General features: G+C 36.5%; 2 long non-coding RNA genes across 3 annotated transcripts; one reads left to right on the forward strand and one right to left on the reverse strand.

The window, feature by feature from the left end:
* Window positions 1-40,857: 40,857 nt before the first annotated feature.
* On the forward strand, window positions 40,858-99,142 carry LOC121296179. Of its 2 annotated transcripts, none has more exons than XR_005947030.1 (4): window positions 40,858-41,075; window positions 89,455-89,500; window positions 97,716-97,803; window positions 99,025-99,142. It is a non-coding gene; the product is annotated as an uncharacterized LOC121296179 (long non-coding RNA). The 2 variants fall into 2 exon arrangements; XR_005947031.1 differs by lacking the exon at window positions 40,858-41,075 and adding an exon at window positions 88,885-89,295.
* Window positions 59,439-82,877, reverse strand: LOC121296180. The gene is made up of 3 exons (XR_005947032.1): window positions 82,783-82,877; window positions 81,290-81,533; window positions 59,439-60,565 (listed from the first exon to the last, which is right to left on the reverse strand). It is a non-coding gene; the product is annotated as an uncharacterized LOC121296180 (long non-coding RNA).
* Window positions 99,143-144,179: the final 45,037 nt, after the last annotated feature.

The raw sequence follows: 144,179 nt of genomic DNA on the forward strand, positions 1-144,179 counted from the left end.
TTTTTAAAAGCAGACCACAGTGATCTTTCCATAAGAAGGAAGTGGCTGTTTGTGATTTGCAGCTTAAAGTAAACTTTGAAACAAATACATTTGCAGCAGTAATAGCAGCTACTTATTTGGATTAGCAACAAACAAAATCAATGCTGAGCAATTTAGACAGAACAAAGAGGCATAAAAGCTGTTCAAGATGGGGCTGTTTCCAGGGTTTGTCCCCTGCAACCCCATTGCTGTGGGATGAGAAAGGAGAGTCACATTTGGAAACATTTATAAAATCAAAAACAATTTGAATGTGTTGAGAGATATATGCGTCGGCGCCCCCATATATAAAGTGGATGCAATATTCAGAGATTGAAAGGAACTGTAAATCATTTCAGTTTGGTGGGTGTTGGGAACACTTAAGAAATAACTACAAATTCAAGGGTTGGTATCATGTTGACAGGGGGTAAATTGAGCTGAAAAGGCATATTCAAAGGGGTAGAGGTGTCAACTCTAAAGCCCGAGTTGTGGATATAGGCATATGAGAAATGAGTTTGGGGTTCTTATAGCCAGGACAGCGGGGGTATACACCCTGCTATTCTTTGAAAGATGCAATAGGTTCTTTATTGTCTATAGAATAGAACCTCATCTCATACCAATTACTGTACATTATATCACAAAGAAAGCACTTCCAATAGTATAGCTCCTCATGCCATGCTGAGACATTGGTTGAATTGTCGCACCAGAGAGTGCACCAGCTGAGCCACCTATTGCATCACCTGGTGTGTGAAGGGTACATGGCTGCCATATGGGAAAAAAGCATTGACAATCAGGTCACATTTCACTATGATGGTATACGTTTCAGAAAGAAATACATGTATCAACAAAAGCACATTTTAATGATAAAACCTAAACAATGTAAGGTGAAAGAATATTCACAGTCACTGTGGTTAGATACATGAGACAACAAAGCGGTGTACATACTGTAGTACTGCAACACTGACCAACTCACATGGCGCCAAGGCAAAGCTGAACCTTGAAGTCACACCAGCAGGCCTGGCGAGGAGTGAGGAGAAGAGAGGAGGGGAGAGGAGCAGGCAATGGTGTGCATCATTCAGAGCAGTAATTAAAGCTCCATGCACTGCTGCTGTAAAATAGAAGCCTGCTGGAGAAACAGGCTCCTGGCATTGAATCCTGCCTGCCTGCCTGCCTGCCTGCAAAACATGGACACTGGGCTAAAAGTACTGGATTGAACAACTTGGAAAGGAGGGGAGTAGCTAATGATAATAAGCAGTCAGCTACTGAATGCAAATTGCTTAATTGTGTTAATTTCCACATATTTTACATTTACTGTGGAGCTTGCAGGACTAGTAATTACCACAGTAATCACTGGCTTCACATAAAAGGAAAACTGGGCCAACGCAGTTAAGGTTTTAGGGCAGTGCTTTTTTTCTCTTATCTATAATAATTAGAAAGACTAATTTCAATGACAAGCATGCGTGCTTAGTATGATTGTGCACTCACTTTGTGTATTAGTTTTGATTCTGAAATTGCAGGGCACACTGCCTTTCTTTCATAATGAGTACTTTTTCTATGCTGCAAGATTGTCTATAAGTCATCTGGTCATACTATTTTATTGGACCAACACATTAACAAATAATAACTGACTTTGTGACAGCAGATTTTATAAACCAATTTATAAATTATAAAAAGATTTAATATAAAGCCTACAACAACATCTTTAAAAGTGCCTTCAGACAAATATAACACAAAAATTGCATTGGAGTAGGGGTCTTATATTTACTCTTTATGCTATAGAATGCCACTCTGGATATGTAGTTACAAAATAGATACAGATACCTGCATAGACCCCCATGAAGTTCCATTGTAAGAACCAGCAGTAGCTGAAATTCAGATAAAAAGTGCCATGTTAATATAGCTCTAATTGTAGCAGGTTAATAATAAAATGTGGCTGGGTTGGCCTTTTAAAAACACTACCATGGCAAAAGCATAGCAAAGTGTAGGAAAGCACAGTAAAAGCATGTTAATCTTTAATCTTTCTTTTTTATACAGCGCCTTTCATAGTGGACCACCATCACAAAGCGCTTTACAAGATACAAGACTAGGATGTGTGAACTATGCATCAGCTGCAGAGTCACTTACAACAGCGTCTCACCCGAAAGAGGTTAGCAAAGCATCTTTAATCACAGTGAAGCACCATAACACATAGTACAAAAAATAAATAAATAAATACACCGTGATAGCAAAATAAACTGCAAAATTGTCACACAAGATGTAAAGTAGTAACTTTTTCTTAGGGATGGAGCTCTAATGCAAAATATACCATTGTTATCGAAGCAAAGTTGTTGCTCTCCTATTTAAATCAAGTGTCAATTGTTGGCAATACAGAACTGGTAATATCTCCAATATATTGGCCTTTCCTATTGACCCAGTAACCGAGTCCAGTCTAGCCCTGGAGGGATGGCTCGTCTTTTGACAGGAAGCTAATGATCTTAATTGTGTGTCGCATGCATAATGTATTAGCTTGCACAATGCATACAGGATGCACCAGGAGTGGATCCAACAAGCACCTGTGGGACACAAAGATTTCTTTTTAACTCAATGCGGCTCATTCCCCTTTGTTGTGAGGGCTGGCTGTTCCCAGCTGCACAGTATTTAGACTTGCATTATGTTCCATAAATCCGATGTTTTACACTGGGCCAAAAAGTGACTCGGTCCCAATAAAAAGATCTTTATTTGATTATAAAAGATAGCGAGCAAGCTGTGTAGAAATGTGTAGAAATGAGTTCATTATTGGACCTCCTGCTCCCCCTACCTTACCCTGAGACAGTTTTGTTTTAATCCAGGGAGGCACATTCCTAAGATGAAGCCAACCGGTTGTGCAGGCAATGATAGAATATTTTGTATGTGTATTGTTTTAGGTTATATTGTTACATTGTTCTATTGTCGCATGCTGTCAGGTTTGCTGGCTCTCATTCAAAGATAGCACGGGTCAGCTTGTAACCTTGTATGTTTTACATGGAGAAAGTTCTCACTGCATTGAAATGACAGATAATACAGCTTTCATGCATACGGTCCTAGAATACCCAACCAGCAGTAGAGAATAGGAGAACAAATTGGTTTTTTTTCTTTATTATTTTGTGAGAAATCATTTGTATGTAAGATCAATCTTTAAGTGATACAATATTTTATATAATATAAGGTCCTTTGTGCACCAAAAAGACACATTATTACATTTTTTTGTTAAAATACTTTTAAATCTAAATGTATTGTATAATGTGGTAAAAAAATAAAAAATAAAAAGTACATTGCTATCAGATGCATCACATTTCTGTTACATAAGTGGGACATTTTCTTACCTCATTATCACTAACAATGTTATCAGTGCCCCCTTTTCTTCTGTTGAATATATTTTTGACCTACATCACAGGAACCAGCAGTTTCGTAATTGTTTCTATTTTAAATAATTGCATACCCTGAATAACCCTAAATAATTATACAAAAGATTCCATGCTTAATGAAAGTGGGACCACAAACAGTAAAGCTCAAAATAGTAGTTAAAGCATGGGTTAGAATGCAAAGAAATGGACACTAAGGAGTTACATTCAAGTATAAAATGAAACAGCTCTCAGTATACTATTGCTCATCACTATTAAACTACAAGCTGCAGCCATAGCATTTCCAGCAGAGGATCACCTCATCACACCTTATACAGGAATTTCCAATGCTCAGACCACCAGCTGCATTGCTGTGGAAGAACAAAACCATCCCAGCTGCACTGATTACCATCTCCTATCAGCTTGCACTGCCCCTCACCCTTGTTCTGCACATCACATAGCTGGAAGGGCATCTCGGATGCTGTTGTTATGTTAATGACTTGGCCCTGTAGAAAAGAAGAGACTTTACCAGTCGCATCCAAACTAAAGAAGCTGGGACACAAAGGGGCACAAATTAAAAGAATCCTAATTAATTACAGAATTTTCATTCCACAAAGTGTTTTTTTTTTTCCCTTCTCCCCCAGCTGTCAGCTGCACAGTGTTGTTGCTGGGCGTTCCCACAAGGAGACATCAGTGCTGGGTGAAATCTGTGCCTTGCATAACTCAGTGAGATGGGGAAGCATATCAGTGTTGCACAATTCGTCTGTGGGCTTTACAGAGCAGTGCTTAAATGCTTCCCCACAATCTGTCTTTAGGAGTCCTTTTACAAGACATTTTTGCTGGAATAGTTAGTAAGGATTGCAAACAATGTCTTGAGCAGAAACAAACACACACAACACACATTATAGGATATTAAACAGGTATGAAATTAAAGATTATGAAAATCAATAAATATGAATTGCTCAAAAAGGTTGTATAATAGAAGTAGTGTGGTAGCAGTTACGGTTTCCTTGCTTCAGTTTTCCTTCCCGCTGTTTCTCATTCGTGAAAATAAAGTTTTGTGGACCTTTAGAAAACAAAGACGGCACAGTTGCCGTCAAAATAAATAAATAAATAAATAAACAGAAGCAGCTGTGGGTATAATTTCTATGAACGCCCATTGAAAATGAAGAAAAAACAAAACACAGTATTTTCTACATGAATATATAAGCAAAAGTGCTTGCCAAAAATATATAGATTTTTATCTCAGGCCCACAGAGAAAGTGACGTCAAAATATCCTTTCTGGCACTATTTGACTCTGTTGTGTTTTTCATGAAGCTTGTTGAAGCCACAATATCAGCACAGGGGCATTGTTTGGGACATGCTGTCAAACATCATGAACAAAAAATTCCAGATAACCAATAAAAACCCAAAAGAACAGAAATAATCAAGTTGTTTTAAAATCATCTTGGTTAATTTTCTAATGACGACAAAATTGTGTGATACATAAAATCGTGAACCACAACAAATCACTTTGACCAGTTTAAACTAATATGCAATTTTACATTTCTGAAAGACTACAATTTTTTTCTGTATAGTTTTCTGTATCATTTCATGACATATACAGTATTTTCAGGATGTAAATTAGGTATACCAAAAATTAATAATTACAACAGCTTGCTGGCTGTTATCAAAACCATCCATATTGTTTTAGTTAATCAGATTTAAAAACATAAACCATTTTACTAAATGCCTATTGCATAATATATCAGTACACTTTTCCCTACCCTTTTAACAAGACTAAATGTAGAATAATATAGAATAATATTTTCTTTCGGGGTTAAATAAAGCATGTGTCAACTTCGTCTCTCATTGCAGTCCAGCGCAGATCTATGAAGCAGATTACACGTGATATTAAACATATGGCAACACTTATGAGAAAATGAGTCAGGAGATCCAATTGTAGATTTATTAGATATCAAGTTTTTCTAGACTGCGACAAACTACAGTATCTAACCTTAAACATAAGTCTTTAATATGGCCAGCAAGCTGTAAGATCAACATTTTTCTGCCATGCGTTCAAAATTATACATATTACATACATCCCATCTTGACTATTTTGTCTGGCTGCAATCATTATTGGACCATTTCATGCAGAGTCACTAGAGCCCAATTTGTGCATGTATAATATAGATCTGGATTATGGTCACAAGCACAATGAAACTGGGAAAGGTAGTTGTTCAGACATTTATTATTATTATTATTATTATTATTATTATTATTATTATTATTATTATTATTATTAAGAGTTAATATCATTACTGGTAAATACAACCATCATTTTGGTGTCTGTTAGTCAGTTTTACAAAACATTTTTCGAAGGAATGCAAATTATCAAGTGTATGAAAATATACATTCCCGCAAGAACTGCAGGGGGAAAATCTCTGACTTTAAGAACAGATCCCTGATCAATCAAAATGACATAAACCCGCACATATAAACTATTTAATGTACTGTGCTTAAAGCCGCAAAATATATAAATGCAGCTTCTCCATGACACAAGTACTGAAACAATAGCAGCTTGAACCGGTATAGTTTTGTTTGAGCTGAATAAATACTAGAGCTTAGAAAATGCCTTAGCATCTTACTTATTAGAGGCCAATGACAAGCGTTAAAAATGCTGAATGTGGTTTTAAGGGAACATCCTTGCATGTTCACTTTAGGAGAGTTAGGTTTTTCCTTGAGGAAAGATAGCCCTGGCATCCAGCCATCGACAAGCCTGGGTATTGGTGTCGAAGCTTCCATACTGCCAGGATTAAGAATGCCCATTAAGTGCCTTTCCTACTGTGCCACAATAGGCAAGCTTTTCTTCGGATCTTTGGGCTTAACACAAACCCAAGAGCTAAACCCACTTAAAATTTGGGGTACATTTCTGTATCTATATATAACTTACCTAGTCTTATTATAGGGATCTTTACACAAGGTGTTTCAGCTTATATTTGCTCTGATGGCAGAGGGATACTTCTTTTTTAATGCTGGTACTGTAGTTCTTGGAATTTGTAAACCAGTTTATACAGTAAGAGTTTGTACTGTACAGTGCAGTGTGAATCTAGCCAGCAGTACGCTAGCATTCAGTCATGCTTGACAGAGCTTGACAGAGCTTGTCCCATGCAGGAGTTGCATGTCTTACCAGGTGCTGACCACATGAGCTCTGATTAGGGACATCAAGGTTTAGTGAATCAGCCAAGCAAGGACAAGCCTGCCTAGTGTTCTGTATCCTTTTCCAACAGGACAACATCCTGCCATGACCATCTCTTAATTTGTTCCCAATTGAACACTAATGAGAAGATATGGTGCTTGTCACTCTCTGCCAAACATGGTCAGCAGTGCAAATGCATAGTTTGTGAAGAATTCATGTTTTTATCTATAGTGTGATAGTCACTTAATACAACAAACAGAACATGTGTTGCTAAACTATATATTTATATACACAGCGTATGAGTGTGCAGCATGTATATAAAACATACATATTCCTGCCAGACGTGAGTAAAGCTTTCCTAATTGTGAAGTCTGAATTGAAGGCCCTGGGGGAGGTATATTGCCTCTGCTTTAAGTCTGTATAAATCAGCCTGTAATAACCTACACCCTTCCCTTCTCAGCAGAGTATAAATAGCCTGATTGCGAAATGGAATCCAGGTTAGGTGTCCCGTTAGGTCTTTATGAGGTCACCATCAAACCCAACCCCTGACAATTTCCATTGCCAATCTCTTTGTTCTTGACACACAGTACAGTTTCTTTGTCAGACAGGAAAACAAAGCGTGTGAGGTCAAAATAAAAATCAAGTTGAGCCATGTTTTGACCACTGCCTTCATCGGTGTTATGCAGACATTGTAAATAGTTGATGTGTGGAATAGTTTACCAGGTGAATGTGTAACAGATTACCAAAGGCTCCTTGTTGTCATCATTTTATTATTTTCTTAATTTGCAAGTAGAAAAAAAAATAGGCCTCAGCCTGGTAGAATAGGTCTATCAAAGGTGTTCACGGGTATTTTCCATGGCATCTAAGCAAGTCCATGAAAAATGTGTTGAATAATACTACAGTACATCTATTACCACATTACCAAATGCCAGCATTGTGGGCTATTGTCTTACTATATATATATATATATATATATATAATATATATATATATATATATATATATATATATATACATACACACCTACCATATTAAATGCTTAAACTATGGAAACAAAATCCTACCATGTTATTGTATTACTTGCATAGGTCCACCGCTTCTAATACATCTTTGTGCCAGAGGCTTCATACTGTATTTGCCAGAGCAGCCTGTCTAGTTGTCCCTTAAGGCTAGGGCTGTTGATTTACTACCCTTTCCTGTACATCTTGCAATGTTTCATTCGTGTTGATACTTCATTTCGAGATGAACAGGAAAACTATGATCCTGCAGGGGGTCTCCCTCGGTTTCACATGTTACCGTGTAAAAGCAGGGTAACTTGAAGGAAGATATTTTGACAGCCCTGCAGACGTTAAGCTTGTTAACCCGTTAATCCCCATCGTTTTTTTTTTTTTTTTTTTTTTTTTTGATGGGATCAATCTTTAATTCAAATGTGGCCTCACTGGTGCAACCCACTTTAACAATCAGAAGAGCTGAAGATCAATAGGCAACCTCCGTTCCTGCTGCCGAGCCAAATACATCTTTTCACCCGTCAAATTTAAACAATAGTGCTGCCAAGTTACTGAGCAAGTTTCTGGACTCATGCGGCACCTGAAATCGTGACGTGGTCACGATTTCACCTCCTTCAACCCCAGACAATTTAACTCCTCAAGGCCAATGCAAGAAATTTAATAGGGACCAATGTGCTAAAACTCAAAAAAAATATTTACAACAGCGAATCAATGAAAAGTGCTGTGCAATTTACTGTCAACAGGAGTTAACGGGATGTTAAATAAACTGTTAGCTATTGATGGAGCAATGTATTGTCTACAGTTAGTGTACCAGTACTTTCAAACAAATACACTTTCTGTATAACAACCTGTGCAGTATTTTTTAGTTAGTTGGATAAGTGGTACATTTTGTTGCAATTGACAGATTGGCCTAGCAAACTGATGCAAACCAAATTCATAGCTTGTAATAGGCTTGCTAAGGTGCTGTATAAACACAACCCTGTTGTTGTTTAACCACAGTTATTGATAGAGAGAAGACAGGTGCCTACAGTGGGAAAGCAAATCCTAGAGAAACTCAACATGCATTTTTTTCTAAGCCCCTCTCAACCAAGTCGTGTTCTACTGTAATTTAACCAAAAAAGCATGCGTCTCTTTATCCTCTGAAGTGATCAGCTTATTCCAAGAATGTAAGATTTGCAGCTCCCAATAATTCTTAAATTGTTCCACATGTAACCATAAAGATGGGTTGTTTCAGTTATTTTCTCTTTCCATTATTGATTGGTTTTGACAGAGAAGAAATGCTGTAACGATGACCACCAACAAGTGCAAGAAAAGACCCTGAGATGTCAGGTTTTTTGAAAATCTAAATTACTGTGGTTGTAATGATGGCTTATATGAAAGTTTCTTTACGGAAATTTATTGAATATTGTCTCTGTGTCTTCCTGCTTTTGCGACTATAATTACTTCATGTCATTTAAAATGAAAGGGGCGGTCTTTGTTTTGTCTCAGGGGAACATTATTTCCAAATCGTTTACTTCTATCCTTTGAATGGAGACCATTTCATGTTAGTGTTTCAAAACTGAGAGGCAAACAACTTGAAAGTGCCTAAGTGACCTTATATTACTTAATTTCTTGGTGTGAAAATATCTCAGAGTGTATTACTTACTTGAGTATAGTCTAAATGTATTTGCCAGTTTTGCAGTAGTAATATTACAGGTGTAAATGCTTGGCTTTTGCACCATTATCTTACCTTTCACAATCTTTAGTATTTTTACTCTTCTCTTTACAATGCAATCATTTCAATGTGTCTTTAAGCATGTTAATATCTTGGAGTTTCCCTTACATTCAAGGAGCTGTTAGCTGACTGCAAGAGCTTGCCTTTGCTCCCTCAGCATAAAGTCAAATATAATCCCTACCATACTCACTGGTTGCTGCTGTATCAGGAGAAAAGTTTAATTAAACATTTATTTTTGCATGCTCTGAAATCTGCCCCATTGAGTTTTCCTGTTACATAGCTGTGTGCTGTAACAGATATTCGGATATTCAACTATTTGTCTGTGCTTATGAAACTGAAACTGGAGTTTTTCAGCGCCAGGATAAAGGCTTGTACTACTGTACTGGCTCACTGAAAGAGTAATCTATTTGCAGAAAAGAAGAAAAAAATAATCCTCAAGAGACTCTTCTTAAACCTAAAGCTTCTAAAGCCTCATTTTGTTTGTTTTTGGCAAACCTGACATTGTTCATCACTTCATGCAATTCATCACTTCACCACCATCTCAACCGAATCAAATGATCGTTTTCCGTTGGGCCATAATAATTCGGTCAAGAAACAAACTCCTGCCTGTGAAAATATTTTATCAGCATCGGGGGAAGAAAAAATATCTTTTTTTTTGCCGCGCCTCTTGCCAATATCCACAAACCCCCTTCCAAAAAGGCACTCATTTACACGTCTATTTATTTGATTTACATGGCTGTCTGAACATTGCCCTTTGTTGCCTGTGATAGCTTTATTTATGCACAACGGAAAAAGTCTCAACATTTCTAATCCCTGCTAGGCTGGGGTGCAGTGTACGATACTTATGAGGCTGGGTGCAGTCTACACATTGAAAATGTCCACAATTAAGTGGTTAGTGACTCAGTGGGAAGCACATTCTGCACCAATTTGTTCAAGTCAGCATTGGTTTCCACCATTATATACTGACACCCATAAACCTGCCTCAAACCTTGTTGCTACTTTGTAGATCCTTAAAATACATATTTACATATTGAAATGTTCTTCTTGATGCCTGCTGTGCTAGCAGCCTCTGGTCTAGGGTCTGTAGAGTAACGCACAGGTGAGGTGCCTCTGGGGTCACCTGCATCCTGTCTGTTCTTTAATTTGCACCTACAGTAAGGATGCAATGTGACGTATTGTGAGTGATGGGGGCCACCTTCCCTTTACCTACTTCCAAACAGGTTAATTCACAAAACCCGCCCTAACCCTACTGAGGCCCCCTCAGGTCACTTAATCTCATAGACCCATATGAAAAATATTAAATAGATCACGCATATATTTGATTTAGTTAGCATCTATTGACCCTGTAATACAGGGGTGTCCAACCTTGGTCTTGGAGAGCCACAATCCAGCATGTTTTAAAGGTAACCTTTAATGATCAATTTCTGAAGAAATCAAGTTGTTGATCAATTTAGCATGTTAATGTGTTCAATTAAATCAGGAGGGGTCAGCTCTGGTCCATGAGAGCTGCAGGGTGTTCAGATTTTTGTTTCAAATTGTTTCTAAATTACTTAAATGAACACATTACCTGCTTATCTAGTCAAAATGAAATAGTTCCAAGTCTTTAGAAATTGATGATGAAGAGTTACCTATAAAACCTGATGGACTGTGGCTCTCCAGGACCAGGATTGGCCACCCCTGCTGTAATGCATTAAATATATCTAATATTTATTCTGCAGAACATTAAGATATGACATATGTAGGCTCTAGTTTACATAATGGATATATTTCAAATACATTTTAAAAGACAAATATTCCTATTTTCTGATATTTTCTTTAAGTTTGTCATCAACAAGATCTAGAAGCTGTCATCACTGCTAATAAAGGTGCAGAAGACTTTAATAGCCTCATATGATTGTCCAAGGCTTGTTTGGGTCTTTCACCCGACTGAGCAATTTCTGCTTGATTGAGATGCAGAAACGGGACAAACCCCAGCTGAAACATTTACAGTTCAGCAGAGAAATAAAAGCGCAGAATTCCCTTCAATTCAAGCTTGAAGCATTTATATTGCACCTTCTTCCAGGCCTTCCCAGTCTTGCATGTCACAAAGTAATATACTGTGGTGCTGACATGCACGCATCAACCTCTGGACTCCATGGGACTTTGTGTATACATGTATTTTTTAATCTGTGTGAAAATAACAGCAGGTTACCGCAGGTGGTAAATGAGAGGTCTGTTTCTTTGGTATCTTTGCTGTGATGGTTTTACTCGCTCTTCTGAAGTTCAGGTACCAACTACTCTGCAGCTCTTTGCAGGGATTTTAGTTTCCTTAGGAGAAGCTTTTGAAACAATGGAAAATGGATAGGCTTGTTTACACAATTAAATAGCAGCAGTTAAGCACAAAAACACTAAAGCCAACTGTTATTCTTAAACTAAATGAAGTGAGTTTGAGAACGTGATCATAAAACCTGTTTTATGGTTGAATCCCGACTTCCAACAAGGAAGTTAACAAACACAAACTCCTCAAACAACAAGGTGTTATTTATGCAATTAAGGGGATTCGCCACAGACTCCGACTTTACAGTTTGTAAAAACAAAACAAAAAACCCTCTAATTTTAGAACAAACCACCCCCCCCAATTTTTATTTACGTATTTTTTTTATATATATATATATATATATATATATATATATATATATATATATATTATATATATATATATATATATATAAAACTATATACAGTGTATGGTAAAGTATTTAGACCTTTTTTTACCAGGAGTCTGTGTTGTGTTTCAGACACAGGGTTTGTCTCTTAAATACACTGGTAGTGCTCTATAAACACTGCAGCGTATTTTTATTTATAACAGACACAACACAAAACAAAGCCTTGCTCTTCTTTGGGCACGAACTAAACAGGTTAACAGTAGTCCCATCTAACGCAGGGCAGGGTAAGTCTGTTCCCCTGTTTAAACCAATTCCACAAATAAGCCTAATCCAAACCACCATCATTATCAAAAACCTGCACCTTTGAAAATCCTTCTTTGTCCAACACACTTTTCCACTGTTCAGTTTTCTCTTATCTCTCTACTTCAACCCCCATCACTGAACACATTGACTGTAACCTTTTTATTCCCCAACTTGATCAGTTGCAGCTGATCAGCATTTATCCATTAATTATTCAATTAACCCATTGTTACCTTTGCTATGATGAAGTAAGTGTATGTGGCTAACACCAGGGTCCTAAAGCCTCCAAACTGATGTTCGGCACATACATGTCATCAAAAAAATGATAGATTTTAACATCATGTAAATAGACTAGATCTATGTATTAATTCAAGGGGTACTGCACTGTATGTACCTTCGTTAACATTACTTCGGCATTAGTTATTGTTATTCTTTTATTAAAGTAATTAATTTAGTGTTGAAACTAACTCAGGCTTAGGCTCTTCTAAAGTACTACTGGGTCACCCTACTGATACAATAAAAAGAAAACAAAATGTAAACTATGAATTTCATGGGTTAAAAATCTTTCTTGGATCACAAGTTAAAAAATAAAAACATAAAATTGAATTCCTGCTATATCCTGACCACATTCCCATATATGATTCAGAATTATTTAATATCAAGAGCATTCCTTGATTCCTACTATACCAAAAGAAAATTGGTAACGTAGCAACCCTCTGTAAGAATATACTGTATGCTTGTATTATTTTAACAGGATTTACTGGAACTCATTTTAAATCTATATAATCTGTGCATTTCCAGTGGAATCATATTTAATTATAGAAGCCTTCTGTCTTCGCCTAGGGCAATTAGCTCAGTAAGTTAAAGATCCAACTAGTCCATTTGAAAAAGAAACTTTCAAAGATCTTATAAGAACATTACAACTGATACAACAAGTATTTCTATGTTCTCTCCCTCATAAAAGTTTACCATAGTAAAACCATAGCACATTGTAATAAATCATAGTGAAAGCATAGTTAAGCCAGGGTAAACCATAGTAAAGGCTGTATAACCATGGGAAAAACATGGCAAAACTACAGAAATACCTTACAAAAATACTGTGGTAAACTGTTTTAATGGCTGTGGTACTGAATGTTAACAAAGAGCTGTTAAGTATTTAAGTATGAATTGGATTTCTGTATTCTACATAACCGCTTGGTCAGACATGCATGTTGTGTTTGTGTGTTATTGTGAAAATTGAAGCCATGAATGTAAGTTCATGAAGTTTTATTGTTGTATGTAACTGGCATACACAGAAGGCATGGCGCTAAAGTATGATTATATAAGTAAATATGAAATAAGTCAACAAAATGTGCATTAGATTGCTTTCTTCTCTCAAAAATCCATTCGAAAAAAAAATGTTACTCTTATTTGTGTTGTTTCATGTTTTTATACTTGAAGGCAAATGAAAAGCAGGTATTTATTTACGCTTAAACCATACAAGTTCCATTTTGTGTTTCTCAAAGCACCGTGTAATATTATGCTAGAAATGGCCGAAGAAGAAGCCTTCTGCTTCTAACAGATTCTTAGATGATTAGATGCCACTGAGCCATGAAACACACATATTTACAGTCAAAAGCCATAAAATCCTCAGCTTGCTGTCACCATTAAAAAAACATGTCTTGCTTTTAGTGCTGTGCAACACAGTTGAATTTGTATTTGACAATTTAAAGTGTTTTTACACATTGAATGTTACTGTTTTAATCTAGTATCTTGGAAGTTTCTGTTCTTTATGAAAGTCTTGAAATAACGAATGAACCCTTTAATGCAAGATATGGCAATGTTTGTTTAAAGATATTTAAATCCCTCATTTTTATGTTTTATGGGTTTAAATAAAGAGTCTGTGTTTGACTTTTTAAAAAAAAGTTATGTTTTTTTTGACAAGAAACTCTTACAATCCTTGTTAATTCACCTAGTCCACTAGAGGGAGCCACCATGCTTGGTGCTGCCATCTGGTGAGAGCCAAGTGGATTGTTTAACATATATAATTGAATATGGAGATATATATATATATATTATATATATATAGATATATATATATCTATATATATATATATATATAGAGAGAGAGAGAGAGAGAGAGAGAGAGAGAGAGAGAGAGAGAGAGAGACAGTACACCCTCGCTATAATGAACCTGTTGGGGTCCAAGCCTTTTGCTCGTTATATCGTGGGGTTCGTTATAGTGAAAGGACAATTAAAATCAGTGATAAACTGTTGGAGTAAGAGATGAGATTGTGAATAGAAGTAGAATTTAATGTACCTGTTCGTCTCATGTATGCAGTATTTTGCCTTTGCTTTATCCTATTTGTTAAAGAATTAAAACACAGTAAAAAAGCAAAAAATCCCAAATTGCAGTTTAACTTTTATTCAAAATCAGTCTGACAGGAATTGTTTCAAAGTGCACCAAATCTTAATCCAACATGCAAGAATCCCAAACTGAGTTTTTATTCCAGATCATCCTGACATGAAAAGTTTGACCCAAAAAGTTAATTAGATCCTCAGGTTTTATTTTGTTGTTGTTGTTGTTGTTGTCGTTGTTGTTTTTTGCTTGGCTGCGTTGTTGCTGAACAAGCCAAAATAAGAGAGTGCGTTTTGACAGCCTATATCCATGACAGAGCTATCCCTGCGTTACTCCTTTTTTCAAATGATCATTATAGCTTCCAGCTTTGTTGCAACATAAAATGTTTTTTTGACTTCACTGCGGAGGTGGCATCCCACGCTTACAGACCGGCGTGTGGACAATGTGTTACAGGGGGGGGTCCAGGGGCCAGGATCGTTATAGCCGAAGGATCGTTATAATTATACGTCAAATTATATATATTATATATATATATATATATATATATATATATATATATATATATATATATATATATATATCCTTAAAAGAGTGCAGAAACCAGGTCCTATGAACCATACATGTAATGACAAAATTTGTGCTATTTTTTGTATTTTAAAGCTATTCTACTTTACAAATTTTGAGTTGCTTTACAGGTTGTGGAAAGCTGTTGTTTTGGGTTACTGCCTGCAGGTATTTTTACATGTCACTATATTTTTGGGGGAACATTAATATTACAAATCATGGATACCTCTGCTCTGTCACCCCCATTACGATAACCTTCTGTTCCTCAGATGCAGAGAAAAGGATGGCTGAGCTACAGTGCGATAATGGATAATGGGACTTAATGAAGACACTATGCAACGAATTGGAAGATAGACCAATAATGCAACTATGCAAAAATATGAATGAGAAAAGACAAAAAAAAAAAAAAGACTGTACTCCCTAATTCGGTCAAGATTGAGTGCTTCGTTTCTAAAGGTCAAAACACTCCCTTCAAAACACAGAAAGCAATTCAGTCAAATCCAAAGGCTTAAACCTATAAAGCAGACACTGTACTTTTCAGCTCGAAAGGCTGCAGAAAGAAAACTTGCAGTGGTTGAACTTGTACACAATGTGTTCAACCAAAAATTAAACTGGTTTACATGAGCCTGGCTAAATGAAACATTTGAACCTGTCTACCAGTGCAGGTTTATTGATCTAAGATGGGCCGATAGTGTGACACTTAGAATTTAAAGTGTGTACTTTGGAGGTGAAATCCACTCCATTCTTTCTTTCATTTTGTGTGGTATTTATCACTTGGCGTCAGTCAGGGAAGCTCTAGACCTGCTGGGTTAATGTTGTCTAAATAAACTAATGCATAATTTGTAGCCTTGTGAACATGACAAGTGTGCATTTCATAAATCCTAATGTGTTTATAGTAGCAGCACTTACATCGCCTCTCTGGTATCACCAACATTGGCCTTTCAGGCAACAGTCAGAGTGTGTTTCTAACACAGTATCACAGGGTTAACCCATTACCTCATTCTACCTGCTCATCACCTCTAACACTGCACTGATTTATACACATTCCAGTGTTATTCCTTCTGACAAGTCCAGGGTCTTTGCTAGAACACAAATGTAACTGAATTGAAGAATGATGATTAGAGATTAAGGCAAAACTCAACAATGCTGCTCCCTCTGTAGTTAATTTAGCGACTTTGTAACTTAGAACTTTGAAGTTCTTTTAAGATTTGCTATTGTTTTATATATTAGTTTTTGTGATTAGCAAGCACTAATTTAGCAAAAGCAGTAAATGGATAGCTAAAATGTAAGATTTTTTTACAAAATTGGAATTGCTGATCAAGTGCTAAATATATCATGAATTATATCATCATACATGGAGATATAGATCATAATATGGATTTATATTTCCAGTGACTCTATATAACCCATATATAATAATGTTATTTCTGTTTTTATTAATTTCATTTTTCAGTGCTTATTTTTAGTTATTTTCAAGTTTTATGTAAATCTTTTAATTTTTTGGGGGGGGCTTTCGCTTTTTATATACTGTATGAAACTATTGTTTTCCGTTACTTTCCAAAATGCTTTGGCATTTTTTTTTTTCTGTCAAAATATGTAAAGTAGTAACTCAACAGTACTTGCACCCTTAAGTTGTACCTTCTTTCCTTTGCTGTCTTCCACAATGAAATCCTTATGGTCACAAGTACATTCTTCTGAGGTCTGTAGGTATGTTTTCAGGGGTGGTCAATGGTGTCCATTGGCTATATACCGATTTCATGTTTTTGTATCAGGGTGTTGTATTGTTGTGTATCGGTTAAAAACGAAAATCAGAAGCCCTACCCTATATATCACATAAATCATATGAGGCTTTCGGTCTGTATCCCTGTCAGTGAACGATCCTTCCAGTACTGGTATGTTAAGCTTACACACTTTAGTCTCTGAGGTTAATATAGTTTTCAACAGCCAGGAAAGGGAGGTCTAGCTTTTTTATTATTGCAAACCCAAATGAAATGGATGTATAACCAGGCTAATTTTTTTTTTTTTTTTTTTTTTTTTTTTTTTTTTAATGCAAACACAGTCAATGCTGTCATTTTGTTTTTCTGCGATTTGACTACTTCCTTAAAAAGTTAAAAACTTAAAAAGTTCCTTATGCATAAACAGTTGAGAGATCAGTTTTGTTATACAGACCCCAGAGCCAGTATAAATAACTCAGGAAATCCAACTTGCAGATTTGCTCTAAAAGTGGCACATTGTTACACTTTATAAAACACATGGAAACCTCAGATGTGTGATATGGAGGGCTATTCGGGTAAGTAGGTTATATGTACAGTACTAATAATGATCGAAATTAGGGCTATAAAAAAGGGACCATTTGTAACACAACTGTCAACAAATGTATGTAAGACATGCATGAACGTGAATGTGCTCATCTAGACAAAATGAAGGATGTCAAGCTGTTATAATGTGAGCTCTGTGTTTTGGGAGAGATTGGTGTTCATAGTGTTGTGTTGGCCCCTCCCCTGGGTGGGCAAAGTGTTAAGTTTCCTTTAATGGTACCACTGAAAGAAGCTGTCGTTGTGCAGCTTTAGTGTGCTCTAAGTGAATTGGCCTCTTATTGTTTTGTAATGTTGCTTGTTGTTTGGTTACTTAGACAGATGGGTGAAGTATAATGATTGAAGTGACTGACATCCCTTGAGGAGTTCATGCCACGATGTGTCAAAGATGTCATCAGAGGAAGTGGTAGCCCAAACCGATATTAGGTATAGGTCCTAATAAAGTGGTCAGGCAGTGTGCAAAATATGTTGGACAAATATTTATATTAAAAAAAAAAAAAAAACCTTGACCTCAATAGTATGTCTCTGGCCCCAAAGTGGCAACATAAACATACAAAAAAATAATAATAATAATCTGAATAACAGACTTTGGCCCCTGTCACACAAAAAGGCAGGAATACAATACACTCCCTGAAACTGCCGTGAATCAGTCTGGAGAAGGCAATAAAGATAAAAACTGCTTTTGATGTGCCGACCGACATTTCTTTCCTCTGATAACTGCAAGTTTTACTAGGATCCTGTGCCAGAGTTTATCCCTGTACCTGCTCCTTACACCTGGAGCGCATCAGACTTGCAAAATAATCATGGCAAAGTGTAGCAAAGTCCAGTATTGCATAGGCTAAACATAGTTAAAGCAATTTAAATGACAAACACGTATGCTGACAAGTTATAAGAACACATTTAACCGTAGGAAAGCCATAATAAACTACAAACCTATGGACGTTTGTTTATTATTTATAATAAGGTATCCCATTGTTTAAAGGAATAAGAGCATGGGGCCATATCAAAAAATAGCATTGCATTTGATCCTAAATAAGGAGATATTAATCCTATAGCAAGGAGAAGAATGCCCTCTTCTTGCTACAGTTGCATAACAGACACAAGGGTGTTTTAATACAGGGTTATGATCCTAAAGACCCAACAATAACATTTCTAACCATACAGTCAAATTTGGGATGCCGCAATGTGTTATAAATATATCTTAAATATTAATGGATTTTTAAATACATCTATAAAGTGTATTAATAACATATTTATAAATTATGCCTTGTGGCCGGAAGAGGGTGGTGGAGTTGTAGTTCTTGTGAACCCATATATGAAAATATCCTGTTTAATTTTCCTAATAATTTCATCCCCTTCTTACGTTTTGGACTTTGTTCTCACCAATACTGGACTTCAGTTGCACTAACACTGCCGCAGAATCACTGATAAGAAGCATTCCAATAACATTATCTGCGTCATTGGCTGTGTGGGACTGCCACTGTATTCAGTCCAATAAGCACGGGTTAAACCTAACCAACTAAAAAGGCAAAACAAAGGTGTAGCAAGACATGGGGAATAATTATTTGCAATGCAATGCAATAATTATAATAATGTTATAGTTCTCCACACATGGAAAATGCATATATTTTTACTATACTGTATATTGCTAATATGTCCAAACTGTGTCTCTCAGCTCCTTATGGGTCATATTTTCAAAGAGTTTCCTCTGTTTTTTTTATTTGCTCTTATTTTTTGAAAGGAGAAAAAAAATATTCCAAAATGAAGAAGAAAACAACTTTAAAGTGCCTAAGAGAAACTGAAATATATCACTTGGTTGTTTGGTTCTAGTTTTGTAAAATCAGCTGGTGTTTTACCCTTTTCAAACAATAGTTAATTAAAAACTGGACTAAACGCTTTGAAAATATGGCCTATTAGGTTTTTTATGCACTATTATTTGGGTATTATTGGGAACCCATTGAAGACATTTTTTCAGTGTATAGTCACACAAATTCTACATGCATGCCCATCTCTTCCCATCTTTAGATACCAGTTAATTTAATTTAATTTAAATCCAGGAACTGCTTTGGCTTGCAACCACTAATACAGTAATAGCAAAATGTAACCTTTAAAAACAGTCCTTTTTTTGTAATTAGCATTAGCAATTCAAATCGTTAACAAGTCATTTCCTATTGGCTATGCATATGAAATTATATTGGCACAGCATTACTGGCGAGAAACACCTAATTTTCGGTGAAGAAGATCTGTTCTTTTGTATCGGTGCAATCTATGACTTTCCAGGTGTTTGCTTCTTTGGATTTGGGTTACCATTGTTTGTAGTCCTTATATTTACTCAGGAGAAGTAGGTGGGGCCAGTGGCACTAACCGCAAGGCGATTGGCAGGGTGTAATCTGCCCACCGGCTGCACCCATCAGCAGCTTTGTTTCCTCTTGGGTTTCTCTTGGCACTCCCTCCAAGAACCTTGGCACCGCGCCCACCACGACTCCAGTGGCATTTAGTTCAATAACTTCTTCTACCAACTTATTGTATCACTCTGGGTCCAGGGTGGAGCAAATAATGCCACTCTTATTATTTGACTTCTGACATTCAATCATGTTTGTTAGTGCACGAATACTTCTCCCACTCATGGTATTAGGCTGCATATTTGTTAAGTATTTCCAGTTTTTTTAAATATTTATTTAATGCCCATAACTTTTACTACAGTCTTCGTTTGTCTTACAGTTTAACTATAGTCGGTCTTTGGAGTAAATCTCCTGTTTCCTGCCTGAATGTCATATTATTTAAAGCTGCATTGCGATCCCAGATGGTAACAAGAAAGGCGTATCGAAGAACATGGGATATTACTAGGTTTTGCACCTTCTTCTCAAATAAAGTACATTTTCAACTTCTTTTATGTATTGAACATGAGTGATAGACACTCAATTGTTCCTGTTGGTATGTCCACTAGGGAACTGGGGCATCAGTTTTTTTCTTTCTTTCATTGTAATACGGTCATACAAAATAAATCATGCAGTGAACATCAATACCACATACTGTAGCCAGTAATGTGAAGCTGGGGTCTAAAGTCTTCTAGCTCTCAGATGCTTTTGTAACTTTTTAGGGGTCCATGTGATTTAAATAGGGCCATTGTAATGATGGGTTTACTGGCAGGAAATTAGCTGAGACATATAAGCAGGAATCTAATTAAAGAACAGTGAGCAAACTCTTTGTTCCTTTTAAAATATGTTTGTGGTGAGTTTAGTGTTTGTGAGACACTGACAGCCCTATATGCATCTGCAGACCCCAGATTAACCCCTTTATGACTAAAATGCTTTCTATAGGAGACATCTGAGAGAATATACAGTTTTAACTGCAGTGTTCTGTATTCATGTTCAGTTTTATACAAATATCCTTGTAAACTTGGATATCAGTCTGTAGTGAAAGTACCCTAAACTCTTTTTCAATGTTTTACTCTTTGACAGTTAACTGTGTCGGAATTGAGGTTAGGGTTGGGGTTCTCCCATAGTTTGTAATACTAAAGAGGCTTTGAAAGTTGGACACAACTAACAAAGGATAGGAGACAGTGGTGGGTGTGGCATTTTCAAGACAAATACTCGTATATTAAATGTACATTAAAAAAAGCACGACCATCCAATTGGTGGCAGCCTTAATCATTGATGGATAAGACATCAGATGTTGCACCTGCCATTGTACTAACATGTGAGGGTGAGAGACAACTGCATATGTGTGTGCACACAGGAGGCTGACAGAAACCACATGTAATGAAGCCCTTTCCAACCCAGAGAAAGTCCTTACATTCAGGGAATGCATTTTAAAGCCTTTGATTAGATGGTATGGTAATTTTTGAAATTTGAAATTTTTGAAATTATCTTTGAAATTGATAATGGTTTGTTTAAGTTTATCATGTGAAACCTTCAATTAGGTGTAACCGCTAACCCATATTACCACGTTAATATGATGAAACGAGCAAGTAACAACTCATATATATATATATATATATATATATATATATATATATATATATATATATATATATATATATAGAAGACTTATTGGTGTAAATTCCTCCCCCTTCCCTTATCTGTCATTGCTAATACAGTATGTACATGCTGGTGCAAACATTAACACCTCACACATTCTCTTTAGAAAATTTGTCATCTACTGTTTCTTGTATCACGACTATGCAATCATTTTTCTATAATCAATGCCGGATATAATAACTTTATGTAATTGTGTCACGAGCCTGCTGTAAAACCATATGACAAAATGAATCTATAAAACAAGCATTATGCAACAGATCTCTAAGTAACAATGTAGAGCTTTGACATCCTATATTACACATAATCACATTCAAGAGCAAATGTTAAAAAATAAATAAATAATAAAATCACCTGTTCTACACATATGTCTATTTAACCAATAATGACATTAAATATGGGTGATTGGTAGTCAATTTAGGACACTTGAGATGGGGTTTTGGCCCAAGATAAAGTCTACAGAATTTGAATAGGCTTGGCATTTTGCTAACTGAAATTAGTTCAGTATGGAGAAATCCCCCCCCACAGACAAAGCCACCCAACCTTGACTGGAAAAATGAAAATGATGAATGGTTAACGTAACAACTGTGAAGGGGCGCAATGCCATCTACACCCAAAAATAGGAAACGGATGAATAGTAGGCAGCTGAGACATGGGCCAGACCCCTACGCAAGAGGGAGAACCTGGCCTCTCCAGCCTGCCATGCACCCTGCAGAAACTATATACGAACCGCTCAGCTGTCATTTAAGGAAACAACCCTACTAACTGGTAGGAGGAAACCTTAGGGAACCCATGGCTGAGGGTAGCCCTTCCTCCGGGCTCTAAAGATGGCCATCTCCCTGTTTGGCCTCACCACACATGACTGAGAGGCCAAGGAAAAAAGAACCAACATGAATGAAAGCCACACAGAGTTTTTATGGCGCTTGGATATGATGCGTTGATTAGTGGGCAGATTCTCCTTCCAGAAATACAACCAAGTTTTATTATGCTTAACTATTAATTATTTTATAACTTAACTATTATAATTATTTTAATGTTTGATAACAATGCAAACAAACTCAAACATCCTCTATTCACAGTATTTCTGTATATAACCAATTTATTCATACACATGATATTAAATTATTCACTTTAGTAATTCAGTATTTATGCAATTCCTCCTGAATGTCTCCTTTCTCAACAGTGAAAGTTACTTTAAAAACACTTTACGCAGCTTACAGGCAAGTCCTCAGGTGCCCAGCCAGACTACAGGGGTCGCTGGTGAGCCGAGGACACCCTGGGCAACCTACCCCCCCCCCCCCAGGTGAAGCTTGGCCAATTGTGAGCAACCCTCTGGGAGCTCCCGTTTAAGGTCGGCAATAGAATAGCCTGGACTCAAACCGGCAACCTCCAGGCTATAGGGTGCATCTTGCACTCCACTAGGAGTGCCTCTACCAGGTGTGCCACTCGGGAGCGCCATTCAGATGCATATTAGTTGAATGCATGTGTTTTCTGGCACGCAACAGACTGGAGAGACTGCCAAAATACCTCCAACTCAAGCTGAAACAGAGGCACCACCTAGTCCCTGTTTGTGAAAAATATCAAATCCCTAGGTATTTATACCTCCGGGACTAGTTACACTGAGCTCTGAAGTTAACCACTAGCACAGTGCATGGCACAGCTAAAATACAGACTACATATATTGTTTGCAGTTCCAGAAGTTGACTGGGGGAAAGAAGATTTACTGCTCTAATCAAAAAATGCCCCAACGCTGGAAATTGACCATGAATGATGTCATGAAACTGTCTTCACTCTGATGCCTTGATTTATACCATAATATGAGTTTCATAAAAAATAGCTCCCAATTTCATGGTACTTCATATATAGTGTACACATCATAACATACGTCTCTATAACCTGATCTGCTTTGGATTTTGTGCTACTGCTTTTGTATATTTATTTTATCCTATATCCAAAGTCTCTGTCTCCCAGTGATGCATCGGGCCAGCTCCCCTTCATCAATAAAAATAATGATGATTTCAAACTTTATTTCCAAGAAAACAAAACTTGATGCAAATTCAAAAACGTTTCCCCACGTCAGCCATCTAGCTTGTGGCTGCCTAGAGCCAGGCTGTTTGCATGCAACCAAGCGCAAAGCCTTAATCAGAGCTTATCTTCCAAGAAGAAAAGCATACAGTAGTAAGGTAAACCAATGCCTTGGCACCTCATTTGCAATTGTAAGAGCTGTCTAATTTTCACCCATGGTCTTTAACAGAATGATTTTCGATGCCTTGATTTTTTTTTTTCCCCTCAACATTAAAAGGAACTTGGAAAGCAGACAAGAATAACAAGCTGTATTTGACATTTTTCAGAGACCCCGTCTGCTGAGAGCCTGGTCTGGATTGATGCTGCTGATGTTACTGGAGATTAAAAAAAAATTCTGATTTTTTTCTGTGGCTGGTGGTGCTTGCTTGTGTTATGTAAAGGCCAGTCTTAATCATTGCACCCTGATGTAACATCTTTTTAAAAGTATAACGTGTATTATTTTTCTTTAGTGAGAATTGGGTAAACACTTCTCTAGTCTAAAGTTAATCCTTCCTGAGAAAGCAGTTCGAAATTAGGTCACATTTTTGTATAAAGCTAGTTTCTTTTTTTTTTTGCAACCCTGGAGAGTGTCCTCTCTATTAACCCACAAAGCAGGAATAAAACCAACAGATTACCCCAAGAGCACCCCACAAACCTGTCCTAGAGAGACACAACTCACTGGATCTGATAGCTAGTAGTAAAAAACAGCTAACACTTTAGAATACAGTGTATAGTAGGTGCTTTTGTATGCAGGTAAAATTAATAATTAATATATATATATATATATATATATATATATATATATATATATATCTATATATATATATATCTATATATATATTTTAAGAATCTTAGTTTTAAAATGTTTCGTTTTTAAAAAATATTATATATTTCCCCACAAGTATACGGTGCATTTAAAAAAAAAAAAAAAAAAGAACACCAGTGTCTCTCATGGTTACACATTAAACATGTGTTTAATTCCACCAGCTACTTCAACAATAGTACTGTCATCATTTTCATATCTGTTTACTCTTTGTATAAATGCTTAATAGTGTTTCAGTTGAATGTGTGTGCATATTTACTGACCTCAATAAAGGGTTAAATGTGGGCCTTGATTTGAAATGCTAACATTTCAGTGTGAGAATGTGGACGAATGGAGAAAACTGTGGACCTTGATTGGAGGTCCCGTTAATGAATTACTCAATTAGTTTTAAATGATGCAGGTGTATAAAAGGAGGGTGGGCAGTGCTCTTCTAACACCAGTCTGACTCTATGGAGAGCTCTGCTACTCGTCAACTTTGTCATTTTCAACTTGCTGTAAAACTGAATACAAACGGGTAAAGCACAATCTGTCTGCATTTTTTATAATCTTAAATACTCCTTTCAAATTAAATATGAATCACAATACACATACTTAACTATATGTTGTCTTTATTTCCCTTTAAAAACGACCTTTTCAGAAAATATCACCATCTCAGGCATTTTGAAACTAGTAAAAATGTTATACAAATATTAATTCAGATTCAAAAACACACATTTAAGTATAATATAGTAATTAAAAAAAAAAAATCATGTCATGTGCAAATTACTTTTCATTTTGTTTGTTTTTCTCTCAAAACACCTCATCAGCTAAAAGCGCCTTGATGATAGCTCAAAAATGGCGACAGCGGCAGCGCCATGGCACCCTACCTAAATATTTGCAAACTTAATCTTCTGTGTCAGCTCTCAATTTTGACTCATATTTGCATGTTAAATAAGAATAAGACCATCTAAACTTTCTGTCTGTGCACGTCCTTTTTTCTGGGACATTTAGAAATGTAAAAGAAAAAAAGAATTTGCTTCATCACTGGGATTTTTTTTTTATCTAAACCAATCAGGACCATCATAAGATTTACATGATTTGTTGTTTTAGGTGTCAGCATCATCGTCATTAAAGAAAATCGTTCCTGGTAGTGGCTCTCTAGTTCCGATAGTGACAGTTTTGTCAGTGGCTAGAGCACCTGTAAAGGACCACAGGGCTCAGTTTTGTGAGAGAATGGGGAAAATTAGAGAGGCAAGTTTGCAGGCAATGAGGCAGAAAAAGGATCCGATAATTCAAAAGGAAATAAAGGATATTGGTGTAAAAGAGAAATTGGCAGCAGAGCTAGGGAAATACGGAGGACTTTGGGATAGCGAGGAGACAATTGATGAACAGCTGAATAGCTTTAGAGACCAGTGTTACAGATCAGGCTGTAATTACCCAGCTGAAATTCAAGAGATTTGTTATTGGCATAAAACATGAGAGTGGGGTGTTTAATATTTCTAAAGAGGGCAAACAGCTTAGTTTAGATGCACTTGTTACTAATTTGAAAAGTGCAGTGTGTAGATCAGCTGAGCTGGCAGCTATGGTGCAAGAAGAAAGAGATTAGAGCTTGTTGCAGAGGAAAAGGCCATCTTCTAAAGGAGGCTGCAACACAGCATGTTAAGGCAAGGGATGCGGGGATGAAGAAAAAAGGTTTAGGCCAGTTTAGAGTTTCACAGGTCAGCAAGCCAGAACAGTTACTGGGTAAAATAGTTAAGCATGCATTTAATAGTTAAGCAAGCATGCACTTTACAGGAAGTAAAGTCTGGTATGGAGGTACAGTAGTTTCAGGGAAGCAGGAAAGGGGAAATTACGTCTTTAAAATAAAGTATGATGGTTTCACGAAGATGTGTGGTTTGATCTGTGGAAGGTTTACCCTGTTCACACTTGCAGTTTAGGCTGACCCAGGCAGCCTTATCTCATGTGAGAACGCTCGAAAAATGAAAAGGAGGCCCTGGGCCGGGTGAAATTTAGACCAGCTTTTTGATGCGGCCTAAAGTATCAATGCTGCCTGAGGGCTGGCCTATCTGCATGTGTGAACCCAACGCAGGCCCTGGGCCGGCCTTAACTCGTCAGTGCGGTGACATACCTCAAACCACTCCCCTCCTAAGTCAAGCTTAGTAGATCAAAACAATGTTGGTTTTAAGGGGTAGCAGCTGGGACGATGCAGAAATAAACCCTTAGCGGTCCATTTATTCAGCTCTTGTCAGGAGCGTCAGGTTCAATTTATTTTCACACTCGCTGTTTTAATTTATTTATTTTTACCCCAGGGTAAAGCAGGTTTAAAAGGTACTGAATCACAAAAGGACAGTCCTGCATCTCCAGCCAAGCCCCACCCCTTGTTCGTTGTATTTTTCACATACCTCTTTATAGATGTAGATACTCTCCCAATCACTCGTTTTATCACCAAACTCCTCAATAATGCGATCCAAGTCATTATTTTATTACTATAACATCTCAAAAAGCTCTGAAAATGTCCGTGATATTCTTTGAACGCTGGATGCAGAAGCAGCTATCTCCTTTATGTTCGTGTTATCTCTGGTGAAAACCTGCAAGTTTGTCTAAGAAATCTCGGAAATGCTGAGCAGCAGGCCAGAAATAAACCCACCATGGATCTTGGATTTTATGGAAGCTACGGCGATCTCCAGCCCGGAAAATAGCAATGGGGAATGCACTAAATACACCCACACTTCTGACGATGATGATGCTGGGTCAGTCATGAATGGTAAGTATTTCTTCATCGTACAGCTTTCATTAAAAAGATAAAACTTGATAAATAATGCATACGACGTTGCATATTCATTCAAAATTAATATAATAATCTGTATTGTGACTAATGTAATGTACACATCCTTCTTTGCTGCATTTACACATGATGCAACACGATCGCTTCTTTCCACAGTAACCGACAATTTGCTGCAGACATTGCAGGCAAGAAGGTAGAGTGCATGTATGTTAGTAGTGAGGATGGCACAGAGTGGCCAGGTAGAGAGGTGCATGTTAATGATAGGGAACAGTTTGTTACAGAGAATGAAAAGGAAGAAGAGAATGATGAAAATGTTAGTGTGTTTGAATACCCCCTTTTAAATGATTTTGTAGAAAACAAGCTTAGGATTTTGCCATAGAGTGTGTTTATTGCTATGTGTTAGAAATTGTTGCTGATGCACTGGGGAGGCTGGTGAAAAGCTGATCCCTGGAGCAGGCATTCTTTACCATATACAGTACGAGTAAAATATGTGTAGTTTTTAGAAGTCAGCAACATCAGCTATTACTGATAGAAACTGCTACCCCAAGCCAACTGATTTAGGTTTTATTTTAAGAAATGTAAATAGTTAATTGTATTGTTAAGGTTATTATTTGTACTAACACTTTTGCATATTTTTTTTCTTTACCAAGTTCAATTTTATATACTGTACCATTTATCAATTTATATACTAACCATTTTCTATAAACTGTATTGTAATCCCAGTGATGATTAATTCCCAATAATTTACTGAAAGGGACAAAGAATTATGTATCTTCTTCAGATCCTTGGCAACGATGAAATTGTTTTTTGTACAATTTGTACTTAAAAAGATATCGATTTGGGTATTCTGTGGGATTCTTGTTGAGACAAGAAATAAAAAGTAATAAAAACGTTTTGTTTTTTTCTTCTCCTTTTTGTTCCCATCAGGGCACAAAATATATGTTCTTTCAGATTCGATGTCCAGGGGTCTAGAGGAAAGGATGTCAAAGAGTGTGAGGCTGCATCCTGGTACTTCCCTGCAGCAGACCACACAAAGATTACAAAGTTTACAAAGATGTAGAAGAAGTGCTACATTTCAGTGTAAAATAAATCACGTGTAGGACCACACAAGTATGTAAGACCACATAAAAATATATATAATATAATATAATATAGTAAATAATAGTATAATAATAGTAAAAAATGAGAAATGTAGATTTTTGCTACGTTTGTAGTGTGATACAATTTTAAATAAAGGTATTCCACATAGTTTCCATCTTTGATTGTTTAATTATTATGAACATTATATATTTGATAAGCATACGCTGTGCACAAGATGAAACGAAGAGCCGGATCATACAGAATAAAGAACAGATAACATGGCAGATGACATGGTTTGGTGTTCCTAGTTTTAAATGTGTAAAATTTGATTTTTTTAAAATATTATTATTATTATTATTATTATTATTATTATTATTATTATTATTATTATTATTATTATTAGTATTATTATAGTGACTCTTATTAAACCAAAGAACATGAATAAAGGTGAGCTTTATGAATCCCACATACTTATTTTATACATTTGATAAACATGAGTCTTAGAAAATTATGTTTAAAACTAGCACATTTACAATTTCAGTGACATTGATCAAAATAATTTTTATGCTATAATATAATATGATGCTATTGTGGATCTTTAACACCTACAAAGTTAAAAAATTATATTCACGGTATATTTTTTTTAAATGTTATTAATATACTGTATTTTATAAAAGCCATTAATAGTTTGGTTTCAATACATTTATTTAAGAGACCATGTGACTTTAAAAATGACTAAGCTACATTTGTGTTGGTTGGACAGTGCATTGACCGCAGCTGCGTTGATGCCGCCCCTCTGCATCCTCTGACCCTATTAGGACATGCTGTTTTTAAGATAACAGCTTAAACAGGTAAAACATCAACACTCCAGTTTAACACAGTCATTTAACTAGATTTAAATTAGTTTTCTTTTAAATGCTATTATTTCTGTACACCCTAATAAAAGGCTGCAACGAGGCTGTGTATTTGGTCTTGTAGAGGTTGGGGCGTCAGTTGGTTGCTGCCAAAAAGCAACCAAAACTCTGACTGTATATTGTTACTGTTTGTTTAAAAATCATTTGCTTTGTTTTGAACTTTGTAATGGTACCTTAGGTTAAGACGTAGTACTGGTACTAATCAGGCTTTAAGAAACTGTCTGTTAGACAGATAAACTCCTCCAGCAGTATTGCGCCTCTGAACTTGCTTTGGTCTTTTTGCAGTTCGTTCACATACCAGTAAATGAGCCCCATATTTTGCTTAAATTGACACAATATTGGAAAATCATACTCTCAAAGTATTTCAATCCCTCGAGGGTACCATTTGTACCAATGTTGCAAAACAGGGTCCTTCATGCATAGTTTTTCAGAACAGAATGTGATCTACACTTAGTCTACATTTGGTTGCATGTAACACACTGGCCCTTTAAATAGGGGTAGTCTATCTTTAAAAGTGCAGCAAAGTGGAGCAGGATAAATAAAAGGAAATTCATTAAACGCAGGGCGGTTGGTGCGGCGCCATGGAAAGAATACACAATCTGGGAACAGATGCCAAATTTGAAATGGATTAAAATGAAGGTGATCAGTCATATTTTGTGGAGTTTAGACAGAGAATATATGATTTCAAGGCTTGACCATGCAATGCAGACAAATTGGGGCAAACTAAATAGTAAAGGCCCCCAGAACGCTTTAGTTTTTGTTGTGTGATTCATGCAAAGACTTAATTTACCTGTATTTTCAGAACGCTGTGTTCCACATGAAGGCATTTGGCACAGTTCTGGCATTGGATCTGTCTAGCTCTGAAAGTACGACTAGCCTGCTTGGTGCCTCAACACATTAATATGCTTCTGTTTGGGACCCTTTGACATTAGATGTTGACTACAGAAAGAACATTTTAATGACAAGTTACAGATGTAATTGTTGGATAAGCATTTATGTTAATGTCCCTCTCGAAGGACGGTTATGGATGGGTTTTGTTATGTGAGTGAACATGCTGGATTTGCCATTTTGACAACAAGACAGATGACCCAATTGATTTTTTTTTCCCAGTGATAACATTTTAAGAAATGCATAGTGAACAGATGAATGTAGAAGACTCAAAGAAGTCTTTCAAAGGTTGCCCTTCATGAGTTTTATAATTACAATTTTGGCAAGGGGGATTGCATGGCTATTTGGTAAGGATTTGTCACAGTCAGGGGGAGCCAGAAACGTATTTAAAAAAAACCTTACTGTCCAAATCTCTCCAGACTATGCGTTGAGAGGGACTAATTGAAGTAGGACTTTAATTTGCCCTTTCCCACTCTCCCAGCAGGAGTTAAATAGGTAAGAAGTAAAAAAATAAATAAAAGAAAATGTCTTCCTCATAAAAGGATGCCGATACACTTTATAACACAAGTACATTAACTGTTCTGCGGCTGCCTTTTTAAAGTTTTACTATTGTGTCTAACACACCACTGTGAGACTACCTGCATAGGTGTTGTATGACTTATTAAAACTGTATTTCATTTTTAGCAGTTTAAATGCAATTATTACTGGAACTTTAAATACAATAGTACTGATATCTAAAATAAAAAGTCCACTCTACCCATACTCCTGATCACAAGAGATTTCCATTATAATTGTTCAGACAGCTGCACACTACCAAGTAGTTTGGGTAGCTTTCTTGAACAAATCCTGAACACTACAGCTTCAGAAAAATGTTTTTAAAAAAAGGAGATTTGGGGGCTTTTGCACTGCACAAGGAAATGTTCCAAGAACTAAAAGACCTTGGCAAGACCACTAAACTCCCAACTCTGAGCCACTCCTGTCAAGGCAACAGTCTTGGACACATTGGTGCCTGCCAGTCAGATCCCAGCTCCTCTGTTGGTTTACAGCCAGCTACACACTTTCAGTAGAACAAGCAGGTGTGAAATAAGGACAGGATTTGTAGGTCAAGGTATTTGGCCAAGCTGTTAATGCGTTTATTTATGATGGTGTTGACAGTACTGTACATACTGTAAGTAAAATAGTAACACTTCAGTTTAGTGGTTATATTCTTTAAACATTTTATTAATTAATTATGCCTTTAACAGTTGGAGTGGATGTAAATATACATTTGAAGTTGATATTGTTATATTTTTCAGGACTTTTGCTTCTTATATACTGTATGAAATTATTGTATTCAGTTACTTTCCAAAATGCTTGGGCTTTTTTTTCTATCACAATAGTAGTAACTCGACAGCACTTTCACACTTAGTTGTACCTTATTTCTTTTGCTGTCTTCCACAACAAAATCCTTGTGGTCACAGGCATATTCTTCTGGGGTTTTTGTGTTTCTAAGCAATTTTTTCTTTTTCACATTTTGCCATAATTTGCAATTCTGTTTTAAATTCTCACTATCTAACTGTAATAAATCTTTAAATACTGCAAGCCTCTTACTATAATTGTAATCTTGTTTGAAATCTCGCAAGCAGAGTTTCCAATAGAAATGTAGAATTTGTTGCCACCCAATAGTTGGGGGTGAGTTTAAAGTATTCAGAACTAATCAAAGATATATGCAAGTCAGATAAGATGGACATTGCCCAACTGCACGGAAAAGTAGTTTATTTTAGTTTTTTTAAAGTAGTTTGTTTTTTTTAAATGGAGAAGTGGCAAAGTCAAGGTGAATTGAGTAACCATTTCCAGTGTTTTTCCAGTGTTTATTGGCTAAACGTTATTTGTTTATTTATTTATTTGTGTCTGTTTTTAATACCACTGGTATACTTGCTTAGGATGTCTTCATTTTTGGATTGATAATGGAATTGATAATGGAATTTGATCATTGGTAGAAGACAACAGACCACTGTAACAGTTACTTGGCACATAATATCAAGGATCATTAAAGTATTATTATACATATTACGAATTTGACTTTGACAACCCAGTGGTATTAAAAACAGTGTATTTTCCCCACATTAGGTCACTGAAAGGTTGTGGTTTTTCCATAGGCAACAATAACTTACTTACAAGTGTATCGTTAGGTAAGTAATGACTTAAAGCTTTGAGTGTATGAGAAGTCATAATTGTTGGTTGTTTGTAAAGTGATAGGTCTTTGTGGCCACAGATAGGGACTGGGTTGAAAATATATAATGAACACACAGTGGTTTGCTTTGTGAAACAGCATTAATCAAGGAAAAGACCAATAATTGACTTACCCACAATACTCCAATTTGCTTGGATAATAATGGATAAGTATTGTGTTTAAAGGAGAGATCAGAAGATTCTAAAATCTGTTCATTTTTTAAAGCATATATTCTAGAAGAAATTACAGTACCCTGCCAAAATAGCAGGAGTGTAAAATAACACCACGGGCACTTCATGATCTGCTTACAGATTAGTATTACAGCACATATAGAAAGTTGGGTTTATCCTTGTGTAGATTGAAGCCAGTGCCAAACATGCTTGAGAATGCTGGGCCTCCTCAACCTGTCATCATATCACCAGACTGTCAGGGTGTACAAGTTTTGGCTCATAGGCCAGCATTCCATAATTTCTTCTGCTGTATAATTATGACATTGTGGAGTTACAGAGCAATGTATGGCAAGAGAGGAAGAGAATGATGTAGATTATAAAACATAAAGAAATAATTATTTCTTTGCCGGTGGTATAATTAAAATCACAGCGTCTGTGTTTTTCTTTCGTGTTCACAAATCAAAATATCTTCCATCAAATCCAGGAAGTTTGACTCTTTTGATTTATTTAATATTTCCTTAAAATCCCTTTTCTTTAAAATTGTATTTTTGCATATACTATACTGCCCAGTCACTGTCTAAGGGATAACAGGAATCCAAAAAGACCTGCCTTTGCTCAGATATTGGCCATCACAAATCAAGTTATGGATTCCATCAGGCTTCAGGAGAGATTCTAGACCATTTTTCCACCACATACAGTTAGCGAATGTTAAGTGCAAGGATGAAGGTCTAACTTACCGTTTACTACAGGTTTAATGGGGACTGCAGGAAATTCTCAGCTTTAAACAAAATCCACCACCTCACTTCACAGTTATTGGCCCAACATCTGGTAGTCTCACGTATATAAAAAAAACAACATTATAATAAATTGTGAAAGGTATGAGATTTGATTAAAATGCCACCAAAGAGAAAAGTGTTGCATGGGAACTGTGATAGAGTAGATTTTCAACATTTAATTAGAACCGTACTTATCAGCATCTTTCAAGACTCAACTAATACAACACATTTCAGGTGAGTCACTGACTATTTCAGCTGACACAGAACACTAGAATACTGACCCACATTAAAACTAGTCACTCTAGTTTCCTGTTCGGTTTAATTTTCTGCTTATCTTGCCTTGGATCTGCTTATCCAGGTGACATTCGCTTGGCCCCAGTTTCATATCCTTAGGTTGTCCTCAGATTCCAATTCAAATTTGTATGGTATGCCTTTTCTCTGTGGACAAGTAAAAAAATCACAGATGAGACACATTCTATGGGGAGTTGAATCAGTGAATAGGGAGTTTTCAGTTTGTATATAAATAAAACAAGCATAGCACCACAAACACGCTCTGCATTATTTATTGTTCAGTACGGACTAATTTGATAGTGTGACCACATGTCTCATACACATGTGATTCTTCTGTGTTATGTAGCAGGCTTACATTACTGGTTCCTTGCCTATTAAAGAGTAATCGAAAGACTATCCTGTTAACAGTCTTGCAGCTTTGAAAGATTTTATTTTAGACAGGAGGTTTAATTCTTTTTACATCTTTCAACTATGGAAACACAGTTGAAGTCTGACTTTAACACATAGGAGACATGTTGTAAAACATCGTGTTTTTTCCCTTTCCAGAAGATTGGAATCAGCGTTGTTCCAGCAGTAGGCAGACTGAAAATAACATATTCACTTCTGTATGCGTGGATATCTGTTTAAATTTGACGATGATGTCCGCCGTTCACATATGGCGTGAAATATTTTACAATATATTCCTGCCAAGTCTACCAGGCTAGATTTCAGTCCAGACTGACCAAATACATGTTGATTGACTGTTTTGACAAAACTCTTTTAAAAGTTGGTACAATATAAGCCAAAAAAATTCTATGCCTTGGTTTATACAGCAAAGCAACATTGGTAAATAAATAATAAAATGTAGCTTTATAAAATATGCATATGGATATCAAGCATGCTGTAAGCGGTAGTTCAAATACAATAGTGCATATTTGTCGTTGATTATTTGAATTATAATATTTTATGGCTATATTATTTCATATTGATTTCGTCCTGCATGTTACTATAAATACCACCTGTATTTGTTTTTGCCATTATTGCGGTTTTGGACTCATTCCATTAAACATTGGGTTAAAATTGTATGAACACTGCTACAAGAAAAAAAAACACTGCTCTTAAAAATCATCAGCTCAGCCTCCAAAGACCTTAGAGAAAAAAAAAAAGTTAAGAAATATGAAGACGCATTTGAGAACCACCATGCATTTCAAATGGCCCTGAGGGGTTCCAACCCAGTATGACATAGAAGATATTATTTACCAGGTTTTCTCACACTTAATACTGTATGTCCGTATTATAAGCAGTATTCATATTAACACTTACGCCATGTCTGTCGCTATTTTGGTTCACTGATTGATTAGCTGTAACTGACTGAACCTCCATCTCGCACAGGCTTTAGATCACAGAGGCACAACTGACAGACAATACTGTAGCTATCGGAGAGAATGATTCAGAGTTCTGAGAAACTCCTGAAAGTGATATCTATAAGGCCTTTAATAGTGTAATTTGTAGCGGCTGGGCAAATGCTTATTATTCAATATTTGGGGAGGATTTGGGGGCTTTGCTGAAATTATACCTGGCCTCTTCTGAAGGACCAAAAGGACGGGCTCATACTTTTTCAATATTTGGCCGTTCAATTTAGTGCCTGTGAGACGTGAGTGCCTGACAGCTCTGCAGACTGGAGTTCTCTGTCTAACGCAGGCATTAAAATGAGGTTTTGTTACAACACGCTTCTTCACTCCACTGGTCTCCTTTCACATCTGGGATTGGAGATCTGAATGGAAGGGACTGGAATGAAATTAAACCATATATTAAAAATGTATGTTTTCTTTTTCCGTAAGGGATTTATACAAGAAAATAACAATCATAACATATCTACATTTTTCATTTTACGGTATAAATTAAAAAGAATAATAAGGTTCATCTTCATTACTTAAGAAAAAATACATGAAAACTGTAAGACAGAACCTATACCAATAAATCAACCTGCCTTTTAAGCTTTTTCTGTCAATCACTTGCCCAGTGGATTTGCTAAATCTTTTTTTTTTTTTACCTTTTTTTCTTTAACACAGTTCTAACTTCTTATTGACTTCAAAGCCGTGATTGATTAATGGAGATCAAAGCCCTCGACAGCTGCTATCACAAGAGGAGTCTTACGAACCCCCCCCCCCCCCCCCCCCTAAGCTTTCTGCAGAACTAATGGTGCTTCGCTACTAGAAAGGAGCAAGCCTTCACTCTTGTTGGACCCCAACAAGAGGTTAGTGCTGATAAGGTGATGGCTCGGCAGATTACGTTGTCAGCCCCTGCCTTCTGATGCAATATATCAAAAGAAACGAGGGACAGGGTGCCTGTGAGGAACAAGGAATTTGGACAACTTCCCCTCCTGTCTTAACAGCAACATCTGCCTAAATTAGTCTGACACAGGATGGCACTGACAAACCCCCCCCCCCCCCCCCCCCATTTAACCTCTTAACCTCCAACTATCTCGACTTTGTTCTCTCTCTAGCGTAAACTAGCAACAGCAATAAAATGTCACCAATCCACAAAGCCCTGTGCACAGAGAAAACTTTTTTTTTTTTTTGGGGGGGGGGGGGGGGGTGCAATATGTAAACTTGTAAACTTTTTCAAATGTCAAAAAATGTGCATGCAACTAAAAGCTTTCATTGCAGTGGTTTTAAAAAGGACAAGTGTGTTGCAGGACAACACAGACAACTCATGTTGCAGGCAAGGAATAGACATGAGGATTGGACAAGTAAAGATGTTAAGGTAGGGTGGCTGCCAGCTCCTGGAAAGACACTGAAATGCAAGATTTAAAACATGACATTACATTTTTTTTTTTCACCTATGTTCTTCTCCTGTGTGTGAAAACCATACACATTGTAGAATATCCTAACTATGCCCATCCAACCGCTGTTTTGGAAATAAGCTCCATTCCTTTTTTTCCCCTTAAATTTGTTTAAATACCCCTGGTCTTTATGCTCTGGCAGCCTAGACAGATTAACACTAACATTACTTTCTGCTCTGCTGATTTAATTTGCCCATTTTCTTGCCTGAGGATTGTCAAGTCCTGGAGACATTAACATCGAGACCCACCTAGAGCAGTAAGAGTGATTCAGCTGACATGCCAGGATAGGTTTGATAACCTTACAACTGAATTAAGATATCATGTGTGCGGCTGGGGTGAAGACACATCCCAATAATAAAATGAAACATTATTTTACAAAACTACCACTAATAACAAAACAAATTGGAAAAATAACACTTGCATTTCGATAAAGTTAGTTAGAAACACCTTGCAATGTTAATATTCTGTGTAGCCACAATGGGTTTTAAATATAATGAGTTTGAAGTATGAAAGATGTTGTTTTGAAGCTCGATCCTAAAATTCTTTACTTTGCCAAATGCGACGAGGGGGAGTCATGCCTTTTATGTTTATTTGCAAGAAATTAGCAGACAAATCACAACAATTCGCTCTGCCCTACAGCTGGCTGAGATAAAGGACTGGCTTCTGTAGTTACATTTTTTTATCCCAGCCCCAAGGTCGGGATGTGAAAGAGAAGCCAAGTAGACATATTGAACTCAATAACCTTACATTATACCTATTTAGTTCCCAATGCCAAGTATAACATTCCATCAGAGCCAGTCCTACATAGACATCAGTCACACATACTGCACCCTTATCACACATTTGAACTGGCAAATTGAATGACAAGATTACAAGGTTATGAACTGGAAGTTGTTTTGCAAATGCCTTCATCGCTGTTAAAGGCAATGATTATTTTATAATTTGATTCCATGTTATATAGCCTTTATTGTTCCAACTGTGCTGTTAAAAAATGTATTTTATCTGAAATGAATCACACAGCTAGTGCTCTGAACAGCAAATTAGATTGTTTTTTGTCCAATTGGAAAAATGTCAGCAATTAGAATAACACATGGTAACACAGCACAAGACTAGAAATGTGAATAAGAGCAAGAGGTTACATGAGTTGTTTATTTTTCATTTATTGTCTGTGGGGGAGGGGGGTGTTCTGTGTACAAATCACAAATGGTGACAAATTGAGCCCTTGGAACTCAAGTTGCATTTGATTAAGTACAGTGCTGTTTTAATCAATTGCTTGGTCAAAAATAATGTATTTCCTGTTCTTTTTAGTTTATTGATAATGGCTCTTCCGTCTGTGCACTTAGATTAACTGTGACCTAATAGCGGCATTAATTTTAAAGCATTTCAATGTGGGTTTAATTAATCATGCCTTAATGTTTGTTTATAATCAGACTTGTGTTTGTTTGGCATAACTATATATATAAATGTACAGAACTAATTAAAAAAAGGCATCTTCAACCCTTATTATAAGTCTTTCTTATCATGGTTTTAGTTGTGGAAAGTTTCAAGTTTAAGCCAATCCTAAAGAAGAAAGAAACTTAACAGATAAGGAAATGAAATCAACACCCCACATACACCACATCTGAGCAGTTCAGGAATCAGGAATTACCTGAGACTACGAACAGTCTTTTGGCCAGAAATTTTATTTTTTATATTTAATTGTTTTTAGATTTTGTATTCTTCCGCTGTGGGAAAGTAGTTCCTTAAAAATATGCCCCCTGTCCCCCCCTCCCCTGTTCTCTTTGAGGTGTTAGTGATATTACTTCAAGTTTCTTCTGATGAGGCTGGTTTTAAAGTTTTAAAGGATTACAGACCAAGGACTCTCAAGATGCATCTAATTAGGGGTCTGAGTAGAACTTTCCAATTCCAGTGCACAGAGTTTCAGTCACACTGAATCTTGTAGAATCTTCAATCTGTAGAACAGAGACAGGCTAGAGCTTGAGAGCATCCCTAGGCCATCCATTCCAAATGGAAAACAATTCTACTCTCAGCAATGTCACCTACATTGAATGGATCAAACCCATTTTGAAGTGTTTCTGCAGAGTACCATTTTATTCCTGACATTACATTGAGACTGACTTCTCAGATTCAGGCTCCAGATGTGTGGAGCAGAACTGTTTTCATTGACAAACCCCGATTTAGTACAAATGGAAATATTTTTTTAGTTTGTATATTTATTGTACCTAAATGAAAGAGTCAATCTTGGTAATTAGGCACAATAAGTATTTCATGATGTATTCCTAACCACATTATATTGTAATGAGGTATGCAGTTACTACTGTTTCTGCTCTTGTGTTTATTTGATTTCTTTATTGTAACTAAACTCAGCTGGCCAGTGTTTACAACAGCAGAAAGCAGTGAAATTATTTCTAATTAGCTACAAATAGGTTTGGAAACTGGTATGGAGGAAAGAACACATTTTCTAGCTGTGCCTAAAATATAACCTCTAATTTATTTTCTTTACAACGAGACACAGTATAATAGAATGATTCCCATTAGTACCTGCATGGTGTTTGTGGCAGTCACTGTTTGCAATTATCTCATGTTGTGCTAAGATTTTGATTATTATATTTTTGCTCTGTTACTGACTGGGTCTCTGGGGCCAATATTGTTTCACAGGGTGTCATACTTAATCCATTTTGGAAGTAAATTTACTATACTTTGCTCTATAAGGACCTTTCACTAATTAACTACACCCAATTTGTTTTGGATGAGCAATGTCAGACAACAAAATTACCAGGAGCAATGTACTTTGCTATATATGGCCCTGCTATAGTCACTTAGGCAATTCAAGCCCCTATGACTTTGGGGATCTACCCCAAGTTCTCACTTTTCCACCTTTCACAGAGATTGCATACCTCAATTTAATGATTTCTGAATTTTCTGCTGTACTCTGAATATAGAGTAGTACATTATTCTCTCTTATAACAAGCAAGACACATACAGTAATTGACCAAAATGAGTAATGCTTTTCCTTTACAGATTGATCACCATAAATATGCCACTAATGCGTTTAGATGATGCCTAGTGGTGTTTCTGGGAATCTAGAGGTTATGAGTTAACATTTAATGATTGCGTCAGATTTTTAAAATAATGGAGTTCAATTATGTGTATAGGACTCTGCAAAGTCAAAACAGAATAATAGCTTGTCTTTGTATCTGTGTGTTATACTGGTGGAAGACATGATGGTGTGCTTTGTTCCCATTTGTAGGTAACAAGGTGTATTCCACATTGAAAAGTTGGGAAGAGTGAGTATGGCAATGGGTGGTAATTTGCATCATTTTAAGAATTACTCTTTTTGGATATTTTTCACTTTGGTGTTTGGATGTCAATAGCAGTCAAAGGTTCACAGGCACCGCTGTCTAACATGTAGGAAGACCTGACCAATTCTCACAGGATGATTTCATAACAAGTCTCTATCATTACCTTATAACTGTACATTGGACATTTGGGAACTTGAGAATGGTAACAGCACTAACATTTACTAAACTTGATATGATTGGTGATATGACACAGTTGCATTCAATCCTGATGGACCAATAGGTTTGTCTCAAGAGATTGGCCTTGCAAACTCTCACCCTTCACAATCCATGATGATATTAGTTCCCAATTAAACTTGCAGTATACCATGTGTACCCCAAAGGGGAGCATTATCACTTGAGTGTACTTTCTCCCAGCTCCTAATGCAAAGTAAACACATGCTTGAATTCTTAAATTCTAGCAATAGAAGAAATGAAGCCGAAGAAATTTTCCAAATTAGGAAAGCTGACTAATTACCTTTGACAAAGAAAAATAATTCACTTAAAATTGGCGATAGAATTCCATCTGCAACAGTTTCTTAAAAAAAACTGAACTGACTGGAGAATAAACCAGTGCTAATGAAGGAAGGGAAACTAAACTTCATAAGACAGGCACACAAGAAATGAGAGGCACAACACATTATTTCAACTGCGATACCTCTGGGGACCTCATTCCACATAGGATTACTAGGGACACAGGCTACTGAAATGTATCAAAGCTGGTGTTTGTTTGTATACATAAAAGTATATTCTGTTTATCATGGTCTATACATAGTGGCTGGGCTGACAGATTTTAGACAACAGATTTAAATAACTCATTTTACACAGGTCCTCGGGGTTGTACAAAAATCAATATATTAAATGCCTGCATAATTTTATTTCTGAGACAATCACTTGCAGGAAGTTCGTTACCTTTACTGTTTTTTCTTGCTGCCACATGAATACATTGAATACTAAAAAACACATGGTAGGTCTGTCTAAGGAATGGAAGAGTTAAATTAAATGTGATGGAACACAAAAAAAACAAAACAATTACTCCAGTAAAATGCGCACCGCAGACAAATCAGCTAACGTTCTGAAACTATTACCCTTTATTTCCTTAATCTCCCTCCTCTGCACAGTTTTTTTTCTTGATCAACGCTGCCATCATTTGCGGAAATTGCCCTAATTTCATGAGATTGGGCGGTCAGGGGAAAAAAAAAGAAGGAGCCAGAACAAGACACTCTGATAGATTGGAAGCAGAGAGACGAGAGAGGCATGTGTAATACGGAGTGTAAAACTAAACCCTGGCACAAAGAGGAAATGCGTCACATGCCGCAATTGAAGTGTGATTTGAATAAAATACAAAACAAATGCTTGCCTGGCTCTTTTCAGTGATTAGCTGCAGGATCTGGGGGCTTGTTTAAATATGAAACTTCCACTGCAGGAAATCATGGATTGAGAGCATCTGGACTACAGGTAGGCAATGTATCAGCCCCCAGCCCAATGCTAACTTTCAGGGGTGCCTTACAAATCTTCTTCATTCTGCAATTATCAGAAAGGAGAGACAGTAGCAAAATTAGACTCTTTAAGAGTAAGTAGCTTCGAAAGGATTTGCTTTTTTAATATCCCCCTGACTATTTGATCATGTTTACTATCATTCTGAATTATCCTGGGTTTTTTCTCCGATATTGAGTTATTACCACTTTTCCCTAAATTTAACTTTGAGCTTGTCAACTCCACCAACTCTGTCTATATACAGTATATGTACAGTAGGACAGGTTAGCAAATGTGACATAATTTGAATGGAATGAGGAAGGCTGTCCATCCCCTTCCTTCCCAGATAAACTCAAAGCAAGTTCAAGGCAGATTTAGAATTAGTTTTGTAATAAAAAGTAATAAAAAATGACATTTGAAGTAACTTGCTCTTTAATTTCAAAGAGTGGTGTGGTACATTGTTATTATTTTACTTCACATGGTTACTGGGTTCACATGTGGGGGTTTGTGGTCACCAAGTAGTGCAGTCCTTTCTTTGTTGGCTGCCCCATCTTCCTGCTTCAATGCTGCCCAAACTGAAGCACAGTCTGGTTTAACAAAGGATTGGGTCTAGGGTCTCAGATGGGGGGTTTCCAGCTGCATTTAGCTGAACACAAGCTCCATTCTATATAAATTGAGTATAGCCCAGGCACATCTACATATGTCACGTTAATGTGTGGTATTTTACCAGGATAAGACATGTATCTAAGTATCATATACTGTAATATTAAGGCATTACTTTTTAAATATGTTAATGTCTAAAACATTATGCTATAATCACCTCTCTGTAATTACACATGTTTTCTTAATTTCCTTTTATCTTTAATATTTTTTTTTTTTATATACTGGGGTATTTAACTTAAATGAAGGGACCTTTTCAACACAACTTAAAGGGATGTGGGAAATCCAGCCTGCTGTTTACAATCCATCAAAGATTCACTCAGGTCCACCAAGCCTAGAACTGGTCAATACTAATTAAGTCCATATGCAAATTTAAACCAGCTTGAACCTAAACCTGGACTTGAAACTATAGGCTTGAATGTATCTCTGGCATATATACTGTAGAAGAGATGTAGCAGCAGTAAGCAGCTTAAGCAGTTTCTAAAGGCTGATTTGAGATTCCGCACTGGTAGCTGTTCAGTGGGTAGTTCTGGCTCTACTGCCAGTACAAACTCTCAATGAAAGGTCTCATTTATCATGCATTGTGGTTTCAGAGCTGGGCTGAAGGTACCCAGGCGAGTTCTTTCAATATTTCAGATGTCTATAGGGATTGGCTTGACTTAGGAAGCGAAACCCTCCAAGTTTTAATTTACTGTTCCGACTGACTTGTGTTAGTTCAAAACATGATTTATAGCTTGTCAAAAAATATATCACAGTTTTTTTTCTGCCTTTTCTGTCTGTCTTAGCCTTTATACAAGTCATAACATATCTGTGGTTTAAAAAAAACAAACAATAAGGTAAAGTGTAATAAAATATAATACATAAATCAGCTCCAACGTTAACATTTTAATGCAGAATTCAGATTTCCAATTTTGTGTTTATGAGGTGAAAGCCTGGAGCCCAGCAAACAAGCTGAAAAAAACAACATTTCTTCATTTAAAATGGAATGTATCCCAGTTTCTATCCCGTTCATGAGATGAGATGAGGTGAGGTTAAAAGCTCTATAGCCATGAATGCAGAGGACTCCAGCTCTTTTGCAATGTGGTTAAGGTGCTCTGTTGTTGTGTGTAAGGTTGCCAGTTCACGCCCAGACTCTGCCCCTGTGACACATAGCTGCAGTTACATGTATCTGTATCACAGATGCTATAAAGATAGTGGCGGCAAAACTTGCAATCCCAGTTCCCCAGTGTGAATCCCAATGTCAATGATCTAACACCCTGGTACCTAAGCTGTATTCAGAAATCATGCAGTCCTATGAACATACTAGAAAAGAACAATCAGAGAAACAGAAAGGGGTCAAGTTTTCTTAGCCTTGTTTGTCAGAAAGTCCCATTTTAGCTGCTGGCCAGTACTGGCAAACCCAACTGTCTCCAAGTGCTCTATGTTTCAGTTCATTTTTAATGTTCAAGGAATGCAAAACAATGTACAATACAAACCATGCTATGTTATAACTTATGAAGTGAGACATGTCAGAGCCATATGCCAACTGGAGTGTGTGTGGTTTTTCGTCTTGTTACGAATGTCATTTTATTTTTAACTGGATCTTTTCATGAGAGATTTACCATTATTTTCCATTCCCCGTCCCCCCCAAAAAAGAAAATGCTGAACATTTGCGTTCAATCTCCATGTCTATATTGTCTTTTGTAAACACACATAACCTGTCAAATTAAATACCTCTTCAACCGTGTCTTTTCGGAAAATGTTATGAATCATGAAGTTGAGTTTGGAACATTTATCTGGTGCAGTAAGTATGACTTGGTAGATGATTGCTTTTGAAATGGCAACCTATCCTGTCTTTCTACTTGAATTAACCCCAACGTTTGTCTAGACCTATTTTATAAAATAAGACCAGCTTTGTGGTCTAAACAAAGCAATATATTTAAGGTTCTTAGAATAAGCCTTTGTGTGAGCTTTCCTGTCTGTGGGTGCTAGAGCTGGCTGAGTTCTCAACTGGCCACTAGAGAAATAAAGACCCTACACAGACACTAAAGTATATTCTCCTTGACACCTGGCAAAGCCAAGATCAAGGTGGTGTGAAGACCATTGATTTTTATATCTATGAGTCCTGGAGAGATTGCCACATCAACCACGTATACTTTAGACAATGCAATGTACTTATGTATATAGTCTGTATGTTCACAAGTATGAACATCACCTTAATGAGGCAAGAATTTAAGTGGAAAAAAGTGTGCGGCCTAAATGTGGAAAAGTCTTGTTTGTGCAGTGATGTCAGTGCATTTCTGTAAGTTGTGGGGAAAGTGTAACCACACTGATTAATGCAGCAAACCACAGCCTTTTAGGTGTGTCGAATTGGGTTTAATTCAGTTGGACAATGGTTTTGATGCTTGGCACCTGTCGTTCCTGCCACTCTGAAACACATGATAGCAATTATGTTTGCCTAAGGAAATTAAGAAGTTGCCCTGCGTTTCCTAGTGCATAATTCCATCTGTTACCTAATAGAACAAACAGGAAGAGATTTTATATAACATTTGGACTATTGAGCAAATGTGTAAGAATTATAGACTTAAGATATACAAAATTCTCCACCCTTGATAACGCAGTATGGTTATTTTATCAAAAGTCAGAAGTTCTGAAATTAAATAAATACATAACAATAAATAAGTCTACTATAATACTACTAGTTCGCTTTGAAAACCATGGTGGGACTGTTGGCTAGTTGATCTCTATCATGGTTTTAAAATGTAATCAAACGTGTGTGTGTGTGTGTGTGTGTGTGTGTGTGTGTATATATATATATAATTATTCAAATGCTTCTTGTGACTTACATTTTGTGTTTGGTAGGTGGGGTAAATTATTATTTTATGTTTTATAAATATAAGTATTCATTAAGTAAGGAATGGTTTGGAAAAAGTATTTACATCCTTTTGCTTTTAGTGCTAATTAAATATATACAACCCCATCCCTGGAATAAGAAACCCACCACAGATACTATTGCAGGAGCCATGGTGTGGCACAGAAACCATCAATGTCTGGTGCCATTAGAGTGAGAACAGGAGAACATCCCACAAAGCATTGGTTACTGGTGCAATGTTCGGTCCTACCGATGACGATGCATATGATAACCACACTGAGGAATCTCCCATTGAAAAGAACAGTGAATCACAGGCAGCATGGGAAAAAAAACTGTAACCTCTCCAGAGACAGGGCTCTTCTGGACACCAGGCATGGCTGTTCTCTCAGCCTCACTTAATTCCTGTCCACAGTTACTTTGTTATAAGGATTTAAGAGTGGTATCTAACAACCAAAGCAAAGTGTGTTCCTGCAGCAGGCATGGTCTGTTCCAGTACTGGTCCCCTATTCACTGGACAGGAGCAATGTCTGCAAAGAGTCAGGTAGTATTGTGCTGGAGTGGTTTGCACTTGAGTGGTTTATATGGATTTTGCTGGAATCTGTAGGGGGCAGTCTGGTGAACAGTTGCAGAGATGCTGATCAGGGGATAGACTAAGAGTTTAAATAGCAATGTTTGAAGATTGGAAGGGGGCGGAACCCTTACTTCTGCCCCCTGAACAGCACTATGGTTACAATAAAAGTCCATACTCTAATCCTTGTTGTATAATTAATCTGCACAAAACTTTGGAGTGGTAGATGAAAGCGGCTTTCAATTACATTTTATTTTTTGTTACAGACAGACTGCATCAGTAATGAAGGCCAAGAGTGTCATGAAAAAAACATTTGAAATGTTTATTAAATCATGTATTTAAAATTTTTTTTAAAAAAAAGCCTTATCTAGGATGGAACAGGAAGGTTTTGAGCTGTGCACCGCAACAATATATGAAATCAAATATATTTAAAAAAAAAAAAAAGTGCTCAATAATGAAATACTTTAAAAATGTTTTTTCACCTGGTGTTTTTGTATTTCTGGTGATAGAAGTGATAGATGATTTTGTGGAGAAAGGAGCTGTAATGACAGGCACTGGTATACTGCCACCTTGCTTATTAAAAGTAATTATGGGGATTCCCACAAAATTACTTCCAAATAGTTCAAGGTGTTTTTCCAAAGGTTTCTGCTGCGGAAAAAATGTAACCCTACGCCCTGGAAAGTACTCTTGCTTGTTTATATTGGTGTACCTTATTTAACAAAAAGGTACAACTAAAATAAACTATAGCTTGTACTTTTAATACCTGTATTCAATTCTCATGTCTAGTCTTTAATTAAAATAATTTAGCTACACTTTAAAAATAAGTGTCAGTAATTCAAATATAATTATTGTGAAATAAATAAACTGTCATGGTAACTGCTCAAAGTTTTGAACATACTGTTGAAACTATTCTTGTATTTGGTCAACTAATCATACACTAGGTTGTATTCGTACATTTAGAATAGTTTTTAGCTCCAAGTTGCTTACCTGGTAAAGGCTTGACTGTGTGGTGTGAAGGGTGTCATATACACCCATCATGGGATCCTAGGCAAAATACAATTCCGGGCCCCTATTTTTTGCTCAAAATAATATATGTATATATTAGCTTAACACACTCCACCAATTTGCAAAAGGTATCATTTTCATTTTAAGTTATTATATATGGTTTTGATCAGAAACGATCAATTATGCTGAATTCTAGTTATTATGACAAAAGTTTCATGCACTGCTTTGAACTAAACGACTGACCGAATCTGACAGAAGCAGTTTAATTGAAGGTGGTGTGCTAAATGCATTTTAAAATAAATTCTGAAAAACCTGAAGCCTACGTGAGCTTGATAATCACCTTTCTCGATTTACTGAATAAAAATACAACAGTTCGAATATGGACAAGAGCACTGTGTTGATTGTTATCCAATTTAAAAAATGTGATACTTCTATATAGGAGGGTGCTCAAACTTTTGCCCCCTAACTGTATAGTCCACAAAAAAAAAAAATATATATTATATATATATATATATATATATATATATATATATATATATATATAAAAAACAAACATACCTGTACATTGTCAAGTAGTCAAATCAGGGTTGCCAATCTTGTAATTTTGTTTTTACTGACATACAGATTTATGGTGGTCCTTTTTTTACTGACACTATTTTTTTTTACTGACATCATTAAAAAAAACTGAAACAATAAAATACAATCACAGGGTGACAGCAGGGGCCATTTCCACTTAATGAATGACTATTCGAGACTTGGCATGCTTCCACTGAGCAGCCCCGTAGGATAGCTTAAAATAGGGCAAAAGGGACTCTTCACGCTGGAGCCTCCAAGGCTGGTTGTCCCGGCAACCCTGAGATACCCTGAAAACAGATAATAGATGTCCAGCTCGCTCGATGACAGAAAGAGGAAAGCACCATAAGGTGTTAGGTTAGTTTGGGACTCGATTGCTAAGAGTGAGGAGCAGGCCTGAATTTGATTCAGGGAATTAGAATAGAGCCTCATCCCAGTTTTCATCAGCTGCCAGATCCCGTCTAAGATCCGTCAAGTCAGTCACTTGTTGTTTTTTTTGCCAATGATTTTTACCCCAGTTTTCTCCCCAAATTAATCCCAGTTCACCGCCTCAACCCCCCTGCAACTTGGGAAGCCAAGGCTGAAACACATAGCCTCCAAAACATGTTCCTGCCAAGCCTTTTGGCACTGTGGATCCACAAAGAAGGCAGCAGACCTATAGTGCTGGAGGACAACACAGATCTGAATGGCTCCACCGCAGACCTGCAGGTGCCCAATTAGCCACAGGGGTGGTCACTGATGCAGGGTGAACTGTAGATTGCATAAACCCTCCCTACCCAGGTAGCGCTCGGCCAATTGTGTGCCACCCCCTGAGAACCCCCGGTCATGGCCGGCAATGACATAGCCTGGATTCGAACCTGCGATCTCCAGGTTATTCACTTCACGCGACTCACCTTTACCGGATGCACCACTTGAGAGCCCAGTCACTTGTTACTGCATAAATTTCATCTAGGCTATCCAGCTTGGTTGAAGAACGCGTTCTTTTGAAGCTTTTCACTGCCATCACGTAAGGTGTAAATGTATGTCATTTGAGCTGATTGAGAAAGCTGCAATCAAAAAAAAATATATATATATACCACATTAATTTCAATTCAAAATCAAGGACATTCTTTATTTATTTATATTTACGTTTAGTGTTAAAATGTGACTTTTTTTTACTGACTGGCATTAAATGTATGGACAGTTGGCGACCTTGTCATTTGTAGTTTAATGTGGCTTACTTCTTTCTCAATACAGCAAAGGTAGTGCACTTTCTATTGATTGGCGGTGGTTTTTGACACGCTTCATTAAAGAAAGTGCTTGTTCTCCAGGGTCGGGGTTTCAGCACAGACATGTAAAAATCTTTCTAATGCCCCCCTTTGCAGCTTTCATTCTTCTTCGTCCCGTTTTCTGTGTTTATGCTTTGCTGCCCCCGGAAGAGACATCATTTGCTGTATTCAAGCAAAATCAAACAGACTGACCAGGAATTTATTTGTGTTGCCCCATAAAAGTGAGTGAGAGTAAGTTCCGGGTCAGTCAGTTTGATTTTGTGTGAACACAAGTGAGATACACTGCGTCGGTTGAAACGTCAGTGAGTGAAGTTCTTCCAGTTTGCGCCGCAATTCCCCCCCCCCCCCCCCCCCCCCCCCCCCCCCCCCCCCCCCCCCCCCCCCCCCCCCCCCCCCCCCCCCACCTCCCCCAAACTTTGAAACCTATGGGATACGTCTAGATCAACGGATGCCCGGGACCAATATATAGGGTAGGGGGTAGGTTTGTGCCCTGTCTTTGCAAAGCCAGTGATTGTCTCTGTCTCTGTCTGTTAGATCTGCAGGGGAACAAACAAGTTGGTTCATTTTGCACATATTTGTTCCTGCAGGCTTATCCAGAGAAAGTCACCAAAAAACTTTATTTTATAGCAATCCATCTCACAAGTCAATGCATGTGTAATAGGTCATTTTGTCAGACGACGAGCTTCTGTTACAAATAATGCTAACCAATCTTGTCCTTTTTTCATGTCTAGGTTTTTCAATGCAATGCCCAATTTTCTGGACATCCATCTATATATTTCAATAGTTTATACATAAGCAAAGTAAACCCTGTTCTATCTGTTATCATTACATGATTGGAAAAGAGTCACGCATTGTGTATTAAACCATTGTACTATATGGATAGACCTAAATAATACTACTGTGCATCATACAAAACAATTCTTGTAATACCCCTTTCAATTAAAAAAAAAACAAGACTGCTCTGAATACAAGCCTTTATTTTTTGGAGACATTTCAATTAACATAAAGCACTCTCCATTAAAGTCAATGAAACGCAAGTATGTTATCTACTCAGGCTTGTAGTCTGAGTAAACAAACCAAAGGGCCAACACTGATCAAAAAAAGCTTTGCTAGCGAGGTTCCACTGTCCCCAGAACCTCTCGATGGTATTACTCTCTGGTAATACAAAGTGAACCAGCCATTATTCTATTTTTAATAGATTTTTTTAGAACGAGAAGCTTCATATACAATGCCAGACAATGACATGTCTGCAGTCTCACTAATACCCAGACTAAAGATTATGAAAATTACCAATATATTATTATACCACTACTTGATGTTCACTTGAGACTTCCTCTTGTACTGTGATATCCTTTTCTTACTTTACTTTTTTTGACAGGAATTGAATTTAAGTTCCTTTCTGAAACACATGGAAGATATTTTCTCAGTGAGTTGTCTAAACTAATTCCCAACAGTAGTAGAGAAAAAGGAGTTGCATTTCAATTATAGGAAATCAGCAGTTATTGCCCAGTCATTGAGGCCAGTGGTGGGAGCGACGTTGTCAAACGTCTGCACTGAAAAGTCTCTTAATTGACTGGAACCTGTGAAGAATCAGAAATGTAGGTCACAAGATGCTCCAAAGCACAACTCGTGCCAGCATCTCTTTCTCTCTCTCTCTCTCTCTCTCTCTCTCTCTCTCTCTCTCTCTCTCTCTCTCTCTCTCTCTCTCTCTCTCTCTCTGTCTCTCTCTCTCTCTCGTTATGTCGGTAGAGGGCTGTGCTTTGGCTGTAGGAAAGGAGGTGGGTTACGAGAATATCATCTCTGCCTCGAGAATGAACAAGAGTATTGTGATGTTTTTAAAGACTGAAGCTCTTGTTAATGATATTGTGGAGACAGGGGTTACTGTGAAAGGCAGTTTTCTGCCTGTGCTTCCCCTTGCCTCTCCGGTTGTTAAAGTGACCATTTTAAATGTGCTTCCTTTTTATTTAGAAATGAACTACTGATTAATGAACTAAGCCGACATGGTAAAATCATGTTGGTAGTACGTAGGGTCCCGCTTGGCTCCAGCGCTCCGGAATTAAAGCATGTCATGTCATTCCATAGACAGTTTTTTATGATTCTAAATGATTTTGAAAATGACTTAAACCTTGCAATGAAGTATAAAATTGAAGGCATCAACTATGTGGTTTTTGCTTCTTCGGATTATATGCGCTGCTTTAACTGCGGAGCGCAGGCACATATAAGGAGGAACTGCATGCAGGGGGAGACTGGAGCCCGCAGCAGTGAGGAGGGTGGGGCAGTAGGGCAGCAGACAGGGTCGGGGAACACAGAGGATGTTCACCATGAGGGAGGTGAAGGAAAGATGGCGAATAATGTTGACTCGGGTGAGGGTACTTCTGGGTTGCAAGGTGCTCCTTCTGTGAACAGCGAGGAGACCCTGGCGGAAAAGTTAGTTGTTAGTGAGACAGCGGGGGAGTCTGCCGTGAATTCCCCAGCTGAAAGTGTTGACCTACAGGCCGCTCCTGTGGAGAGCAGTGGGGCGGCCCTGGTGGAGAAGTAGTGGGGGAGACCGAAGTGAAAGCCTCCTCTGTAAATGTACCAGTCAGTAATATAATGAATACAGATGAAGATCAGGAGGGGTTCAAAATACCAAAAACTAGGAAAAAGAAAAGAACGTTAAAATCATCTGAAAGTATGACAGTGCAAAAGAATAAAACGCTGGACGACATAGATCAGCAAAGAGCTAAGTCGAATGGGGCTGCAGTGGATCTCAGCACTCTGTTGTCGCAGGCTCTGCCCAGGTGGAGGAGTCTGCCTGCATTGAAGCACAGTCTGATACTACAGAATGCCGGGTTAGCTGAGTTTAGTGAAGCTGAATGTTACAGACTAAAGAAATAGTTAAATACTGTCCGGAATGTTTTAAAATAAGTACCACGTTTAGTTTTTTAAAATTCCCCTTTTTCTATGTTGTACTGTAGGTTTTTTTATTCTTTTTCTTTCCACTTCTGCTTTCATGAACTCTTTAAAAATAGGCAGCCTCAATAGAAATGGCGTTCGTGGTTTAAATAACTCTTTAAGTGTATTGAACAGAAAAAATTAACTGTAAGTTTCTTACAGTTAATTTTTTTCTTCTGATATTTCTAATGAAATTGAATGGATGAAAGAATGGAAAGGAGAAATTTGTCATTTAGTCAAGGGTCTAATTTAAGTGCAAGGGTATCGATTTCATTTTCGGAATATTTTAAAACTGATTATTTTAAAGTAATTGATGTTTTTAGAGGCAGGGTTTTAATGGTGGAGGCCTGATTATTACTGGATGGGTATTTTAAAGATTGTTTTAAATATTTCTGGACTGAGTGGAGAAAAAGAAAATCCTGTTTTAAATCCCTGAGGCAGTGGTGGAACATAGGCAAGATCCAAATAAAGATCTTTTGTCAGCAGTACACTGAGAATGCTACAGGCAGCTTGAATGACTCTATGGAGAAGCTGAAGGTGGAGATTCTGGGGCTTTATAAAGATCTGGAATCTCAATCAAATAGTAGGCTGTTAGAAGACCTGAAATATAAAAAATTATATTGGTTGACCTACTGGACATGAAGGTACAAGGACCACTGGTCCGCGCCCAGTTCCAGGGTTTGACAGAGGTGGACAAACCAACAAAGTTCTTCTTTGGGTTGGAGAAGAAAGCAGCGAAGAGCAGGGTGATTCACTGTTTGAAAACTCCCACCGGTCAGGTGCTAGAGGACCCAATGGAGAGCTGTAGGTTTGCTACAAGTTTTTATAAAAGCTTATTCATAGCGGAAGCTGAGAGAAACTCACAAGAGATCCAGCTGTTCCTGCATGATCTCCCATAGATTCCACAGGAAGAGGCAAAAGACCTGGAACCCCTGCTTACATATAAAGAGCTCACTGATACAATGCAGCAAATAAAAAATGGTAGAGTGCCGGGAATAGATGGGATCACCATGGAATATTACAAAGATTTCTGGGCCCTGCTGGGGTGGGAGCTGTACATGATGCTGCTGGACAGCATCAAGGAGGGGTTGCTGCCTCAGAGCTGTTGGCGGGCGGTGATCACCCTACTCCCCAAGAAAGGAGAGCTGAGCTACTTGAAGAACTGGAGACCAGTAGCCATTCTCTTTCTCAATTATAAGATCCTGTTGAAAGCCCTGGAGAACCGTTTGAGGAATATCATGGAGTCAGCGGTCCAGTCAGATCAAATTTATTGTGTTCCTGGCAGGTCAATTTTTGACAATATTTACTTAATTCAAGATCTTTTGGCAGCCTCCAAGCTTTTCGGCTTTAAATCCAGTCTGATTTCCTTGGATCAGGAGAAAGCTTTTAACCAGGTCAATCACCAGTATTTGTTTAAGGTGATAGTTGCCTTAGGGGTTTCAATTGAACCCCTCCTACATAGGATTAGGCAGTTGTTATCTGGCATCCCGATCCCCGCCAACCCTTCCCAGGCTGTCAAGGTGTCTGCCTATGTAGATGACCTGACAGTGTTTGTGTCCAGTAGGCAAGATGTGGAGATTAACTGGACTAATTGTAGTGCCCATTTGGTGGGGTCTTGGGGTGATGCTCGCCCCCCTGAACTCCCGGTAGGGCTACAGTGGAGCCACTTGGGTCTTTAGATCCTGGGGATCTTCCTGGGTGAGGAGAGGGATATCCAAAGAAATTGGGAGGGAATCATAGAGAAGGTGAGGGGCAGGTTACAAGCCTGGCACTGGCTCCTTCCACAGTTATCATTCAGAGGAAAGGTTCTAGTAATTAATAACCTGGTAGCCTCCATGCCGTGGCACAAATTAACGTGTCTCGATCCCCCACCCGTGCTTGTTAAAGAAATACAGAACATGCTGCTGCAGTTCTTCTGGCATGGGATGCACTGGGTAAGGAAGGAGATTCAGTTCCTGCCCATACAGGAACAGGGGCAGGGTCTCATTTACATCAGCAGCAGGATCGCAACATTTCTTCTGCAGGTCGCCCAGAGGTTCCTGTTCCTTTTATTGATTTTAATAGTTTTAGCTGGATAAGTGCAGACACCCTATCTATTTGTCTAAGTTTCAGATCTGTAAGAGTTTTAACAAGTTTTCTTTCAGATTTCAGAGAGTCCCTCCTTCTTGCAGCAATAGAGAAAATAAATCTGTTTTTTCTTGAGCATTGTTGGCCAGATTTACACTAAATTACCCTCTCTTTTAGTGTCCCCTTCTGTTACTCAGGACCCTGATAAACCAGGCCACCCACTGAACCTTAACAGCCTGTCTAGTCTCTTTCTCTCTCTCTCCACAGTGGATAAAAAACAGTTGTATGAAGTCTGTGTAAAAGTACAACACTATCCACAGCTGCAGTCTCTCCCTGACACCCCATGGAGAAAGTGTCTCACTGTGGAGGAAAGCATAAGACCTGCCTGGCGAAGCCTCTATAAACTGCCACTCTCCAAGAGGTCTCCAATGGAGTATCCTCCATACCACCATTGTTACCAATGCCTTTTTGAATATCCTGGACCCTCAAGTGCGAGATCGGTGCCCATTATGCACTGAGAGGGAGACAGTGTTTCATTATTTTCTTTACTGCCATAAATTACAGGCGTTGTTTGCTGCACTGAAGAGAATCTTCACTGATTTTTCCTTGGAATTCTCTCACGTTGTTTTCATCTTTGGGGTGCAGTACAGACAGCAACATAAGTACCATTGCCAACTGGCAAATTTTCTGTTGGGGCAGACCAAGCTGGCTATCCTGAAAAGTAGGAAGAGCCAGGTTGAGCATGGAAATGCATAGAGCGCTGTCTCAGTGTTCAAGACTCTCATAATGTCCATGATTAAACTTGATTTTTGTTTTTATAAAATGACTAAAGACTTGGACAAATTCATCTTTATTTGGGGTGTGGCTGGTGTGCTCTGTGATATTGAAAATGAGGAACTGGTTTTATATTTATGAAGGCTCTTTTAAATCTCATGAGTTTTAACTTTTATTTAGGGTTTATTGTGTATTTATAGTAGTTTTTAATCATAATCTATAGCTATTTAGATGTTTTTGGATTGTGATTGAATTTGTATTTTATTTATTATTACTTATGTATTTACTTAGTATTCCTGGGACATATTTTAGTGTTTGTGGAATGAGAAGAGCTTTCTTGTTTGTTAGGTCTTTATCTGATTGATTTATTGCCTTCATTATTTGTTAATAAAGGATTGTTAAAAGTAAAAAAAGTCTCTCTCTCTCTCTCTCTCTCTCTCTCTCTCTCTCTCTCTCTCTCTCTCTCTCTTAAAAAAAGATTTTCACTTTACTAACTGCTGTGATTACACTAGTGTAGATAATATGTTGGTATTTAAAACCACAGTTTGGTAAACTTGGGGAAAGTTGCGGAAAGACAATCTGACTGGGAAATGTAAAACACATGCCATTTTGGAGCTTTGGGGAGATGTTCTGGTTTGGTTTTGGCTGGGTTTTTTTGTTCTACTAACTGAAAGAACATTTAAAAAAATGCAATCTTTTAACAGCTCCTTCCTTAAACTAAGGTACTTCTACAATTCCCTGTTCTTCAAAATAGGGTACCCTATCCTTTAAATCTGGAAGTAAATATCTTCCAATATATTTACAAGTCAATATTCTGTGTTGAGGTTTGTGTTTAACTCAAATGGAAATGTCATTGGCAATACAATAACCTTGCTGCTGACATCTAAATTGCAGGCAGTTAACAAAAATACATAAAGGCAGACTGTAGGATTTCACAAAACAACGTAATCAAATGCCTGTTCTAGGAAATGCATTTATTTTGCAGAAATGTTGTAAATGTTAAAACATATTGTAATTATTTTACAATTTCTCTTCCTCAGAGGAAAGTGGTTCACTTCAGTAGGTTAGCATTGCCTAAACTTTCCTACAATTTGTGGACACCTCGGTTAAACTAGTTTACCCATTAGCAGCATGATCATATACTGCTCAGTAGCTTGAGAACTAGCATACAATGAAGTATTAAAAAGATTGTACAACTACGTTTCAAAGTATAGGGCCATACTGTATTTAAAAAGCATACAACTATGAGTAAAAACTTCAATCCACTTCTTGAAAAGCAAATGAGTTTTAAATATTTTGTTTCATATATATATATATATATATATATATATATATATATATATATATATATATATATAGTAAATAATTCCCAAGCAAAGCAAAGCTGCATGATAAATGAGAAACATACAGCTCAAAAGACAGGCAGGCTGGATAACACTAATTAACTATGACTTTGTGGCAAAATAACACTGCATTTGTTGTCTATTCGCTCCACCCTAAGAGTGACTCAGTGATCTCTCAGTTACTGTCCTGGCTTAAATGCACAGTAATTTGTGGCTCTAACCATTTTCAATATCATTTGGATACAGTGATCAATACATACAGTGTAGTGTTGTACTTATTACATTGGATATGCAGATGCCAATTCTTTTACTATTTGTTTGTGGCTATGGGATTGTGCAGTGGAATGTGATGATATGTTGTGAGAGAAAGAATGAATTGTGGTTATAAATCTCCCTCTGACCTGTGAGGGCGCTATGTAAAGGGAACAGTGTCCCAGACTGAATGGTCTGACAGTTCATTCCAGGGAAAGGTGGAAGTTGGCCATCTAGAATGGGGGCGGTGCCACAGTACTCCAAGTCGTCGTCCTAGAAGGGAAAAGATGTGGCAACCGCAGACTGGAGGAGAAACGGTTGCACTCGTTAACCAAGGGGGTGTGACTGACGGTACAAAAGGGGATGTGGCTAAAGGATCTGTTCCTTTTTTATGGATGCAAGTGAACCAAAAATGTACCGTGAGTGTTTAATGTTTTATAAACTAGATTATAAATGGTATTAAATTAAACATTGTTTGGACGGTGAACTTACATGTTTGTCATTACCCACTTTGCCACAGATGGATACCTGAAAGATCATTATGAAAAGGTAAAAAAAAAAAAAAAAAAAAAACATATAATGCAAAGCAATCTAATATTAATACTGCCATAACAGAAAATGTTCCTTCTGTGGTTTTATACCTTGGCAGCCATAGACCTGTTCCACTGAATTCCATCTCCCAAGTAAAACGGTGGCACAGGAACTCAGGTTTTAACTTTTCAATGGAATGAATTTTCCATAAACACCTTGTGAAATGGCTGAACTATAACAGAGGAATCATACAAAAGTTTTCAGGATAATAAACCTGTGTTTAGATATTGGGCCATTTTATAGTTAAGGAGCGCTTAATTGAGATATTTTTGTAGAAAACAAAGCTTCAAAAACAGTTAAACAGTTTTACCTATTTATGATGTTTACAACAGATCTCAAGTGGTCAGAATGCCATTTCTTGTACATTTAATTGTATTCTTATTTTGAGTGTGGTGGATTTAGAAATTCCGAAACTGCCAATTTCTTCTCTCTTAACAGTGAATGAAATTAAATAAAATTTTAAAAATGTACCATTGGTATCTGGGACTGAACTGCTTATCCAACCATGTTCGTCTTTTGACCTATTTGTCTCAGGAAGTAAAATGGAAGCCATGACAACTTCCTCATATTGCATTGTTGTTACTGTCATCCAAAAATACTATAATGACAGGCAGCAAAAGCAAAGCACATTCCCACAATTAGAGGTGTTTCCAGAAGAATATCAGGTATGTGGAGGCGAATGAGAGTTTTTGTCAGCCATGGCTCACAACAAAGGATGTCTGAAGTTTGGAAATTATTTTTATAGGCTAAAATAAATTGTGTTTTTCTAATATGCCGGTCTTACAGCTGCTCTGTCAGGCAATGTACATGCACATGGAATGTAGCTATGCGTTAGAGGCTTTTTGATGTATGCCTTCATTGTTCTTGGAATAGCTGGTATTTCTTTTATTGTGCAGTCTTCGACCTCCAGGGCTATACATTATGATGCATTTACGGAAGTATAAAATGTTGTTAGAAGACAAAAATTCAAGGTTGTTTATTTGGCAATCCCATACAGTGTAAAACAATTACCTTCAAACAATATTAAAGGCTCGATTTCACTGCCCCACTACATATTGCAAAAATAACTCCTTGTCATCCATGTTTTTTTTCACACCAAGACATGAATGACATTCACATGCAGGTCTTAGAGTTGATTAAAAACCAGAGATAGGAAGGAGTCCTTTGGGGTGTTGTGTATCACACACCCAATTATAAAACTATCAACAGTAAGATATGTGGTAACACAAAAAGAAACAGTTAAAAGCATTTTGACTATAAATGTCTTCACTGTCACTCTGCCTACTTACCTGAGGAGTACTTGGTAATTATTGATTTACACCTGCATAGGTCAATATTTACTATGTGCCTAATCAGCCCTGCACTTTCTTTTAACCATCTAGTTAACACCTTATCACCTGCATTATACTGAGAATAATAAAAGAGTGTTCCTGGAAGGACCAGCCCCTTATGAAAACTGGAGATGACAGTATACTAGACAGATCTTAAGAGTTAACTTCCAATACACATCAAAGGCTTATCAAAAATATATTGGGAACTGTAACAAGTGTACAAGAGCTGTAGACCTTTCTTCCGTCACTCGGCCACGGTCTCAACTTGCTCTGAACTAAAACAGAACTCATGGAATGCTCTGGTCAGGTGTAATACGTTGTTCATAAGCTTTTAAAAATAAATGTATTGTCATTTACAAACAGAATGTGTGTCCTTAGTAACATTCTTCAGACCCCTGCTGTATTCATGATATTTGCTAATATGGAGGTTTACTGGTGGACAATCACATGGCAAGGACTCTTGGTGCTGATAAAGTTAATAACATCAGTGTTATTTTTGGTTTCTTTTTGTGCCTTATCATTAAAAATATGTTTTTGAAAATAATAAACCTATGAACTGAAAGAAGAAAAACTTTAAGCCCTTTATGGTAAAAAAGAAAAAAGAAAAAAGAAGGTCTTGTTTGTAGGGCTGATATCTTCCAGAAAATGAAATGTCTACAGATATTTAACATTCAAGAGGAGTTTGTTAGTAGAGTCGTTTGTAAAAAAAAAAAAAAAAAGTGTATTACCTTTCTGCAAATGTTTTGCCAAAGGTGTGAAAAGCCCTTAAGCAGTGTTAGATCTCAGCTCCACAGCTGTGCAGTATGCTGTTAAAAGGCAGCTGGGGACTTTTAAGTTATCAGATTATCTCTATATTGTGAGCACCTATACAATAAAAACTTAGCAATCAGTCCCTATTTATAACCCCAATCCATGCCAGTGGAAAGTTATTTGCATTCTTTCATTGGCTTCCCAGGTGATACTTTACAATGGCAATGAAGATAAAATAACAGGTTTGAACTTCACTCTAGAGCAATGCCGTGCTATTTCATTTTATATAACTTAATAGTGTTTCCAGAATCATACCTGCTAATTGGGCCTCAACAGCCATTTTGGGAATGTAATATATTGTGAGGGCCACAGTAGTCTAGACAGCTGGATAAACTGAACAACAGGCTCCCTCCAGCAGCAATGCTTGTTTGTCTCTCGCCAAAAGCTTTTTATTATATCCAGGAGGCAGCATGGATATAAAGGAGACATTCTGTAACACTTTAATACTTCATTGTATACTGTCAGATCAAATTATCTCAAAACAGCCATAAAGAACAATGTAGTAAGACTTTATAGATGGAGCTAACTTTATGCTATCTTATAGATGTGGAATGTATTTTTATGAAACTTCTCTGATCTTAAAATAAAATTGCTTTATGACTGTAATGTGGATAGCTCACAAAACACACCCTTTAAACTGAATGCTAAATGTATGGGTATTGATGGTAATAAAAGTGAAGTACCAGTCAATTCACAATATTTCCTAGCTCAGATGCTTCAGTGTCTATGAAAATGTACTAATTGAATCTCTTCTCAGAGTAATGTCTTCACATTCCACCCACATTCCACCCTCTAAAGCTGTGCTTCTGCCAGATTTTTCTGAAGTGTAGCACAGAGCAGTCAGCAACATATCCCCAGGGAGTCTGATTAAGCTGTCATCTCAACCAGAATGTGAAATTGTGTCCACATCTTTCAGCACAAAGGAGTCCACTGCCTTGCATGAAATATATTTCCATTTGTCAGCAGCTTGGCTCCCTGAACAAGCAGGCTTAGCCATTTCTGAGCATATACCATCACATATACAAATGACAAAACAAAAGTTTAAAAACTTTTTAAAATAACTATTTTATTAACCTTTTATAAAGGCTGTATTAAGAATTATACAGCAGTATTTGAATATTTTATATATACAAAAAGTTTATTTTTACTGAAAACTGCAATATTAAACATGGGAAGGAGGATGATGGGAAATGTAGTTCTGAGAGGTTCATGCGGGTAAATGTGAAGCCATCTTGAGGCAGGAAATGCAATTTAAAAGTTTAATAAAGTGGTCAAAATGTAAAACAATGCACACACCTTACGTAAACAGTTGTAGCAACACATGGGAACATGTAACACAATAAAATAAAAAGGTTCTTATGTGCCATTTAAATGTAGTACTACACAGTTCATGGGTGGGAGCTAGGGCCGCATGAAGAATATAGGTAAGTATTTAGAGGCTTAACCTCGAGGGAATGATGACAGCCTGCAGGCCAGGAGTTGGAAGCTCTGGAGGAGTGTTTCTTGCTTCTGAAAGATATTTTTACATGAGAATGCAGGTTGTTGCATTTGAGGTGAGAGTGAGAAGGCACAATGTGAATGTTCTGCCTTGGGAATAATACGAATTGCGAACTTGAATTGTCCGAAGGTAGATAACGGGTTGTTATTGAAATTGATTCTGATACTTTGAAGTTGTTAATGAATTGACTAATGCATTCTATGATTGTTGAGTGGGAGGCTGGCTTCGGATTTGACAGTGTCCCCATGATTCAGAGGAATTCTAGTTGGGCCGATGGTTTATCTTGAGGGTGGGATGCCTACTGAAGAAAACACGGATCACAGATTGAAGATGCTTGAGGGGTTTCGAAGGTGGGAATATAAGGAGAAAGTTGTTGAGGGAGGGATAAATGAGCATGATTTAAAAGAGTCAATAATATCCACCTTTGCGAGCCAGGCAGCATGGCCTGCTGCTTTGATGGATCTAATAGTGACAGAAGCTGTAATTTAATGAAGGGAGAATTGATTGTGGGGAATTAGAGCATTGAGACTGGAGTGGAACTGCCTCTCAGGGTGGAAAGATCATTGATTAGGCACTTTCCCCAATATTTTGTGGGTCGCTATTCCAATGGGGCTAATTCTGAAGATGGGGAACGGAGCTGTGAAGGAGCCGGCCATGAATTCTTTGTCAATCTAGATTTTGGATTAGAGACTCTGTGATTCTGGGTTCAGAGGAAGCAGAATAAAGATTTCTGCATATGAATGGATAGAGGGAGATTACGAATGGGGCCAACCAAGGCTTTAAAAGTAGGACAGGTCCGTGACTGGGGGCAGTGCAGAGCGTATGTGTTTCTGTGACCGATAGGCATTGCAGAGTTTGTGTGGGTCTGTGACTGCGGCTGAGCCTGCTGGCTGAGGCAGCAGGTCTGGTTGCTGGGTAGTGGTCTGCATTAGAAGTGAACAGTCCATCTGAAAAATGCATGAGAGAAAGAAATTAATTAGATATTTTGAGGAGAATCTGGCAGGGAGGTTTCCTGCAACATGTGCAAAAAAGCAAATGCAAGAGAAAGAACATAGATTGTGACATGGCTTAAGTAGGCAGATATCTTTGGTAGGCAGGAGAAAAATAGGAGGATAGGAGCTCTAGCTCCTGCCCCTGAACCCCACTTTAAAGTTAACGTTATAAATCTATTTTAAAAAGTGTAATAATAAAAGGTTCTGAGTTGAAACATGTACAGTGATGGAATGAGTTAATGTCCTGTGCATGTGAATGAAGGATGAGATTAAATGCAATCCTGAGAAACTGCTGAATAGCACACATTTCTGGTGGAGCTGCTGTTTATGAACCATTTTTAGTCCAGTTGCAAGAGTGTTCCCAACACCCTACTGAGGTGTGAATGTACAGAAGGGAAGAACAGGAGAAGAAACAGGGGCTCAATAATAATAATATCCTTTAAAATCCAAATCCAGAGAACATTTCTTATTGCAGTAGCCAGTTTGATATTTGCTTAATATCCAGGTTGCACGTGGTAGGTGCAAAACAGTCATTTGAAAAATGTTATGTTTATCTTTGGCGCATTTGCCAAAAGCAAAAATAAAGAAACTTTTGATGATTTTGTTTGATGAACAGGCGCCATGCCAGCTTCCTACTGTCCTGGGACCCGGCTGAGCAGTGGAGGTAAAAGAGTAGTGGTCACAGATTCACACAGCTTCAATGTATTCTAATTTCTTTTTCTCCCGATCACAGCTTTTCTATAGCCTGCTTGTAAAAGTAAAAGGAAGTGAGGAATAATCTGTGCGCTGTGCCACCATATTTGGGGATATTCCCAGTTCGGTTGGGTGGTACTATCACGTTGAGCTAGGCATTTTGCTGCAAAGTTGTTTTGAATCAAGGCGCATTTATAACTGAGATTATAAATGCTGGATGTAAGTTCAATTTGAGATCTGACTGACACATCTTGGCATTATCAAGTTGCAACCAAACTGACTGTTTTTAGCAACCCAAAAACAAACCTCCATCTGTAATCTAGGTGACGTGGCTTCAGATCTGCTGTTGTTTATTATAAAGAGCTGCTTTTATTTTATTCCAACATACCAATATATATATATATATATATATATATATATATATATATATATATATACTTTCTTTAGAACACAGTTTGTTTTCTTTAAGAAAGATGCTAACTTTGCACTGGAGCAACGCTTCTAAGTAAACCCAGCTCTCAGAGCATGAGAAATTTAGCCAGGCCAGAATATTTGACCTGTACAGGAATTTAGTCAGGACGTCAGGGTCAAAACCCCTGCTTTTCCCTGTGCCATGTGTTCTTTATTGTCCATAGACTGGAAAGAACCATCTAATCCCGACCCTACTTCGTTTCTGATATCTGACTAGATCAGGACCACACAAGGTGCTGCTAAAAGAATCATTCCCATGCATCTGTCCCCAAAGGTGAACAGGTTAAATAAAATGAAGCCCCTTGAAACCAACTGGCCTAGGCTACAAAACAACATTTAAACTCCACTGTGGGTTTTCTGTAGGAAAGGATCTGTATCACATTCCAGTTGTCTGTGTATTTCAAACGCACTTCCGAAAGCAAATACTCCTGGAGCATCCAGACTTCCAGAAGCATCCACACATAAACTGAATCGTAACCTTCAATCTCAATTTTATCTTTCCTTATCAGATTGCAAAACTGCCTTCCAATCCACCATCAGCATGATTGCAATTATATTATATATTAACAATGGTTCAGCACTGCAATTAATCTCATCTTTTGTTCACATACACCGACATTAACTCATTCCATCACTGAATATGTTTCAACTCAGAGCTGTCCAACCATTCTTTTAAACAAATCTATACCATAGAGAACTATATTTAAACCAGAATATATTTAATAGAAATCATTAGTTTTCAGTAAAAGTCAACTTTCTGTAGATATAAACTATTCAAATACTGCAGCAAACTGCAGAATACAGCATTTATACTCTAAAGGTTTAAGATTATTTTATTTTTTTTAAAACGGCTTTTAACTTTCTTTTTGACATTTGGCAAATTTGTCACGTGAAATCGTGGTATAGGGTTGGTTAAATATCACTTCAAGCACACTGTACTTACTGTAAATATTCTTATCAACCAACTGATGACCCAGATGAGAACTAAATCAATAACATGTACAATATAATAGTGGACTGCGAGACATTCATTAAACTTTAGGGCACTTGTCAATGTACTGGATTCTATGTTTAGATTCTTTATGAATATGTTCAAATATAGTATATGCAAATAGGGAGATGTAGACGTGTATAAAATAAGTCATTGTGTTTTTAGGGATGTGTTTCTTTATGTATAAAACAGGTAGTGCACAAGACCCAAGGTGATTTCTTCTGCAAGTTTTTTTTTTTTTTTTTAACACTTCTCAGCCTCAACCTAAAGCAAAACATCTAGAATGATATTTATATTTCAGACATATTTGGCACTGTGCTTGTTTATTCAGATGCAGTGACTTTTGGGGGAAAATATTTTGACAAATTTGCAGTTCAGAAAAATAAATATTTGTTGAAAACTTAATGTAATATCCCATGAATGTTCCTTAGTTTTTTTTTTATGTGTGTCAAATTCAGACTCCCCAAGAAGGCATATTTTGTATATTCAGAGAAAAGGAAGTGTCAGGTGATACTATATCGGTGATAATTGCATTGTCTGTCCTGTAGAACTGGAGAAACCTACACAGATATACCTTGTTATCACTTATTGATATGTAGAGCTACATTATGAAACATGATGTCTGCCTGCACAAGGATTGCAGTTAGGCTGTTTTCTTGCGATGCTAGAAGTGTTTTCACTCTTCCCTTCTGCTTGATCTGCAGCCACCCTTGCAGACACACCCACTCGCACACCCACAGATAACACAAGGCTTATGGAATTCACTTACACCTGTTCTGTCTACAGTACATGCAAATGACAAAGCAATAATAGTGGAGTCCCATTAGAATTTTTTTTGGCACATCTCATTCTTTAGCTCAAGCTTGCAGTCTAAACCACATCAATAACACTCAGAATAAACCATACTGTAAATACCTTCTGGGCAGATACTACACGACAGCTTGCGGAAATGAATAAAAATATGCACTGACAGACCGAGATTGGCATTAAAATCACACAATGCATATAGCAGCTTGTTTTGATCTAATTTTACTTACATTTTCCGATTTTTTTTGGCCAGTCACTGTATAACCACAATTACTTTATATGATGGGCTTACCACTACAGTACCTATCCATCTATACTTAGTGCATTGAAAATAAATTACTGACCTGGGATTTGAAGTAGTGGGTATCCCACTTTTCTCTGCAGGTGCTGCTATTTGTCAGCATTGCTAGGCTGTGGTTTAGAATCTGACATGGACATTTGGCTGTAAATACTAAAAATATAAATATTTCTTTAAAAAGAAAAACAGTTACCCAAGCCATGATTGATCATGGTGTTGAGTTCAGTCAACCATCACAGAGACTCCAGCTCATGACTTGATGGATACACAGCAGGGATCACATTTCTGGTTTAAAAGATGACGCTGTTCCAAGCCGCCAATAACAACAAGCTAAACTTCATCTACAGACTTCCACGTGCCCTGAGTTGGGTGTCAAATATTGTTTTAATAGCTTTTTCCCCTTTATGTTATTTGAAAAGCACTATTCTGACAACTATTCCCATTACAGGCGCTCTTCACAGACAGTTTGCACCAATTGCATCCGCAATCATTTTTAAAAAATGTCTTTCTTTTATTTGCCAAGGACAGATTATTTTGCCAAGAGGATCCTTCACCTGACAGGCTGGCAAAACATTTTCATTCTGTCACTTCGACCTTTCTTTCCTATAATGTTAACCGTTTGAATCCAAGAGCAATTGGCTTGGAAATTATTATTATTTATACACTGAAAAATAATATTGCTCGCAGACGGTAAAAAAATACTGATTTAAATGATGGGCGCAATTCATCATTCCATGCTTCGTTTTGTCAGGAGCTGCTTAAAAAATAGCCCCTTTTATTTGCTTTGAAAATGAATGTCCTTTTTTGTGGTTTACAGTTGCACTATTATATTTAAGGTATGCAAACCAAAGGTTTGGAAGTTATATTATCTGGACAGCCCTCTAATATGAAGGGGGATATTAATCTGACCTCAGGGGTCCAAAGATCAAACTGAGGATGAAATACCAATGACCAATGAAACCATAATCCAAAGATCAAAGCATATCCATATATATATATTATATATATATAATATATATATACATATCACTAATACATAATATATAGTGATTATGTATGTTGTTGATTGTTGTCATTCATCCAAAAGTAACAAGAGCGCTTGCATCACAGTAATTTAATCAACTCTAACCACATGGTACATACAGAAGAATGCAAATCATTTTTAAAAATCATTAAAGTTTAAAGATGATACATTTTTTGGAGTTGATTCTATTACATACAAATACTATTTATTCTCTGTATAAAGTTGGACATTTTTCTTCTTAAGACTTCTTTTGATATAAACTATGACTATAACTTATTAAGTTATTACAGTGTTAACCTACAATTTTCATGTGTCATATTGTTATATTTTTAAAATGCAGCATTAATTGGTCCTTTAAAAATAATTATGTTTATTTTAGATATTTCTTTTTATTATTATTTTCCACCAAAACAAATATGAACTGCCTTCTCAATAGGGTACAGCTAACTAGACAATTAATGTTCTTATAAAAATATGAAAAACTGCAAATTGCTTCTAAAGGATATACTACAGTCTTTGTTTTATATATAGCAAATAATTACAGAAAATCACAAGTGTAATTTTCTGATGTAAAGTTCAATGAGTCTAATTGAACCTATTACACAGTTGGTGAAGGAGGTGTTTTTGAGGGCAGCAACAGTGGAAAATAGGTTGAGTTTTAGGGATAATGGTCTGTGCAACATGGGCTTAGCATATGGTTTAAAAAATAATAATCTGAACTAACTGGAATTAATAACTAAGTACTGTGAGAAGTGTTAATTCATCCATGAATGCATGCCTTATTCATGTGATCAACAGCATCTCTTACAAAGGAACAGGTCATTAAATCCACATGGCTATAGTATGACGTTAATAATTCAAACTTTTATGAATGCAACCGTTACAACTAAATGGGCCTGGGTTCTCGTTTGACTTGACTTCAGAAAAGTCAAAAAAATTACAGATACGTTACTTAAACAGTTTTAGAAACACATGGGGACGTCTAATGCTGTATTTTTCGGAACCAAAACTCTAATACTGAAGATTTTCCAGGACCCACAGTAGGAGGTCATCATTGGTTGAGATTGCAAAACCAGGCTCTCATTGAGTTCACATTTAATCATGACAGCCTTCTACCTGCCATGGAGACTGTGATTCTGGGTTTGGTAGCCTTAGGAGCAATCCCAGCAGTGTTTATTCTCTTTAGCAAACCCAAATAAACAGGTGTCAGTGTAGCTGGTGGCACGGTGGACTGCTGGAGGTGATAGTGCATCACTAATCTCTTTTATCACTTTTCATTAAACACTATCCACTGGGCACTAATCTTAACACCTCAGTGACAGAGGCACCCCTTATTGGGAACACATTGGGAGGTCTAAGCAGGTCTGTTCTGTGTGCTTCTGTTTGGAAATGTATTAAAAAGTGTACTATTATCCTGAAAAGGGTCTCATGGTACCAGTGGAAGTTTTTCAAGCCCAATACTTGATTCTCCACTTAACATTTTTGGCTGATTAACCCGGTGTTCTTTTTTACAAGTACAGTACTACTTGTTCACAGAAAGAATTGCCACCCTTACAAAAGGTGCTAATTGGTACTTCTATGTTATTACTGCTGCTACTAGCACAACTGCTACTTCTATAGAACTAAAACCAATTGGTGAAAGTTCAAGTACAGAGGTATAAAGATCAAGAGGTTAAAAGCTCTAAAACCAAAGTTCTAAAGGCCAGCTCTTTTGCATTGTGTTTAAGACGCTTGCTTGCCAGTTTGCACCCAGCCCCTGCCCTGTTTCACAAGCATGGTACCAAGTCACAAGTAGTACTAAGTCACGGTACTACTGTAGTACTTCTTTCACTACCTGAGGTTGTCTAACAGTTTGAAACCAAGTACTTCATACTATTTATAAGCAATTGTATACTAGGCAAATGTACTCGATATTTGTAAGGGTGTGCGTTATGATCGTTACGGTACCTGTAAGAATTCTATAAATAATATAAATACCGTAAGTGTGTGTCATTTTTACATCCTCTCCACACAGCGTAAATGAATGTATGTTATGATTAGATTAGATAACAGTTAACTGGGTTTGGCTGAGTTAATATTTAGAGGGAAACAAACCCTCGTAACAGTATTTTGCCACCCTGGAAACAAAAATTAGCCTCATTATTTGTGATTACATTCATTATGGGTTATTTTTGTTTGTTAAAAAATAGAAGTAATTATGGATGAAAGAGGAGAGGCAGCGTCTTGATTTCCACATCCAATAATCCACATTCAGAAAATAAAAACATTTTATACAAATACTAAACAATTAAGCATGTGGGAATCACCTTGTCTATTCCTGGAAGTTAAACATTTCAACATAACGATGGCTCTCTTTCTCAAACCATTAACTCGTAAAGCTACTTAAGAATGTTTAAGCAGTTTTGATGAATAAAATCCTGTTCGATATTCTTGAAACTGTTCTAGACTGCTGTTGTGGCTTTAACAAAACTGAAACTCGAGATATACTGTAAAAAGTAGGTATTTCAAACACAACCTCTTCAGATGTGTGCACAGGTGCCTGAATTTTGTCTTTATCCTGTGAAAGCAAATCTCGAACATGTAGAGTCTCTATCAGTAGTGTCGTGAAGCAGAATGGAGAAGTTTTGGAATTCCCCAGGTTCCATGTAAACTCTCTGTTTCTGTAGTTTCAACCAGCGCTACCTTTTGAGGGAAAAAAAAAAAAAAAAACTTTGTGGCTTTTAAAAAGTCAAAGTGCATGAAAAATTGTATTTGTATTTCTTTTTTTTAACCATGTCTTTACCCATTCTTGACAATGGCTGTATTTTATCGGTGTTTTCCAATTTTCTTTTTTTCCTGTTTTTATGTATTTTGTTTGTTTGTTTTCTCAACATTGCATACCAATGCTTTTTCACTGGTAACTACCTTTTTGACCACTCCCCTAGTAAGTTGGGCTATCACTGTAAAAGCACAGTGAAAGCATTGGAAACTACTGGCAACCAAGATACATGTGGTGAAGCACAGTGAAAACCATAAGCATGATGGGGAGGGGATGCAAAATCACAGTGCACATTTACCGTGGTAAACTCTTCAGTGTCATCCAAAGCTGAGACAGAGAAAGCAAAAAAGGCCGGCTTCTTTACAGCAATTCCCTTCGCCATCTACCACAAATGTGCTAATAAGAAGTACAGAGGCAGGGAACATGTGCATTTGTGCTTTAGGCAGAAACCTATCCCTCACAGGCTTCTTTGGTTCTTTCATCCCTAAACCATTCATTATATTTTCTTGTTGTTATAAAACATTTCCGTTCTCCCCAGTGGGGAATGAAGTTTCTTCTGCCGGCTATCTTTTTCTCTTGGGGTGGCTGTGCTGAAGCGAAGCAGTTGACTTCAAGTGGCGTATCGTCACTCTGTTAGCAGCGCTGGGGTTAACAATAAACTTTGAACAAGACTTCTTGACAGCATCAAAAGGCCCTGGCTGCTGGGAAGATTTTTTTTTTTCTTATATCCAGATTTTTATTTACTTGATTTAAACTAAATAAAAATAGAAATCCACTACTGTACCTGCGTCCTCCTGTTGTGTGGGTTGTTATAGAAACAGAATACCACACATGGCTTTATAGAATATATACTGTGGTTACGAATCTATATATATATATTATATATATCATATATATATCTATCATATATTTCTATATATATATATATATATATATATATATAAACTGTGGTTGCGGTAGCCCAAACCAGATTTTCTCCTACAGTGTGCAAACATTGTTCTGTTTTCTGAGCTTTATAGATGCATTGTGATTGTGAAACAGAGTTGCTTTTAAATATTTTTTTTTTCCTACTGTGTGTCCTCAAGTTAACGATTGTGTTTGAATTCTGGAAATACTAAAATAAGACCCGCTAAATCCTGGATATTGTGTCACTATGCGTTAGAACGTGCAACCAACTACGGTATGTGAAGTTTATTCAAACAGTTTCACTTTCAGGTGATTTAGCTGTGACAATCAATAGTGACTTTAAAAAAATACTTCTTGGGAAACGTATTTCTAAAATGACATTGTTTATTATTAGTAGTAGTAGTAGTTTCGTTGTAGTAGTATTTTCATGTTTATTTGTTTATTTATTTATTTTGGTTATTATGATAATGCCATTATATTTCTATGTATTAAAAGTGTTTATGTATATATGCCAATGCAATCTGGATCATATCCAGCGCTTGGGTGCTGAAAACAAATATGACAACACGTTATGTAAATTAGTTGCTATTAAACGCTTGCGTGCACACATTTACATTTACAAGTAAACGCAGAGTTGAAGAAATACAGTGTCTGCTGGGCCAGTGCAGTGCCGTCCCCCCATTGAATTATTTATAGCCCATTTATCAAACAAGCTTCCTCAGTATCAGCTACTTTCAGTCTTCAGCAATAACAACACGTGTTGTCTGTCACAGCGCTTGCAAACTTGTCAGGACGACTTGCAGCTGTGATTTCTGTTTGTGGCATCTGCACTAGAACCCTGTGGAATGCAAGATGCCTCAGAAACACACAAAAGCCTTTTTATACAGTCACTTGTTTATCAGACTCCTAGCAATCCTAAATTTAAACAAAAGGAGTAGCTTAGCTTTCTGGCACTTCAGTTGTAGTGTCAGAACTGTTTTCCTAAAACTGTCCTTTTTTAAATAAACAAACTCTTTAGGAACTAACTATGCATTGAAACAGCTTACATATTTATTAGCAAGTGGCATGTTAAGGCAAGGTAAATGCTCGCCATCTATTTTGTTTTGTTTTTATACAGACCACTACCCTAAAAAAATATTTCCAATTAAATAAATTGTAACAGAGATAGCAAAATATATTTATGCCATGCATGAAATCAGTGAAATAAGGTTATGTTTCTTGATACATAAAACTCTAATTACAACATTGAATTAAATATCCAGCAGCTGTGTTTATACATATTTGTGTTCCTTTATTGCTATTATGTACTGCTGTACGGTCAGAAAGTGGTACATCATCAGAATGTGGTATGTGTAACCATTTAACACCAGAAAATGGTACACTGTCAATGCTGTGATTGACTACTGCACAAATCACTACGAACAAGACAAACTGTAGTTCACCCACAAAATCGGATGTTTGCAATTTAAGATAAACCAATTTGTTGCTCATCAGTTAAAGTCACATACATTTGCTGAATTGTGAAAAATAAAGATTTTAAAAAGAACTTTAAGGACCAAGCTCAGTACATCATACCCCCTTCAGATGGATGTTTCCTTGTTTTTCTGAGCTAAAATCATTTGTACATGCCTAGGAAAATACAGTACACGGTGCACCACTTTCTAAAGCGTACCACAAAATAACACCAGACCGGTAAAATGCCAAGATCTAAAATGGTTGCAAAATACTGTATATTGGTGTTAGGATCCATATTGTCAGTTTAACAAGGTTGAAAAATTGCTAAAGAATGTAGTGTTACAACACACAGCCCATGGAGGAATTGGGTTGATCTTTTGATTCAAACGTATAGGTATTTAGCAATATTCTCCCCGTTCTAGAAAACTGATAACATTGATGTGAAATGTGTTTGGGTTAACTGATATATCTGAATTCAATTAACATAAAAATATTTTTAAAAAAGTGAAATTCTAATGTTTGGACACCCCCTCAGCCCTACTTTTCTAATGTTTTCTGGTAGTTTCCTATGCTTTGCTTTCACCGTAATTGATTTTACAATGTTTAACTGCTCTTTTTTTTTTTTCAACTGTTTTAAGCTGTGGTTGCACACAGGTTTTGAAATGTTTTGTGGTCTTTAAGAAATATTATCCTTTTGACACACTCTGGGCTGTTGGCAGGAAGACCATGCCTGCACATCACATCCTCAAGGTCTTCAAGTTTCTAACTCCTACGCAACAGGTTATGCCACTGGATAACTTTATTATTAATTTTATCTATGCAAGTATAAATAAACAGCACCTTACAAAAGGAAACTGATAAAAATGAGTTTATTAATAATCCAAAACTAATTTGAAACTAATGTAACAAATCTTGTTTCACAATGGTCTATAGAATGTTTCACTAAGGAATAAAAAGAATAACTAATTTGCAGTGAACAGAAAGAATATATATATATATATATATCTATATATATATATATATATATATATTCATATATATTGCTGTCCAACTACGTACTGTCAACGGGAACTTGCAACAATTGGCCTTGACACGCGTTGACTACTTCTCTGGCACCGAGACTGAGACGACGTCCAACCGACGACACATGTGACTAATCTCATCTTTATTCCCGCTGCGTCTCTTAGTCTTTGTTTACCGGGTGGGAGGAACCAATAAACTATTACTTTCTCCTAGTCCTGTGTCCTTTTCGGCAGAACCTGGGAACACAACTGTTGGGAGATGGGTAAATTCAAGAGTTTAGATGTTTTGTTCTCAATGTAATACTTACGATTTTGGAGGACCACCACAAGTTTAGTCAATTCAATCCTAGCATTTTAGCCGTTCTGTTTTGACTATATTCTTCCATAATGTAGCATTCTGTAGACCCATCTACCCCCAAACAGACTGTATTGGTTGTCCAGTTTGTTTACCATTACTTCAAGCCTTCTTGAACTAAACAGAAATGCTTCTGTCACAGCTAGCAAGGGGTTATGGATATCACAGGTATTGACCTTTGTGGTGCCCACGAGTTCTTTTATCACAAGTTCTTTTTGGAGAATATGGAAAGTGTCCTGGAAACAGTCAACATGGTTTTAGGAAAGGGAGATCGTGTCTAACTAACCTGCTTGATTTTTTTGAGGATGCAACATCAATAATGAATAATTGCAAAGCATATGACATGGTTTATTTAGATTTCCAGAAAGCTTTTGACAAAGTCTCGCATAAAAGATTAATTCTCAAACTGAACACAGTAGGGATTCAAGGAAACACATGTACATGGATTAAGGAGTGGCTAACATGTAGAAAACAGAAAGTACTGATTAGAGGAGAAACCTCAGAATGGAGTGTGGTAACCAGTGGAGTACAACAGGGATCAGTATTAGGTAATCTACTATTCCTAATCTACATTAATGATTTAGATTCTGGTATAGCAAGCAAACTTGTTAAATTTGCAGATGACACAAAAATAGGAGGAGTGGCAAACACTGTTGCAGCAGCAAAGGTCATTCAAAATGATCTAAACAAGATTCAGAACTGGGCAGACACATGGCAAATGACATTTAATAGAGAAAAGTGTAAGATACTGCACGAAGGCAATAAACATGTGCATTATAAATATCATATGGGAGATATTGAAATTGGAGATGGAATCTATGAAAAAGACCTAGGAGTTTTTGTTGGCTCTGAAATGTCTTCATCTAGACAATGTGGGGAAGCTATAAAAAAGGCCAACAAGATGCTCGGATACATTGTGAAAAGTGTTGAATTTAAATCAAGGGAAGTAATGTTAAAACTGTTCAATGCATTAGTAAGACCTCATCTTGAATATTGTGTTCAGTTCTGGTCACCTCGCTATAAAAAAAGATATTGCTGCTCTAGAAAGAGTGCAAAGAAGAGCGACCAGAACCATTCCAGGTTTAAAAGGCATGTCATATGCAGTCAGGCTAAAATAATTGAATCTGTTCAGTCTTGAACAAAGAAGACTAAGCGGCGACCTAATTCAAGCATTCAAAATTCTAAAAGGTATTGACAATGTCGACCCAAGGGACTTTTTCGACCTGAAAAAATAAACAAGGACCAAGGGTCACAAATGGAGACTAGACAAAGGGACATTCAGAACAGAAAATAGGAGCTACTTTTTTACACAGAAAATTGTGAGGGTCTGGAATCAACTCCCCAGTAATGTTGTTGAAGCTGACACCCTGGGATCCTTCAAGAAGCTGCTTGATGAGATTCTGGGATCAATAAGCTACTAACAACCAAACGAGCAAGATGGGCCGAATGGCCTCCTCTCGTTTGTAAACTTTCTTATGTTCTTATGTTCTTATGAATAGAGTTAATGTCTTTACTGGGAGTCCATTGCAGGGCTTTAATATCAAGCCTGCGTTTAAGTGCTTTTTTGTATTTATTTGAGTAAAATGTGCCTATTTTTCCAATGTTTACTTAATGGAGTTTTGGGCAGGAGTGGAAACATTTCTGGCTATCCAAACCTACTCACAGAGAGATTTGTGTGGCAAGGAGTCACGGAGACAGAAAAAATAAATGAAAGCAAGTGAAAGAGTACATTTTCTTATTTTAATCACCTCGTATCAGTACTTAAAATCATCAATAAAACTTAAAAAAAAAAACACATTAGCTTTTTAGCACTGAAGGATTTAATATCTGCTACCATAACATAAAGTTTTTTTTTTTTAGATTTGTTATTTTTATTAACCCTTTACACTCAGCGCTATTTTTGTCTGTTTTTCACTGCGTTCATTTATTATGTATTAACTGCTGGATAGTTTGTGCTGCATGTATGTAACTTATATCAAATGAAAGGCCACAAAATTTCCATATTATGTAAGTTGCAACCGGCATACTATATGTGTTAGAGATGAGAATATATGTAAAAAACAACGTTTTTCCAAAAAATCATGTTTAGTCACTGCTATATATTTTGTAATCATTGATGACAAAAAAAAAAACACTGCACCAGAGCACAAGCATAGTCACAACTTTTTTTGAACAACACTATAAAACACAGAATATGGAATACTGAAGAGAACTATTTATAATTTCACATGCCCCATTACTTTCTGTGCCACTCTGTAAAGCAGTTCCTGTCTCTCACTCTCACTCTGTCTCTCTCTCTCTCTCTCTCTCTCTCTCTCTCTCTCTCTCTCTCTCTCTCTCTCTCTCTCTCGTCTGCAGCTTCTCTAGCGGTCTCTCTCTCTCTCCGGACTCGAACCGAAACCTAAGCTGTGAACTCTGTCACATGATGAGATTCGATCGTAGCTCCAGCTAGCAGCGGAAAGGTATACCCACTAGAAACTTTCCTCAGGGCATCAGATGATTCCACTGCATTTGGCAAGCACTCCCACCTTTCACTTGCCAACATCAACCCACCCTAACCCTAACCCAACCCCAACCCTAAACTTAAGCAATCCTATCCCTAAAATCTAACCCTTACCCAATACATAACCCTAACCCTAACCATTAAGAATCATCTAGTGCCCTGAAGTCACTTTCTAGGGGATATTCCTGCATGCTGCCTCCGGTTAGGAGTACCGCTTACAAACACTCAATACATCATTGGAAAGCATGGGACCTGTACTTTTAAACAAGCCCTGAACCTCGTAAAGGTAAAACTAAGGTTAAAGCATTTAAAAATCATGGACATATTTATTGTTGTTGCAACTAGCCTTAGGATCTCATTGGAAATAGAAAGTGGTAGAGAATGTGGTAAATTGGAGACCTGCTGTACTCATTTTTGATTAAAAAAAAGGTTAACTGTTAGTTTTAACATTTAAAATTGCAATTAAGCCTGTTGATCTTGTAATCTAAACAAGACCTGTTAAAGCAGCCCTATCCCTAAGTCTAAACCTAACCCTAACCCTTTTCTGATTAAAATTGTGTACTTGCATATACTGTGCAAAAAGATTTACACATTAAGTACATTGTAGCTGTGCATAATTACATTGTACACATGTTTAGAAACACAAGACACTGTTTGCATGTGTTTCCAATGTAGATCAATGGGTGCCAGCTGTAAGGCCGTGTAGCACAGTGTCAGCTGGTCTGTACACTTGTTCTCATCCTGTATTTTTGATGTTCAACCTGTGGCCCTTTAACCCCATTCATAATGCGTGTCTAGAAGTTTACAGCATCTTGCTAGCGACGTGCCCAGCTGCTTGAGTTAATAGAGAAAGCAGCAGTGTTTTGTAAATTTAGAACACTGTCTCTGACCCCGGCTTTGTAAATCTTCATGTTTTCACGGTGCGTGTTGTGAGATCAACATATCCTACAACCAAACTCAAAGCATTGAAATTTGAGCCTTCAAGACTTGAAGAGAGTTCAGACACTCTATCCGACCTGATACTAGCATTTGAATCATTGAATCAGGAGTTATAGGAATTAACTGTGAACCTGTTTTGTTATTGTAATGACCAGGTTCCCCAGTAGTACTGCAGTGACTACATTCATTTGTGTTGTTCTGTTGAAAATAGCAAATCAGAATAAAAAAAAATAATAACAGTTTCACATTTTATATAAGGAGAGGTGTTTGTTAAATTTAAATTCAGACCTTTTGAGCGTTTAATTTGTTCCTTCTTGAAGTTGAGTGTACACTGATGAAGACTTCCTGTACTGATTTAATTAAGTAATTATGAAAAACATTTTCTTATTATTGATGGCCACATTATTCACAGGCTGCTGGAAAAGAGTTGGTTTTGTTTGTTTTTTTTTGTATGACACCACAAGCTAACACCCAAGTGACACCACAGACTGGAACAGCATGTGCAATCTGTGTGTCATTCAGGATCCTGCAGTTATGAAACAATGAGGTAGCAACGGAAATCCAACATACTGAGGTGAAGTAACAGTTCTATTTTTGACTGGGGCACCAGGTTCTCAAAGCCCCCCACCCCACCTGTGGCACTACAGGTCATATTGAAGCACCTTACCTTTGACCTGAACGATTATAAATAAAGATTTTAAATGCTTACCTTCACTCTCTCTCTCTAGACCTGCTTAAGCCCCCAGCAGCTGTGCTTTATACTAATCACCTTGAGACAGCAGCTGATAGCTTGAAAGCTATTAATGTGCCATGTCAAATTATGTCAAGTTATGTCTGTAGGATGTGAAATTTGAAATGTTATGCAGAAATGCTTGTCTGCTACCATTAATCAAAACATGATCAGCTACTGTACAGACTAACCATGTGACTGTACCCATTGGGATCTGTAAAGCACACACAGGGGATACTTAATCAGAAGCCAAGAAGAATGTTTCCCATTTTATTTCCAAGATGATTGCAGGCTAGGCTGTCCAAGTTTTGCTGGACTAAAGTAAAACGGTGTATTTCCATTCATTATAAAGGCATCTTTGAATGAAACCCATGTCATACAATAGGAAACATGCATTACATGTACTCAAAACATCGGTTCAATTTGTTGATGCATTTCTAAAGCACAGGTGAAGTGACTCACACCTGTGACAGGGGAAGTGGGACTGGTTGTATTTTTTTTTTTTACTATAACATAATACAACGGGATGTGGTGGATATGACAATATTACCATGCATTAATAGAGAATGATGATTTAATGTTTAGAAGTTCCTGCTGCTAATCCAGGTGACATGTTGAGGCAGAGAAGGGAGGGTTCAATAATCAAGAAAGCTTTCAAGGTGGCTTTAATAAACAAGTTGTTCCACAGGAGATTTGTTGCCAAGTGCAGTATAAAAACCCTGTAGAATTTCAGAAGCCCTTGTCATCTTTGAACATTCTACTGTCAGCTGCATAGACACTACAACAATAATCCGACATCTCTCTTATCCACCTTGGCCCAGAACTGTGTTTAATCAATTCCTCAACAAGCCACCTTCCTACCAGCATGATAATAATATTAGCTCAAAATAATAGCATGACAGGATGCCAAGAACATTTCACTTTGGGTTCATAATTAATGGATGATTTGTTCTGGCTTAGATTTAGATCAAAACCGAGGTAATCTGAGCATGATAAACGTGTTTAGGATGTACAACACTTATCATACTTAACATTTTAATAATAATTATAAACGAGTAGACACTTTAAATTATCACACTATTGATCTAAATATATATTTGGCAAGTTTTCAAGTCCAAAAAATCTGATCAAGTGGTGATAAGGGATTAAGATTCCTCCCACACTTGGTGGTATTGGTAAGAGGGATTTCCTATTTTCAATACATCAGAATGTATACATTTTTTCAGCATTTCTTTGACGATGAACTTAGAACACATTTCAGGAGCTGATTAATTGAATACATTAATCTCTCGCACCACATACAACCCCCAGGCCTCTTATTACAGTAAATGATGTCATGCCAGTAGCTCCCCCAGTGAATTACAACGCATGTGTAATTTACGCAAGCACTCTGAATTATAATTAGGGTGCAATCATGCCATTAATGCACCTACCTATATTTTAAGCTCCTTCAGCAAATATGTCCCAGTCAATTTCCTTAAGTATTGCAATTTTCAACAGTGCTGGGGTGATGTCTGTTTCTAAAGAAAGCACTGGTTGCATATGTGCTAATAATAGCCAAATCCACAGATTAAGGGGGCAGCTACTTTAACTCTATTAAAACTGTACTTGACATAACTTCTTGCATGGTGAGCAAACACAAGTAATAAAGCCAGAAGATCAACGTGCTTGATGGGCAAGTAGATTAATGAGTTGCCATAATTTCCAGTACGTGACATTATTGAATCTTTTAAGGTTTGAATTTAAACCAGGCAAAAGTGGAGGGACTGGAGGCCGTTTTCATGCTCTCAGTTTACCAACAAATGTAACAAAAGCTCACCAGAAGGTGCAACAATTCATTTGCATCTTTGTGCATGTATATGTATTTATTAACTTGAAGATATGTGGTCCTGAATCTCTTCTAACATTCTAATTAACAGCGATGTCCCAGGAACTTTTTATAAGAATGGAGAGATGACGACTGGAGAGGGGGGTTTAGACAGTTTGACCAGTTTTAGAACAAAGACAGAAGTCAACATCCTTGCGTTTTTTTTTTTTTTTTTTAATAATGTTATGTGTTCTTTAAAAACCACAGCCCCCCTCAATGTTCTTCGCTTATTTGTGGTCAAACGTGGTCAGCTCTGTTCTGTCTCCGCTCATTCTAATTCACTGTCCATGGTTGATATACATAACAGTTATTATCCAAGGTCTGGCAATGTCTTATTTATCATTAATGATTTTATATGGGCAACCATTGTTAGAAACATGGGCTGTCCACTGATTACTATGGGGTCAGTTTGATCAACATACAGCTAGCCGGAATAAACCACAGATTTTTTTTGGAGCATTTTGCAGCGCTGGACAATCATCCTGGATTGCATCAACCGACCCCCAATAATAAGTCCAGGTGGATTCCCTGCTCTGATACTCTAACTGATTAAATCAACTCCTGTCCTTAGCAGCACTCCATGCACTGCAGCACCTGGTCTTCTCTGCAGATCCTAAGAAGGCCCCTCTATCTCAGCTTCTGAAGAGAACAGAAACCAATTCGACAAGCATGTAAAGAATAAGGAATGTCTGACTGGCAGCAGGCAGCCTAGGCCTCTCTCAATGGAATTTAGTCATATGTCTGCCACAGTAATAGATAAGCAGTGTTACCAATGCCAGGAATGCTTAGTGTTGGCCAGCAAGCAAAACAAATTAGAGTTAAATCACCAAAAATGAAAAACAATGAAATCATTAAACCAGCATTTTGTTCTTAAAACTTGTTTTTGGCTGGAATGGTCCTGTAAAAGAAAACACAAACCTATCTTTATAACATCCCTCGCTCCTTTTTACTTTAAATATGGAGAAGTGTGGAGAGAATCGTGTTGAAAATCATGTCTGTTATTCCGTCCAGCAGTTGATAACTGAACTAGGGTCAAAATAAAAATACAACCGATTAGTTTTCAGTAGTCATAGTGGTTTAGCAGGGACCAGTGTGCAGCATTGAGTGTATACTGAAGATAATTCCAGAGGTCAAGGAGTTAAACATTGAATGTTGCAACATGACAAAGCGCAATATAGTGATTTAAAACTATGTTTTCCAACTCAGATCCTTTTTTAAAACATAACTGCAATATTTTGGTTCTTGTGACTATAATCAGCCATGAATGATTGTAGCCTAGCATGGTGGATTTGAGCTAGTTAGCCTTGTAAGTTTTGTCAGTTAATGTCAACCCTAGACTGTCAGCAACAGGCATCTCCTAAGCTTGAATATTGTGCCAAATTGTATGGTGGCTTTGTTTGAAAGACAATCTGTTCTACCTAAATTGTACCCGGGCCATGGGAGGGTAGCAAGTTACTTTGTGAACCCACAGCACAAACTAGACCCCATTAAACTTGAAAGTAGTTGCTGCTGCTTGCTGAGGCTCCTGTCAGTTTACTAAAAGTAGAAGGGAACACATTTAAATATGTTTGTTTCTTGGGGAAATAAAACAGGGGGTCACACTCTAAGCATCCCTTGAAGGAAAGTGTTAAACTCACAGTTTGTACAAGGGGAGCTCCATGCATATCATCTGCTAGCACAGCCCAGAGTCAAGTAGTGTTTCTCACCATCGAGCATAATTAACTCCAAGCAACTCGACTGCAGCAGCCTGCCTACCCAACACAGGCCAACACAAGCAAGAAGCACAGCCAAGAAGAATATCTGCCTCATTATTAAACCTGATCGCCAGCACTCTGGGTCTGTCTGTAAAAACACAGGCGACGGAGGGAAAGTGAAACCAGCGAGCAGAGTCTGAGGTTTCAATAAATGTCAGAGAACGTCAAGTCTGTTTGGGTTGCAAATTATTGCTGGCTGATGGTCTATTATTTTACAACCAGTGGTTGCTGTTGAGACGGGGAAGGGGGAGCTCGGATCTCTGCCTAAAGGAGAAAGGGAGTTACACAATACTATAATGAGCTTTAAAAATATTATTGGAGCGGCCACATTGTTTGCTAAGAATAGGCCTGAAATAGAAAGTCTGAGCCGTTATTGTAAAAGATATAAGAAATAGAAGAGAGGTCCCAGTCATTTTCTTAAGATCCACATCTGCGTTTAAGTGTATATTTTACAAATTGAACTATTTGGATTTGAAAGGTCAGTAGTTTCTAATTAGTTGTGTTTACACAGAATCTATAATAGAGTTGTGCTCCAGTTTGGATTCTGAAGCATGCTTGAAACTCCTCCTGAATTAAACTTTTCTGCAAGCAAAGGACAAGCGTACGAACAGTACATTAGAATTACTAAAGATTTCAGCACCTGATCTTTTCCTGGTACCTGATTTTTTTTTTGGTCTGAATCCCTTGATAAGTAGGTATTAGAATTAGGCTAAAATTACATGTAATTACATAAAAGTTAATTAATATCTGTAATTAATTAATATCTGTAACATAGTTATTTTAATATCTGTAACATAGTTATTTTACAAGGGCAAAATAAAGGGATTTAAACACAAATAAAGCAATACAAAAACAAAACTTGCAAAATTAAGGTTTCCAGGCTGGGCAATGCCTTCACTGGATTCACAAATACAAAAAACCACAAACACCAACCTGCTTCCTCAGCTCCCTCTTCTTTAATGGGAAGCAGAGGCCTCCTTTTATGTCAGGCAGCTGGGTGCCGATTGATCGTTAATTAAACTAATCATCTAATCAACCCCAGCCACCTGAACACAAAGAACTCAGGCAGGTAGGGGAATTTAACCCCATCCCTGCCAATTTCTAAAGAGCAGAGCTGTGCTCTGCCACACTGTAACATAGTTATGTAGAAAATTCAAAACAACATTGTATTTCAATGTCTCCTTAATTACTATATGATTATGTATTATTTTCTTAATTATGAATTGCATTCAATCTACTATGTAAATATTAATTTAGGCTTTGAGTGATTATAAACATTTCACTGACTTTTTTATAAACCATTCTCAGCTAACCCTAAGCTTTAACAGCCAGCTGCATTATCTCAGCACTGCATGTAACATTTCAATTTACATACCTTTGGTTTGTACAGCAACTTAAATACAACATTATATTGTCAACCCAAACAGGGCTGCGTTGCTGGGAATCAGTGACTTGGGCATTTTATAGTTCTCAATAGAGGTAATAAATTGGGACTGACAGCTAATTTTAGCTGAAATTCAATCCCTCACAATAAATTACAGGCTTAATGGGACCTTTTAATCAAACTGTGTCTGGGACTCGTACAGTTTAAAATAAATGATAAAATATAGCCCTTCAACTCACATGTTGTAATTATACAGACTTGAAGCTAGCCCAGGCATAGCTGTAAACTCCCACACAGTTGAAAGTATGCAAGTGGATGACTGCAAATTGATTACCATAGGGATAACACCTTGCGGCAAAGTGGTTCGCAGTGCACAGGTGTAGAGGTGATGCAGTGCTTAATAACAACAGTCCAGCAACAGTACCAAGGGTAAATAACAAAGCTTTATTAAGGCTTTTAAATAATAACACTGACTACACACAATGATGTCTATAGTCAGCAAAACCATGGGGTTCAATCCCGAAATAATAATAACAAACACACACTTTAAGACACCTATACATTCAGGTGGTGTTGTGAATATGAAGCGAGTGCTTTACAGTGGGCCAGTGCAGTTCGGGTTTATTGCTGGCTTGACAGCGACAGCTCCCGGATCTTTAGTCGTCAACAATGACAAACAAGACATAGTTAAATAGACAGACAGTACAACACTAAACACTCACCTCATGGTCAGTCCGTAACCATAACGGAGGAACAGATCACTGGGGCTGCTTCCCCTAAATACCCTCCGTCACGCTCTCTTTCGGTGGCACGGCCAACCATGTCCCCTGCAATCCGTGACTGACACATCGCCTGTCTTCTGGTATCATGGACCCGCCCCCTTCCTGGTTAGCTTGCTTCCAGCTGACCCTGGAATGAACTGCCGACCCGTCCATTATGGGGCACTCTCTCCAGTTATATAATGCACTTACAGGTCAGGAGGGAGATTGTTGATTAGGATTCATTCGCTCTCTGTCACACACCTGCATAGCTTGTGACCATCAATCCATAAATCACAAGGTATAAATACCCTTATAAAGTTACCTGTACCTGTACAGTAATGTAGTGTTTATGAGTATTCATGCAATGAAATAGTACATACACTGTAATTAATGACAGTTATAATAAACTGCTACACTAATGATTAATCAAAGCAAGCCATACATTTTTATTAAGCTTGTGTAAGTTGATTTTGAAATGTTATACATGGCAAGCAAAGTTTAACAAGACCCTTAGTCTGTGATTCAACTTTGTTGGTTTAAATCAACAACAGAAACAACAAATTGCCTTTGCAATTAATATACTGCCTCGTCCACTCGCAGGAACATGTTGAAATGATTACCAACCATCTGAACCAGCCAGGAATTAGCCTTTGGGTGTGATCAGTAATTAAATCTATTAAAAGCAACTTAACTGACAAATACATTGATAAATAGGATACTACTCTCTGAGAAAAACAAGGAGGTAATCACCCAAAACTGTTGCCAAGAATTGACTACATCTGTATTTGCACAAAGCTCATTGTAATTGATGATCCAAGTGAGCAGTTCTCCATTGTTACAGGGGGTAGTGTCTGTGTGGTGTATTTAGGATAACAGGACACAGAATATTAGAGATCTAGATATTTTATCTTTTGAACCTCGTCAAACATTCATTGATCGATTATTCACCCTGGTGTTCAATGTGGAACCTTGTGTATGTATTTAGATCATAGCACATGCATGTTTATGGTCATATTTCAAGGCTATTGTAAAGCCTCTGCATATTTTTCTGCTTCTTATGTTTCTCAATACCTCGATTATTGTTGATTCTCACATGTCCAATATTCAAATGCAACATCGCTTGCTGATTGGACCACCTTTGTGTTGTAGATGATATTCATTAAGCTACAGTAGTTGTACATTGTAATGTAGTCCCAAAAAGAGAAAACGCCTCTGTTTTACCTCACGCCAAGCACCTCACAGGACATTTGAAGCCTCAGAACTTTCATCTGCTAATCAGTAAGCTCCATTTCACTACCACACGGTTGATAACTGGTTGCCTTCCCAAAGCGGACAACTATTGTTTTATTACATTTTTAATGCCTCCTGGTGATGCATTGCTTTTGGGTGGTTTCTGGGAATTAACAATGTAATTCATTGACCATTTCTGAGCAAAAAGTCGTAAAATAACCCACCTGGCATAGAAGGGACGCCCACCAAGGCCTCAGGTATATGATGTTACTCGTTACAATGAAGCACTACAGACTTTAAGTTTGGCACTACTCATAATGAGCTGGTCCAAAGTGTTTTGAAAGTGTCTGAATATCTCTGTGCGAGTTTTGTTGTACATCCTGTTTGCTGCAACATATCAATTGAGCAATATGAAAAAGAAGAACTGTATTTTTACTAAAACATAGTACTTGGGGCATGTTCAGTGCCCTCATCATTTATTTATACATATATTTGTTGCCTGAGATTCATTTCTCTAATCATAGGAGTAGCAGCTATATAATTGGAATCAATATGCATGTGTGCTCCATTTTTATCTTCTAAAATTATTTAGATTTGTATCCATAATTAATTTATCTATATATATTACATACGATAAAAATAGAAGATTTATAATATATCTAAACATATATGTATATATATATAGATATATAGATATATAGGATATATAGATATATATATATATATATATATATATATATATATATATATATATATATATATATATATTATTTTTTTGACTTTAGAGACTACATCACTCCAGGTTTTTAATTTTCATGCCAATAGGTGTGACAAGTGAGGTAATGCAATAAAAAAAAAAATAAGATACTTATCTGACTTTCAGCAGAACATATTTTTAATATGTTCCACCCATTTTGCTGCAAGTCATCACTGAGATGTAACAAGAAACGATAAAAAAATAACTAATAATCACGTGACCACATACCTCATTCTGTGATACACCTTTTTGCAATTGCCAGTACGTTAAGATCTGTTTTCATAAGCAATTAAATACAGGTTCTCCCTCAGCTGTTGTTCCATGCTGGGAGGCTGTGGTGACTGACTCACGCTTACAGATTAGCAGTGTTGAGGTGAGAAGCAGCCAAACAAACACTCCAAGCTTGGCTACACCAGAAGGTCAACAACTGCGAGACTGAGAGCCCGATTCATAGCGTTGCCCTTCAAATGTGTCATTTTCTAGAGTTAGTGGAAATTCACACGTCAGAGAAAAACAAAACATTTTACAAAACATTGCCATAAAAAGGTGTACTAATGCAAAAAAAAAAAAAAAACATTTATACATTTTGTAATCAGTATTGAAAAAGGTCTATGATAGAGCAGGTGTATGCGTTTCAGGGTGGCAGTATCTAGATGTGTGTGGGTTATCAAAATTAATTCCCTTATTTGAGTTTTAACAATGTGTGCAAAACATTTGAGATGAATGCACACATTCTGTGAGACTATAATCAAATTGTTTCACTTCGCTTTGCAGTTCTTTTGTCCAAACTGCAAAAGATGACAATTCGTCTTAACAGCGAAGTGTTACTTATTCTATTAAATATGAAAATACCATTAAGAGAGTCACCTTTTTAATGATTTAAGCAATGCCGATATTTAGATCTGCCTCCTTTTAGATGAATTGCATATACCTCAACACCATGTTAACTTCCCGTATAGTTTGGTCTGCAGTTTTGAGGCAGCACCCAGCCGCGCTACAGATCGCATGTGTTTGTCAACCATTCCTGCATCGTTAAATTATGGAGTATAGAGCAGCAAAGCTGTCGCTTTGTGTCACGTGGTAAAAGAAGAAAGAAAGGTTGGATTCTACTTTTCATACATGCAACTGTCTGATCTGATAATCTCAAGTAGACCTTTACAAATTCTTTCAAAAATAAACAATATTAGCAAACTGAATGGAGGCTGTGATCCCTTTGAAACCAGACGCTGCAAGCCAGGGTTTGCTGATCGTTTACACAGACTGGGCAGGGTTTGTCTATAACTCTAATGCAGGCGCCACAGAGTTAAAGAACTCGGGCCTACTGGTAAGACAAATACTGCACACATTGTACGGTAAGTGAGCCTTAGTTTAAATAAATGAAGAGAAATCATATTTTTCTGTCGTTCACCGATGCGACGTTTTATGAAGGGGGAGCAAATGGTTGCTGGCGAGTTCTCGAGCTTTATGTATCGCACCACAAGTCTTTTGAAATTGAATGAAAAACTTTTTTTTCTTGTATATTATATTCCTTGGCACTCAACTATCAAATAAGCAAAGCAAACAAGGCTAATTGGGTACCAAAGGTGATTTCTAATTGTACACTTTGAAAGCTAAAAGCTACATTATATTAAAAAAAAATTCTTACAATTAACACATTCTAAACAACTTGGAAAAATACTAATGAAGTTACTTATTATTATAGATATATATATATCTTATATATATATATATATATATATATATATATATATATATATATATATATATATATATATATATATATAAAAAGCATGCATGTCATTAACATAGTATGCCATATGGTTTCTGGTTGCATTTTATTTCTAAATCTAATGCAGTACAACAATTGTTGTAGGTGGAGGTTAGGCCGTGCAGATACTGCTCAGGTCCAGTTTGGATGCTATAGACCCCATTGGACATAGTTTTGTACAATTGTCAGTCTCTGTTTGAAGTCTTTAATTGCTGGGAGCTGTTGTGGTGTTTTCTGGCACTGTAACTGATTTTAAGATTTTGCTTACAAGGTCCTGAATGGATTAGCACATGGTTATTTGCAGGAGTTACTGACCCCGTATCTTCCAAACCGAACTCTGAGATCCCAGGATGCAGGGCTGTTGGTTATTCCTAAGGTCAACAAAAGCAACACAGGAGGTGGGGCTGTTTTTTGTAGGAGCTCCTAAGTTATGGACTGCTCTGCCATCATTTGTCAAGGAAGCTTGGACCATTACAGTATTCAAGTCAAGACTAAAAACGCACTTTTATAAAATGTCTTTTTTATCTTAGTGGGTTTTATTGTAACTTTAAAAATTGCTGCTTTTGTATTATGTGTATATGGTTATTTAAATAAGTTATTTAAATGGTCTGATTGTGGCAGTTGTATGTGTGACATGCTATACAAATATATTGTGATTTGTTCTTTTTTGTGCCATGTACTGTACAGTGCTGTGTGATACTTTTGTATGAAAAGTGTAATATAAATGTAATAAATAAATGCAATAAATAGATTTTAACAAGTTGTTATTCATTTGCAAACTTTTCTAATTGTTTGCTTTAGTTTCTATTAGTCAGTATTAAACTCCTAGCTCTTCCTGCCAAACCCTATTATCTGCACATCTGTATAACGACTGAGTCAGACTGTGGGAACTGCGCAGGTAACAGGTACAGACACAACCAGGCAGGTAGCAAGAATAAACCTGACAATGGAGGCTTAGTGAACACCACCTTCAGGAAAACCACAGGAGCAAACAACGGTTACTCATTTAGACAGTTAACTAGAGATGAAATGGGTTGAGAAAACATGTTAATAATAATAATAATAATAATAATAATAATAATAATAATACATTCTCTTTTATGAACATGATAGTCAATACCGATTTTAATGTGGTAAAAACAATACACATCATAAGCTGTTTTGTTTAAGTTTATGATAAAACAGTATTAACACACAATTGTAGAAGTTCTTTTGACACTCTCCATGAGCCTATTTCATAGTAAGGGTTTTAAAAATCAATTTCTCTCTTATTAGCAATGTTATTACTACTACCCTGTCTTCAGTTGAAGATCGCTTCTTTACACTGTGAAAGCCCATGATTTGAAACACTGCAGGGTCATGCACGGTGCTGATCTCTTTGTCTTCCTGGCGGCACCTCTGCAAGGGTGTTTCACAGGATAGCTGCACGCTGGATGGAGGATGAGCACCTTGCAGTGGCAACTTAGGATTCATACATGACATATGAGGCTCAGACAGCAGATCATACAGTCAGATATGTACAGTGTAAAGAATAGGATGGATTTCCCTTCTGCAGCTATTTGTCACATTTATTCAAATATGCTCCTCAATTTAGGATTCTTTGTAGTGGTGTGAAGATAATAACCCTTTTTATCCTGGGTACATTTTTGCCAGTACACTTGAATCCCACAAGCAGTCAGAACTATGAATTTGAGTTGTATCATATACAGTGCTATATAACCCACTATTGGATCATTTAATGTAGGCAAGGCATAGACAATCACTGCAGAGAAAAAAGAGAAGACATAACACTGTAACATTTATCGTGTTTACTCAGCTTCCAGTGTTCTGAATGTAACACAGTTACAGAAGACATGTGTCATGCTGACCTCCATGCGAGATTGTTAATGGAATAGAAATTTGGAAACAATAATGTAATTAAAGTTGGGTTTCATTACAGATTATACAGCATGCCTTCCAGGCACTTTAAAACAGTTCACCTTAAGAGACAGATGTGAGACATGTTACACGTCCATGGGCACTTCCAGCACAAACACATGTTTATTTATTTATTTATTTATTTATTAGCAGGCGCCCTTATCCAGGGTGACCTACAATTGTTACAAAGTATCACATTATAAAACATCACATTACAAGTTATCACATTCTAAAATATCACATTACAGAAAATCATAATACAGGTAAGAGCAGTTATGAAAGTACAATAAGATCAAGTTCAAGTAAGAGCAAAATAAAGAATATATTAAATTATAAGGGCAAATTCGACTAAGAGTAGTTAAAACTTATAGTAAATGTTTGCTTATATGAGTGAAGTCCAGCAAGAACACAAAGTAAGTATGATGAATGGATGAGAATGATTTCAAGTTAGAGCAAAAAACTTGAGTACAGTTACCTATAATAGTAAAATCAGAAGTAGTTATAGATAGGAGCAGTAGTTGAATGCTGCAAGGTATGGAGCAGTTTAGTGCAAGTACAAGCTGATGCAAGTACTGGTACAACTGGGTGCCATATAGTCCAGTATGGTCGAGAGTAATGGTGTTTCAGATGCTGTATGAGGAGGTGTGTCTTGAGGAGGCTCCAGAAAGTGGTCAGGGACTGAGCAGTCCTGATATCCATGGGTAGGTTGTTCCACCACTGAAGGGCAAGGGTGGAAAAGGAGCGGGCTCTGGAGGCAGGGGAGCAGAAGGGTTGGGGGTACAGCTAGTCTGCCGGAGGGGGCAAGCAGGGGTGTAGTGAGAAATGGAGATAGGAGGGAGCAGAAAGGTCACGACAGCGATAGGCCAGTACAAGAGTTTTGAACCGGACACAAACAGCGATAGGGAGCCACTGCAGAGATCAGAGGAGCAGTGTAGCATGGGAGAAACGAGGAAGGGAAAAGACAAGGCGAGCAGCTGAGTTTTAGATGAGTTGGAGGGGACGGGTAGCAGAGGCAGGAAGGCCAGCCAGGAGGGAGTTGCAGTAGTCAAGGCAGGACAGTTCCAGGACCTGAACTAGGAGCTGCATGGAATAGAGATAGAGAGATCAGAGATGGGGGAAGAAGAGAAGGGGAGAAAAGGAGCTGATTTTGTGAGACTGAGTTTGAGATAATGAAGGTGTATCCAGGAGGAGATGGCCGGGAGACCGAAATGTCAGAATCAGAGATGGGAAATTATTATTATTATTATTATTATATTATTATTATTATTATTATTATTATTATTAGTTGTAGTAGTATTAAGAGAGTGATAACAGGAAGTGCACAAGATATTCAGGTGGAATTCCTGTAGTATTCATACATTAATTAATTAGGAATTTGCGGTCATTATTTTAAAGTGTGACCACTTGAAAATTAGTTTAAAAATAAGATCAAAATGTTAACTCAATGCTCCCTATAAGAAGATTTACAGATACATACTCACATTCGCTGTGTTGATGAATACCACTATTGTTTGGACCGGGACTGAAAAAAGGCTATTCAAGTAAAAACATCCAGAGTTAAAATTAAGTCAGCTGGGGAATAATTCTCTACAGTATTTCTCAGAATGAGCAGAACTTGTCTTCTGTGTGTCATCGCATCTGCTTCGTGGATTTGTATCCATAAGTATAAAACACTCAATCATGTTATATGTAATAAAATGCAATGGCTAACATTCATTTGGTGTTGCCCTGTAAAGGGGGGGCAATATGACCAGAGGTGAAAATGACTGAGGCAAGAAGGAGAACAACAGACATTACGGTTAAGAACAGCAATTTATTAATGAGGTGCCAAAATGGAGAAAACAAAACAAAATTACATACAGGAAAATAAATTAAAAACATGAACAGGATAGCAGTAATGTTTTACTGACTAGTGGTGCAATAGCTGAACACCCTCCTCTTAGCTCAGCGCTCTTTCCCAAATGAACTCCCAGGCTACCCAGCTAGGCTCCTCCCCCCCTGGAACAATCTAAACCAATAAATGTAATCTTTTAGAATAAACAACGGATAGTTTTCATTTTACTTACTTTCTACAATACATTTTATAAACAAGCATATCCAAAAGCTGTTTATTCCGATAGCAAAGTTAAAAAAAAAAAAAAAAAAAAAAAAAAAAACAGATTTTCCCCTTTTTTTTATATTCCAAGACCAAAACCTCCCCCTCTGATTTTGAAGGTGTGTTTGCCCGGGACTCCTGGCCACACCTTACCCAAGATAGCGGCCCCTATTACACAAACTTCCCTTACAGCTTTACAGGTAAATAAATTTGTACTTTTAGCTTTACCTTATTTAATTATTGCTTTTCCTGGGGTTTTTTGTTTTGTTTTTTTAAACAATAGGCCTTTTTGTTATATGTAAAACAATGTGTTCTTTAATACAAAAATAATTATTTATTTATTTATTTTTATTTTTCAGCTATACAACAGTCTCCCACCTCTCACAGCTGTGGTTCCACACACAGGTAAGCCCAGTGTGTTTTGTTAACTTTTGTTTTATAATTTGATATTCAGTTAAGCATCATTGTCAGCAAGTATGCAATTTTATAGATCTGTAAAACAAACATTTACACAGCTCTTTGAATGACATGTTTGTTGACTGATTTTCTATTTAAAACAGACATTGTGAGGGTTTTCATAGGGGGTGTGTTATAGGTGATGAGCTCCTTCATCACATGCCCTATAAATAGAATATTTTGTGTAAACCAGCATGTATTTGGGTTTCGGTTGGTTATCCTGTAATTATCATGTCATTTTGAGTTTGTCACAAGTATGAGAGCATTATAAAGGTATCTTACTTATGCACTGGAACAATAGGGACAGGTTCCCAGCCACAGGGCAGCTGGCATTTCTGTATCTCCAAATATCTGCCTGAAGCCACAGAGAGATACTGAAGGAGTCCAGAAATGGGGGCCAAGTCAAATGTTGAATCAGAAATGATCTTCCTTAACACAGATCGGTTTCTGTTCATCAAAAATGTGGAGGTTTTGTGGGTTCCGATTTGACAGGCTGCCAGCTTGTCATACCAACATATAACAGCTAAACTCGTACAACATTTGTCTTTTAAATATGTGTTCTTTGGTTTTCTTAAGGGATTTTTTTTTGTGCTTTTTAATGTTATGGAAGCAATGAGTTACAGTTTATTTCCAGTAAGTGCTTGGACTTATTTTAGAAAGTCAAACTTAATTTGAGGCCAGCGTACGAGACGCTGTAACTCCTAAAATGTCTTCCGATACATTTTTTGAGATCATTTTTTCTTAAGACCACTAAAAACTGCTTTAAGTTGCATCAGTTTGTTGGCTTACATTAAGCCAGTTAATCAGGCTACTGAAAAGTTTTGTCTGGAGGGAGTATGGTTAAACAGGGAACAGGAATTTAGAAGACCTCCGTTCCTGATCAAATGGAATGGCATTTCTATAGAAACTATATGCAGCTATAATTTAGGTGACCATAAACTATGAGGTTGCTCCTAAAAAAGTAGAGCTGCAATGCTATACTAACAATAGTGTCTGTCGGTACATGACTTGACCATACAGACTACATCATGGAAACCCCGAGTCACTGTTTGTTACAAGTTCAGAAAAAAAAATACTGCGACACAATCTGAAACCTGACAAGCACTCAGGCCCATTTTCATTTGCCTCGCAAAGACCTGCAAGCTAGACACTGTGCTCACGCACGTAAAGCCACACAGGCTGTGTCACTGGCCAGCAAATATTTTGGGAACCCACCCTGTCGACAGGTTTGAGAAACACAGTGCTGCAGAGTGGGTCTGCTGGAAAAAGTGACACACCGCTCATTAGACTGGCTGAGTCACAAGGTGAAGGAAGCTGGAGAGGTCTAATTGGAGAATTGACACTGTTTTATTTAATTGACACACACTAGAATGACATCATAGTCAGGATTAAAGGCAAGCCTCCCCCCTTTCTTTTTAGGTCATATCACCTGCTATTGAAACGTGAGCTAGCTCATGCAGTATGAAAACTGCCACCAATTTTATTATTATTATTATTATTATTATTATTATTATTATTATTATTATTATTATTATTATTATTAATAATAATAATAATAATAATAATAATAATAATATAATAGTAGTTCTTTTTACAATATACCGTGCTATAGCTACATCATGGTTGACTATATAGTTTTTAAAAAACAATTAAGTACTGTAAATGCCTATACTATGCAAGCCCAATATTTTCAGAGCATTAACAAAAGCAGTCTAAAATCATTGTGAAGGTTATCATTTTATTGGTATTTTCTACAACTTTGGCAATCTTCATTAAAAAATATCTTTCCCACTCAGACTTTGCTCTGTGTATAAACGTTTCAAGTTACATATTCTGATGTGCCATCATAGGTGTATAATTTAGTCATTTATCATTTTTAATGACTTGGTTCAAAGCCCTGCTGGCTTCATAGGAATGCTGTCTGCTGAGTGATGGGGTGGCTTTTAGAAAAACAAGCGGCGAGCGCCCTCTGAGCGAGGCGGTCTTCTGAAATGCTGGTCTGGGGGTATCCCGGGCTTTTGTGTGGGGGGGGCGTGTTATTACCGTGGTTCATCACATCATTCCGCCTCAGTGACCATCAAATCATGGCCTCTCACTCATGCTGCTTTTTGACCAGGAATCTCCCCCACTGCAGTGTGGCGGAGGGAAGGCTTCTGCTGTGATGGAAAACAATCTTTAAAACAAATTAACGTGGGGGCCTGGTTTTCTGGTGGTCCTACTTTTATTGTCCTGTCAATTTTTATGTGCGGCTTTTTAATAGTTGCCCAGCTGACTAAGCATGGCTGTCTAGTCACACTACATAAAACATGATATATATACCTGGAAATAAACTATTGTAATGTGAGCATTGCTGGCTGAATAAACAGAAATGCTTTCCTATGCAATGATTGGTCATTAACTGCAGTAATAAAAATACTGTATACATGCAATACTGAAATAATTGCGTGGGTGGGTTTTTTTTGTTTGTTTTTTTTTTCTCTATGATTATGTTCCATGGTGTTCTGGCTTGGATTTTTGCCACTGAGATAACCTAGCACAGATTTCTGTGTCTGGTGTGTCTTTCTCACTGTCTGAATAAATGTAACTAGGGCTGGGACTAAATCAAACCTTTGACAACCTGCTAATCGCACTTAACAAAACTGTATTTAATAGTGTTTTCTTTTTACGAGTAGATGAAATAAGATACTTGCAAAAAAAGAAAACGCTATTAAATTCAGTTTTGCTAAGTGTGATTGGTGGGTTATCAAAGTTTTGATTTGGTCCCAGCCTAGACATGTTTTACAAAAGTTTCCGTAACTTAAGCACTGTTACCAGATAGGACGAAGTTGATTTTGCCTAACTGACATTAGTAACTGCTGATGTCAAAATGTACGCTGAATCAGTTTAGAAGAAAGATGAAATAATGTACTAGGCTATCAATGAAAACTATCCAAACATATTGGGTTGGATATCTAGTCCTTTGGATGTCTAAAAAAACCTTACTAGATCTATGTCTTACTAGACCAAATAGCAGCTGTAATCTGAGGGACCAATCAAGTATTTATAAAGCAGACCTGCATTGTAAATTGTTCTGAATTATACACACTAGTGATATCGGAGTATCTGTATACTGTATATATTGAACATGCATTTCAGATAGGATGTAATGGCAAGCATGCAGCTGCCAAACAAATTACACTCCTTTTCTTTCCACTTTGCAAATCATCCTGTAATTTAGGGTTAATGACAGGCGCTGTCACATAATTTTCACGTTTCTTGCAAAAAAAACCACAGACAAATATAGTTCCATTCCTTGTCAGAAAAAAAGTGCTAGTCAAAGCCAAAAAAATGTTAGAGGTTTCCTGGGATTTATTTTCCTGGATCTATTTTTAGACTGTTGTGACGTCAATGGAGTTTGCAGGTAATTTTTTTTTCAGCCTTTTCGTTTTAATAATTGGGTTGGGGACAAGGAAAGTTATGGCAATGAAGAACAAATAACACTTTATACAATTCCTGTAATTTAAGAAAAACAAGACGACTTGGCTAGGACACTTGTTTTTCATTAGACTAGCTTGAGATGTAGGCTATACATATAAAGTTTCCTTTTCTTGCTATTTTTAGATACAGTAATGATTAACTTGGCAACTTCCAACTCAGATGCGCCTACCCCTAAAGCAAAAATATAAACTTTCAGGTTCTGATAAAAGGGCAAAAGATAATACATGACATCTTATCTTTAAAAGCAGTGCTTTTCCATACATATTGTATATCACAAAGTCTTTGTTGTGATAGAACCGTACTTCATGGGAAAGTATGCTTATTTATGTTAATTCTTTACGCCCTTTTGACTTACTTGACTGGAAGAAAACATGGGAGTCGCATTTGACTCATAAGAGACACAACGATTGGAAGAATCCTATACTACCTTGAAGATGCTTTCAGCATTACTGAGGGTAAGAACATGTTTAAAATACACATCAAGTGGTTTAGAAATGTGATTCCATAGTTGAAAAATGAATACATAAATGCTGTATCTGGTTTAGTGCAATAGTAGCAAGAGTCTGTTTAATGAGCATGTACACTCACAACAAACAGAAGCAGGTGTCCTTCTTATATTACCCCTGATATTTACCTGTAAATCTGGGAAATTAATTAATTGCACATATGTTCACGCTTATTTTGTTTCACAAACATTGATAGTTTTATGAGAAATATTTTTTTATATAAAATTAAAAAAACATTTTTTATATACAATTAAAAAACAAGACTAAGCCCTTATTAATGGTTGCCATGGTAATTTTGCAGTTTATATTGATTTTACCATGGTTCTACTATGCATTTACTATACCTCTCTGGGTTTATAATGCTTACCTATGCTTTACCATGCTTTCACTTTTACTATGGGAAACCTTTATAAGGAAAGGGCCTTGAATATAATATAATAACTCATTGTGAATGCCAAAAGAGTAACAAGGCTGTACAAACCCAAGCTAAAATGTGTCATTGGAATGCAATGCCCTTACTTTTACAACATGATGTACTCTCACTTCATTAAGGAAGTGGAGCAGTCTTATTGGTTGTTGTTTCTGTTTCCATGCTTACTTGTTCTGACCTGAACTTAAGTCTTAATAAGTGCAGTACAGTTGTGTGGAAGTAAGACAGGAGATATATACAAACTGAATATTTTAGTGTGATGTAGCAATACACCTTGAAGGACAAGTCAGCCAGTGCAGTCATGCAGAGGCTGAAGCTGTAATTCAATCAGAGCTCATGCTTCCCCACGTCAAATTCCTTTATTAATTAAAATAAACAGTGGATTCCTTACCTTTGTTTTTGTTTTTGTTTTATCTTTGATATAATATCAGATGTTAAGAATAAATGAATAGAAACTAGTATTCTTCCAAAGCACATGTTCTGGTATCATGAGGTTTAAAGTCCTGTCAAAGTATTTATTTTATACAGGAAATACACACCTGTATCTTCTCACCTCACAACCTACACTGCTGTGTGTTGTCCAAATTCCATATTATTTATTTGACTACTGCATCAGCAGTCGCAATAGTAATGAGGCAATTCACACTGCATTTAACGACCTTAAAATATAACCTTTAAATCTGCTGTGTTTGACCTCCTGAGAATTGCTTTTTTTAAGTAGTAGAAATTGTGTTGTGTTCCCATTAAAACCCAATCCGATCATTAGTCACTAAACTTCTACCATTTCTACCATTTTGAATGTTGTGCTGTGCACAAATAACATATTACAATTCTGGTAATTTACTGGAAATGCAAATAACGGGACAATGTAAACATCTACCCTTGAAATCAAAATGTTCTTCATTCTTCTTTCAGAAACTCCAGTCAAGAAACACTACTGTAACTTACCTGGAAGAAACCAGAAAATCAAATAGTTTGAAAGAATTGCAGTTAGAAAGGAGTTTTCAATAGAATGTCTACTGGCCTCATTGGCTTTTTAAACATTTTCATTACATACTGCATTCCTTTGTAACAATGTTTGGCCTGACTGGCCTTACATACAAAGAATATTCAACACTTAAAGCGATATGAGGTATTCAAGCAGTACACCTTAAAACATATCTAACAAAATACAGCATACAGCAGTGCAGTTGACCTGTAACTGATATGAAACCTTTAAGATTAACACGCTAACTTATAAATGCTCTGTGATTTATTTAAAACTCAAACTTCTTCATTCCTGTGAGGCCCAGAGGTACCTGCCATGTAACAGCCCTGAAAAGTTATTGTACTTAACACTTAACCTAATCTTCGATCTAGAAAATTAGTTATTTATTTAGTAATGTTAGACCCTGCGCTTCTTATTCGCATATGGTTTTGGCCACTCTCCAGTTTGAGTAGGCAAAATTAAATTTTTTTTCTTTTTCTTGTCTATAGCTATGGCTGCTTGTTGGACACCTGTCGCACCTGCCACTGTCTGATTCATCGTTATGTTGAAATTGTGAAGGTGCTTGACAGTGCTAGTACGTGCCATGCTTGTTGTTACAGAATGGGAAAATAAATTAAACCGTAAAATCAGATTAAATGTTTGCAGAATTTTTTTTTTTTTTTTTAATTGAACATTTTTAGTATATAGAAATGTATACTGTAATTTTGCCAGTTTTAAGAAAGTGTAACAGGATATCATAAAATGTTTGGAATAATCAAGTGCTCTGATTGGACAAGAGCCAAAAACACTGGTTGGGCCTTCTGACCTAATTTCTATCTCTTAGCCATCTCATAGCCATTGTATTAATACAATAATTCACGTTTGAGAAACATGTATATGGCACAGTCATATCAGCTGTGGTATATTAACTTCTCATCCTGTCTATTGTTATTGCAGATAATACTGTTGACTTGGAGTTGTTTATCAGAGATGCATTAATAGGTTTCCGAAATGTTATTAACATCCTGGTTGATTCAAGATACAAGCCATGAATCAACGTGTACAATATTGTTTTTCAAATCATAATGATAATGTCAGGTAAGAACAAGAACAAGCATATAAATACATATTTCAGATCAGTTTTTGACGTTAAGGAGCTAACATAAGGTAGGGGTTGGTATTAATAATAATAATAACAATGTGTTGAATGCAAGCCAGAAGTTTCAGTCCCACAAAAATATCTTGGTGTTTATTACAAAGCCGATAGTCTCTTTCAGTTTCCTAGACTTTAAGTACTTTAAGAGAGGTTCACCTGTCTGAAGCCACACTGACTGATCTTTATCTCAGACATAAAGCAGTTCTTCCGTGCAGAAGAATGAGCCCATTATGCAATTAAGACTCATCAGATCAAATTGAATCTCCTCAAAGATAAACAACTGCCAGTCTTCATCGGCTAAAACAGTATGTGCTAAATGATTTGCTGGCTCTGTTGTTTTCAAGGTCTGAGGAAGACAGAAGCTTTTTTTAATCTTGTTTGCCTTTTTATAGATGTGAATTATGTCACAGTGCCCATGCTAACATTTCTTTTGATAACTGTCCAGTAGTTAATGTTCCTAAATCACAACATTTTTTTTTAAAAGGTTTGGTTGCATTGGCCTCACCAGTTTGAAGGAACAAAAACAATGCTAGTGTTACGAAACTATCGAGAAGGTACTGAGGTGCATGCAGGGCAGTTAAATAATGGTGTTTATTGACAGTTTCATAACTTTAAAATCAGAAAACAAGGGGGAAATGTTGCCTGGAAAACATGGGGAAATTATGCCTGTGTGACCATAACCACGTACAAATTGTCACAACTGTGACTGGGAGCACAAACTTTAGACACTCCAAATACAGATAAATAGAGGCAAGTTCACGAAAGTTCATTGATACTGTAGTTAATCCAGGAACGAGGATGGCCGAATAACCAACAAACCCTCAGGTGATATTATGTTTAACCCTAAATTCAACAGCTGAATTTAGAGAATTATTTTCCTTGGATCAAGCTAAGCAGAACAGTGCTCTTCAGCCAGCCATTCTTTCGCTGGTTTTGATTGAATGCAAGGGCCCAAGTAAATAAGTGGAGGAACTGTACATGCACTCCAATAAAACCTTTGCATCTTTGTGTCTTACTGCGACTTAGATATCATCTAACCAGGGGGTTATACTATGGTAAGACATGAACAACATGCTATTCACGCTTTCAGCTTTTCTTCAGTCCTCAAAAATACACTGATCTGAAATCCGACCTCCAAGGCTTTCACATGTATGGGTATTATAGGCAGGGATTAAGAAACTTCACATCCTGGTGTATGAACATCATAAAAGCCTTGAACATCTATGGCTTCTGTTCCCAGTTTTAGAAGGTGGATTAGTGATCCATCTTTCTTTGCACGAATGCACTTCAAGTCTTCAACAGTTTGCTGTGCTGATTCTAATTGATTGTGCACACTGGTCTGAGTGTTTGCTTCTCAAAATGACTTGTTGATTATGTGGTGAGTTTAAGTCCCAACTCTAAGGGTATCTATATTAGAAGCTTGTGTGAAAAGGTTAATGAAAAAAACTAGCCTAAATCATCCATATACACAATGACACGAGAGCAGGTTATGCTTAAAAAAAAGGTCATTTTTCAGCATTAAGATATATTAATAAATGGTCTCTCTGGTCAAGCTTTTAAGAACAGGTGCGATGCACAGCATAGAAATACGTGTCACAAACTTTCAAATTTGTGTTTTGTTTTAATAGATTATAAGACCGGTCAACTCTCCCATGTTCACCAGGAGTCTCCCATATTTTGGACACTTCTCTCTGACATCACCTGGGACACAATATGGTAAATTCGTGTCCCTCTGTCTTCTATTTGGTGTGCACACTGTCTAGCTAATAAACAAACCTGAATTCTTCAGCTCCAGGGACCAGCACTTAGATGTGTATTTAGCAGAAGTGCATGGCAGGACCAAGCTCCTGTCAAGCACTCAACTTACTGTTTCTTGATTGTTAGCATCCTAGCAACAAGACCTTTCGCACTGGACCATTTTTCATCTTGACAACCTCACTGCTGTCCAAGTGCTCCCTAATGGGGCCTACAATCCCTGACACTCCTCTGAACCCCTGCCAGGAAAAAACAGCCACACCACCGACATGTTGAAAACTGATCCTAAAGAAGTAAAACCAGCACATTATCATAAGAACTGAGATATGCTAAAGTGCTACTAATGCCAAATAAACAAGCATTAACAGAATCCTTTAGAATACAACAAACTTGTCACTTTATCTATTGGATATATTGGACCAAGAACAGAATTTTGTATTCTTTATTCAGTACATTGTAATTTCCGCACAGTAGGTGTTACAGATAGTCATAACAAACACTTGCTGCTACATAACTCCCTACAAGGCCTCTTATTTGCATGTTAATACCAGTTATTAACTCAAACATATGCATTAGTTCATTAGTTAGTAAGTGGTATACACACCACCTGTCTATACAGGCTACAAGTACCCAGTGCATACAATGGACACAATATTCAGATATAATGTTTTTTCTATACAGAATTGTTATGCTAAAGGTGATGTGTTGAACAATAAAGGTTAGGACTATTTTTTGAACTCCCCAATGCACACTGTCTCCCGAGACAATATTATGCCTGTCTATCTCCACCCCTGCACATTATGTTCTTTCTCCTAAATGAACCAGTGATAAATCTCCCTCCTGATCCGTGAAGGTGCTGTGTAAAGGGAACAGAGTGCCCTGGACTGGATGGTCAGACAATTCATTTCCAGGGTTAGACAGAAGTCGGCCACCTAAAAAGGAGGCAGAGCTACAGTACACTAAATCATCGAACTGGAAGGGAAACGATGTGGCACCCGCAGATTGGAGGAGAGGTTGCACTTGTTAACCAAGGGGTCATGATAGACGGTACAAAAGGGAAAGTAGCGAAGTGAACTGTTCCTTTGTATGGTTAATGCTGAACCGGAAGAAAAACCCATATTGTTATCATGAGTGTTTTGTTTGTCTTTGTCGTGTCTAATTATACTTGTTTGTTGTTATTAGATGGCTAACACGAGCGGAAGCTGTCACCAAAAGCCAGCACTTAACCAGACAACACTGCACTATTGTTCATGATTAATTGTATTTGCACCACGAGCACTATAGCACTCACTGTGGACTTCGGGACTATTATTTCGGGACCAACTCGTGGATTAGAAACAGAGCAATACATGCCATTGTATTATTTAATGTCTTTTGTCATGAGACCATTGGAATATACAAATAAAATATCATTGCACCTAGATTATCGTTGTCTGTCTGTTTAGTGATCACCGCAGCACTCCTACACCTGCACACTGTTAACCATTTTGCCACACATGCACATACACTGCCCAACCCAAGACAAAATGTACCTAACATATAAACCCAGTTTTAAGACTTCACTTTATTAGGCATTGGGCAATGGTGACAATGGGGCTAAGGTGACATTGATTGACCAGTTTAAAAACATTGATAGACATAGGCACAGTCATTGTGTTAACAGTTCCTTCTACACTCCAGACAAACTTGTGTGCACTCTGAGTTACAGGGGATAACAGGCTGAGCAAGACAAATTCGATTACTGACAATGTTACAGCTCGGATTCAGCAGAGACTTGAGGAGCCCCTTTTCTGAACTGATCCTTAGTCAAAGTTTAGGAGACTGGCTATAATTTCCTCCTCATGTCTATGCTGTTGATGTGGTCCAGCCTTGTCAACTTACAATTCCAGAAGCTACTTGGAAATGCCATAATGAAAAGGCCAAGCTGAAGACCTTATGGTTCAGCCATCTCTAGCACCATCTACAAACTACTAAAGCATTTGAGAAAAGGACAGCGTCTTCTACCTCTGTGGTGAAGCAGTAATTGCACCCAGATCCAGATCCAGAGATTATAGCTCACTTAGGAAATGTAACCATTAACCCGCTTTTACAAAAACAGCATCTGAATTAACTTGTTTTAAAAAATAAATATATATCAAATGGTTAGACATTTATAACAGATTGTTTAGATATTTTAAAACATACACTAATCTGCAAGTCATAAAACTCACTTTCACAGGGGCTTTATGTTCATAAAACTCTTAAGTAAAAACTGCACTTCGTTTTCTTAGTGTCTAGGTAGAAAATAGCTTTTATCTCAATTAGGGGAATTGAATATAAGAGGGCAGTTTTATTGGAACATTCAGTACACACTTTGCTAAATTAGATGTAATGAACTGTAATAATTTTAAACAGTAGTGCTGCTTTTTAAAATAGTGTAAAATAAAGAGAAGCTTGCCACTTACCTTGTTCGATATGAATGGAACATTATTATTATTATTATTATTATTATTTTCTTCATTATTAATAATAATAATAATAATTCAGTTTGGGGCCTGATAGGGTGTGTATAAGGGTTGTCAGTTAAGCCTCAAAATAGCAATTGATTAATTGGGCACACAGAATATAATCGTTTGAATAAATGTCAATGATTGTAGTCTGCCCACATATATTTTCACTCCATTCCTCTCCCCCAACATGATTATTTTAACATCATTGCTGTTAAGTAAAAGCTTGTGCACAACAATTGAATGCGAGGAGAAATACGCCTTCATAGCGTCAGGAAAAAAAAAAACAATATTGGCAATAAGCCTAAAGCAAGTTTAACATACTACAGGGGTGTTACTAAAATATTTATTCCAAACAGATTACAGTACTTTGGAATGTAGTCTATATAAACAAGACATGAGTTTAAGTACCTTCTTGTATGCAGTGACAGCTGCAGCAGCATGAATTGCATCTTGGTAATACTGTACCACCTAACCTTCACTATCTGTGACACACACAATGTGGAAATCCCTGCCTAAACATCATAATAATAATAATAATAATAAATAATAATAATACATTGATTTACTTACCACAACATGCATACCCACTATAGGTCAACCTAATCGTTACTTCAAAATAGCGATTAACCTATCGTTACTTCAAAATAGCGATTGTAGCGATAATGATTATTATTATATATATATATATATATATCTATATATATATATATATATTATACATATATTATATGTATATGTGTGTGTGTGTGTGTGTGTGTGTGTGTGTGTGTATATATATATATATATATATATTTTTATATAATTAAATATATAATATAATGTTATGACTTTATCGTTAATGTTATAATTGTTAATATATGTCATGACATAATTATCGTTCCGGCCGCAAGACACGTCATAACAACTAACTAATAGTTATACAAGAAATTATACGCGTATATACTTTACATTGATTAATAAGTAACTTATTTCGCTGTATAATAATCTAGGTGGGATTACCTTAACAAAAAGCGAATTAATATCGAAAAAGCGAATTTCGATTTAATCGTAGCAGCCCTAGTGCGTATTGATATGTCGTGAACTTTTCATAAGCTTACATTAAAATATAATCCACTCAATTATCAATTGGTAATACTACATGAAACTGTTTAATTGACATTCAATTAAAACATGCTTTTCCATGTAGTATTTATATTAAGATAAGGGTTTCTCAATATATCAATCCTCACATGCCACTTAATAAAAAAGGGGAACATGACCACTAGAAACCTTTAAACTTACTGTACAAACCTCCAATAAACACCATTAAGCATATTTAACCTTGTCTGTATTGCATATATGAATGTACATTTCAAATTCAAATGTGTTTATTTAACCAGGATAGAACCCTTGAGATATCTGTATCTATTTCAAGGGGGTCCTGGCAGATTTTACTGATTTTGAAGATTCTCAGTGTTTTTTTTTTTTTGTTTGTTTTTTTTAAACGGACAAGTTATTAGTTAGTTAAAAAGTACATCTAAACTTTCAATCTTGTTTACAGTCCATTAGCAAGTTTGTGACTTCATGCAACAGATTCAGATCTCTGGTATAATTCTTCAAAATGGCCTTGGGGTTTATATAAGATATAAGCCTATGGGTTTTATGAGGGTGATAAGATCAGAAGCTGTGTATGTGAAACATTAGTCAAATCTAAACACAAAGCTGCAAATAAACATAAATTTACATTAAATGGCCTATCAAGAAGATCACATTTATAAGTGTTGCTACTTCAATTGACAAAAGACCCATTGAGGCCTTTTCATTTTAACATGTACTGACTGTATAATTCTTACAAAACAGCATTTATAGTAGGGATTATAATACCCTTTTAACCTGATATAAACCATGCTTTCCAAATACAAAAAAAAAAAACATTAACAAAACAAGACGGTATACTTTGTTGATCTCAACAACAGTGACTCAAAGTTCTGTAAAAGTTACATTTCATGAAAAAAAGTTTGTACATTTTTAAACTGTAACATAAGCTAAGTAAATCTAGAACATATGAACTTTCTACTAGTTTTGATAGATTTTTAGTCCATTGAATTACTCTACTGGAATACTGTAATGTTCTTTTGCAGGGAATAAAATGATATGCAGCAAATTTGTTTGTTTTTTATTTCTGTTTTTTACACAATAAATGAGTATATACAAAATTGTAAATGGAGCCAAATTGTGGTTTATTAAATATGGCTAATATATATATATATATATATATATATATATATATATATATATATATATATATATATATATATATATATATATATATATATATATATATATAAAAATGGCTTCCAGGCAATTACAAATAAGGAAGTATATTTTTTTTAGTGGACTCCCAACTGGCAAAGCATACATTTTCTTGGAGTCAAGAAGATCTAATAAAATATGGTTACTAAAAATATAAATATTTGACAGTATCATGACAAATGACACTCCGTGTTTCCGCTAGATGCTACGACTAAATCTAAGATTGCATCTGTTCTGTGGGTTACACAGCTAATTTCAGTTCACACAGAATTTGAATTCCCATGAATAACCTATGTATACAAACCCGGTACAAAGGAGACTTTATTTACCACAATCTCATTACTGAGAATAGCTTATGGCTCTGGGGAAAGGTTGAAGTACATTTAGGTTTAGCAGAGCAAAGGAGATGGGGTTACCCTTTACATTTGGTGTATCTAGCTACACTGTAATTGCGCCGAACACAGTAATTGCATATATAGTTGCTTGTTTATAACATGTCAAGTGAAAAATTCAGCTGTTTTTATTATATATTATTATTACACTCTGGTTATGTAATTACAATGTAATTATTATGTAACCACACACGTTATTATAATGTAATTACAGCCACTATAACCATAGTTAATGGAGATGTTCTTCTATTGACTTTCAGCTTTCATTTAAAAAAAGAATTAAAACAATACCGTAAGTATTTTCTGTTTGGCAAGACTTTATGTTCAAGGTTAATCCAGGTCAATATTGATAAAGTTCATGGGTTTACTGAAGGCGTAACTCACCCCAATAAAGCTACTGTGTTTCAGAAAAGAAATGTACATTAATATTCAGGAACTTTGTTCATATGAGTCCCATAGAATAATCTGTTTCTTATTAGAGGGGACCAATGCAACGCCCATGGCCCACTCTGTTCAGACACAAGGGGCAGGAAAACCCAGGGCTAGTTAGTGGTTTCTTTAGGTCTGCAATCTCTTGTAAGAATTGACACTACTCCCTAACAAAGGCAGTGTTTCTTTAGTTCCAATAGCCCAGTGTTCCAAGGGAGTTGTTGAGCACAAGCTTGCAGAACCCTTCTTCTACAGCACTCAATAGGAGCATCAGCCAAAACTACAGCCCTGGTTTGAGGAACTGCTGTAGATTTACATCTGACTACTAGAGAGCTGAAGGAAAGGTTGGTAGCACTTTATTTGAAAATGATGCTTAAAATCAAAACCTTGCAAATAAAATCCTGCACTACAGGAAATAATAGCAATGCCAATTACAAACTTCAGATCTTATGTAGCGGTAAGGGAAAATTCATTTTCTATAGCAGATGTTGACACTTTGTTACACGCAAAGTTTTCTCTTAGTGATGAACGATGTCATTACTGGAACTTGTTTGAGGAGAAACACTACAGAATGGCCAATCAAGTGAAATCCTGACAAACTGAATGTTCAAAATAACTAAAGAGGTTTAAAGAAAACTTGACAATATTCTTTATTAAATCTATTAGATCTATTACATATTTTCTTTAGAATGAAAGTGAGTGGTATTAACTAGTATAATGTATCTATATATAACAGTATTATTCCAAGAAACATTAGTATCCACTGTAGCTCAGTGAGGAGGACATTTCTGGCAATTTTGCCTCCCTAACCTGGGCTCCCTGTGGAATCCCCATTGGAGACTGGCAACTTGGGACAGTCAAGATATGATCTTGCTTGCCCCTGACTGTAAAAACACAAATTTGTTCTAAACACTACATTAGAATATTACTCAGATTATCATTCAATAAAAAAAAAAATAAACTTAAAAAAATCAAAATAGATAGAAAGATATCCAGGGGGTGCTTTAAATAGAGCATTGCAGGACCACATCATGAATAAAAAAGGTTACTGATGCCACAACTGAAGAAGCCAGAAATGACTGCACTATTAAAATTACATCAAAATGATGAATAGTGTTACAGCAATTGCTTGAGAGTCTTAATATTTAAAACAGATTGGATGTGGTGATATGTCATACAAAAAATGATGCACTTCTTGGCCATTTTAATATTTAAAAAAATAGTTTTCAGTAATTTCCTAGACCATACCAGATGAAATAATATCAATAGTGCCATTCAGCAGTATTTAATGTACCTGCACTAGTGACTGTTGGCTGCTACTGAAAGACTAGATATTTTTGACTGTTGTCTGTTCTTGTGTTTAATGCAAAACCAGCTGCTAGGATTTTAACCAGTTAGCTAATATAAGACAAGGCAGTTATTCAAAACCCTGGTAAAGGCATTACTTGCATAAAACTTTATAACGCTTTAAACAACGGTGATCTGGAGGGGATATATTTGGATTGATTTGAAAAAAGGGGATAATATATACACTTCATTTATTACTCACAGTTTTGAACCTGCCCCCGTACTTGTCTAAAGTTGCTGCATTAAGAAACTCTCAGGTGTAATCAGCAATCAGGAACAGGCAGTGACAAGTCATTGTTTTATAAAGGACTTCTCCCGAGAAGACAGATTTATAGTTTTAAGCTGAAAGCTTCCAAGCGATGACAGGTGTAGCGCTAAACAAGAAAAAAAAAAAAAAAGCATTATTAAATCCTCTTCAAGCTTTTAAAGAATATTAACATTTAGTGTTTTTTTTGTTTGTTTTTTTTTTTAATTTAGTACTTGCTTGTTTCATTTGTATTCTTCACTTTGCGCACAACAATATATACATGATAGCTGGCCTGATGCAGTATAGTTAGCAGTTTTAACTTGCATATTGTATATGAATATATGCATTCCAGAAGTTATTTTTAAGCGATATCCTGAATTGCCTTGCTCTGCAAATGGATAACTATGTATTCTTTGTCAACGTATAGATGACTTGGGGCTAAAATAATTTTTTTAATGTATAAAACAGAAGCATGCTCATTTTACCCTTGAATCAGAAGAATCATTTCATTGAAAAAGAAATGCATTTCTTTAAGAAGCCACTGTCTGACCAAAGCTTGCCTTTCCTGAGTTAATTGAGCCTTAAGGTAGGCATGGGATTTGAAGAAATCTCTGCCAAGACAGAGCAAAGACATTGAGCACTGCAGCAAATGGTCTGTGACAAAGTTTTTCAATGTATCTATTGTGGTAAGTGGGTATTGCTTAAGAAAAGTTTGCAATGGTATGGTTTCACATGGACCATTAAACAGTTATTAAGTGATGGTGAATTAACTCAGAAATACTGTAGTTATACCTTATAGTATCAGGGGGAGATTGTGCTCGCTTTTGATACCATATGGAGAGAAAATATATTTAATATACTGTTTAAACACATAGGAATATATTTTCCAAGTTATATTACTGTTCATATATTTTATACATGTTTTATGTACTTAAAGTAGTATTTTACAATGTGTATTGTAAAGCTATCTATTTTAAATGTATGACTCATATGCACCAAATATAAAATAATATATTGAAAGGGGTTTTTTCTATATAAGATGTATTTTCGGAATACTTCTGCTTTTGTGAAATTCGATTTGTATTTTTTGTATTTTTTTTTTTTTTTAACTATAGAGAAAGATATTTGGAAACTCCAAACCTCAGAAGGTCATATTTTATACAAGCCCTTCTTTTGCTCAACAAAAAATTTTGGATTGCAAGGGAAGCTATGAAATACCTACAAGCTGCATTGAATGCTATCTGAAATCCTTCTGAATAACGGTTTTATCAATGGCATCAAGCACACTTAAATATGACGTGACTAAACAGAATTTATTCAACCGCTGGACAATAGTCATTGCAGTAGCTGATCGTTGTAAAATGTACACACAAATCATTTAATTGTTTTATATCCAGAACTATATTTGCAGGTAAATTATTGCTGTAATTTTAAAAAGCAATGGTGTATGCATCGGACCACAACAGCACCCAAGGGGTTGTGGTGGAAGTGGAAAATGGTATGTATTTTACATTTATGGAAATGACCTAATAAAGTAGCCCCAGCTGATTTACTACTCAACAATGCCATACAAATGCTACCCGTGATCATTTCAGCAGCAGCAAAGCCAGGTAGATCTGCGAATCACATAAAGGGCAGGGTGCAGTGTAGATAAATGAAAAGAAGCATAGTGGGACATGTCCTAGGAATTACTAGCCTTCTGGGGGGGGGGGCCTTTGAGTAGACCCTCCTCGTGTGGAGCTGGTTGATTTGCAGGTTTGAAAGATGTGGACCTGAAATAATAATACGTATGAATGCATGAAGGGAAGAATTGTGGCAATCCATGCCTCTCAATATGGGAGTCGATTCAAATAAAACACTATAAATAATCATGTGTGTAAACATCAAAGGACAAAGACCAAAGTGCTGCATCTTACATACTGCACAGAGGTTTTGTACATATTGAAGAAACAGCAATGATAAAACATTATTAGCAAATATAAGCTTGCTGTTGTAACACAGCTGTGATGTTGTACCATACATTAATTTTACATACAGTAACTACTGCTTGAAGTTTTTTGTTTGTTTGTTTGTTTTTTAATACTTTAAAGCACTTAAAACAGAATAAGAAAAAAAAGAAGCACTGTGTTCCATGTTAAAACCCTGTATCCTGTTCATTTACAGGAAGGCAAGACTTAATAGTCAGGAGTTGTAATGTTGCCAATATTTGTTAATGCAAGTGTCTGTTTCTGGATTGCACTGACAGTTTGAAGAGGTGACACCTTTGATGACTAATCAAGGAAACCATTATTGTCTGAATCTTTAGTGTTGGGATTCAAAGTGAGAAGCCAAGGAAACCGTATCCACTCGGAGAGCTCTGTCTGCACTGCCTGTGATGCAATCCAGCTCAGGACCTGGTGACCGATCTGAAGTGAAAGCTGGGCGGTCCTCATTCCAATTTGCTCCCAAACAACATTGTCTCCTACCCATTGAAGCCATACATCTGCAAGGCATCCACAAGCTGCTGTCAATAGTCGTCTCAAGCCAGCTCTACATCTAGATGATTTGGAAGTGATCTGTAGGCGATCTGCTCTAGCAACTTGTACAGCCTGCGTTCATTAAGAGAGCTGCAGTTACTTAGAAGTGCGTTAATAGAAGCTTATATTGCCACACAAATGGACCAGAGAGGATGTTGGGCACTGTACCTCTGATGCTTCTCAGGTGTGGGTGAAGTGGCAAAGTGGGTTTATGCATTAGCCTTTACCTACTTATTTTGAGTCCGGCTTTGGCATCAGCTGTTAATTGAGAAACCATAACCCAATTCAGTGTAATTTGCTCATTGACACCTTTGGAATAGGTGGAGGCCAAGGATTGGATGGACATGGAGACAGCATTTATACTTCATCCCCTTGGAGGGTGAACCCACAGGGCAGGCCTGAGGAATGCCACAGGATCACTTTTCATTGAAGAATTCTTCAATTCTTTCTTAATCATTTGATTGGAGCAGTTCATAGCAATCTGAGAGCATCCCTTTCTTTAAAGAAGTATTCCTAAAACCTTCATACCGTTTGTTTTAATTGATCTAATCTTTCAGTGGGCAGTATGGTTGCCATCAGCATTGCAGCAAGTTCAATTTACACACACACACACACACACACACACACACACACACACAACACAAGCGCGTCCGCGCGCGTGTCTTTACATTGAACTCTCCATACCCTTCTGCTTTCCACAACGCTAACATTGCTTATGCACACGGCTCTTCACTTGAGAGATACTATCTTGCGGATCCACATCAATAGAGCCTCAGAAGCTCTCCAGTAAGTTCAGTTTTGCTCTCTGACTCTCTGAGTAGATAAACCAAGCAGTATTTCCTGTAGAAGGCCTAGACACACACGCACACACTTATTGGTTGTCAATATAAGTGGTTTTGGCTGAGATCATCGCTCAGGCATCATGCCCATATGCTGATTATTTTCAGTGTTGTTTTTATCTTGTACTCCACTGTACCATTTTTTTCCTGACTAAAAACTCTTAAATTGTTTAAATTAAAAGGTGTGTCCACTTCATAGTTCTTAAGTTAATTGATTTTTTCTAGAATAAAATGTAATTATTTTCTGAAAAATTGTGACAATTTTGCATAGAGCTAAAAGATTTTTAAATAACCCTTTTACCTTTACTCTAAATACATTTACATTAGTGTTTATTCATATTAAATCTGTAAAGTAAACTGCTAAGTAAAGAATGTATACATTAATTAACTGTACATTTAATTTAACATTCATGCTCACATATAAACTTAATGATAATTCACTGCCATAAAATCCAATACTCTGCTCTTCATATCGGGCACATCCATTGGCAGTCATTGCCCTTGACAGTTTTTGGTATTAATAACAAATTTTACTTGACCTAGCCACAGCTGGTAATCAGCCCATGCGCTTCACCTTGGACACGCAGCTGACATCTTTGCCAATTATTAGCAATTGGTTAGCTTTATTTCTTAAAGCGCTAAATTGTTCAGCTATGAAAAATACAAAAGCTTCCATTCGTAGATCATAAGTTGTAAGGTAACAGGCTGGCTGAAGTAGATGCACTGCTGTCATTTACATTGTAATGTGTTTCGTTGTCCACTTCTTATATCACTGTTCATTTTGAACCTCTGTTCTGTTACCTAGGATTTGGCTTCATAATTTTTTCAATAAATAAAGGAAGATTTTAAGTTTTTAGTTCTCCCAATTCATTAAAGAAAGTGGATTTTGCTGTAAAAAAAAAAAAAAGTATTTCTTAAGATGAAATGCAAAATAAAACTAATTGTCATTATTATATGAATCTTTAGTGCTTAAGTTTAACAATATTATGCAAATCTGCAAAAAGTGCCTTGAGCGCCGATTACAGTCTTGAAGATCGAGTTTCAGGTTGTCTGTTTGTGACATTATCTAAACTATAAAAAGATTTAAAAATCACCCAGGTATGCTTTTAAATCATTAGAAAAAAAACACACCTCAGAACAACATAAGCGGTTAAAGACAGGGCTTGTTCATTGTGTACCAGTTGCCACAATGTATCTATTGTACTGCCGCAGTCAATTGGCATCGCCTACAAAGTGTCCCAGTTTATGCTTTCAGCTAACCTCTAATTTTCAAAGATAAGCCGTTTGCTTAACAAAACATTTGTCTCTGTCACACTACACTGTGTTTTCTTTCATTTTTTACTTACTGTTTTTGCGAAAGCGTAATCAAGGCATTGCATGACAGTGTACCTGTCACTTGCTCATTGTGGGCTTACATCATACTAATCCAAGCTTGGATAGTTCAAAGATAATGTACAATTATCTTTGAACAATAGTGTACAATTTTAAATTGAAATAGTGTAGCAATAAAAATGTGATTGTCCAATAAGATGCCCTTGACACTTGTCACTTTGGAAAATTCTGAAAAATATAGTGTTCCACATATTACACACATGGTGCTACAACCGTTTAAATAACGTACCTGTATTTTTTCTTATCATTGTTAACACCCTGACAATATTTTACGCTTATAACTAACATCTGTTTCAGTGCTCTTTTCAAAATGTCTGCACTAGTGCACTGATAGTGTAAGGATTATTGCCGTCATTGTCAAACAGGTAACACAGCAATAACGATCCATGAAGTGGTATGGAACAGAAAAGCAAAAGCGCTTGTTATGTTTCTTTTTTTTATCGCTCTTCCGGCTGTGATTTAGAGGACAGTTCTCAGACCCAGTGCACTAGAGCGGCCATTTTGAAAAAAGCTTTGAAACAGAGTTTAAGGTTATAAGAGGGGACGTAGAACACTATTTTTCAGAACCACGCTACTCTTTAAGATCAAGCCAGTTTTATTATCTTTGTGTACCCTTCTGTAAGTGAATGCTTCAACACTGTCTGTGTGAATGTATCGTGATGCACAAAATTACTCTCCCTTTAATGGGCACCAGTCAGCTTTTGACAGAATGATTAGGCACAATGCTATTTCTCAAGTGCTGTGGAAAGAAATGTATCGAGTCACTTTTTCCTTGTTTGCATCTCACCTGGTTTTGTTTTCTTTATCACACAGCATTGGTTTGATTTACCGACGATCCCTCAGGTTAGCAATTAACCTGTTCTTAAGAGAAATGCTCAGTAACCATGTGTGGGATATCTGTTAAAACATTTACTTCTTCAAAAGAGCATCATTTTCACAATTATAACAAAACCAAGCCTGCTCCTTGTCAATGTGTCATTCGAACATGAACTTAATCTTAATGTTGTAATATACTTTATCACCCCAAGAAATTGAATCAAAGGGCAGCAAGCAGTTTGACTGCACAGTAGTTGAACAATGAACATGATCGTCATAAACTTTAATGTTTCTTTGTTCAGAAAAGCCATCTTTCCATAACAGTATTATTATACGTGTTGGTATGTATGGGAACAAGTGACATTGCACAAAGTTGATGCTACAGCTCACAGTCCAAAGGCTATAGGTCAGGGTTAGAGTTGATTAAGGTTAGAGAATTGTCAGGTCTCTATCATAACACCCAAGTAGCATAAACTCAAACTGGATATACCTAGTTAACAGTTATTTTGTCAAGTGGTAGATTTGTGATTTTCATTATTTTATCCTAATGTTGCAGAAAGCACTTTAAAATTATGTTGTGTATATATTGCTATTTCTGCTTTTTGAAAATATTGCTATTTGTGTGTGGTTTTTTTTTACAAGCAATGAGCCAATAAGTTCCAATTTTTTCAAACTGATCACATGTTTTCTAATGAGAATTTTCTTGTAGAAATTTAGTAATCTGGAGCTGCATCCTTTCAGTGAAAAGTCAGTATTATGACTGAACATGTAAATTGTTTATGCACATTTCTTGGTTGTGTAGTTTATGATTTGAATATTGTGAGGCCTTGTGTACACTGAATATAACTTGCATACAATATACTGTGTATGTGTGTTTGTTTACATATATATATATATATATATTTGCTACTTTTTTTTCCATCTTGGATTTTAAAATAAATTATTTGTAAGTAAGATTATAATGAGTCCTATATCTCTTTGATAATGTTAAAGTCTTGTGCAACTTCCAGAACTATAGCCTCTTGGGTGTACATTTAAAAAGAAGCCACTGATTGTTCTACTAATTATAATTAAAATAATACAAATATCATAAACAGTCTGTAAGGATCTGCAGGTAAAAGCTTGCAAAAGGGTTGGTGAAATTATCTATATCTTATATTTATATTTTCCGTTGACAATTAGATATTTGATTTCGGTTGGTTACTTATTGTACAACACATTATTGCTTGAGATAAGGGAGCCATCTGTTTATTATTAATGTTTTTGAGTAATGAATTGAAAAAAGCAAAAAAAACATCCAAACTTAGGTCCGGTCACTGCAGGTCACTACAGATCTGGAAAAGTTATACTTAAAAAAAAAAAAAATCAAAAAGAACAGCCAAAATGAATATTTATACAAAAGAAAGTGAATTGCAGCAAGCCCAGGCTTCCCTTCAGTGATCCTTGGCATCTCTTTAAAATGCTTGAATCAAATTGAATGTAGTAAAAAGACGTTATTAAATCTGACCTCTTAAAAAACATCGGAATTGGTTAGCATCAAAAACTCGCCCTCCAGCATAATCTCTGCCTACTAGAGTTGAAAGAACACAGCAGGCCTAGTATTAAGGATTTTATTTCATTCCCTGATTGCGTAAGACCAGAAACTTTCTTCAGTTCAATTAAAAATGTCTGTGTGCTCTAACTGCTGCAGGAAAATAATGTGTTACAATCAAACTGCGCTTAATCTTCACAATTATAACGTGTGCTGGGTGGGTCCACTGTGACAAAACATCTGGAACAAAGGGGTGTCTAGCCTCCATTTACAAGGGCAGGAAAAGTGAAAAATGGTTAGAGAATTAGCCAAGAAATGGGCGGGGAACTTTACCCAGGACATGAAGCTTGGTTTAAAACAAGCCAGGAAAAGCATTCGTAAAATTATAAATAAAGTACACTTGCCCTTCTGAAAGTTTACCACAGTAAATGTGCACACCAGTTTCTCTGTTATAAGCGGTTTACAATGCTTTTACTATGCTTTATTACTCTTTGCTATACTTTCACTATTTTTAGGGAAGGTATACTATGTGATACTGTAAATTCTCACTACTCTATCAAGAACATTTTACACTGTCCCCTGGACTTTATTGCGAACAAAGAAGAATAATATACTATTTCGTTGGCAAGGTAAGGTAGAAAGCACTTCAGTCTAGTTTTAAAGCAAAGGTGTAGAAAACAGGAGCTTGTGGAGTCAGTCCCAGCTTAGTCATTGACTTGCTATGTAACCTTATCACTTTGTGCTTCAGTCCCACCTGCGAAACCAATTGTGGAAATAGGGCCCAAACTAGAACTCTGGTGTTGCGTCGCAGCTGGGTGCCAGGTAAATAATGTGTAAATAAATAACTACTTGAATTATAAAATTGAGATTTCTTGGACAAAGCCTTATTGAGTGCAAATATTTCATTATTCTTGACACTAATCATGTTTTTTTTTTTTTTTTTTAAGCTCCAGTTTGTCAGGTTTCTTCTGCTATAATATATCAGATGTCTTTTTGTGTGGGTGTGTGTGGGGGGGGGGGGGGGGGGGGGGGGTAAGTACATGGGGGGTTTTTAAAAGATAAATATATCCAAAAATACACGACAGCGAACCAATTAAATATTTAGGATAACTTTGAAATGTTGTATTTCTCTTTTCATTTGGATAGTTTGTTAATTTACGGCATGTCAGTATCTAGTTATCAGCTTAGCAATGTGTACATTTCTGAACGTACACCTGTTTTATCATCACAAACATTGTTTAAAGTTTGCAAGATGAATAGTGAGAACACCGAAGAAGGCGGCACATGTAGTCTAGTCATTCTCTATTGGTGTGGAAAAATAATAATAATAAGTTGTTGTTTTGTTTGTTTTTTCCACCCTTGACAAAAGAAGTCTCAGTTATGGAAATCTGAGTATGTGAATGAAATGCCATTCGATGACAGAAATGTAATTGCCTTACTTGTCTATAAATCACAGCCTGGCAGGTAGCAGGGGTTGTAGGGTGCGGACGTTTCTGTAAAAAAAAAGAAAAGAAGATGAATTCAAATATATTAAATGCAAGGGAATTGAAGAAAAAAAAATATAAAACAGAGCTGGTCTACTGAGCTTTCCCTGGCATTTTCAAACCCTAACCCTAACACCACCCCAAGCACCACTCCCTTTTTAAGGTAGAAGGTGCCTACCACACCCCACACTGTTATTGCTTGCCAGTGCAGGCCAGTCCCAAGCGATACTTCTTTTAGTCGTCTCAGGAAAAAACAAGAGCTACTCTCAGTAGCAGCTTGTATGTGTTTAAATTGCTTTAAACAAGGTGGTGGCAATACCAATTACTGGCATATTACACATGTCTTTTTCTGAAATAAAAAAAAAAACAATAATAAATAAGTCTCTATTAAAAGACAAAAAGCATATTTTTATTAAAAAGGCAAAAATACAATTTGACCATTCTTCTTCTTCTTCTTCTTCTTCTTCTTCTTCTTCTTCTTCTTCTTCTTCTTCTTCTTCTTCTTCTTCTTCTTCTTCTTCTTCACTATATAATGTATGGGTAACCCAGTTTCCTTTATATTTTTGTAATTTTGTAATATTGTATTTTTTATATTATATTATATGCTGAAGTTGGGGTATAAAGATGTGCCAAATCCCCTTGTAAACTGGAAACGTTCCCCTAATACAAAGAGTTTAGCTGAACAGTTTATCCAATGGAGTTATAGAGTTGATGTGTAAATGTAAATAACCCTGCTTCTCTTTCAATGCATTGATACAGACAAGATACTGGACTATGATAATATACAGTAGCTCTCATTACTGTTAATAAAATGATCATGTTTGCAGATGTGTTTTGAGTTTCCTGGCTGAAACGTTATATAGCTTTACATTCTAGAGCTGCCCCATCATGGCGAAATACTGCTGTACATAATATGATGATTAAATAAATACACTCATAGTCCTTAAAAGAAAGAAAAACAAATAACAAAGTTTGGACCCAATTTATTTACGGTACATGTTTAAGTACAATAAAATAATATCATATTTCAAGACCAGAAACCAATAATCCAAAATCTAAAGGTCTTCCACTGTAGGTAATTAATTTGTTTTCCTTTAAGAAAAAAATGTATTATTATTATTATTATTATTATTATATTATTATTATTATTATTATTATTATTATTATTATTATTATTCAAAATGCAGTTTTCAATATGGCAAGCTATGAATGTGCTATTGAGGTTTCAGGATGGGTGTTTGTAAGCATGCTGAGGTCCTCACACTGAATGTTGACTATCATGAATGTTTGACTTAGCTAACTGGTCTCAGTTATGCACCAACAGATTTCGACTGAGTCATCCAGTTGGGTGTGATGCCAGCTTGCTGGCTTGGCTGGAGGGACGGCTGTCAACAGGCTACAAGTCAGCTGTGACGGCAAAAAAAATGGCTGTGTACATTCATCAAGGTCAAATTTTACCATAAATAAAATGAACAATAATAATGGGGTCTCTTTTTATCTAAACGGTGACAGATCATATCAACTGTAGTGTATTTATGGTGTATTTAGTGTAGTTAATAAAGGGTCAGAAAATAACAAAAACAATATAAACTGACTCCATTTTCTCCTGTTTTTAAGAGTTCATTGAAATTAGATCAAATAAATGTTTATGGAGATGGCTAAAGGCTATAGCTTTCTCATAGATCTTAATTAATAGAATGCAAGCTGAATCCCAGCCAAGCAGGCAGATATGAGTCTAGAGCTCCCATTCCTACCCACTAGACTTTACTGCCTCCTCACCACCTGCCCAGCTACGCAAATGAAATAATAAAACACAAACTCCCCTGACCCCACCCCCACCTCCAAACCTCACAGTCATGGGATCAGTAACAGAGCTGTGGGTGCTAATTGTGTTACCGGGGTAACCAATACTGTCAAGATACCATCAGCCACCAACCCCCAAACATAAAACAAGAAACTTTGGCAGAAAGCCCTCCATTGTCAACTGCTCCTTGAAAGAACTTGATTATATGGTATAATAAAAAAAAAAAAATTGAAAAGGAAATCTAACACGGTATAATTTGATTTGATAGTTTTAAAAAGTGTTATAATTTCAATATTTGCTTTTTTATGCAGCATGGTCTGTTTAGTTAAACTTTTGAGTTTGGGGAGGCTTTACCAAAGCCTGGCCTGGCCTGGCTAATTAATTCTACTCATTAAGTCAGTGACAATCCAATGAGGCTTATTGCACAGATTAAACAAACTGCCGAGTGAGAGGGGTTTCACTTTGTTGGGGAGGGTAGTTGCAAGTCTTATTGAAATGATCCATAAGGTTATGTAAGTAAAAACTATGGTAACACTCCATTCCAATACTTAAACAGCTGTAAAATAAAGACTGTAGTCTATTTATTATTGTTAGAATCTAAACCAAATGAAACAAAACCCAAAAATGTGCTTACAGTGTAACTAAGGCTTTACAAATCCGCTCTCCAACTCCTAATAGGAATTTAATGATAAGTTTTTAAACTTGGTAACATCTCTGGAGAAATGCATAGCAGAGCAAATCAACGTTCAGTCTGCAGTTATGAGAAGCCCTCCAACGATGTTTGAGACTGTCCCTTTCAAAGGAAGTATCTCTGCATGATGGCACTTCATGGGATAAGTGGATAAGCCCAAGGAACACCAACAGGCAAGGGACCTTCAGAAAATTAGCAAAGTGAAGAAAACATATTGGAAATGAAATAATTGAACTGTGGACTGTTAGGTTGAGCAGTAACAATGTTACTGGAACTACATTATTTTAAAACCTTAGGGACTGGAATTTCTGAGCTTGCGGTTCGAACGCAAAAAGGGGACCTTAGCAGAACCAAAAACAATTACAAATGTATTTTTGTGATAATCTATGTATTAATATTATTTTGATTGAATCCCTGTGTCATGTAGCCTATTCCTTGAAAGTCATATGTTGTATAGTAAGTCAGAGGTAATTTGTTGTATTTTGTTGTTCAATCCATTTTGTGTGTGTGTGTGTGTGTGTGTGTGTATATATATATATAAATTTATTTTCTGCAAGATATTCTGTTCAGTCAGATGGCTGTCTATACAAGAGCCCTAGCAATAGTTTATGTAATTAAAAAATAAAAAAAAAAATACAGAAACATAAACAATAGATGTTGGACCTAAAAAAAATTTTCCATAATCTTTGGTAATTCAAGTTGGAGAAGTAGTATTTGAAATTGGTTTAGTTAGCCTACTCTGCATATTTTACTAAGTGTAGTATGCTGACTGGCAAAATATTATCACACAAATGGTACAGAACCCAAGAGTCCAAATGAAAAATAATACGAATTCTTTAAAATGATTGGCCTGTATTAGCAGGTTTAACGTTGAAGCTATGATTGTGTTTATTGTTGCTTGATGAAACAAGGACAATTATGTTGAAGAATAGGAATTGCAAAGACAGCGCACACAGCCATGATTATGATATGGATATGTTTGTACTTTTTTTTTTTTTTTTCTGTCCCAGTGGAGGTTTTGCTCCCTCTAGTGGTAAAGGTACAAAACTGTAGCAAATTTTCAGAATAGCACAGTGACCTTCTAAACATTTTCAGATGTACAGTATTAGCCCCTGTTCACAAGATCAGGCTGTAATCTTGTTAACTACAAAATAGAATATATTTTCTAATATAATATAAGTCAGTTTCATTGAAGAGGTTTGAAATGGTCTGCATGCCAGTAAGAATGGCACAGTATCTGCTGATGCTTTTAGTGGTTAATTTCTGTATGTGCATCCTGTGAGTTATTTACTATAACAAATACTACACAAACAGTTCCATCTAGTGTTAAGGCAGTAAAATACCACATTGAATAAGTTTTTTCTGTAGTTAAAAGAGCATTTTAAATGCAGTAAACACTACATTGCATTACTAACAATAAAAGTTGAATTAATTACACCGTATGTTTTGTTTTCAAATTCATATATAAAAAATATTATATTGAAAGATCGCTGAGAAACCGTTTCAAAATGTTATCGTCACTTTAAAAAGTATGGTACATTTTTCCTTTTTTATTTTCTTTTTTCTTTTTCTTGTTGTATCTGGTTTAAGACTGACCCACGGCATCTTTATTGTGATTATACAAATAAAAAATATGTGTGTTTATTTGCAATAAAATGTGTATATGTTTTTAATATATATTGTTGCTTCCTTTCTGCATTGCACTGCTTTGCTTTACTATATAATCCCAGCGCACAGTATATCGGATCTCCAATACAGGGTGGGCTGGCCCTTTACAAAATTCTTGCTGTGTAGAACACTGTTATTCTTCTGAGTAATTTCTATAATTGGGGATCAGTAAAGTAACTGCATCACATGCTTTTTGCTGGTCAAGCCAGTTTACCCAACTTCACTAGTCTTACCAAACCTTGTCTTTCTTTGGGTTGCAACAAGGAAAAATAAATCAAGTCAATTTAAGCCAATATTGAAAACGTATGACACGATTGTTTATTTGGTTTCAAACAATATTTATTTTATTCTTTATTTCAACACTGAGGCTGCATGGTTTGAGTATATAGGCTTTGCAAAGAGGGCTTTCTGTGATCCTATCAGAAGCGGTCCATTTAGATCTTGTGCTAAGACATCATAGCATCTGATTCAGATAGATCTTCCTCTCCAACTTCCCTAATCGTGACCTCTGTTTTTCTCAGTAGGGATTATACCACACTGCTGGTTCCAAGAGCCTGGAGATACTGTTCCTGGTGATACTATACTACGCAAGTAATACTTTTCAGCTTGAAGGCCCAGTAAGTTGGTCACTTAAAGGGTCTATTAAAGGTCTATTAAAGTTTATTTTAAAACCCATCAGCTAACTTTTATACTATGAACTACTTACATCCATATTTATATATTGGAGATTCTAAAACAAAGGGGTTTTGGGGGGGGGGCGGGGTTGATGTCGACCTCTCGTTAACCAGTAAGATGCTAGGTTTCCACTTGACCTTACAATTTTAGTCAATTGAACAATTACCATCTATTATAACATTCAGCAAAACCAAGAAAATAGCAAGATCATGACATTTAAAATCTGTCTTGCTAAATGAAATTTTTGACTTGATATTCATACAGTGGTGTAGAGATAAATAAAATAAAAAAGTGGGTAAATGCATTGGTGGAGTTGAACAGGTAGATTGAACAGATAAACATGAACAGATACATTGTTATTGACCCTCAGCCAGTCAGATCCCCCATATATAGTTGTTTCCCCTCTCAGATGCTGTTTGCGTGTGAACAGTCACAGACCCTTCTGTGAGCGTGCTTTCGCGGGCTAGGATGAAGTCTACTAGCACAGCCCTGCAGGTCCAGTGTGCCTAACAACAGAACATTAATAAAACATAAACAGCCAATCACAGAACACTCACACCATATATTACAGTCCATGTAAGATAGAGGGTGTAAAATAATGCACGATTCAAAGACCTTGTATGAACAGTGTGCACTTTGGTCCTGGAAAAAAAAAAAAAAAATCTTCTGTGCAATTAATTGGAAATGATACCAAATGGATTTCCAGCAGTAACTCAATTTAACTAGACTTATTAAATATTTATAAAGGCTTATCTCCGTAATTTTATTATAATTTGAATCGCCGCTTAAAGGAGTGGAACTCTGTCAAGCCTAGGTCTAATTTAAATATGCATACACAGGACTGCCCAAGAAACAGCTTGCTACAGTATCTCATCAATCAGACTGTCACAGCACTGTATATGTTAAGCAAAATGGATCCTGGCCACACTGCCCCATTACTCTCTGCGTGGTAGATTTTATGTAAGTAGATTTTTGTTATGTTTCATATGAAACAATCCTTGTAAACAAAAAAGACACATTGATTAGGAGAAAGTTTGTTCTGAATGGCACCAACCGACTTATATCTTTCTTTACTGTTGTAACATTTCCAAGATTTATTGTAAGAATGATTTATATTTGAAGCACACTAGCTGCCTTGACCCTTCATCCTCTTGGTTTGAAAGTTTGCAAAACATATAATGAGTATCATTAGAGAAGTTATCAAGGAGTCAAAAACAGAACAATCAAATAACAAACAAAAATACCAATATTAATTTATTTATTAGACTAGCTTCCCTTCAAAAAAGAGGTTTACCATTCTCTAACCAATACAAAGATGCTTACTGTACAATGACATTTAAAATTTAATTTTATACAGATTTCGTTGTATTTCATTCAGATCTATCAAATTATATAAAAACATTGAAAATAAAAATGATGATGTTCCTGTTTTTAGAGGGGCTGTTTTTTTTAAAAAAAAAATCCTTGAAGTTTACAAATGAATGCCTGAATTAAAAAAAAAAAAATCCTGCGGTTTGCATCCAGAATAAAGCCAGTCTATGTGCAATGGAAAGAAGCCGTTAAAACTAACAGAACACCCTCCTAGGTTTGTTTAACTAATTTCAAATTAATTGCCGCACCTGGGGAATTATTAATTAGCTAATCAAATAATCGTCCTGTGAGTCTGACAGCGTCTCTCTCAGGCCGAGTGGAAGCTGAAGCTGGGAATATGTAAATTGGAATTAATTGGAAGGTTATGTTTCAGGTATTTTGTTTTGAATGAAAACAATCTGCAGGTCCCTGCAAGCTCGGTAGCGTCTCGGAATTATTATGCCAGGGCAAGTCGGCGGCTCTATAATTTCACCTCATTACCTCTTAGTTTTTTTTGTTTTTTTCCATGAACCAACATATAGTCGTCGACAGTTAACCTGTTGTGCCATTCCCTGCTCTAGTTTTATGAGGTTCAGCTATTCACAGTGTGTCATTACGCTAGTTGGATTTATAGGGTGGTTTATCTGTTTTGTGTGACTGTAATGAACTGTCAGAACCGTTTCATGACAAGTCGCATGCAGTATGTGCTGACAGCAAGTTCCCAGACACATGTACGCTTGCTGTCTTCCTCAGTGAAATATCAGGCTGGCAACAGGGTAGGCTACATAGTATTGAATACAGTGTTATAGTGGTGTCTGGTTTTCAAAGCAGTATATAATGACATTTAAAATGAGGACACTTTGCTTTTACTCGCTGCTAGAATTGACACTAAAATTATTATTGGCTGCAGACCAACTGATGGATAATAATACATTTGAAAAAACCTGTGCACTCATTAGAAAGTTTTTTTTTTTTCTACAGTCTATTGAATATTAGGTATATTAGTGGTTATTTAAATACCACATCCACACAAGGAGCCATTTAAAGCAAAGGTAAAATAATCTTTATTTTCTCTTCAGGAGATTGGCTGGGGAAAGGAAAATATGCAACATAAAACAAAAGGACACTGTAAAACAAAATACTACACCAAGCCAGTTTAACTCCTTGTAAGTTGATGACATTTTGGAAAAAGTCATCTGTTATGTTCCATATAATTTATAATATAATATTTTGTGGCCTGGTCTCACATTAAAAAAAAAAATAAAATAAAAAAAGTTACTTCAGTTATCAGTAAAAACAGAGTTGGATTAATTTGATGATACTAAAGAGTGAAATAAGATTGTATAAGTTTATAATGTGAAGATGGTTGCTAACTAGATTGTAACTACACTGGCTGTAACTCTACAATTACATGTAAGATTGTGTAGTTACAATGAATGCATTTCTGTTGGTAAAGATATGTAAAACACCAACAAGGGTGTATTTAAAGGGTGATGGTATTTGGGCCTGCCACTCAATCCAATATACCCCTATGGCATGGCAGAAGCCCTACAGATGTAAATAGAGTATTTAAGTAAATACAGATTGTATATTTTGAATGTAACTTCGGCAGGAATGGGGCTAAATTCATCCTCGCCAAGACCCACAGGTGTATTAATATTATTATTATAGCCATTCCCTGATTAGATAATTGGGTGCTAATTGGGGAATGGCCACATGTAAATAAGGAGGTAAAAATCCTTTGTTTGGGAAGAGGAGTTTAGAAGGAGTGTGGTGATTAAGTCCAGTGAAGGTGTTGGACAATCAAAAGCATTTATTTTGAACAAACGGTAAGCATTGTGTTTTGTTTGTGCCATTGTTTCTTTGTTTTGTTTATTGTGTTCTGTTAATAAACATGTACAAATCGTGCTTTCACTGCAGCTTTCCTGACTCTTATTCCTTACACCATCCTGCCACATCCCATTGCCATAAAGTAACCAGTAACATAAAATCAACTGTGGTTATATTAGGAAATGAGGAGTCAGCTAGTTAGCCCTTTTAATGAAAGAAAAACATTATTTTAAAAATGAGTTTTGCGTTTGATGCACCACTTCATAGCAGGTCGAGAAGTCACAGTATATTCTGCAATGACCTTAGTCCCAGTTTGGTCAGATGTCCAGGAGAATATCATTTAACTCCTGTTGATATTCCAGAGCATGAACAGCTGATGTAATGTTATTTCTAAAAGAACACAGAGCAGGTAGGTATAGAGGTGTTTGATTGTGTGGCAACAATTGTGACTTGGCTAGTGTCACCCACCTTGATCATTACTTGCATAGATACTTATATGTTGATCCTTCTCGGGGAAGGGAGAAAAGGTGGTTTTGCTTATAAATGTCAGAGCCTGGCTGTGAAACCACGGCTCTCTGCACCACAATGCAGTCTCTAATCAGTTAGCCTCCCGCAAAAACAAATTGCAATGTCAGGGTGTAACTGATTATTTGCTGACTATAGTAGAAATAAAACTTTAATTAGGTGTCTCTAATTAGGATGTTTTACTTAGTAGTTACTTAGTAAATACCTGTGCACTTACACATAATTACAATGTTATTATGTATAGTTACAAAGTAATTAATGTGTAGACATTTGCATCAGAAAAGGGTTAGGGTTACATTGTAACGATGCATAATACCATTGCAATCATGCATAGTTACAATGTCATGGTAATAAATAAATGCTGACATCACTGTAGACCAATGACTTTTCCGTAAAAAAAAAAAAAAAAAAAAGACAAATAGCTCTTTGTTTAAAGCAAGAATTACACGTTCATCTTTGAACAATGGGTGGCACTTCTTGATTTCTATTTGTCACAAATGATAGATCTGTTAAATTGGTTGTAAAGCTTATAGTGAGCCTGTTGTGACTGTTTAGTGTTTTTTTGGGGGAGTCCAAACAATGGACTGTTTTGAATTGTAATGAGTTATAGCTGCACAGTACATGTAAGATAACAAACAGACAAACATATTTTTTTACTTTTTATCAGATACAATTAGACATACTCTGCATCGAATATTAACATGCACAGAGACAGATGAATGGATTGCTCAAACAATGTTTGCCAGAGAACTAATAGTTAAGTAAGTTTGGTGGGCTACTTAAATACTTCACAGGGTTGATACGTTCCCTATAAAAGCTGGGGTCCTAGCCGTAAGCAAAGTATTTAATACTGAGTATGAAACCACAAGACCCAAGAACACATGTTTCAGATTCAGTTACTTATTGTAGCTAACACAAACCATTTGTAAAAGCAGAAAAAGAAGAATGACTAAAAATGAGATTGGTTATGTTGCATTGAAATATTACAACTTACATATTTTATAAATAGCTATAAATATATACATATATATATATATATATATATATATATATATATATATATATATATATATATATATATATATATATATATATATATATATATATATATATATATATATATATATATATATATATATATATATATATATATATATATATATATATATATATATATATATATATATATATATATATATATTATTATATATATATACTATATTTATTTTGTATCATTAAAATATATTGTCTTGTTATACAAGACCACTATCTTATTTGATGACGTGCTGCAAAATTATGTCCCTTGTACCACTTTCCCACCTACTAACTTCAGAGCTCTGCTACAATACACCTGCTGCAGACTGCGCATCAAAGAGAACTAAAGAATTGTAAAAAATAATAATAATAATAACAAATACATGGCACCTTCATGATTAATCTCTGAATCACAGTGTGAACTATCATCACTACTGGTACTTAAGGGAATATGCAGATCTACTATCAAATTTGTAGTTTGCCACATGTGTTATAATACATATAAATGATCAATTGTGCCTCAGAAAGCTGCTGATAGTATGATGGCGTTAGTGATATGTTAAAAATATTGCTTTGCTTTACAGTAGCCAAAACATATGTTTTAGATGCCTCTTTCCAAAGAAAACACATCTAGACTTTCAAAATATTTGGGGGGCCATGCTTCTTTTCCATATGGGAATGCCGTACACAGCCAAGAGCATTTATTAAATTGCATACATACTGGCATTCTCAGAAACGTTGCTTTGCTGAAAGCTCTACCTCCAGAGAGAAGCTGGGCATTTTTCAAATAACAATGAACAAGAAGTGGAAGCCAACTGTCAACAAAGACCCCATGGTTAATGAAAGGTCAGTAATTAGAGGAAGCAGTGTTCTAAAACAGTTAGTTTGGAGGTTGAAAGAGGGAAAGAGTATTACAGAACTGTGTTTCCTCACTTGCTGCTGCTTCCATACACAATCATTGTAGTTTTGCATTAAGATAAGACTACGTGTATGGGATATGTGTTTATTGATGTAACTATACCCAGCACAGGGGACATATTCTGGCTGCTCAGGGATAGCCAAGAGTAGGAAGGCAAGTGGTCAGCATGTTCAGTTGAACCAGCTTTCTTTTAGACTACCTTGGTGGTGTTGATATGAATTTTGGTCAGGGGAGGAACCAGGAGTTGTAATACTGCTTGTCTTCTAGTAAGCACGACTAGCAACAGCAGTGAGGGATGTATGCTTTACTAATTTAGGGATTCATAAAACTTTTTTATTTACTTTTTTAAAATATATATATATATAAATAATTCACAATACATTTTCATGCACACAATGTATACACAATGTATATTTCATTCTAATTTTGAAAATGACTTATGAAAATTCTAATTTGCTGTTATTCGTTAAAAAGCTTTTACTTTGAATGACGCTGTATCCCCTTCCAGTGGAACTGTTTGTCCGTTTTTTTTTGTTTGTTTGTCTCAGGTCATTGTGAGGCCTTTCGTTAATTAGGAAACCAGCTTATATTATAGTTTCAGTTACATGATTCCCCTGGCCTCTGTATATTAAGCCAAGACCTGCCCTGTAACGTCTGTCCTCCATACAGGTATAATATTAGTCAAAGCCTGAGGGCAAGAGTACTGTGCTTGCAACATGACCCAGATTATGACACAATTAAAAATGACTAGTGTGCTGTTCATCACTCATAACTCATATTACTCCTGCAAGAGTTGACTCTGCAGACTCACAATCCAAGAAATTGTGAGTAAGATCAAAACGTAGACATCACATAATAACTGGGTAACCTTAATTCCTGTCCCTTTTTACTCCTTCTTGTAACACATGTACATAGTGCTAAAAGAAGTATAATATAAAAAAAAAAAATAGCTGTGGCCCAGGGTGCACGCACCAAGAATGTGTTTGGCTGGTGATTTTGAGGAAAAAGTGTGCTGTGGCACTATTTGAACCAACACCCCTGTGTAAACTGTTGACTGTTGCCAAAGTCTGCTTTTACGTCAACTGGCAACTGTCTTAGTCATGAAGCAATAAAACTATTAAAGGTGGTACACATATGCTCTGGCTTGCCCTACTTTTTGAAATATCGGGACATTTTTTTTTTTAAAAGCTTTTTGTGGGTTTGAATCCATGTCCTGCTTCTCAAGTTATAACCAAACTTTTCATCTTCAGGACCTTTCACAGCTGCTGAGTGTTGTGTTTAGTTTTGGCCAAAATTAACATTGCAAACCAGGGCCGTGAAACTGCGTCCGCTTGTCCACCATGTTGGCTCCTGTTGCTCTTCAGATTACATACAAGAGGGTCTGCAATGGAGCCAAAATGTTGTCAGTTTTGCATCCTCCTCCTTCTCAATGGATTTCATAGCTGTCAAAATTCAGGCATAGAAACTAAGTCACTGATATGATGTGCTTGGAGGACTGTGTTCAAATACTGCTGAATGCTTCATTTAGTTTCAAAGACTTGGTTCATTTCCTACAGAGATAATGTGAGATGGTGCCGAGGACTAGTTCACTTGTATATTCTGCTGTTCCTCCTTGGGGAACTGGGTTCAAAGTCAGTTTCTGCCATCCTTTGTTTTAGAGAATGTGTTTATTCTCTATATACAGACAATGAAAAAGCAGACACTTACAGTAGGCTGAATCACTACTGCCATCTTCAGGGAGAGAAGGCCATGGGGTTAGCCCACTGTGCCACCAACTCCAACAGAAAGCTTTGGTTCACAGGTCAATTAACCAATTCTTTGAAACTAAAGGAAGAAATCAACTCAATTTGAAAGTGCTCTAAGGTCAACAGCACATCATTAACAAATTAGCCCACTGTGCCACCTCACATCCATGGAACAGCTTGTTTTTTCATTGAATATAAGGTCCATTAACACTATACTTACACCTAAAACCGGCACTAGCAGTCATGATGGTTACGTTTGAAACAGCATCAATATTAAAATGAAAGACAAACCGTCGAATACAGTTAAAAAAATGTATTTAAGTACATCATAGCAAACATCTGCATAGCCAAAGCATTGTATTTAAATGAGCAATTAAACATTAAAGGGTTTATTTTCTAATTTACCACAAAACCTATAATAAAGCAAACATTTCAAAAGAAACTTTTGTGTATACAGGTAAACTAAACTGGTGTGGCGATTGAAAATAAAGGAAGGAATTAGCTGAATTTAAAAACCAGTACTCTAAGGACAACAGCACAGCATACTCGTGAATTAGCACACCGTGCTATCTGACTTCCATGGAAGTGCATGTGTTTTCATTGTTTATATAGGACATTAACCAATTCTTTAAAAATAAATGAACAATACAGCTGGATATGAACTTCAAAGGAGGACCAGCACAGCATTACTAGTGACTTAGCCCAATGTACCATCTCACTTCAATGTGCAAGCTTACTTTTTCATTGACTATATTGGGAATTAATCAATTATTTAAAAACAAAAATGGTTCTGAGCCCAATTCCCCATGGAGGAACAGCGTAGCATACTTGTCCTCTGTGCTATTTCACTTCCATAGAGGAGCTTGTTTTTTCATTGACTTTAAAGTAAATTAACCACATCTTTGAAAATAAAGGATCAAACTAATCTGGATTTCAACCCAGCCCTCCGAGCAGGAACAGCACAATAAGCCAGTGAATTAGGCTACTGTTCCATCTCACTTTTATATATTCTACCAACAGCACTAGCCCACCAAACAGCTAGTGGGACTGTGATGTGGAGGGGGCACGTAATTATCAACTTGCTTTTATCTGTCACTTGATTCAAAGCCAAACCTTATAGATATAAGGTAAATTAAACAACATAATTCCCGTGTGAATTGAACCAGATACCATGGGACTCACAGTCCAATGATCTACCAGCTGAGCTAGCCAGAGAACTGCTTAGCACCCCTGTGAAAAGCCAACTCGTCCTTGAATTAATTATTTGTACAATATATAGGAGCAGTTTGAGGTGGGATAATATTTTCAACAGACAAGACACGGCCAATATATAGAATGCTTCCTCAGCATGCTCTGAGGAAGATGCTGGCAATGTCGAAACATCAGCACTGTTGTACAGACATTAACATTTGTCTCTTTTTTATCTGGACTAATCAATTAAATATACATTGCAGGGCTACCATGTGTGCTCTCACAACATTTCACTTTCACGTTTTCACTTTCACGTTCAGCAAAGTCACCGAGGGTAAGCAGTCTGTTTTGATCTATTGTCCTGCTGTGATTGAGCGCCTGTGATTGTTTTGAAGTTTTCCTGCTGAAGTGTAGAGGCACGCTTGTGTATATAAATGTATTTCTTTTTTTTAATCTCTTGAGCAGAGAACAGCAGTGCTGTACCTTTGTGCTGTTCTGGTTGTTATGCCACTTCTTTTGGCATCATCTGAATATAGAAAATAATAAAATAAAAATACATAACATGAGTTACTTAAGATTTGTAGATTTAAGAGACATTAGATTAGAAAACAAACAGCTTTCAGTAGTGCTGATTCCTTCCCATTCTAATATCTGTTTATATCATGTAACACATAAGGACAAGTAGTGATTGCTGCTTATGCCTGCTAATCAGAGACAATCAGTGATATGACAACCTGCAGTATTGTGACTCATATATTTCTGATTCTAATTTGTAGAGAAATTTGGTCCTTGAAATTCTGTATCAGAAATGTCGTTAGTGAACCCACCCTCTCAAAAATGACAAGCTACCTCAAATGTTCCTTGGCCCAATCATTACCACCCAAACTTATTTTTTTTAGTTAGGACTTTTACAGATTTTATGCTATTTTCATCCAGAAAAAAAGGAGCGACGTCTAGCCAAATAAATGTTGTTAAACGGTTTGTTCTATTCAAGGTGACAACGGTTTATAATAAATCCAGGCACTACCTAACGTTTACAAGAACTTTATAAAATGAGCAAAACAGTGTCAATCAGTTACCGTGGTAGCCAGACAAATACAATAAACAAGCAGCTTCACGGCAGGAGTGAGTTAGACCACGTTTTCTCTGCCAGGGGTATCCCTTTACGTTAGGAAATAAATTGCCTAAAAAGACTTGCTTGATCATTTTATAATCCTACTGCACACACTGCTACAAATAAAATAGTGGGAAAATGTATTCAGCAGGCATTTTTCATCAAGCTTTTAAATGTGAGAGTACAGTATGCCCCTTAAAATAGGAAAAAAAAAAAAAAAAATATATATATATATATATATATATATATATATATATATATATATATATATATATATATATATATATATATATATACAGGTCCCTCTGTGTTTTAAAATGACTATATAGTGCTGACCATTTTGAATGGAATTAAAAATGGATATTTTGGTCTATCCAAAAAATTACAAAATACATTAATTACAGTTCTTAAAGGGACCAATACACAGTATTTGAAATGGTATGCAGTAATTCCTGGTGGAGGAAAACACAAACAAACTATATTTTATCTGAAACTATATATTTTGTATTATTGTGGTCATGCGTTCAGTATTTCCTTGCTTCAATTGAATATCAAGCTTATAAACAACTCCCACTTGAACAGATATTTCTGTGGCCCGCAGACATTGGTGTTCTGCTAACATGCATTTAACAATGCATTTGTCTGACAGAAATTTCCAAGGAGGACACCACCTATCAACTGGATCACATGTCCAGGTGGCTAAACAGCCTTATCCTCTTCTAGTCCAATACAGTAGTGTGTTAATGGTAACTAAGGAAAGACTACAACATCACTATGTACCTCACTGAAATGTGTGTGTATTAGTCAATTCACCTAATTCAAACAGAGAGATTCCATTTCCACTCACTCAACACAGTGGCAAACTGAGAAACCTGTAGTGAATCAGAGTAATTATCTAATCTAAGAAACAGGTGAATAAATCCTTCCTTTTAACACAAGCAAGTTTAATTGTAGAGGATGAGGCCAAGCCAAGTGTCTTCTATGTACGCACTAACAAAAGTGTAACCACTCAACTAAATACTATATTGTTACTGTTTAAGACTACTTAAAATAAAGTGACATCAATGAATGTCACAAAGCCAGCACCCAAATAATCTTAATGGCTAGCCAAAGTCTGGAACCTCTGTCAGGCTTAATTCAAATGTAACCTGGGAAGGGGCTCTAATCCATAGTTTATTTTGGCCCCATCGAGTACTTGGCTTTGTTTTGTGCCAAAATTGTTATTAGGAGATGAAAACTGACAAAACCTCCCACCCGTGAAGTCTATTATTGCCTCATACATACAATTTGAACAGTGCATTAACATTTATCTGGGTCCCAATCTTGATTTTAGGTATATCCCGGAGAGCAGTTCTGTATAAAATAGTTAAGCTCACTGCTCTTCACTGAGTTGATGTTAGTCACCAAATGCTATTGTGCTAAGTGATGCCAGAGCTTGTTTGCATAGGAAATTCTACAACTTTACTGAACTTTTGAGGAGCACTTTGAAACTTCAATGAGATCCATTAAAAATGGGACAGTGATTAACACCATTACAGTGTGGTTTACTAAGCTTTTCAAACACAAAATAACTTATTGTTAGAGGAATAATATTACATAGTACTGAGTACTAACTTAGTGGCAACTCTCAAATGATCAAGCAGCTTCTTAGTATGTTTAATAAGATACAATTTTGTAAATTTTCCCTTGCCTCTGAACCTGAAACTGTGTCCCTTAAGGTGTAAAATGAACACCGTCAACTGTCTGAAAAGCTTATTATTCGAAGAAAAGAAAATCACAAAGAGGCATGATAATATTTAATATGTTCATTATCATACATCCTTTAAACAATATTCAAATAATTGCTCCTGAGAGAATTCTCTGCTGCGCCATGTAGTTAGTGAAGGAAAAGGATTAATCTATGTTTAACTCCTATTTTTGTTTTACCTTTTGTTTCTTTTCTGTAAAAAGAATCAGTGGGGGACCATGCAAATTAGTAATAATTACTCCTTTGAGAAAAACTAAATAGCACACTTAAGAGTTTTAAAAACACTGAAATGCCAACTAGAGACAGAACCTATGAACCAGGTTACAAAACCTTGAGACATATCATATTTCTTGTGTTTGAAAGTCAAGCATCTACATGCATGCAACTACACTTTTAAAAATACCCGAGGGTAATATTAGTCCGATAGTACCCCCCTCTCCCCTGCTGGGATCTCTAGCTTTAAGAACAGCTAGCATATATTAAAATATCAGTAACTCTTCACTTTTCAATGCACATACAGATAAATCTGTACATGCATATGATCTATCACAAATCAAGATACAACCTATATGCCTAATTGTAGAGATCTGATATGTTCAATTATTTAAAACTCAACCAATTGGTGTTACTAGTTACACAGTAGGTTGTGTGGTCCAGTGGTTAAAGAAAAGGGCTTGTAACCAGGAGGTCCCTGGTTTAAATCCTTGCTCAGCCATTGACTCATTGTGTGACCCTGAGCTAGTCACTTAACATCCTTCTTTCTGGTGAGACGTTGTAAGTGACTGCAGCTGATGGGTAGTTCACACTCCCTAGTTTCTGTAAATTGCCTTGGATAAAGGTGTCTGCTAAATAAACAAATAATAATAGCATTCCTGCTGTTTCAGCCACAGCAAGGTGACATATTTAAATCCAGTAACCCGTCACATATCCAACTGCGGTGGGACCAGAGTAAGATACAGGGTATTAATGCTTGTGACAGAGCAGCCATCTGCCGTGTAGATGTGTGCATTCGCTGCATCAGAAGATCGAGACGGAGGTGAAGTTGATACACCCCGCAGGTTAACAGAATTAATTCACATATCAGGTCAACACTCTGAACATATCAGGTCAACAGCAGTGGTAGCTCATGGAGCCCATAAAACAGTGTACAAAAATTTTGGTAGGATCTACAACAGTGGTGCACAACTCGGTCCTGGAGGTCCGGTGTCCAACTGCACCCTAAAGTACTTTATTGGACCTTATTAGAAGCTTAATTGGTCCAATTAACTAATTTAAGGTATGGTTAGAACAAAACCAGGAGGGACACCGGCCGTCCATGGCTTGAGTTGTGCACCACTGATCTACAATCTCTGAAATAATCTTCTCTGTTCAATAATAAACTAACTTTGCTGAAGAGATTGATCATGGCAGATAAATGGTTAGGGCGGATATGTGAAGGTTGGATTCGCGACAGATTACTGTACTTATTTCATGACTTATTGTAAGTTAAATTGTCATACAGAAAGTCAGGAATTGTAGTAACACCCTGAATCAATCATTTTCTAGATAATAAATAATGGGATCCCATTTGACTAAATGTACTGTTGGGTTCAGGAATTTACTGTGGGTCTTTACACTACAAATTATCATGCTACCCCTGTTTGAACCTGGCGTTCAGTAACTTTCACAGTAAAGCAAATTGATATAGTGCCACTCCTGTTCCTTTTATTGTACAGTAGTAATGGATCACATATTTCCTTATGGTTTAACCTTAAACAGTGATGCTTACATTTTGTTTCTGACTTTTCTCTAATAATAATAATAATAATAATAATACAGTATTCTGCAATCAATGTGGATTTAAACCGCCAACATAGTCTAAAGGGTTCATTTTAGGTCCAAATCCAATTGACGGTGTTCTTATAACTTTAGATGTTCTTTCTGGGGGTCCCTTGGAGATGGTCCTTTCAATCAAGGCTGAATTAAGCACTACCTAAAGTAATACCTCCTGGGCCGAGGTGGATAGAGTGAAAGTCTAGTTTAACAAAAGCAGCATGACAGGCTATCCGAGCCCTCCCAGTAGTAAGACGCTTGTTTCAAACAAGCTACTTGATTACATACCCCTGCCTGCCAGCTGGCAGAGCTGTAGCCTTGATGCCATTTGAAATCCAGTAGAATTCCAGTTAACACCAGTACTCAAAACAACCTCGTTCCACCAGGAGCGACCAGTTCATAAATTCTGCTGGATACTAGTAAATTAATTTCCACTGAAGAGAGCTGAGACTGTGTCAATCACAACAACTGGCTGGCAGAATGGAAATTAAAAACCGTGTAAAATTTCACGAGAGAGCAGTGTTGTCAGACAGCACAACGTGTGTGGAATTTCGAAGCTTAATAAAGCTGACATTCAGCATGTGGAACCCCAACAGTGGAGGGCCTGTGTCTGTGGAAATCAGTGTACTTCACTATAATTATGGCTTAATTGCTCACTAGTCCTGGCTAATTTTAGCAATTTGCCCACCGAGACCTGAGAAGTATCAGATTTGAATTGACTTCGTCTTTCTCAATCAGTGTTCGAAGAATAACACAGCCTTGATTGAGTGGGTGCAAAAAAGTGAGCTTTAGCTAATGTAGATAAAATAAATCTACCATTAAAACATCACTATCGTGAAATTATCTAACATTGAGCACTAAATCTATTTTAATTTAGCCCGTGTTTGTGTGATTTAAAATTCTTGTAAAACAGCCTAATAAATATGTATTTCCTTGAGGTATGCCATGCTGTTAAACAGTCCCATGTTTTTTCGCTGGCAGTGAGAGGGTAATCATTTTTCCTTAGCTGTTCTCTGAGATAGCAATGAAAAGGACAGGACCTCTGTGTTAGGAAACCCACTCTGTGTAACTTCATTCCTGCCACCCAAAGCCTCAGAAGCGAAAAAAAGGTGGTCGGGTCACAGATTGAGATGCAGTCCTGGTTTAGTCTTATAAAATGGGCCAGGGGGCCTGTGGGAATGAAGTGCTGCACAAGAAGCTAATGAGGAGGCATCATGCGGTAGAGCCCCTGCAAGTGAAGTGTGAACAGAGGTTATTGAGAACTCTTCCTGGGTTCGGTGTTTGGAAAACAGCATAAATATAGGAATATCACACAGGGGTAACGGAGGCTAGGTCTGTGGCGTGTTTTTGTGTTTCCCGCATGGGGCAGATCTGTGTTATCTATTTTAAGGTTGGCTGGTTTTTCACCTGCCAAGAATTTCAGGCCAAGTGAGACGTTGAGTGATCAAAGCATCCCAGGTTGACTAAATAATACAAACTCCTTCCTCACGGAGACTAAACTGCGTCAATACAAAGCTCTGCTCATTTATTTGACCCAGGTTACTGTGAAATATGGATTAAAAACATTAACAGTTTTGAGGGACAGTTAAAACCTAGGCTGGATGCAAATGACTAGTTAACTATCAGACTATAGCTCCCATGGGTCTACAGCACCACCACGTAAAACACAATAAATACTCACCTTTCACAAGTAATTGTTATTAATATTATTCAAGTATTAAAACAAAAATGAAAATATAATGCGTGAGCATGCTTGTTACATTTATTACATCTTTTAAAATAAAATACATCTGAGTTAAAATACTCATTTTCACACAACAAAAGGCAAGCAGAAGGAACAGTTTATATTTTGTGGTGTTTTTCAAGACAGTATCACATTCGCTAAAGGTCTGGTCAACAGTCAAACTATTAAGGTCCTCATGTTTATAGCTCCCAGTTTGGTTTTAAAAAGTTTGCAATTCTGTAACACACAGTTTCAGGTTTTTGTCACAGCGGGCCTGTTTTCTATCCATAAATCTCACAGCCAAGTTTTTTAAGGTGATCTCTGGAGCCAAAATAGGATTGAGACTGTTAAATGTTAATTTTCTGTAGAAAATTATATATATATATATATATATATATATATATATATATATATATATATATATATATATATATAGCAATCAAGGAAAAGTGAAAGGATCGGAATATTGGCATGGTTTTTTCTTGTTTCCATGGCTCCAGGCATATTTACATTACTTTTTTGTTTACTTTCCTTCACTCTAAATCTTTTTTTTTTTCTTGCAAACTTATAGAAAGAGTTTACATAGAATTAACTCATTGAATCCTGTCAAAGTGAACCTGCCTCATAGAATGCTAAGCTTTTATAGAGACTGTAATGATTAAGGCAACTAGTATGATAGGCTGGGGTAATGCATTGCTTAAGCAACGCGTTACTGTCATAATATTACTATATATATATATATATATATATATATATATATATATATATATATATATATATATATATATATATATATATATATATAGATATATAATATAAGAAATATAATAAATTCCCCGCACCGATGAGCACCAAGTGATGTCACTTCCGACTCAGTGATGCAGAACACCGATGAATTTAACAACACACCCCGTCCCTAACATGGAAACCCTGAACACACCTTTCATTGGGTGTGTGCGTACAATCAGGATTAAATGAGTACAGAGTTTAATAAATGCGTAACAGAGATCCCAGAAGGTACTTAACCATTTTTTTAGTAACCTAAGCTCCTTTTGATTCGATACAACAAAGACTAGATTCATAAAAATAAATAAATAAATAAATAAATAAATAGACTTTTAAGATAGTTTGATGAATGTACGCTTTGAAGAACTCAAATTGCACGCATGCAAAAAAATACTACAGTATAATTGATGCATAAGTATGTATCTACAAAATACATGTATCTAACACGTGTTTTATACACATTATTGATTTTTTTTTTTATAAAATTATAATAAAACTATTAAAATAAAATTATTATATAAAAGGTTTTTTTTTAATTAGTTCTTTTTTTTTATTATTTGCACTTCTTATGACTTGCATGTATTGTAAAGATTATAATTTACTATTTGCTATATCCAGTCAATTATTAAGATTGTTTGTTTGTTATACTACAAACATTTTAATTACTGTTTCGCAGGACAAGACAAGAGAAAGAAAAATTACGAGTAATATAACGCTCTACTTTTTACGAGTAATATAACGCTCTACTTTTTACGAGTAATATAACGCTCTACTTTTTTATTTTTTTATTATTATTTTTTTTTTTTTTATTATTATTTTTTTTCTGAAGAAACGAGTAACAGGTATTAAGTAACTGTTTTAGTGATGAGTCACTGATGACAGGTATCAAAAATGTACAGAACAATAAATGAAGTACAAGACAGTCTCTGTCATACTGTATCTCCCAGAGGTGGCTACGCTTCAGTAACAAGTATATTGGGTATGTATTTCAGCTCAATGTAGTCCTAGTATTGGCATTCATCACTCAAGAAAGAAGTGTAGTCCAGCAGTTTGCTGTTCAGTGAGTATTGGGTGTCTGGGGTAATTGGGTAATTAGCCCCCCATTAGTCATTCAACATTCCTAGTAAATAGATAATATTTGGGGATTTGTAAGATGGATCGCTCAATATTATTATTTTTTTTTTTAATTTGACGACAACACCATTATCTGAATGCAGTGAAAACTGGTCAACCCTGCTTGTTCTTAATTTATTGGTCTGTCCCGAAATTTCCTAGAGGATAGTGTGCATAATTTATAATTACCATATATCAAAATATATCATAAATTTATAATTAATAGACATTTGCGTGGAGTGTCGGGAACCGCAAGTCTCATGTTTGATGAGGAAAGCTTGAGGCTTTCTTTTCTACAAGTGCAGCCAAGTAAGGTATCAGCCAAGGTCATGTTAGTTCATCAGTTGCCTTCTGCTTATTACTTGCATAGACATACCTTTGTTTTTTTCCCCCTTTTGCACGTGTTTATGTTGATTTTGTGGTTTCCAAAATTGGATTCTGGCTCCAGCAGGTTTGTGTTTCCATGGCTACCACAGGTCTTATCTGCTACTGGTTTTTGGAGCACAAACAACAAGGCCTTTCACTTGACTTTCCCTTTACTTTAGAAGACCCTGCCACATGAAGAAGTAAAAAATATATGTGTGAGTAAAAAAAAAAAGTAATCTAGTAATTGTGTCCATCACTTTCCTTTCAGTTTCTGAAACCTTGGTGTTTTGCATCAATCACTGGGCTTTAAAATCAAGAATAATGGGTCTGACAGTTGTGAGCTAAATCAGATAAGATGAAGCCACCCTGGCACCCTGTAATATTTTCTTTCTAAAGTTTCCAGCTTAAGTTTAGCATTCGGCAACATAAAAAAGGACCCAGTGCTTCCTGTTTGTTTTGTTTTTCTGTAATTCGTAAGCTTACCTAGCCAAACTGATTAAAGCAGCTTCAGATGCAGGATATTAAAAGTATGGTACAGTTGTTTAAATCTCTGTATTTCATTTGCTTATATGTACTTTGGAACAAGCTTAATGACTAAAAAACTAATTAATCATAACATGGTTATTGATTGGGATTAATTACTAATCTCATCAGGGTTTAAAATAATAAACATTATAATAGAGAGTTTATTATATCATGTATTTTTGTAATCAACAGGCAGTTTAATTTGCTCGCAGTTGACGCACTGTGTGTGTGAGTGATCCCAGTCACATGGAAGCACTCTGCCTAATGATGAGCGGGTGTTGCTGGTCACATGTTTTCCACTGGAGCCTTCATGTCTCAGGGCTTTCTCCGCTTGGTGCTTTTGAAGAATAAATCACAACTTTGGAGACATTTGCATCCTGCAGTCTAAAATGTCTGGCAGTTTTTAATAAACAAGTTAGATTTTGATTTTGAGAAATAAAAAACACCAAAACTTTTCTGTCTCTCAATTGAGTTTTATGTAAATATGGTTTTGAAAGGTTCTCAGATAATAACTTATGTATTTAAATAGTAATTAGCAGAATCAGCTATACAGTAGAGCTGTGTCTGGTATTACTTTGGAAGGTCAACAACATGACCATTACCATTACATTAAAGAGGGTGAGGAGGAGTGCATATGTTAATTGAAGGAATTACACTATGCAGTAGAAACATGAGGAAACTTTCAGGCAGCTTTTTCTGGCAAAAACAGAAGCAACAAGCTGATGGAAACATTTTAAAGAAATGTTCTGCTTCTAGGAAAAAAGCTGCTCTATAAAAAAAAATTGTTGCTAATATACCTTCACCCAAGGGATAATTGCTGGAAAATGTACAGTGCAAGTAGTTGACAGAAAAAAAAAAGTTGCCTTGTTTTTCATGGCTTTAAGACAATGAATAACCAGTTGAATCAAACCTAAAACTGATAAGGTATAAGGACTGCCATCTGAGCCTTGGACCCCACCCTTCATGCTGGGTGTGGATTGTGACCCAAGCCTACTAAGGGACAGGGTGGGAGGTTGACCTGTTTCAACCCAGGAGGAGGTGGTGTTAGTTAGAAAGTAGAGTGCTTTGAAGTTCAATCCCAGGTTCCCCTTTCATGAGTACAGTGCTTTAAAGTATAAGGATTGAATATTTTTACATAATCACATATGGTACAATGAAATGTTATGGGGGCTGTAAGCTTGTTTGGGTCTTTGGTGGTGGTGCTGTATCTTGTAACACACCCTGAAATAAATCCTAGCAATGGCACTGTCTGCATATTGCACCAAAATGTACAAATGCCCATATCCTTTGACATATTTATTTTACACATCTGTGTCCTTCGAAGACGGAGAACCGTCAAGCTTAAACTTATTGCATATTCTGCAACCCACCCACCCCCCCCCCCCCCCACACACACACACACACACATACACGTCTTTAGTTTTTGATTCAGAACACACTGGAGAACTACAGGCTTTGAGCAGGGCAGTGTCAAGATTTTAAATTCAAACCTCATGCAACATCTACCGTTGTGTCAGCATACCAATAGAACTCCATCCAGCACCAAGCCCCTGCTTTCCCTCCCAATGCATCCTAACACATTTTAACAAACCCACCTCTGTGTTGCTCAGAAAGATGAATGACAAATTGGATTGTCAATCATCTTTGTCATCCATCAGATGGCTAGACCTTTGTGATCTCTACTGTAAATTAATTTGAACAAAGTTGCATTTGTGTTACTTATTCTACAAAGCTTTTAAGGGTTCTGCACAGGGATATCCACAAGGGTTAGACAATCAATGTTGTACTTGCTTAGTCTCATGCAGTCCAACGTCTACAGAAGTTCCAATTTACCAAAATCCCAGTCATGGCCCATTTCCTGTGTGGTGCTTGCTTGTTTAAATAATGCACTTAAAATACAATACACAAAACAACAAAATAGCTGGTTAAATGGGCCTTACAAATAATAAACAACCCATTTAATCAATAATTATGTTATTTTATGCTATAATTATGGTAATTTCAAGGTAACTATTCCCCTGAACTCAATTCAGAGAAAAGCCTCTGCAGCCTTAGAAAGGATGTTTTCATAGCTCTAGATAATGGTGATCAATTTGAGGGTGGAGTGCTCCATTAACTAGATGATAACAAAGTGCTATAGTTCTGCTAAAGTTTCTTGGACATTCTGCATACATAGAATATATCTATATTTAAAATCGAAAGGAGTTACTTGTTAGTCCTTAATTATTCAAAATAGTAAAATGTAAGCAATAACTTCATGCTGGTTAACTATGTTTTTTTTTGTTTGTTTGTTTGTTTTTTCAATATTACACACAACCGGTCCTAAAGTTACAGTTAGTTACAGCAATAATGCAACAAAAGTTTTCAACTTACGTTTAAAATGTACATTTTGGTGGCACAGGATGTGATTTGCGTTGGTACCGACACCTGCATTTTTTAAATAGCCTTCTGGTATAACAGGATGTACCAACTTGGAATCTTTATAGAGGAAAGAGAGGCAGTCAAATCCATTGTTGTATAATTTTTAACAAACCTCAATTGTAACACAAATTCATAATGAACCAGCAGACGCTTGTTTAAAAGTCATATATGCAAAAAGTCTTGTATTTTATCATTAGAACATACAGTATAGTGACTCTCTGCATCGCTAGAAGATTCTTCAGCACTGCCTTGCCTTTTCGGTCCTTCGCTAATGCATCATTTTCTAAGGATGTCCCACCTGTGGCACCAGAGGACAGCTCTGTTTAGCTCGTGATAATGTGCTAACGCTTGTACCCTCAGCACAAATTATCTCCTGCATCTTCATTTGTCAAAGTCACAACATGAGGTTGGAAACAAAATTGGCTGTTTTTTTTTTTTTTTCTCTCTTTTGCTTCGTTTAAGCTGTAAAACAGTTGATGACTCAAGGTGGTCAGAGAACAGGAAAAATGTGCTTTACCTTTCTAGTTTTAGTTTTACATTTGAATCAGAAACAGAAACATAATGGAAGCTCTGTTCACTAATTGCACTGTACGATCAGATACAGATTTGAACATGAAGAGAAGGTCTATTACAAAACATTCAGAATATAGTCAACTTTTAAAAGGGTAAAAACATCAAAGACACTGAGAAATAAATGTATTTTAATATTATTAGATTTACCTTTATCAAGTGTTTTTATTTTTCTAGTTGTGGAGGAAATTCCAGAACATTGTAATATTTGTCATATAATTTCACAAAATCTCTTTTAGTATTTAAAAAAGGATGACCTAGCATTAAATGTCTCACGTACTGTATGACTCTTTTTATAACCAATATTGACGACACATATCAAATAAATATCTACTGAATAGACCTTATTGACAGGAGTCAGTTCACTGCTGACAACAGTCAATTTTACAGTGGACAAAATACCTTTAAATGTACCTTTGTTTTTTTTCTTTTCAACCAACATAACTCGCTCTTCAACAAGTCTTACAATCTGCTTAAACTAGTATGAGGGAAATACTAGCTTTGATCACCAGTTTTTAAAAACAACACTTCTTGACAGCGTTGGAATTTCAAACAGGGATAGCTGGAGAGAGTGTGTGGGGAGAGAATGGGAAGAGCAATGCTGAGGCCAGCCCTGCACCTGAATCCATGATAGGATGGATTGCTGGTTTCATTGTGCTGATAGCGCTAGTCTCTAAATCCATTCTTACATGTGGGTGGTTTGGGTGTTCTGGGAAGCTGCCAGCAATGCTCAGATGGCTAGACGGAGCCTGGAGGGTGGGGGTGGGTCTGAGAATGTCAAGTCCTCTGCCCCTTGGGTCAGACCCAGACCCAAGCTGTAATACAATTGTCAGCATGCATTAAGAGGGCTACGATAAAGAAACCACTCTGGGCTGAGAGATAGAGCTGAAAAGCAAACATTCCTTGTCTCCTTACAGGGCTCTTGCTGTCTGTTCAGGGGGCCTTATTTCCCTTAACTTTCAAAGAAAACCATATGCTTTATCTTTAGCGCAGAATAAAAGATGCAAACTGCGTTTGTCCATTTTATTTCTGACAGAATAGAAAGGTGTGTCCTTGAAGAAAAATAATAAATTGGCAGTTCAACAGTAAGATTTTAAACATGTCCTGTATTAACAAAACATTTAACTTACTCTCCATTTAAAAACAGTTGAAGTAGAGTCTTTAAATAAATGACACGAAGTGAATGTAGAGACGTATTCAGTATGTATTCAGTACATCAATTCCCTTAAGGTAACTGAGTGTAGATTGTAAGCTGCTTTACTTTATCTTGACAACTGCAACTGCTTTATTACAATCTGGCCCGTGGAAAAGGACAAAATGAACTTGTCGTTTCACTCAGCGCTTGCTTTAGTTAGCATGTTTCACTGCTACTCCCTTATCATCAACTTCATTTTTAATACTGGAGAGGGCATTATTTTACAGAGCTTTTGTATACATAACTAACTCTAATCTACAGTTCCTCAGCTCTACCTGCTGTTTGATAGAATTTATCATCCCTCCTCCACATGATCTGTCATTGAGCCTGTCTCCAAAGTTTCTACAGTGTCAGATTCATGATCGGCTCACACAGTCTGTTATTGAAGACATTTTGCACTATAGCCACAGGGAATAATAATCTGTCCTCGTTATATTATTACTCTAATTTAATCTCTGTTTTTCTGGTTGCAATGCATCAATGAAGTGGTCCTGCACTTCCAAAACTGACAGCATTTGAGTTGTTTTATACCAAATAGATTGATGGTTTGATGCAATGGGTCTAGAAAATCAAGTTTCTCCCTTTTTGCTGCATATGTCATGTTGGGAGTGTTGTAAATCACTGGATGTCATGAATGTTTTACTTGACAAACATTTTAATAGATTTAATCTGCAAAGAAAAACATCACACTTGCTCTATCTCTACTGTACATAGTTTTGTTATTTAAGCTCAACGATTCCTTTTTCCTTCTTGTGAACTTAGTAGCAAGCAACATGCTGACAAGCAAAACCTGTTTTTATCTTAGATTCATCTATAGAAACAGGTAATATGAGTGAATAGACAGATATATTCAATTATGTAGCATTGAATAACTTTTTTTGTATTTATAGCTGACAGAATATATATTTTTTTATCATTTTTGGAATATATCTGGCATACATTCAAATCAAATGACAGAGTGACCGTGCAAAGCACACTGTTGCAAATAATACAATTGTATTAGAAGCTTCCCTTCCTACTGTAAGTGTGTAATAGATTGTTGCTGTAAATAGATTGGTATACAGCCATTCAAACAAAAACAAACAGGTAATATACAGTTGTTTACATACAAAGAAAAATACAACTATTAATAATTTACCAGTCTCCTGGATCACCCAGCACACTGGTACAGTGATAATACTTGATTTCTGTCAACGAGGTTGTGTGAAAACAAATTAGGCAGATGATTAATGAATGTGGAAAACAGCTTGTGGATTGTCTACCATGATGTGTCTCCCAGTGTGAAAACCCCCCTGCCCTCTGAGCTGACATTTACCATTTTTATATCAACAATTCCACTCCCTAGACTCTCATCATTTTGAATGCTGGGCTTCTATTACTCTCTGCCATTATTACTATCACTACATTTAAGATACTTTCTCCCAGTTGTAAATGTTAAAACAAACTACTGTATAGGGAATACACAAAGGCTCTCTTGTCACATAAAAATGAAACCGCGCACCCTGAACCGGAACAAATCAGTACATCAGAACATCGAGATGGGTTCATTTGTTTATGTATTGTGTGTCCAAGATCAATTGAATGTGACAAATATCATGTAATTTTTGGCCACTTTCACCCAAGATGGAATACATATTTGAACTGCAGAGTAAAAAAAATTGTTTTTTTGTTTTGTTTTGTTTTTTGGATGTACAAAAAAAAAAGGTCTAAATGATTTCAGAATCTTTTATTTCAGGACATTTCGGGCAAAATCCCTTCTTTAAATGGTTAGAAAAATATAAATAAACGCATAAGTAAAAAATCTATTATTGTAAATCCAATTCCCATTTTAACATTTAAGAGTGTTTAAAACATTATTCCAGGTTTAGAATGAACCGCCTAGTACCGCAATGCATTTGTGTGTCTCTGGAAACAATTTCGTTTCAACAAGACGGGACATCTTTCCAGTAAGTACCATGTACCAGTGCAATGAGTTCCTGTATAGTGAGAGCACCATCAGAGAATGAAAACAAACAGTGGAGTAAAGCACTAGCTAAGCGCGTTCTTTAAGTGATGTAAGTTTAAAAGAGAAGCCAGTGTCTCTTTATGTATATTGTGGATGATTAACAGCCTGTGGTAGGATATCATGTGTGTGGCGGAGATGTAAATACCATATTTCCCAAGGTGGGCATATATTACAAGCCTTTATAAACAGTCTACTTTACAAGATTCAATAAACAATTGCCTGTATTTAATAGAGAATAGACTCCCTTAGACCACAGCCATAGTTATTCAATCGAATGGAATTATTAAATTAAAGTTGGAATACAATGCTCCTGTATGTTAATATAATGTCCGTGCAATAGAATCTTAAAAATTGTAAGCTATATAATATTTAGGCTGCTGTAGTTTGTATTAAAGGACCGCACCAGCACTAGGGTTTGAAGTATACGTTGACAGATGTCTTCAAAATGACAGCAGCTGTGTGTCAACACCATCAGTGTCGACATTTGACTCTGCCATGTATATTTACTATTGCCCGTGAAGGTTTACTTCTTGCAAATTTGTTCTGTGCAAATATACAACTATAAGACTATAGAGATCTAAAGAGGAGAAGCTTCTCAACACTGTTTCACTTAAGTCAGTCAGTTTCACTCACAAAGGAAACGTTCAGTCGTTGGACTTTCATACTATATGATGGAGCATGTCCCTATGTTAAAGTTGCAGTGTATAGAACTTTAACACTTTTAAATAGAATGCATTACTACATTATACATTTTAGTTTAGACTTCTGAGAACTAATAAGTAAGCAAACTGACAGGTAACCCAAGAGGTCATTTTTAACTTCAGTCAACTCATAGTTTCAACATGAGCTTACAGTGTAGAGAAACAACCACCAAATCAAAATTAAACAATTCAAACTCATCTTAAAAATGGGTTCCCTCTTTGTTGTCACAATATCTGGCTACTGTTATATTTTTAAAAGTCACCATTGAGAAATCAACCAAACACTGTTAACAATTTGCCAAAATTCCAGTCCGTTGTAAACTCTGTATAGGTATTCTAATTTTTTTACTTAGAAAAATATCATTACTTAGCCATGTGAACATTTTCAAGCATTTGTTCTGCAGTAGCCTGTCTAATTTGTTTAAACACAATGCTGCATACATTTACACGACTGAGACATGACAAATGAATTATCTCAGTGTGAAAGTGCCAGTTACTGAGGTCATTATTTGTATGTTGTCTAATACCAGCTACATAGTCATGATGTGTTCTCAACAGGTATGATCTGAACTGGAATTATTATAATTAGTCTGAGCCAACAGGCGCCGAAAAAGTATACAGAAAAAAAAAAATGTCATGAATGAAACTCTAGCTGCAAAGTAGTTAATGGCATTTTCACATAACTGTTAAGCAATTATTGAATACATAAAGCCTCTTTATAACATTCTTGCAGTGTGCATTGGGACATATAGAGCAAAGAAAAATTGTTCAAGTGCAGCCAAAATCTACATTTTCATTTGGCAAACTGGGTAAGCGTATTCACAACCCGCAGCTTGAATCGGGTTACAGATATGATTGACTACCCTACTCTGGCTCCAGCAGCTCTTTTTATAGGTAGATCGCTTTTCTGACTGCAAAATAATTTATGTGCATAATACTGCACTTCTTTCTATGTCATTTTACTTCTGTTAAAACCAAAGACCAGAATAACTTCTATGAGTGATTCTGGATGGATTACAAATGCAAGTTAATTATGAGATGCTCTTATGAAA

Source organism: Polyodon spathula, chromosome 21 (assembly GCF_017654505.1).
Source record: "Polyodon spathula isolate WHYD16114869_AA chromosome 21, ASM1765450v1, whole genome shotgun sequence".
Lineage (NCBI taxonomy): Eukaryota > Metazoa > Chordata > Actinopteri > Acipenseriformes > Polyodontidae > Polyodon > Polyodon spathula.